General features: G+C 40.4%; 8 protein-coding genes and 3 long non-coding RNA genes across 16 annotated transcripts; 6 read left to right on the top strand and 5 right to left on the bottom strand.

The window, feature by feature from the left end:
- Positions 1 to 5681: 5681 nt before the first annotated feature.
- Positions 5682 to 29145, bottom strand: atf6b (activating transcription factor 6 beta). 3 transcript variants are annotated; one of them, XM_084081045.1, is made up of 17 exons: positions 28842 to 29145; positions 22768 to 22847; positions 21513 to 21594; positions 20873 to 20932; positions 20702 to 20781; positions 20097 to 20286; positions 18900 to 19064; positions 16041 to 16210; positions 14263 to 14442; positions 13503 to 13585; positions 12993 to 13199; positions 11184 to 11291; positions 10100 to 10199; positions 9658 to 9725; positions 9029 to 9128; positions 8394 to 8478; positions 5682 to 6261 (listed from the first exon to the last, which is right to left on the bottom strand). In XM_084081045.1, the coding sequence occupies exons 1-17, from the start codon at positions 28912 to 28914 to the stop codon at positions 5954 to 5956; spliced, it is 2139 nt and encodes a 712-aa protein (XP_083937171.1). In that variant the 5' UTR covers positions 28915 to 29145; the 3' UTR covers positions 5682 to 5953. The 3 variants fall into 3 exon arrangements, with proteins under 3 accessions (XP_083937171.1, XP_083937172.1, XP_083937170.1); XM_084081046.1 differs by having other exon boundaries at positions 10115 to 10199; positions 21504 to 21594; XM_084081044.1 differs by having other exon boundaries at positions 21504 to 21594.
- A 1532-nt stretch (positions 29146 to 30677) lies between these two features.
- LOC311062032 (uncharacterized protein) lies at positions 30678 to 50399 on the top strand. 3 transcript variants are annotated; one of them, XM_084080789.1, is made up of 10 exons: positions 30678 to 30766; positions 34715 to 34996; positions 35174 to 35437; positions 43037 to 43081; positions 44567 to 44662; positions 45684 to 45764; positions 46050 to 46121; positions 46209 to 46274; positions 46464 to 46532; positions 49847 to 50399. In XM_084080789.1, exons 1-10 carry the CDS (start codon positions 30694 to 30696, stop codon positions 49960 to 49962), a joined length of 1164 nt encoding a protein of 387 aa, XP_083936915.1. In that variant the 5' UTR covers positions 30678 to 30693; the 3' UTR covers positions 49963 to 50399. The 3 variants fall into 3 exon arrangements, with proteins under 3 accessions (XP_083936915.1, XP_083936917.1, XP_083936916.1); XM_084080791.1 differs by lacking the exons at positions 43037 to 43081; positions 44567 to 44662; positions 45684 to 45764; ... (2 more) ...; positions 46464 to 46532; positions 49847 to 50399 and adding exons at positions 36690 to 36796; positions 38637 to 38705; positions 39272 to 39353; positions 39478 to 39505; positions 39636 to 40009 and having other exon boundaries at positions 35174 to 35441; XM_084080790.1 differs by lacking the exons at positions 43037 to 43081; positions 44567 to 44662; positions 45684 to 45764; ... (2 more) ...; positions 46464 to 46532; positions 49847 to 50399 and adding exons at positions 36683 to 36796; positions 38637 to 38705; positions 39272 to 39353; positions 39478 to 39505; positions 39636 to 40009.
- On the top strand, positions 41520 to 42588 carry LOC311061048. Its single transcript, XR_014602349.1, has 3 exons — positions 41520 to 41597; positions 41916 to 42203; positions 42398 to 42588. It is a non-coding gene; the product is annotated as an uncharacterized lncRNA (long non-coding RNA).
- An 8689-nt stretch (positions 50400 to 59088) lies between the features above and the next one.
- Positions 59089 to 63757, top strand: LOC311062055 (uncharacterized protein). Its single transcript, XM_084080823.1, has 8 exons — positions 59089 to 59245; positions 60334 to 60588; positions 61071 to 61352; positions 62030 to 62092; positions 62421 to 62462; positions 62598 to 62711; positions 63074 to 63139; positions 63590 to 63757. The coding sequence occupies exons 1-8, from the start codon at positions 59173 to 59175 to the stop codon at positions 63748 to 63750; spliced, it is 1056 nt and encodes a 351-aa protein (XP_083936949.1). The 5' UTR covers positions 59089 to 59172; the 3' UTR covers positions 63751 to 63757.
- A 1021-nt stretch (positions 63758 to 64778) lies between these two features.
- Positions 64779 to 66650, bottom strand: LOC311062057. Its single transcript, XR_014602452.1, has 3 exons — positions 66587 to 66650; positions 65483 to 65532; positions 64779 to 64883 (listed from the first exon to the last, which is right to left on the bottom strand). It is a non-coding gene; the product is annotated as an uncharacterized lncRNA (long non-coding RNA).
- LOC311062056 (uncharacterized protein) lies at positions 65994 to 68410 on the top strand. The gene is made up of 2 exons (XM_084080824.1): positions 65994 to 66500; positions 67105 to 68410. Exons 1-2 carry the CDS (start codon positions 66162 to 66164, stop codon positions 67615 to 67617), a joined length of 852 nt encoding a protein of 283 aa, XP_083936950.1. The 5' UTR covers positions 65994 to 66161; the 3' UTR covers positions 67618 to 68410.
- Positions 68411 to 71066: 2656 nt separating this feature from the next.
- On the top strand, positions 71067 to 76284 carry igldcp (Ig-like domain-containing protein). The gene is made up of 7 exons (XM_084080974.1): positions 71067 to 71197; positions 72019 to 72062; positions 72821 to 73180; positions 74147 to 74237; positions 74378 to 74556; positions 74907 to 74954; positions 75171 to 76284. Exons 1-7 carry the CDS (start codon positions 71166 to 71168, stop codon positions 75251 to 75253), a joined length of 837 nt encoding a protein of 278 aa, XP_083937100.1. The 5' UTR covers positions 71067 to 71165; the 3' UTR covers positions 75254 to 76284.
- Positions 76285 to 76353: 69 nt separating this feature from the next.
- On the bottom strand, positions 76354 to 87732 carry vps52 (VPS52 subunit of GARP complex). The gene is made up of 20 exons (XM_084080973.1): positions 87616 to 87732; positions 86836 to 86914; positions 86373 to 86425; positions 86100 to 86175; positions 85672 to 85739; positions 85173 to 85348; positions 84926 to 85076; positions 84291 to 84391; positions 83958 to 84090; positions 83300 to 83357; positions 82923 to 83056; positions 82565 to 82720; positions 81989 to 82107; positions 81501 to 81624; positions 80813 to 80908; positions 80458 to 80565; positions 79863 to 79928; positions 79520 to 79631; positions 77994 to 78112; positions 76354 to 77899 (listed from the first exon to the last, which is right to left on the bottom strand). Exons 1-20 carry the CDS (start codon positions 87721 to 87723, stop codon positions 77753 to 77755), a joined length of 2184 nt encoding a protein of 727 aa, XP_083937099.1. The 5' UTR covers positions 87724 to 87732; the 3' UTR covers positions 76354 to 77752.
- Positions 87733 to 88437: 705 nt separating this feature from the next.
- Positions 88438 to 92223, top strand: rps18 (ribosomal protein S18). The gene is made up of 6 exons (XM_084080777.1): positions 88438 to 88488; positions 89006 to 89104; positions 89437 to 89523; positions 89933 to 90034; positions 91122 to 91213; positions 92096 to 92223. The coding sequence occupies exons 1-6, from the start codon at positions 88486 to 88488 to the stop codon at positions 92169 to 92171; spliced, it is 459 nt and encodes a 152-aa protein (XP_083936903.1). The 5' UTR covers positions 88438 to 88485; the 3' UTR covers positions 92172 to 92223.
- Positions 92224 to 93473: 1250 nt separating this feature from the next.
- LOC311062150 (E3 ubiquitin-protein ligase RING2-A-like) lies at positions 93474 to 99841 on the bottom strand. Of its 2 annotated transcripts, none has more exons than XM_084080984.1 (7): positions 99542 to 99841; positions 98347 to 98449; positions 97969 to 98129; positions 97093 to 97308; positions 96378 to 96695; positions 95183 to 95438; positions 93474 to 94979 (listed from the first exon to the last, which is right to left on the bottom strand). In XM_084080984.1, exons 2-7 carry the CDS (start codon positions 98422 to 98424, stop codon positions 94800 to 94802), a joined length of 1209 nt encoding a protein of 402 aa, XP_083937110.1. In that variant the 5' UTR covers positions 98425 to 98449; positions 99542 to 99841; the 3' UTR covers positions 93474 to 94799. The 2 variants fall into 2 exon arrangements, with proteins under 2 accessions (XP_083937110.1, XP_083937109.1); XM_084080983.1 differs by having other exon boundaries at positions 97069 to 97308.
- Positions 99842 to 114798: 14957 nt separating this feature from the next.
- Positions 114799 to 116783, bottom strand: LOC311062216. The gene is made up of 3 exons (XR_014602477.1): positions 116586 to 116783; positions 116305 to 116355; positions 114799 to 115375 (listed from the first exon to the last, which is right to left on the bottom strand). It is a non-coding gene; the product is annotated as an uncharacterized lncRNA (long non-coding RNA).
- Between the last annotated feature and the right edge of the window lie 27396 nt (positions 116784 to 144179).

Below are 144179 nucleotides of genomic sequence, written 5' to 3' on the forward strand. Positions count from 1 at the left end.
TCAAACCCTCATTACCAAGCCTGAACTGGACCATTATCGAGAAGCTAACTACTACTTGCCATTATCTGAAACTGACCTGGGCTAAGGTAGAGAGATGAGTTAAGTTGCCGTGTTGTATGTGTGTGTCATGGCATTTCACCCAAAACACACGCTAATAAATATTGGCCAGCAGCCGGGCCCAAGAAGAAGACTCTTAGATTTCTCTTCATCAAGCACAACAGTGTTTTGCTCTTGGAAAATTGAGGCCATTACATTAGGCACCATTTTCCACCTTCATTGCAAATCTTAAACTGCAGCTTATTAGAAGCAGCATTCCAACAGGCTAATTGTGCACCTCTGTCTGTTCCCATAGTCAAGAGGGCTGGTTTACAGGGTTTGGAAGGTGATAGGTACACATGAAGAGGCACAGTAGGAGAAGAGGAGGTATAAGATTGAACAAGACTGAAAGATGGAGATTGTGTGGGGAAATCAGGGAGCCGATTACTCTACCATGGTACCACTACATCATCCACAAAAAGAAACTAATCTGATAAGCTAAGTGGTTCAAAATCAGTAAACATTAGCGAGCAAAAAGCAAAGCTCATGGACGCATGGATTCTTGTTTCCAGTGCAGGCCTGGATTGGTTTCTTGTTTTTTTATGTTTAGGTTTATCTAGTGCAGTAGTGTATTTCACATTCACACACTGAGAAGTTAGGGGTTCAGTGTATTGCTCAAGGACACACCAATCATCATCGTTAATTCAACTCTGAGACTGTACAAATAAAATAGAACTAAATAAATATAATTTTTAATTTAATTCTAAGAGCTAAATTAACACGGAGGATTTGCTGTGCATTATTGTGCAAGGGCACAAACTTTGACCAAAAACAAATCACATTACCCCTCTGCTCCGTGGTACTGTGACAGTGTCACATAACCTCAGAAGCAAAGGCCAAATAAAAAGAAAACAGAACTGTACGTATATCTTTATTTATTAAATTCAACGTTTCATTTTTCTACAAACATGAAAGGCAGCAGTTCAAAACATCTCATTCATAATTAGGGAAGGAGGAAACTAGAAAGATGTACATATACATGTTATGAAAATGACATTTAAATAAGAAAATGTAAAAAAAGTCAAAAGGCATAAACCATATTTACATCATTACTTTAGTTACCACAGATTGCATGCTTCAAGGCGCTGCGTGTGTGTGTGTGTGTGTGTGTGTGTGTGTGTGTGTGTGTGTGTGTGTGTGTGTGTGTGTGCGCGTGTGTGTGAGTGAGAGAGAGAGAGAGAGAGAGAGAGTGTACCTGTGCAGGTGTATGAGTGAGACCTATGCATTGGAGATAACTGGACTTAAAGTGAGTACCCCATGCAAATGTTTATTTTTACTTCCTGCAGTACACTCCACCAATTTAGTACATCAGGTATATAAAAACAAACATTTACATTAATATAAATTAGCTGCAAACGGCAATTAAAGGGGTCCAAGCACAGAAGAAGAATATGTGACGATGAATATGATGTTCAGAAGATGAAGTTGAATCGGTTCAAGCCAACACAGACCATTTAGCCTGTAGGCCAGGAACGTTTTTACCCATGAATGCCCCATGGATGCCCCGTGTTAATGCATTTCAAACCGCAGATGTATTTGAAAAGTGTAGCTGAGAATAGTCCCTGGAGCAATATAGATTTTCTAATTAAATACAAATGTCCATGACCTGTTAGCTGCACAGTTGCTTGGCTAAGATAACAGGTAATAATTCAGGTAAGTTCATTAACATTTTAGTAATTTAGGACAACATGTAAACATTATGAAAATACAGCTATTAACAGTAAAATAACATTCATGTACAATAAATGAACAATGTTGTGACTGACATGAAGAATTGATGGACGTATTGTCCTTTAATGTAGGGGTGTGTGTGTGTGTGTGTGTGTGTGTGTGTGTGTGTGTGTGTGTGTGTGTGTGTGTGTGTGTGTGTGTGTGTGTGTGTGTGATATGAACAAACATGTTCAAGCCAAAGGGAATGTATTTGATTTGATTTTACCCAGGGTTCTTAACTACTTTTAAGCTGGAATCCCAGTCATCCAAAGTCATATCCCAAATATCAGTCTAGTACTGGGGACACATTCTACTGCTAGTTTTCAAACTGGCCGTCTCATCATGGACTGACTCAGACTAGACACCAGGTGAATGTATTTAACCACTTGAACCCCAGCATTCCTATTCCCGATCCCGATCTACAAGATCAGCTATTTGTGGTGATGAAATTTGTTGTGGTGGAGGAAAGCGGTCCAAGTACAGTTGTAACTCAGGTCTGTTTCATAAAGAATAGAGGGTTTAAGTGGTTAATTACCCGTCTTTGTCCCAAGGATCCGAGTTGAGAACCAATGGAATTGAAAACACAATAATGGTCTATCTTGGTCGATTTTTTGTTCACAACCCAGTGAGAACGCTTCATGGCCCACTATTTGGATTATTTTTGGATGCCAGCTGGATCAGGCATATTTACCATTCTAAACTTACGCAGTAGCATTCATTCCCATATTTTCACAACATAAAAACTTCTGGCCTAATGAGTATAAAATATGACAGCAGGATTAAATCATTTACAGCCCTCCGACCCACACTTTTAATCCCCAATAACAAAAGCTTAATATAAAAACAGTAGCTTCATATCAACTTTTTTCCTTAATCATTTCTTTTTTTTTTAGACAAAAAGAGCAGTTCAAATATTGCAGATATAAAAAAAATAAAAAAACGTCTAAAAGATCATAATTATTGCACACCTATAGATTGACAGGTGCATTGGAGAAGACTTAAGTATTATACAACAAAGGACACCTGCACACTTTCTTCTTCACCTGCAATTGGAAGAAAATATTGGGAACATTTTGGTAAAATATCTTCATGACCTGATGAAGGGCTTTGAACCAAAACGTTCTCAATAAATAGTTCTTAATTGCAAGTGAAGATGAGTGTGCAAGAGTCCTTTGTTCTAAGATCAAAATGAAACAAATTGGAAAAAGGGCCTATATTCAACTTATATTCTCAAAGGAAGTATTTTTTTCTTCCAGCCAAACTGATGCTAAGTGCAGTCTGTGTGCAGTGCTTTCAGCTGGCCAAGCCAGATAAACAGAGAGAAAGAAAGAAACAAGAGCTATAGCAATGGACAGATTTGCTCCGCAACCTAGCTCCATGTTCTATGCCAGCTACTTTTGGAAATGTATTTGGTGTGAAGACACATTGCATCAATTACATAACAAAACTGCCAAAAGCAAGCACGGGAAAGGACTAGAGACACCATACACACATTTCCAATTTTCCTTGTATTTAAACAAAATTCTAACCATGTTGGTCAAAAGAAAATCATATTTAGGGACAGAAGGGAGGTTTTACAGCTAAATTAAAATATTGATCTCAAAGTCACAACATTTCAAAATGTCTGCTTAGCGGCAGATGATGTTGGCAATAACATTTGTATGTTTGGGGCAATTTAAGACATTTCTTCAAAGCATATTCTTCTACGTGTCAGCCATAGCTTTCTATGAATGGTCTCTGTGCATATAAAATCTGTATTTAAATCTTCATAAATACAACTCTGTTCTCTGCAAGATAATATTATGACAGAATGGGTGTGGCCATCTGTTGTGAATTGTAATATAGGCATAGAATTCAAGATTTATCCATCTATTCACTGGTACACCTTAAGCCTGGACCCAGTTTTTTGTATTTTTTTATGTTTTCTTTCCAAAAGGTTGGAAAAAATATATTTAAAAAAATGAAGGGTATGAAAAAACAAACAAATATCTACATAAACACTGATATTTACAAATATTAAATAATTTCAATTCAAACTATAAAGTGATTTGTATAAAACAAAACAAAAATACAAATCTAAAAGTTGCCACAAACAAATTAGGATCTTAGTTAGACAGTCAGTGTGTGTGTTTGTAGTTTTTTTTGCAACTGTGATGTTGCAATGCAATGTGAAAAGACAGCTCTCCTGTCTCTCAAAATGTATTGTACAGAAGAGGATAATATATTTTTAGTGGTATTTAGTGGTCAAAGTTCAACTATTGCCATGACCTTTTCATTTTAAAAACATACAATAAGCCTATACAGCTGTTTGCCTTTAATAAGGCAGCGGTATAGACCCATTGTTCTCAAACCCAGTTGTCCAGCTAACCTAGGTCTCCTATTATTTGGAACAAAACCTTTTGATTGCAAGTTTTGATTACTCACTCACATACAGATCGCATGTGTCTGGTAATCTGAACATAACTGACTAATTACAAGAGAGAACAATAACACAAACACAAATACAAAAAAGAAAAGTCTACAAGTCTTAAGAATCAGTAGTGAAGTCAAGGGTATTACTATTTTCAGCTGTACCAACGTATGCCCACTGCTATTCCTCCGCAGAGGGGAGCCGTCTAGAATTCTGGGCCCCATTACATATAACCAGGGTTCGTTTTGCTGGAAGAGGGGTATTAAGCGTCCCCAAATTTCGTCAAAAAAGAAATAATTAAGCGAAAATAGCACACACTTTGTGAGCTTGTACAACGGATATGTTCGCTATTTGTCACGCTATTTGTCCTCCAAATCGAACCCTGCATATAACACATTATGTAAAATATATGGGCCATGGCATGGTCCCTTGGTTACTTCCGCAAGTTCCACCCCTATTGGCCCACCAGAGCCTTGGTGTAGAAAGCATACCAGCCAATCAAATTTAACTTACAGTCAAGAGTGCCTAGCGGTTGATTTATGCTTCGTCGTATGACTGTCACTCGTACCACTGTCTGAACAGTGAGCTCAAGTTCCCTTTTTGGCGTTTCTGCTGGTGACATTGATTTTGGTTTTACAGGATTTCAAACTGTTAGATTGTGTCCTGTAAAAGTTACCAACCAAAAGTTGATGTTCACAATATCCATCAACTAACCATCCTGCCTCTGCTTTTGAGTAATAATACACTACTGTACCTGTAAGCCTGAGTGACAAACTCCTCTTGATTCTAAACATTTATCTAATGCAAAAACAGGTACATTTTGTTTCACTGTTCTAATGCTGGCTGCATAGAAGATGCTGGGGTCCCCATACCACATATATTTAATGATTTAATATAAAGACAGCAGCACCAGGTTTAAGTGCAGTGTGCTGCTGTTGTCTGCTTTTTTTTAAATTTCAGAAACATACATTTACGTATATATTAGAATCTCCCAAGGAGGCAATGATTTATCTTTTCAGTGCCCCCAATCTAATAGATCTAATCTAATCTAATAAATATCAAAGTATAATGTACCTGGAGGCTGTAACACAAGGTATATAGTAACTACTGGATTACTATTTTAACTGCGTATAGGTTTGATTCAAGTCAATCAATAGGTTAGAATGCAGAATTAGATTTTCCCTTCATGGGGTATTAAAGGCTCATTCTCTTCTAGTTTCCCCACAAAAGGAAATTTTCAGTGAGCTACAGTACTTGTTGACGACAAGATGGTATGTCAATCTGACAATCTGAAATCCTCTTAGGCCTTTATCGGTTTAAGATTGAAAGATCAGATTAGCAATTTGTGCCCTTCTTGGTGTGAGATGTGGAGAGACGTATTTCAGTCTCAGGGTCTAAGTGTTTGGCCTCTGAAGTAAAAATAAAAAAAAAGTATATAATTATATATATATATATATATATATATATATATATATATATATATATATATATATATATATATATAGTCACACGACAGTGTCGCTCAGAAAAAAAAGAAAGAAAGATCTACAAGCTCAAAATGCGTCACATCCGCGATAAATTGAGTTTATAGATCTGCTTTTGTCGCCACACAACACTGTTGTGCAACAGAGCATACATTATGCTTAACTGTTTTAACTCTCGCCATCTTTGCTACCCTCAGTAAACCTTTACACACCCTAATCCCTTTTTACCTTCGGGCCACACCGGTGACGCCTCTCAGACCCCTTCCGATTGGCTGATGAGGTATTCCGCCCGCCGTCGGCCACCAGCGGGGAACTGGTGTCGCGCTGAAGGGGCGGTCGCCAAGGGCTGATGGTGATGCTGTTGGTGGTGCTGGTGCCGCCCGCGGAGGGAGGTGTGGTTCCCGTGGGTGGCAGCAGGGTCGGAGGAGGGGGGGCGGGGCGGGGGATCCCGGAGGGACGGGGGGACAGCGGAGGACTTGATGGGGACGATGCGGGTGTCCATGACCTCGCAGTCCACCTGCATCATCATCTCATAGCCCTGAGACGAGTTGTACAGGCTCTCTGTGGGAGGGAAACAGTTGTGTACAATACTGCAGTGGTTCTCAAACATTTTTATGTCAAGGACCCCCCAATTTGAAATGTATTTGGCTGCGGTCCTCCATCTGAAAAAAAATGGTGTCCCAGGGACCCCCATAAGAGATGATGTGCAAAAATAGCAGATCTACAAGCTCACAAGTTGTAGATCAGACATTTTTGAATAGCCGAAGTACAAAGTAGGGTTAAAGTTGTTTAACTTTTTTTTAGATGCTATATTAAATAATTTAGCTGGGGACCCCCTGGAAACCCCTCAAGGACCCCTGGGGGTTCCCACATCCCACATTGAGAACCACTGCACGATTCAAAAGTGAAACTCAAAGAGTGCATTCACATGAAGTGTAAGAACACAATAACACCTCCACTAAGTAATAACCATGTAAACACCACCTGAGAAATGAACTTATGTTACGCGCAAGGGAGAGGGCATGTCTGGGCACGTCGCAAAGCTGATGTTCGTAGTTTCTTGTTTTTGTTTTTATCTCTGCATTTCATATTGTCTTGTCTTGTAAGATCTTCACAGGATTTAAAAATGATACAACGCAAAAGCACCTTTATGCTGTCATGGCATTTTTTTTTTGCTGTTGTGTTGACTCAGGAGTTACTGTAGAATGCAGTAAAAAAAATAAAAAATGACAAGTCATATTATACCAGGTGCTTCTCTCTGTGAGCGTGAGCGTGTGTGTGTGTGTGTGTGTGTGTGTGTGTGTGTGTGTGTGTGTGTGTGTGTGTGTGTGTGTGTGTGTGTGTGTGTGTGTGTGTTAGCATACATTTGTTGTTAGCACTTAGCACTCATTAGGGTTACATGTCGCCTTTCCGACATGTCGCCTTTCCGACGTTAACTAACCCTATACCTAACCCTAACCGCACGCGGAAGCCACTAGTCGGAGTAGTGAGATGTCGGAATGCAGACATTACCCCACTCATTAGCATGTCCAGTAGCAACCAAACAGGGCTCAAATACTGCCGTCTTTGTCTACCAAAACGGTCGCGGAGGTTAGACTGTTGCCCAATGGCCACTTAAATGAGCTTCTGAGCTTACACACCTGGAGCAAATGAATGAACGAGCGACATTGAGCAGCGCTGATGGCAGCGATACACGCTCGTCAGCCGCAGCTAACCTCGCATCACCAGTCTTTCCACCTCGGAGGAAAGCCTGGTCTGCGTTCCAGAAGACAACATATGATCCGGTCTAGACCACGCCTACTGAAAAAAAAGAAAAAAAAAGAATCCTCTTTCCGGTTCTGCCTATCCGGTTTTGCGGTTTAAATGGGATAGAATTTCCCCGTGGGATAATACCGACGCTAAATAGTCTCCGGATAGTGCACGCACATTTACATTTAAAAAATAAGCTAAACAATGCCGTATCAAGGATTTTATTAGCACGGACCTATTTTGGGGTGAGACGTCTTTCCGGTTCTGCCTATCCGGCCACTTTTTCTTTTTTTTACTTCCGCTCCCGACCGGATCATATACCTGAAAATGGAATGCTGCCCAGGCTAGCCGCAGCAGAGCGAATGAGAGAGGGGGAGAGAGGGGGAGAAGAGAGACAGGGTAGGGCGTATGATCCCATAGCATGGGAGGACGGCCCGTCTCCCCATTGGCTTAAAGGACAGGCAAAACGGGGAAGTGTCCCCATTGGCTTAAAGGAGTAAAGGACAGCCAGGACAGCCAATGATGAAAAAGTAACAACTAGTTGATCAGTCTCTTCCTAGACCAGGCTGCACCTGGTAAAAATCTGCCGTGTTTATCCTCTTCAAATAGTGCAGAATGTTTGTGCGTTCTACCTGACTGAATGACCAGTATTGCGCTTGCGGTAACATTTATTAAGCATTCTATAAAATGAGTTTGAGCACCATTTGCGCAGTGACAATGATATGCTCAGTCAAGTCAGTCAGACTCAAAACATCCTCTTTGTGCCAACTGCATCCCAGAAGACGGGTATACAAAGCAGAAACCTGCTTACTCATGATTCCTCCATGTAATCTTCAGTATGTCATAAGAATAGTTACATGAACCTCAAACTGGTCTTAATGATCCACATGAACTCATGGTTAACAGATCTAAGTTACCAGAGGTTAATTCTTGCCTTTACTCACCATTGACAGAAATGGCAGGCATGACCAGAGACATCTTGGGGCGGCCGGTCTTGTTGTGGCTGATGGCTGGTAGCAACAGGTGATCCTGGACACACAATATACATTATCGTTACTGCCTGTACTGTTATTTTGTTATTATATTGTTCGTTGTGAACAATAGGCTCTATGCACAGCAGCCATATTATCACTTCCTTCCCAGGTGTTACCAATGATACTAATGAAGGCTCTGTTCCATTTAGTGTAGCACAGTGGTTTCCACGACCCCCATAACTCTGAGAGTGTACAAATGGAACCAAATTGACCCTTACGGGTTTGGTTCCATTTGTACACTCTCAGAGTTACACACCCGTAAGGGACCATTTGAAAGCCCATAAGGGTCCCTGGACTCCACTGTAGACCCACTGGTGTAACAGAGTGTTTCCAGTGGGCCAACATGCACAATATCAGCACCCTGACTCTGTTTGACCAGAATGGAACAGAGCCTTCATTAGTATCATTGGTAACACCTGTGAATGTCTTCATAATATGGCTGCTGTGAATAGAACCTATTGGACAGATGTACAAAACTTCTGAATTGAGAATGATAAAGTAATCTAATCAAATGCATATTTGTGGTGAACTGGTGCTTGGCTCACCCGTCTGAAGGAGACAACATAGAAGGTGTCCTCCCGTCGATCGATGGCGTCTAGGAACTCACTGTAAGTGACCTCTGGCCCAGGAAGAACCTGCAGGTGACTGGCATTCAGAACACAACAGAACTTGGTCAGAACAGCACGAGGAGCTTGGTCGTCCTCATGGAGCAGCCATTAAATACTTAAGACACACAGACCTACAGTACCGTTGAAGTGGTGTGTTAGAATCAGGACGGAAATAGTATCCATGTTGAATATTACATAAAATATCTATACACGTTTTAAGAAAGTAATGTAAAGTGTCAGATAGCAACATTTTTGTTCACAACTTATGTAGTACACATCGTAGTAAACTTAAACATTGTAAATCTATCTTTCTATGAAGTCCAGGAATCTTAGTATGTCCGTCTTCTGCACATATCTCGAGAACCTGTTTGACTGTCTATAGTTAACCGGATGAGCAGTCTTTAACAAAGCTTCAAGCAAACAAAGCTTCAAGCAGCACTGAACAGGCACTGCACTAGTTTAACAGAAATGTAAAATTTTAAGAATAACGAAGAGTTTTACAAAACTCCACATGTAAACAGAATAACATTGACAATTCAGGGCCATTGTCTGCAGTGAGTCTGTACCTCTCTATGGAACGATGTGCCTGGATGGGAAGATATCTTGAGAAATTGGTCTTCCTCAGCTGGGCTTTCTGTGGTGAGAGAATGCAAGAAGAAAAAAAGTTTACTATTCTGCCGCACAACAACATTTTTAATCAACTTTTACACATTGATACATGTTCATTATATTTTATATTACCGTATATACTTTAATTGGAACTAACAATTTACATTCATCTGGGGTTCATGAAACCATGGCTTTGTTAATTATGAATACTTCTATGATCCTTAATCCTATTTTATGGTATTACATTGAATGTCCTTTCTTTAAGAGGAAGTACAAAAAGGGTCAGGCACAGAATGACCAGTCAGGGATAGTGGTTTGCTCAAGGACACTTTGGGCTGGAAACAGAAGCCAGCTAGAATCAGAAACCAGATAAGGTGATGTCTTTGTAGCGTTCCCCACCTGGGCAATCTTCACCTTCTTGGCCATCTTTGGTTTTCCTCCCGACTTCTTCCTGTCGATCTGGTGACGGTGTACCCAGCCACGCAACTCATCCGCCAACCTGAAAAACACACACACAGCAAAAAATTGTTACGGTAATGTGTCTATCTGGAAGGTGGAATGGACTGAGAAATTACACAAAGAGTGAGATGCACAGGGGAAGAGAGAGATTGGAAGCACATAAAAGCATCCAGTCTCTTAGTTCATCAGCCAACCGGCTTTGCTACAGTCACTCTCAATGAAGAAAAACATTAAGAACTACAGTAGACCAGGTGTGTGTCTCTCGGCCACATGCAAATGAGACAGAGAGAGTTATACAAAGCAAGCAAACAGAGTGCCACCTGTACTCTGTACTTAGACTGTCAATATTGAAACCGAGTGACTGAGCAGGTTTTTGTGTTGTTTATTTTTGTGTAGCTTTTATAAAATATGTTGATCTAAGCAAACATATTTTGTTAGAATGACTGAACTGACATTGGTGAATTTCTTCTGAATTGAAGCATGTATGAACGCAAATATCCGACTCAGACCCGTCATGCAGATTTACACTGCCAGCTCCGTTGAGCTAAGTCGGTGTAATGTCCGACTCGGCTCAAACAGCTCAATGTGTGAATGGACACGTTGATAGTCCGGTGTATTTACAGCAAGTGGGCGTGTTAAGGACGCTTTTATTGTTGAGTAGAGAGGAGCTGGACATCGATCACTAAAAGCAGTTAATACATTTGGCAATTATTATTAGTGTTGTTTGAGTTGGAAATATCCAATGAGTCAAACAATGAGACAACAGACAACACACACGCCTCTTTCCTGCCATAGGAATGTAACAAGATACATCCTAATTATTTAGAATCCGCGACACGCTGCATTAAAGCCTATATGTGGTATGCGCCTGGAGTGCTAGGCCAGCAGGCGGCCTAAGATGAACACTTTTTTTTCTATTTTTATGAATTAAATGTACACCGCCGTCCTATGTACCCATATAAAATACTCAAATCCAATCCAACTCAATGGGCGTTTGGTAAGCTCATTTCTTGCCGTGACTGACCTGAGAGACTCAGAGCGGTTAAACTGGCGACAGTCTGAGGAGCTGAAGTAACGATCAATGTCCTGGAGAACCAGGTCCTTCACATCACTGAACACGTCACTGATGTTCCTGGAATACACACACAATAATATTAGTTTAAGTACACTCATTATCAGGAAAACCAAAGTTCTTAACAGTGCCACAGATCACTTTAGGCCTTATGTCACAGAATGACTGCTACTCATACTCAAGCAATACAAAAAGTCAGGAGTGTGCTTGGAGTTCGCCTAAGGGCTTCCTTTCATCTATAATATGTTATTGACTTCATGACCTCTTAAACCACCTGGACTGGAGTTCTCTCCTACTGAACTCTAACAGAAAGCACCCGGTTTGTCTTTGTTCTTTGCCAGATTCTTTACCCTAATGTGACACTTTTAAGTTGTTCTAAACTGTAATTCCCGATTTATACTTGGTTGTGTTGTGTGTGGTGTGTCATGGCACCGGTGCACTGCAACGACGAGCAACTAAGTATAAAACGGGCTTAATTTTAACAGACCGAAGCCCTAGTGGAAACACTAATTTGTCTAGCCACTATCATGTGGAGGACTGAGTTCAAAGCCACACACAAAATGCCTTTCAAGTCAGTCATTCCACGTAATGCTTTTACTACACTTGTCTTCAGTCCCATGGTTTTGTGGGAGTTAATAATAAAACAACAACCTGACATTTGTTGCGTTAATTCCTGACAGTGAGGCAGTGGGGTTAAATAATCAACCCTAGAACATGAACAGCCACATTCTACAGCCGTTGCTATGGCAACTCCAGAGTTCTGCATATTTCTAGAGAAAGAGAAACATTGAATGATGGTGGACAGACGTCATAGATTATCATTCCAAGTTGTCTGGTATGATATTTTGAGGTGTCTGGTATGATATTTTGAGGTGTCTGGTATGATGTTTTGAGGTGTTTAAGTCATCAAATGTGGGTTTTTTTCCCCCACACTCACTAGTCTCTCGAGACAGACTGTTGACTAACACAATTTTCAAATGCTTCCGTCATACAGTCTGTGCGAAGGTAACCTCGCATCACCAGTCTTTCCACCTCGGAGGAAAGCCTGGTCTGCGTTCCAGAAGACAACATATGATCCGGTCTAGACCACGCCTACTGAAAGAAAAAAAGAAAAAAGAATCCTCTTTCCGGTTCTGCCTATCCGGTTTTGCGGTTTAAATGGAATAGAGTTTCCCCGTGGGATAATACCGACGCTAAATAGTCTCCGGATAGTGCACGCACATTTACATTTAAAAAATAAGCTAAACAATGCCGTATCAAGGATTTTATTAGCACGGACCTATTTTGGGGTGAGACGTCTTTCCGGTTCTGCCTATCCGGCCACTTTTTCTTTTTTTTACTTCCGCCCCCGACCGGATCATATACCCGAAAATGGAATGCTGCCCAGGCTAGTGCGAAGGAGGCACTGACCTGGCCCACCCACTAACGTTTTGTCTTTGCAGTTGCGTAAATTCCTACTGTAAATCACAATAGTCTACGCATAACTTGTGGCTTAGCAGAAATGTAAATGCTTTAAATATATTTAAACAATTGACAGCTTCCGTTCGCGGCTTTAAGGAGGCGCAGTTGCAGACTCTGTAGCATTCGAAGATTGTGAAGTGGTACTTGCTCACTCAGGCTTTTGGCAAATAGTTTGTTTATTTTTGTTGATGTAAAGCTTCCTTGGGTTTTTGAAAGGCGCTATATAAATGCAAGTTATTATTATTACACACTCACTGACCCTTCTGCGGGACTCCCTTAAAATCCAGGAAAAGCACCCACCTAAACTGGTAGGCCTCTGTGGCCTCTGTGACGGAGTCTCTCTCCGTCTCTCCTCTCGTCCACCTGGTCTCTGCTTCCTTCTCCTGTGGCTCCGTCCTGTACTTCACCCTGCTGGGACGCTGACGGGGTTGCGTCTCCAGCAGGTGTCTTCCTGTGTACGGCACCACTCCTTCCTGTAGGCCCGTAGGCAGCTTCCTGTCAGTGATGCTGGTGGTACAAAAACAAAACAGAATTCAGGACAAAACTGATTTCAGCACTATGTATTATAGAAAATAAATGCTTCCTAAAATGGATGGCTGTTATTGCATTAGTACCATTTTTCACTATTATTATTATTGTTAATTTATTGCCATTTTCCAGCTGCCATTACTAAATTCACAAAAAAATTTCAGTTGAATAGTTAGTTACACAGCTCTCGCGATATAAGCAACATGATTCTTTTTTTTTTACCGCGTTTGTCAATTATCATGCTGTGTCTTTGTTCCAGAGTTAATTAGCATGCTACAGTACCTGACAGGTCCAAAGCTGAAGGTCATGAAGAGAAGAACAGCCATTACACACACAGCTCTCTTATTGTTGGCCGAGTCACCGCCCTGAAACACACATGTACAAGAGGGATGAATATTACATAAATGAGCTGTTTGACCTGCATTCTAGCCCACACCATGCACAACAAACAGCACCATTGTTTAAATAAAGATCAAATGTTTAATTTGTTGCTTCAGTAGCTTTGCCTTTGATCACAGTTATTCAGAATGATATAATATATGAATATAAATGCACTTCAGTATCTCTACAGTTGAATCAAGTAGGGCACTTGATTCTCAAACTGTTCAACACACGCATGTAGGCACGTTATGTTTACATTTTAGGATATGAGCACGCAGATCAAAGTTTTGTTGGCTCTAAAACATCCCTCTGAAGTCTGCGATATGGCTTTTCTTTTTTTCTTTGACCCCCATCTCCCAGACAGCGTAGTCATGGTTTCCGTCCCATAGCCAGAGGAGACGGTCCATCCAAAAACAGACCAAATAGGCACTCAACACTTCCAGCGAGTGGATGAGAACAGGCTGTAGTGTATACTGGTTGTAAAATCGCTGTTTGACGCTGCTAGCGGCTTGGAGAGCTCTGACTCGCTCTCCGGTCTCGACTCCTCCATAAGAAAATGACCATTTGAGCAGAGATTTAGGTATTGGAATTTGGCTCAATCCCTCCCACCTTACTGTCCTATTTCCTTTCCTCTCCTCCCACCTCCTCCTCCTCCACTCACCTCCTTCCCGGCCAGTCTCTCCCTGAGGGCCTGGTTCTCCCTGCGGAGCCTCTCATTCTCCTGCTGGGCCTCCCTGAGCTGCCCCTCCAGGTGCTGGAGGTACTCCTTCTTCTTCTTGCGGGACTGGCATGCCGACTCGCGGTTCTTGATCATACGCTGCTGCCGCTTTAGCACCTTCATCTGAGGAAGAGGAGGACATTTCATGTGCTTTGTTTGCAAAACATGACCTGGTCAAATATTTATACCCTAGTTTGTTTACACACTAGGGTGCCAAGCTGGCGATCTACCCGGTTTCATAATCATAGTTACCCAACATGCAACACAGACAAAAAATGACATTAAAATCAATAACACTTAAAACTAGAGCGTGGGCAGTCAGCTCTCTTTTTGTATTTGTTTTTCTGTTATTGACAGACAGTAGATGGCTGAAAGGGAGAAAGTGCAGGGGAGGCACAGGTGGGAAATGTTCGGTTAGAATTTATACTGTGGCCAGGTCGATAAGCACACTTTAAACACCTTGGGAGTTTTGTGGGAAAATGCCTCATCAGTCTAATGATGCCTAAATTAATATCATGTCTTACCCAAAAATTGGGTTGTATTGGGGTGGGATGAGAAGGGGAGAAAGGAAGAGAGCATGGGTGTGCATAGTCTGCATACCCTGATGTATACTTTGTCGTATGACAGAGTCTCATGCCATGTACAGCGGCTATTTTCGGCACAGGAAACCGTCGTATGACGGAGTATAAATTAGGCATATGTCTGTGTGTATGTGTGAGCAAATGAGTGTATGAAAGACATGGCAACTTGACAGTTACAGCAAAAGAGAGAAAAAACACTTAGGCCTGAGCAGAGGCGGAACTAGTTTAAGAAGAGAGATTTCCTCCTCACACCAAACACCAACGCAACGCAACAACGTTAAATGAAACAATAGCTCAAACTCACGAGAACCAGCAATAAGGAAAGAAAACACACAAAAGCCATTGCAGTAGCAGTGGCCTTTGTTAAAGGTGGCCTGTAAAGCCCTTTGAAACTGTAACACTGACTAAGGGCTATACAAATAAAGCAAAAATAACTGAGTTGTGTACCAGTTAGAGAACACACTTTCCACTGGAGTTAACAGACAGTGGGTGTTAACACATGTATGATATTACTCGCTTAATCTATACAGCAAGCAATGTTCATGGCTATTACGTTTGTACGTAAGAGGCGTCAGGTGCAATGCTTGTTAGATCAGTGCACACAGCCTGCTTTGTCCACATTGTTACACATCAAAAAATCTATGTTTTCCTGTGTTCATCTTATGAAAGTTAAAATGTTCTTTCAGTATTTGTCTGCCTACTGTTCATGTTCTTAGTTTTTATATGAGCAAGCCACTACTAATTTGGGTCCCACTCCCACCTTAAAACTGTTTTAGTTTCCATGTACATGTTATTAGATGGCATAGTGAAGAGAGAGAAAAAACTGTGGATTGAAAGTGAAGATGCCAGAAGACCACAGAACTCCAGATTTGAATCCTGTACATCAGGTCAGTATACTTCAAGTTCCTATTTAGCTGAATCACAATGAAAAATAATTTCTTCAAGGTTTTAAAGAAAAGATACAATTGATTATACATACATTTTTTAAATAAATAAAATCTTAGTTTTTGGCCAATTATTTGGGGACCACTAGCAATAATCTCATGGCCCACAGGTTGGGAATCGCTGCACTAAATCATTTCATTTGTCAAATACTACTGATAAGAGTGTCATGGACGACTGTTGGGTCTGTTCACTCACATCGATGTCATTGCAATTATTGCCGGGCAATGAGGCAGTTGCTGGGACAATGGGTTTGCTGGAGGGCGGGGCCGTAGGGCTGGAGCAGTGCTGAGGGATGCTAGGAGATACTGGCTCCACTTTAACGATGGCCGGAGTCGAACCCAAACATACCGACTGAGACAGAACAACTACAGAGAGAGAGAGAAGAGAGAGATATCCCTTGGTCATTCTTTTCGTTTATACACATACTGTACCACACACAAAAAAATGTTACATAATAGCCTACACACACACACTCATGGTATTATATGATTTTCACTTCCTCCTCACACTCTGCACTTCCTGTTGACATTTTCAATTGAGACATCGACAGACCAATCAGAGTACACCGTCTGCTCCCTCCCTTTTGGCACAGGAGACACAAACCTTGCTTGCTCCAGGCTCTCTCCTTAGTGAGAAAGCCTGAAATGTTGGAAGGCGTTTCGCTGCAGGCCAGCAGAGGCACATGTGGATCCAGAGACGCGGGGTACTAACCACTGCACTACATCTAATCACTAGACACACTCTGGTCTTAATTTGGATTTCACTTAACTGAATTCAGCCCAACAGAATTACGTATGAGTGCCACCAGTGACCAGAATGGGAGTCTGTTAGGGTCATGTGTGTGTCATGTGATGAGGTTTTGCTAAAAGGAATGAAAAGTTATTAGGTTAGACAAAATGTCATGTTATCCTGTAAAATTAAGAACACAATGCCTGTTGAAAGCATACTGGTTAAAAAAATCATCTCTAGGGATTCCGGTGGTTGAATGGTTAGTGTGCTGGCCATATGGTTGCATCTCTGGTTCAATAGCAGCCACAGACTCTCCCCTTCTAGCTTTCCATCTCCCTACAGTGTCTTAGCTAAATAAAAAACACCATTTGCCTATAAAATAATGTTAGGACTAAATACACCTCCAGAAACACATGCACTACTGTTCGGCCTAGGCTTGAATCTCACCAGAGCTATAGGTGTGATTTGTAGTTGGTTGCGCGACACTGGCGCACACCAAAAATAGCCGAAGAACAAGTTGACAACGTGTCGCACTGTGACTAGTTGCAAGCTTGTAGATCGGACATTTTGCAACCAAGTATAAATAAGGCTTTACTTATGTACCTCTCCTACACTGTCTGAATAAAAAACTAAATAATTAAAATGGAAATTGAAGGCTGCCTGTTCTCTTGTATAAAAATAAAAATAATATAAAATAATTACAGCCTTGTTTCAATAAGCATAATGCATACTGTAGGTTGAATTTGGGGAACACTTGAGCAGTATTATCAACCCAAGAACTTCCCTCAAATCTCTTCCTCTTTTAAATTCTTCTATCCAATAAAATGTCAGAAACTTTTGGAAATGAACACCAGCCTGCCCACTGTGGGGTTTATTATAGACAGAGAGATGAAGAGAAGGGAATATGACATCACTTAGCGGTTATATAACCATCCGTTACATAATGGCCTTCAACTCTCCAGACACAGAGAAACGATGAATACCAGAGAATTCAACATGTCAACATGAGGTTTCCACTTTGAGAGTTGGCAGAAATTAAAAACCCCAAATGACACTGTACTGTATGTCCTGAATTCAAACCGGTTTGTCTTCATTCACATTTTCTGTGTTCTCATTTTAGGATCATTGTCAAGCTAGTATTGTCCTCTCTCTAATGAGAGGTGTACTGATCTGAATGCATTTTATGAAATTCTATTTTCTCAATTTTCTTTTGCACTAGTCCTGTATGTGAGTGTATATCAGTGTAGGGTCTGAGGAGCGGGGATTGGTAGTTAGGAACCAAATAGTGCCTTACAGTTCTGTAACTCAGAGATTGTAATAAAGAATGTGCAACGTCCTTGAAATAAAAAATGTTGAGAATCACTATGACCATGTGTCATGTTTTTGTCGGGCTGGTGTGCCAGAGTAAATTACTTGTATGGACCTCATATTTTTCAATGCAGTGGAGTAATACACAACATCTCAATGCGAAGATTTCAGTGTGAAGAGAGGGCAGTTATCAGGTCGTACTGTCAAAGTCTGCAGCAAACGCCCATGTGTCAGAATGAAAAACATTGAATTTGATCAGTTTTGACACACACTCGTGCATGCACAAGTACATGCACCACCTCACATACACGCCATATTTTGGCATTGTCATCCTTGGCAAATCAATGCAAAAAATGCAGACAACAATGACAGCAAGTACCAATGGTATGCAATGAAGGATTTCTGTAAACTGATGACCACATACACATTCCTGTGAAAACCACACAAACACTCTCTCACATACACACTCATGCAGCCAGCTGAAACATTAAACCAACAGCATGGGATTTGGGGTGTTCTACATAACAACGCTGTCGTATGCCCAAACCATTACTTTTCAGGAAATGGAAAAAAAGAACATGTGTTCCAAATGTATCCAGTGTAGTTATTATTTAGTCACAAGTTTGTGTTAATACTTTATTCTTTAAATATTTATAAAACCCACAGACAGAGTTAACCACTTTCAAGCTGGCGTCCCTGTTTTGGGGACGCCAAGATTGGCTATTTTCACTATTTTTGCACACCACCATTTTCCAAATAAATTTAAAACAGGGCTTAAGATGTTAATCAGGTCAATTCAATCATAAAAATATATTAGAACTTTTTTGTGTTGATATACAACAAATCTTAAATATATGTATATACATTAAAAAAAGATCATGCTTCTTGATTCAAGCAAGATTAAGTCGGCTATTGGTTTAAAAATTCAGTTTCGATATATTTTCTGTTGACTGCCCAGCCTTATACAACGTGTACACAGCTACACACATCTACCCACACCCTCTTAATCTCTCTTACCAGGTCTTGGCTGCTCCATGGCAGGGAGGCTCTGCAGGATTAGGGTCTTGCCCTGGGCCGGGGCCTGTGAGACGGGGATGGTGGCGACACAGATGGGCCTGGGTTGGATGGGGGTCTTACTGCTCAGTATGGTACTGGCTTTCACACTGGCTGTGGTTGGAAGTACTGGAAGCAAAATTTATATTTTTGGCATTAAACATTAATGTTTTTGTAAAAACAGCATAACATTGGGTTGGGATGTGCAGGTGAGATTTAGAAAACCCTGTGGGTTTATAAAGTTAATCTCACCTCACTTAACAAAAAACACAAAGTAATAAAAAACAAACAAATTATTTGGCAACATAAATAATACAACAATGGATACACAGTATGAATGATAGATGATATGTCATATTACTATTAGTGACACACCAATGTAAAATATACTGACTGATTCCAATAGCTTGCAACATGTGCCTCGTTCAATTTCAGTTATTCAAGATGTTTTATGTGTTATAGTACATCTCATATAAGAGTACACAAGAGTAAAATTATTTGGTTTCATTTCATAAAAATTGTAGCAGTAATCAGCAGTAAGGGTGGCTAAGGGCAATAGCCATAATATTCCTATGCTCCTAGAATCACAAGAGCGTAGAGAGGACAAGATATAGAGCATAAAATCTAATAATAACCAACTAGGCTGTATTATTCTGAAAAAGGAGGGAAAGATGTGAGAAAGAGGTGAAAGGTGGGACGTGAATTTGTACAATGACATGGTTGACCATCCTGAGAATGTTGAAACCACTAGATTCAACGCTTTCTTTTTAAACGCAAGCTCTCGCCAGTAGAAACGTGAGATACAATTTGAGTTTGTTGTTGATTATCTGGGTGTTTCAGGCTTGGGAGTCAGAAGTCTACTCCAGAGCTCTGTATTCACAGAGCACCGGGCGTCAAGCGCAAAATGGAAAAAGAATTGTGTTGCAGTTTGTTTCCAAACTGTAAAGGCCGGTAATTGTATCACTGATTAAATACCGTAGGACAGGTTATGCCAGTTTGATTTTCATTTCCGCCAAAACTTGCAACAAAGTAAAATCCTGAGTGTACAAATGGAGGGTCCATCTTTGGTTCCATGTGTACACTCTCAGAGTTAAATTAACATTATGTACGGATCCAGCTGTATCTGCCATACACCAGTGTCAACAACACAAATCAGCATACCTGTAGCCTGTGTGTCCATCGTGCTGATGACGGCAGGTATCTGTGTCTGTGAGACCGTGGGCCTCTGTGTCTGTGGCTGGGAGACTGACGTGGTGGAGGCCACTGTCACTTCCATGGTGCCCAGCGGAGGGGACAGCACATCGCCGTACATGTAGGGAGGAGTGGGGGGGTTCTCCCCCTTCACCGTGATCTGGCAGAGACAGAACGTACCATCAGGAAAAGTGACTTGTGATCCACTGAATTAGCTGTCACTTAAAAACAAAAATACCTTGTGTAGCAGGAAATTAAAAAAAAAATCAAGAACAGGCGGCCAGATTGTTAGGAAACGTGTTGGAAGTTGAACGGTCGGGCGGTTCTCGAGATACACTGGTGTCACACTCACTCACGCAGACATTTCATAAGTATATACAGTAGATAGATATACTACAAGTTCACAACACGCCAACATGCCTCGGAATTGGCATCAGACTAAAATCTATTTGACAAAGTGGAACAAATATGCAGATTCACAAATGTCACCTATTGTCTTGTACTCCTGTGTCTCAAGCAGTTTCTTTCACTCCATATACAAACACAAAGAGTTCAATGTGTGGACCTACTCTCACCTGTGGCTCAGGTGATATAGATGAGCAGTCAGACTCCAGGGAGGAGGCAGGTGATGGAGGCTCTGCCTTAATCTGGAACACTGGACAGACACACACATGCACACACATTATTAACTGCTAAACAAAGCTTATAAAAGGCGATAAAATTAAGTTATAGAAAGAGTCACTTACACATCTCTACAGGTAAGGGCTGGGTTATAGTCATCTCCTCTTTTATTATTGGACTGTCACCTAAAGACAAAACAGATAAGAGACAAAGTGGTAGAAAGGTTATTCCAGTGCAACTTGGCAGATTCTGAAAAACATGTCCTCTTACTGATAAGTTCACAGCTCACCACTACCACTTTAATTGATTCAACATAACCACCAGCATAGTCACTTCTGCAATCACAGAACTGACAAAATAATTATGTATACAAAGTTACAATTATTACATGATTGAAAGACTTCAATCATCCAATCCACCAAACAATAGGCACATTTTTCATGAGCGCAACCCACATGCGGTTGTGCTGCTCATTCCACAAATGCATGTTTCTTACAAATGGGGCACCATTTAAAAAGGTAAATAAACAGGTTTTCCAACGGTATAAAAGTTATGGAAAGAGAAATAATCTAACAAACAATCTCAGAACTTTTAGTTTAACTTGTTGTTAAAATAATTTAATCCACAGCTTGAGTAGTGTCCTACAGCATTGGATGTGTCAGTAGATATTATGGATAGTTTACTGTCTGGGAAAAGAAGCTGACATAAGGTTTTCCTGACGTTGCTAATGTTCCATGGCTGTCATGGCTGGCTTACTGCTAGTACCTGTCAGCAGGTTGTTGTCGAGGTGTCTCCATGGCGATGTGGGGTTGTCAGGGTCTAGTGTCAGCACAAGGTCATTCTCAAACTGAGAAGGGAGGGAGAGGCAGCGATAATTAGACATGTGGGGGGAAAAGAGAATGGAAAGAGATTAAGGCAGAGAGAGTGAAAAAGGCGAGGTATACAATCGAAAGAGATTACAAAACAGAGTTGAAAGAAGAATGAAAAAAGAGTGATAGACAGAAAGGGAGAGCAGTAATAAAGAGAAAAGAGAAAGATTGTGAAGAGAATTAGGTCAAGCAACTCAACTGGATTAGTGAGTACCGGTAGTTCAACCTCAGCATGCATTGTGTGTTTGTGTGTCAGAGAGAGAGAGAGAAAGAGAGAGTGCAAACACAACAATTTTCCCACCAAACGACCGCCTATCACAAGGTTTGTGTATTTGATCTCGTATAACCTCCATTTCACTGGTTCACCAATATCAGACTTTTACTCACTTTACAGGATTAAAGGTCAAGATCATGGTTAAGGTCTAGCTTTGATGCTTATGATGAAGCATAAATAGGGCATCAATTTATGAAAACAAACTAAAAAGATGAAATATGGAGATACTGCCTGACAGTGATGATATACTACTAAATCATATACTCCCCATTCCTATAATAACAATAATTTTGAGCAGGACATGAGGTGGTACTTTTGTTCTGCATTTACTATGCACTATTGACTTAACTAATCGCCAGCCAGTCTCCTTTTTCACCTTCGCTGCGTTCAACAGAGAGCCTGGCCAATGCCTTGACATTCTAGGCATACACAGCAGAAGCAATCTTTACATTTTCCCAACCACTCAAGGGTACAGAGGGGTGGCACTCAAATGTGGACTGTTTTATACTAAAATGTTCAACTTTGTCCACAATTGTGTTTTCAGCAGATTATTTGGGTTAGCTTGATAGTTTTGTCCTGGTGTGGTGTAGTGCGTTTCAGTCGGGACTGGTAGACTTGAATGTGAAGTAGAAGAGTATAGTACTGTACACCTCACTAGTCACAGATAAGCTTTACTGGCCTTTGGCTTGTAGTCGTTTACCTCAGACCACCTTCTAAACCTTGCAAACTGTGTGAACTCTGGCATAAAAAACATATGCTAGATTAGAGTATTTTGGAGAATGGGGTGAGATCAGGTTACACAGTCACTGGGAGAGGAGAGGAGAAAACAGGGGAAGAGAGGAGAGGAGAAAACAGGAGAGCGTGTATGTCTCTGTACCGATGTATTGTATTTCAGCCCTCGGCTGAAGTCTTCGTCCTCGCCCTCCTCCATACTCTCACACTGGTACAGGCAGGCATCTGAGGACACGGACAAAATATAGAGAAGATGTTTAATACAGTATATGGATTATGGACAATGAAAACAAGGCCCAGAGAAAGCACTAATGGTGATAGAGAGAGAGGAAGAACAGGATGAGACAGCGAAAGACATGGTTAAATGTGGCATGATCAACAACAGTATCCCATAAACTCATTCAGTATCACTATTTACACTCACGGAGCATAAAGGTAATACAAAAGCTCTGCTTACTAATAAAGATTAGCTACTGTTATGCACTTGGGCCAAACTTTGTTTTCTAGGATACCAGCCCTAAGACCACTACACCACAGTGGAGACTAACAACAACAATTAATTCTCCTATCGTGCATTGTTTGGCTTTGTGATGAAGAGCTGAGGACACATGACCGTGGCCTTTGAGCTAAGAGAAGAGGAGCTTCATGAAAACAACCAGGTCAAACATATTCAACTATTGGCTTCCTGTTAATAGCAGGTGTGAATCATGCGGTGTCCTTTGGTTCATATGGTGTTATAAATAGCTACGCTCTCTCTGGTTATCTGCTTGTTCCACATCTGAATTATTGCAAGCCACTGAAGAGCAACATCTCAAGGTCTAAAATGTCAAATAAAACTGACTACCAGGAGCTAAAAGAAAGAAATGATTTATGATCTATTTACAAGACTCAACAAGGGTTTATTCGTCAGTCACTTATGGTACAAGGCTACAAGCAGCCAAATGTTCCATAAGAACATGGTCCATAAGACCAGCTCACAAAGCATTGTGAGCTTGTAGATCGGTTATTTTCAAATAGCCTATGTATAAAATAGGGCTAAAGTGGTTAATGTATATTGTTTGCTTTATAATATAATAATTTATCTGCATAGTAACTAAAGTTTTCAAATAATTGTAGTGGAGTAAAAGTACAATATTTGCCCCCGAGATGTAGTGGAGTAGAAGTAAAAGTATTGAAAATTGGAAATACTCGAGTGAAGTAAAAACAAATACCTCAAAATTGTATTTAAGGACTTGAGTAAATGTACTTAGTTACTTTACACCACTGTAAGTTCCTATACGTTTTTCCTTTCACTTCTAAAAACAAAAGCCAGGGCAGGGAAAACAGAAACCTGAGTAGTGGCAAAGAAAGAAACTGTTGACGTGACACGGTGGGTTTGTTACCCTGAGGTGTTGCAGATTCAATAGAGGAGCTGGGATCGTATATCTATCTACCCTATACAGATCTAGACTATTGTACAGAATACAGAATGCCTCTGTCGAAAAGTCAGCCTATTAAAAGGGTTAGCCTAGATGAGATGGAACCTGAAAACGTGCCTACTTCTCTCTGCTTGCAAAAGAGACCGAATATAAGTGCATGAGTGGACAGGCTCATGTACGGCATGTCATTTACATTTTTTAGGCATTTGGCAAATTCTCTTTAGACTCTTATGCAAAGAAACCTGGACTGAGTGAGCAAGTGGGCTTCTGTCTTGCTCAAGCACCATTCAACAAGGCTGATGTGGGAATTTAACCTGCATTACAAAATAAATCAAACGGCTCCAGTGGCGTCCCCAGGAATTACATTTAGGGCAGGCGAGATTATTTTTTTTGCACCCCCACTAATACCCCAAAAAAATAAATTTCAACTGGCGAAAGTGGCCGTTTTCAAGATGTTTTGGCCATTATCTCTGGAACAGAAGGTCCAATCTGCTCAGTTAAAAGCTTGTTGGATGCGTGACTTCGAGGACATTAAGTACCTTTTCGGGTTATTTGGGTTTTCTAGGGGAAGGCGAGATCTTAGTTGGGCAGGCGACTGCCTGCCCTGCCTCTACAGTGGGTACGCCACTGGCTGCAGCCTCTGTGGACATTTTTAAGAACAACCTTAAAACGCTACTATTTGAACAAGCATTTGCAGATGTTACATGATTTTATTTCCACGTTTGTGTTGTTATTTGCTTGAGATGAATTGTACAGGCCTTTTCTATTCTAACTGCTTTAATACCTTGTTTTGTTTTTTTAATCTCTATGTATGCACTTTTGTGAGTTTGTGTAAAGCACTTTGTGAGTTCTCTGTGGGAAGCGCTATATACATAAAATGTACTTACTTATTGCACCCACAAGTGCCTGCGTGATGTTTCGAACTACATGCTCTTTATCGGACAGCATATAGCTCGAAATGTCACTTCACTTGTGGGTGCAATATAGACTACGTTTAAACTGAAGCCCAGCTGTGTAATTGTGTTTTCTTCTCAGCACCTACATAATTTGGGTTTGACTGTGCATGTTCCTCCTCATCAGGAATTGAACCTGCACCCATGGCCTTTTGTTAGACTGTCACTCTTGCACTTTAGGCCATCTAGCCTTGCCATGAACTGTGTGAATTACACGGTTTCACCCTTCAAAAAAGGCCAGAGATGCTGTCATTCTTATTTTAGAGAATTCACTCATTAAGTATCCAGAGACTGCTGACCCAATGTTTTCCCTAGTCTGGGGATTGATGCTCCATTTCCAATGTGCTTCTAAGACTAAAACAGCATTATGTAAGAGCATGTGTAAAGCTGTCAAGAATTAGCACTCTTTTGTTGCAATGCTGATTCACCATTAACATATTTCACTGACATTAAAACAGTCGCTGGTTCAATCCCCATGACAGCTAATGCGTTCGTTAACCAATGGCTTCAATTGCATTTGCAACCCAGGGGACCCAAACTACTTCTGGTGTAGAATTTTGATCTAATTACACCCACCTGGTGTGAGCATTAACAGTAACACACTATTTATTTTCAACAGCATGTCAAAAGATACTAAGTGCAATAAGAACATAAAATATAAATGAAAGGAGACAACATGGTCGTCATATCATACTGTTTGTCATACCCGTTTTTAAACCGTGCTTTTTAACTTTATATGATTGATGATGTTTTACCTTGTGGCACTTTGAGATTCCTTGTGAATGAAAAGCGCATTACAAATAAAATGTATTATTATTATTATCAGCGTTTAGCACTGTGATCGCTGTGAAACTGACATTTAAAGAAGAAAATCCCCACAGAGCAAGTGCAAACACACCAAACAGTGTGTGAATGCAGCTCAACATGCATGTCTAGGCGCCATTTAACTTCCTCATTTTGAAGTAAAGGCACACTTTAAAAGCAGTGTGGACTTAGACTAAGAACAGCTAGGCAAGGGTTGTCCGGGCATCGCAGGTGTAAAGTTCCTATACCCACCACCGTCTGGAGACTGAGTTTTCCATTCCCACAGTGCATCCGACTTGGCCGGGTGCTCCAATGAACACAATTGGTCGTGTTCATGACATGTGTGGGAAGCGGGCAATGGAGGGTCTTCTCTGTCACTGTCTTTTTTTTTTGCACTTCAATTTTATTTACATTTTCATACATTCTGTAATAACATTGTGGACATACGGGCATACAAAAAAAATAAAAACAGACACAAACAAAAACAAAAACAAAAACAAAGAACAATTGCATCACTTATTCAACATCAGACATTCAAAGAAATATTTACAGAGACATCACAGGCACAGGCAATCAAAGGTCATTATTCCAATTTCCAGCAGTACCGATCGTCCATAAACAGCCTTCAGGACAGACCACCAAATCTGTCTACATTATCAAGTCCAGTCAATTTGACATTAAGGGGGGACAGAATCCTTAATCAGTCTGGGCAGCTGCAGCACTAGCGGTGTCCATCTGATATTGAAAAACTCTGTCCTCATATGTAGTCTAGCTGTAATGCTTTCCATCATGTATATGCTTATTAACCTGTCCCTCCATTGCTGGATAGTTGGTGGCTTCACATTTCTCCAAGACACAGTAATCATTTTTTTTGCGATCAACAGCAACACCCCAAGCAGATATGTCTGGTTCTTGGTCACTATTCCGCCCGGAATCTCACCAAGTATGAAGAACTCAGGCTCAAAAGGAATGTCAACTTCCATAATTTGTTTGATCTCGCCTCTGTCACTGTCTTAAAGATTATTACTACATGTTGGTTGGGGGCCGGGGCTCATGTTTAGGGAGCAGAACTGGGGGGGACCTCTCCCAGTAGTCTGCACCTACAGTATGCACGCGTTACGCCGTCCCGGTGAAAAACCTCACTGTCAGGTAAACAGTGGCTGGTGTTGACTCCATGTGTATCAGAGGAGAGACACGTGTGGTTGTCTACACCCTTCCAGACCAAACAGTCAGGGCTGGCAGTGACAAGTACATTACAATACACAAATCTGGGAGAAATTTTAAAGAAAACCTAGGCATTTATTCAATAAATCGCCTCAGAATATTCCACAAACATTCCCATTCAGATTCTCAAGCACAATTCAACAGGACATATGGCTGGTGTGGGAATTGAACCTGTGACCTTCTGTAATTAGACTGTCACTCTTGATCTATATAGACCATCTAACCCTTCAAACACCGGTGGTGCTGTCATTCTTATCTCCTCTTTTTCCTACTCTGCGGCTTAATGATGCATTTCCAACGTGCTTCCCAGAATAAATCAGCATACCTTATGTGGTGTTAAGTGTATAATGTTGTAACAGTCAAGAATTAGATGCAGCACTATTGCTTGACCATTAGAAGAGACTTCCCTGAAATTAAAACGGTTAAAAAGGTTAAAATCCCCACACCATCAATGTATTAGTTACACACACTCATAGTGGCTTCAACTGCCACCCAGGGGACCCAAACTACTTCTGGTTTCATATTGCCTTCACCTTGTCTAGAATGTAGGCCTAATAATGACCACCTGGTGTGAGCTTTTGCATTTTTAACACAAGCACAACAACACTTTATTTCCAACAGTACGAAATCATAAAAGACACGTCTGTGTAACGTGCTATAAGGAAATACAATGTGAGAAAGAAACGAAGAGCACGGCCATTATTTGGCGTTTAATAACGCCGCTGACTGGCGTGTAACGAGATAAACTGACATATCCGGGTCTACAAACCACACGGAGGAGGGCCAGTGTTGCCAGGTCTGCTTATTATAAGAGACTTTGGGCTTGTTATTCTGTAAAGTTGCTTGAAAATATAGGTGGTTGCGTTTTTTTGGGGCTTGCTGTGTAATGTTAAACCAGTGGTTCTCAAACATTTCCATGCCCAAATTAATATGTATTTGTCTGCAGACCCCCCATCTGAAAATATTTTATGCCAGACAGGGAGCATGCTGGGACCCCCAAAAGATTTGTGTTGTTAAAATGTTGATGATCTACAAGCTCACAACGTGTCGCAACGCATTGTGAGCTTGTAGATCGGCTATTTTCAAATAGGTTTAAAGGGCTCATGTAGCATAGTCGCTTCTTTTGGGCTCGTTTTCATAGAGCTGGTTGCTTGTTTCTCTCGCAAAACCTGGAAAAGCTGAGGAGGGCACATATCGGTGCAAAACACACGCAGATCCACGCGTGAATGCGGCTCAACGTGCATCTCTGGACGCCATTTAACTTCCTCGTTTCGAAATAGAGACACGCTTTAAAAGCACTGATGGGGAATTTTCAGGCTACACTCAACATATATTCAACACCTCGCCTTTTGAATCTTTCACGACCCATTGCCAGTAAATGACTGCCCAGTGTGTATGTCTGCGCATCAAAGCCAGGGTTGCCATGTCCGCTTATTATAAGCGACTGTTTTTCTGTAAAGTCAGGGAGCATTTTTGGTGTTGTTAAGATTGTTTCAAAATTAGTTTTTACAAATATTCCACATTTTATTGCAAGATTTTTTTTAATAGCATACCTACAAGCTCACAACTTTGTATATCGGCTGTTTTCAAATAGCCGATGCATAAAGATTTAAACTAAAGTGCTCTTGTCATGACTCATGTGGCCTAAATAGTTGCTTCTTTTGGGCTTGTTTTCATAGAACTGGTTGCTTGTTTCGCTCGCAAAACCTGGCAACACGGATCCCAGCTTTCTATCACAAACGAACCTGCGATCATCACGTTTTAGAATAGGCATATATATATATTTACAACGTTAAGTTCACATTATTATTTTAACTCACCCCAGTCTTCGCTCGTCAGAAGGTTATCAGCGAAGAAGCGACTATCCAAGTCAGCCAGTAAATCCGTAGTCATACCGTAGCCACAAAGGCGTGTTTTAGAAAGAGCTTGCGATTTAGAGAGAAGCGAGGAGATAATAATAGCTAGCTATCTACATAGAACATGATCTATCTAATGCACTTAGGGAAAATACGTTGCAAATTGCATTTGCACTTTAAATTAAGTAATATCTCACGGTAATGTGTTTTTTTATTCAATTTGGTTTCATAACTCGCTGTCGGTCCTTTAGCTCAGTCTCGCTTAATATGACAGACAAGGAAATCTATTTTTCCGGAAAAGGATACGCCCACTCAGCGCACAGGCCAATAGAAGCGAAGGAAGGCTTGATTAACAGTTTGGGTGGCCAACCAAGTGCCGCATAGCACAAACATCAAAGGGATGACAGAATTCTGATTAAGAGAAAAATCATCCAATAAAAAACACGGCACATATACCCCTTTTAACAGTTTCAGATAGAATCCAGTATTCATGTATTTTCTGAAATTAACATTGGATGTTATGTTACATTACAGATAGACAGAGATAACAAATATGTGTGGAACATACTTTTTATTATTTATTATTCTTTAATAGGATTAGGGTTTTACATAACATGGTAGGGTAAATGAGGACAGGACATCAAACCAACACCTGACATGACAACTCAATATTACATTTATGTGTTTATCGTTAACTGCAGGCCATCATCAGCCCATCTGAGAAGGCCAGGTGTTTTAGAGCAGACACATGCAACTGTTTGAGATTTTTTTTTGCTGCCTACACTTTATAACTTAGCTGCCAAGTGCCAACTGTACCAAGACATATACTGTAGGCCTACTTCCCACAGATTACAAACACCCACAAATACTTTGAAAACATGAATAAAAAAAGTACATCAATGTGCATACACATGAGCTGTTGTGACAGGAAAAGGACATCCAATGGATTACAACTGCATAAAGAAGACGTGTGTTTCTGCACCATTCTGATTTCTGAGTTGAATTGAATTGAAAAACACCATGCACTTGGGTTTGGTTCTTCTGTGATCTCTGTGCATACTGTGCCATTAGGACGCCTCCTAGTGACAGTTTATTAAAACATTCTTATTGTGGCAATTGAACAAGGGACTTTTCCATTATACGTTGTTCTGTCAAACAAACTTCTCTCTCTAGTAAGTAATAGTGGCTATTCAATTGGATAAAATCTAAATCAACTGTATTTTCACATCATGTCCAGTCTTTGGGAATTTTAAGATGAAACATTCTTAATTTCAACATATCTGTCTGCATTGCTGCATGGCTACAATTAAAATGATGTCATGGTTATTATTGTCTAGATTTAAAAATGGACATTCTTTTCACATAATGTAATGTCCAAATGTAAAAGCATGCATTGCCCCAAATTGAATAAGACAAGACACATTGTTGTATGAAAATGTACACTGTAACAGACGTGCACAATGGTCAGGGGGCTGATCCCCCTGACCATACGGGCTTGTAAAGTAATACTTGATATCTTGGCAATAAATTGTGTTTAACAAAAAAGAAAAACGCGATTTTGTATAATACATAATGTATATACATGATTGATAATTTAAAAATAGGTCAATTTCCGTTTTCCATTCATGTAGATGAAAGGCTGATATTGAAAAACAAGCTAATTTCCGATTTTGGGACTTTAGAACGGATATCAACTGAACGCTGCGTACACGGATTGTGCACACAGTTCCTGGTTCTTTGTGTATCTGAGTGAGTGGAGGTGTTGGTGTGGTCAGTCTCAGTTCTAGTTTGTCACTTCTTCTCAGTCAGTGACAGGATGAAGATGAACATCTGTGGCTGCCTGTTCTCTGCCATTGTGTTGAGTTATGTAAGCATTGATGTTTGTGCAGGTAAGAACGTTTCATAATTATGGGGCCAGGCTTCCAGCATGGACCCATATTGTTATTCGCATTATTTCCGTTTCTTCTTCTGCCACTTTTGGCAGTTCTGGCTGAACCGTGCAGTCGCTTTTTATGAAACTCGGCCATATGATAGATGGTCATGAAAAACGATCAAGAAATAATTCTCACAATCTTTCGTCAAAAGGTGGCGCTATAGCACTCAATTGAAAAATGCCAACTTTGAACAGGTACAACTCATGCCGTGTTTGACCTACAGCCATGAAACTTCGATGCACACATGCGTCTCCTCATGCTGAACAACTTTCACACTCTGACTTTTGACCTCTGACCTTTAGATCTCCCACCATTTGGAATTATATGAAAAACAGTTAAAACCTATCTCCTCCTGGGATTTTTGAGTAATCTGCACGAAACTTTTTACACATGAACTTTGGACCTATACCAAAAAACGTTTGCAAAATATCTTCCATAAGTGAAAAAATGAAGCTTTAATGAGCCAATGAATATTGCAGTTTTATGACAATTATTCATCTGCCCCTAACACATACATGCAGACTTACCATTCTTTGAAACTTTGCAGAAATGTAAAGGGCCATTCCAAATATCACTGAAACCAATCTTACTCCAATTGGTCAAACGGGGGCGCTATAGCAATTTTTTGAAAATTGAAACTTTAAACAGGCAAAAGTCATGCCTCGTTTGGCCGACAGCCATTAGACCTGCTTACACATGTGCCTTGACTAATGAGGAACACATCTATCACGTTGACCAGTAAGCACCGCCCTTAGATTGTCCGCAATCTTGAGCAGTTTGAAAAACACTTAAACCCAGGATTTTTCAGCTATTTGCGTGAAACTGTATGATCTGTGTGATCTCCTTTTTCACAGGTTCTTGTCTGTTGGTGGCTTCTCGCTTAAATGTGTGCCCCACAACCTGAAGGTCACCAGTTCAAGCCTCACTTGGTGCAGACTTCATCTGAGTTGCATTTCACACAACATGACTATCAATGAATACATCTGCAATTGTTAAAGATAACATGAAATACTTAATTGAGTGTTTTTTACATACAGCTGATCTACAATCTCACAACTTTTCAGATAGCACTGGCCCCGATTCATAACGAGGGTCCTAAATATGGTGTAAATGAAGTTCCTAAAGGTGGTCGTATTTTTGGTACTCACAAACGAACGTGCAATTCAAAAGGGGTGTCGTATATGACAGAGACGTGCGTATGACCAGTGCGTATGACCAGGTGTGATGATTACTCTCTGGAAGGCTGCATCCAACAGCATCCAACTTCAACGTCACCGGGCTGAACCGTGCTAAACAGTGTTGCCATGTCCGCTCATTATAAGCGAATTTGGGCTTATGTTTCTGTAAAGTTGCTTGTAAATATTGGTAGCTGTGGGATGAGGTTTTTGGGGCTTGTTTCTAAAGTGTAGTTGGTTATTTGGGCTTGTTTCACAATTGTTTAATTGTTTTAACCGGTGGTTCTCAAATATTTTTATATTATATACCCCAAGTTAATATGTATGCTAATATATCTATAAGCCCCATCTGAAAATGTTTTGTGCCAGCTGGAGGCAGATTTGTGTTGTCAGAATGTTTAAAAAATCTTCCAAATCTTCCAAATTTTATTACACGATATAAAAAATAAATAGCAGATCTACAAGCTCACAACGGTTTAATTAAAGTGCTTATAATGGCCTAAGTGCCAGTTGCTTCTTTTGGGCTTGTTTTCCTAGACCTGGTTGCTTATTTCTCTCACAACATCTGGCAACGCTGATGCAGTTCAACTCTGCCGTCTCTCGTCTAAGATAACAGATGCGGTGTCGCATCGCCTTGACAACTTACTGTTCTGTCTGGAAGCGGATCACGTAATAAATGCTCTCATGTGTAATGAGAATAAAGAAGTTTACAAGGTTTAACCCCATTACCAAATAAAAGGCTAATAAAACGTGGAAAGGATATTATAAGCATTTTCTAATGAACATTGCGCACCTAAATATGATGTTGAAAATAAATCCAGGGCATACAAGTGGAACGCTTCTATCCGATTATGGACCAGAGCTTATTGATTAAATTAGTTCATTTTGGATATCACTGTCCTACGTCGGAATGGGGAATGGTTCTGGACACAGCTTTCATCCACTTTATTTTTCCTCATCAGATGGTAATATTTATTAGGCTGTTGTGTGTGCCGTTCGTGTGATCAATATACAGTAGCCTACAGTAGGCTTTACAAATTAATACCGCGACACGGACACTGATGCAGTCAGTCCCTCCGCAGTTTCATTAAGGCATCATAGCCGATTTTCATTATTACGTGACACTTTGGCTGAGATGGAAAATAAATAAAAAGCGGTGGAATCTACATCATGTCTATATTATGCATAGGCTACAAGCAATATATCGTTTGACATTTATTTTTAATGTTTTATATATATATATGTGTGTTGACAAATGTTGGGCACATATATATTTTATTTGAGGTTTGCCACTGTTGTAATTGATTTTGACATGAAGAATAAAGCATTCTAAAGACATACGCACATTTCAGCCCTGGTACGCCAGCCTCGGGGCTGACCTGAGAACGTGCGCACCTGACGCACAAAACACAGACCAAAAAATCTTTATGCATCAGGTGGATATGTACGACTTGTCCTAAATGCCGGTACGTACAAAATATGGTCGCAAATCCCTTTATGAATCAGGGCCAATGAGAGTATGTTTTTTCAATGTATAACATACTTCATTGTGAAAATAGCCAATGTACAATCTGACAACTTTTAATGGTTTGTGAGCTTGTAGATCGGCTACTTTCACTAATTTTGGTTCTGAGGAGATGTACAATTTCTTCATTGGTAAATGGTTTGTGAACGAGTGATCTTAGTGTTAGTGAAACAGGGGCTTGGGTCATGACAGAAGGCAAGAGTTTGTGATCCTCAACAGACAATATCAGCCTGGACAAAGATATAGCACTATAGGTAGTGTTGCAGCTACCTAAGAGTGCTTCATGACTGTTAGGTTGCCGGTTCAAGCCTCACTTGATGCAGACTCATTTAAGTTGAAATGCAAAAAACATGACTCAATCTATTCCGTTTCCATGGCGCTCTCTCTCTCTCTCTTCAATCTATTCCATTTCCATGTCTTTCTCTTCAATCTATTCCGTTTCCATGTCTCTCTCTCTCTGTCTCTTCAATCTATTCCATTTGTCTCTCTCTATGTCTCTTCAATCTATTCCGTATCTCTCTCTCTCTCTCTCTCTCTCTCTCTCTCTCTCTCTCTCTCTCTCTCTCTCTCTCTCTCTCTCTCTCTCTCTCTCTCTCTCTCTCTCTCTCTCTCTCTCTCTCTCTCTCTCTCTCTCTCTCTCTCTCTCTCTCTCTCTCTCTCTCTCTCTCAGGGGTGGCCATAGCTGAGTGGTTAGTGAGCCTGCCTAGGGAGCCAGAGGCTCTGGTTGCCCCAGGTACGATTCCAGGCCAGGTCAGCAAATGTGTCGATGAAATGAAATTTGTCCCTGAGCAAGACTCTTAACCCCTAATTGCTCACAGGCACTCATTGGAAACAAGACCGCAAGGACTTTCATGAACTGACCTGTTAAAGGAATTATCATTTCTCTCTCCTGGCCCCATATTATCGCTGCTTGCAGCTATATTTTTTTATTACAATTCAGAATACTTTAGCTTCCATTTTAATGTTTGAGCTTACTGCATTTGAGGTCAAAATAACTAGTACGTATGCATTTCCTTATATTGCATCTTTTAACTGTGAAACTACAACACAAGATTAATCTTAAAATGCTTTTTAGAAATTAGGACTGACTATTCTTCATCGTGTGAGGTTAATCTGGAGGTCACAACGGCTATACACAAACACCACAATCACAATTCATCCTTGCCGCAGATCAGATACATTCAGTTTGTGTTTGTTTTACAGAAGTTGCTCATTTAATAGCTGAAGAGAAGAACACAGCCACCCTCAAGTGTGCTCATCATGTAAAGGAAAATGTCAAATGGAGTAGAAAGAGTCAAGGAACAAACATTGATATCCTTACTGCTGCTGGTGATAGTGACATCAGACATAATGACCCAAAAAAACGATACAATTCAATACCAGATGGTTATAAGTCACTGTCTATACGAAGTATTGAGATCTCTGACTCTGGGTTGTACTACTGTGATGGTGAACCAGCTGTGGAACTGACAGTGATACCACAAGGTACATTTTTAAAGTTACAGCCCTGTTGAAAATGTGCTTTAAAATCTGTCTCTCTCTCTCTCTCTCTCTCTCTCTCTCTCTCTCTCTCTCTCTCTCTCTCTCTCTCTCTCGCAAACAACTGCAATGCAATGTGAGTGTATATGTTTCCTCATTCAATATGTGTTATATACTGTACAGGTACAAAGCAACAAACGGCTGTAGAAATGACCTTGGTCACTCTGAGCTGCCCTCAGTCTGTCACAGGTTCAGAAGCTGCAACATGGAGCAGAGGGATCTATGGAACAAACAACATCTACATCACAGAGAACCATGTTACAAATCAAAACAGCCGTTACCACTTGTCAGAAGACAACTCATTGACTATCAGTGAAGTGAAGGCTGCAGATTCTGGTTTGTACAACTGCAACAAGAAACCAGTGGTGTATCTGAACGTGATCAAAGGTGAGTAATATCTGATCCTCATTACAGATCGCAGAGCAATAACAACAACAATGATGACCATAACAAAAAAGAAAAAACAGAAAAAAAACAGAGGAACAAAGTCACCAAAAATAGTGAAAACTACAACAACACATGAAAACACAAGTAAACTACTACTAAGTTTTATTGTTCTTTAACATTTATCATTCTTGTTATTATTTATTTTCTTCATTCAGATAATAGTTTTTTGGGTGGTCAATTTTGGCGGGGTAAAAAAGAAAAAGAACAGAAAAAAGTAATTATGAAATTATTAAAAAATGAACCGAACCCTTAAAAAAAAGGAGCATCTAAAAGACACCTGAACTGCTCTTTCATTGACAGTAAATTAAATGACTCGGATGTAATATAATTTTTACGCCCTTGTTGTTAACAAACTTCAGGCCCCTGCAGTCATTCTGTGCAGTTTGCACCGTTGAGGTTGGCTGAAAAAAGAACAAAGCCACATCCCACGATGTCTTGCTTGCTAAATGTATTAGATACTCTTTTCATTTGTATCAAACACCTGCACAGAATATATTCACACTAGATGTATATTAACTGGAAGCAAACATCTTGCTGTGAATTAGGAATTTACCAGAATGTCCTATCTATGGACTACTGTAATGTGTGAGAATGTGTTCTATACAGTGCTTTATCTAAAATAACATAAAAGGTTTAAATATGGAGATAAGAGGTTTCTGCCCGACAGCAACGCTATATCGAAACCAATCATGCAACTAATAATTCTACAGTATTACAATATATTGTAATATCTTGTCGTTGTAGCAGGAACCACCTCAGATTCCCTACTCACACTGACAAAATCAACAGATATTGATCATCATGGAGACCAAGGTGACCTGTCTGTCTGTCTGTCTGTCTGTCTGTCTGTCTGTCTGTCTGTCTGTCTGTCTGTCTGTCTGTGTCGCAGACTACGACACCGATCAACATCATATTTATTTTGAAAACTGTCTGCAGGCCAAAGGAAGGGAAGGTTGTAATAAGATGTAAACTACTTTACAGTCTGTAGCCTGGCACAACTTTGTACAACTGCAACAAGAAACCAGTGGTGTATCTGAACGTGATCAAAGGTGAGTAATATCTGAGACTTACTGTTGAAGCAGAAAAAGTATATACACTACACTGCTTTTGAGTATCTTTATGTCCTATTGGACTACTGTAATCTTTCAGAATGTGTTCTGTACACTTTCTCTATCCTCATTACAGATCGCAGAGCAACAACAACAATGATGACCATAACAAAAAAGAAAAAACAGAAAAAAAACAGAGGAACAAAGTCACCAAAAATAGTGAAAACTACAACAACACATGAAAACACAAGTAAACTACTACTAAGTTTTATTGTTCTTTAACATTTATCATTCTTGTTATTATTTATTTTCTTCATTCAGATAATAGTTTTTTGGGTGGTCAATTTTGGCGGGGTAAAAAAGAAAAAGAACAGAAACTAGAAAAAGTGCTCCTCGGAGCACAGGTCTCCGCCAGGTCAGGTAGGTTATTGTGGGGCAGCAATGTTCGGAATTCGGCAATCAGGATGTAATATGAAAAATCGAACGGAACCATCTTGACCACTTGACTATAGAGATAATGGGTACCGATTTGTATGATGTTTGGACACAATTCGTAGGAGTAATATAAAAAAGAAAACTGTTGAAAAAATTGGCCTCAAGGTGGCGCTATAATAGGGCAATGTTAAAATGGTGGCATTAGTTCCTCAACGTAGTGCGAATGTGCGAGCAAAGTTTCACTGGAATCGGACCCTGCGTTCATGATTTGCGGCATTTTGTTCATAACGGGCCACTCCTGCAAACTTTAGATGTACATTTTAGTCAATCAGGATGGACTATGAAACATCTAACAGATCCTTCTTGATCACATGACTATTAGAGATCATGTGTACCGATTTGCGTGAAATTTGGATAAAATCTGAAGGCTTACAATCAAAAAATGTGTTTTACATAAGTCGGCCTCCTGGTGGCGCTATAAAAGGCAGATGCGAAAAATGCAGGGCAAAGGTTTTTCCTTGGCCTCTAGAGAGTGTGCATACAAAGTTTTACACAGATCGGTACAGTTATAGGCAAAAACACAAATTGGCCTGTTATAGCGCCACCATGAGGCTGATTTTAACATTTTCAAGAAGAATTTCTTTCTTGACGTAGTGGGAATGTGCGTGCAAAATTTCACGGAAATTGCATGCTGTGTTCATGATTTGAGGCATTTTCTTCAAAACGGAGCAGTCCTGTAAACTTTGGAAGCCATTTTTAGCCAATCAGGATGGAATATGAAAAATCTGAAACACCCGTTTCGTTTAATGACTATAGAGATACTGTGTACCGATTTGCGTGCTGTTTGGACAAAATCTGTAGGAGAACTGTCAAGAAATGTGTTTTGCACCAATCGGCCTCCTGGTGGCGCTATAACAGGCCCCTGTGAAAAATTTGGGGCAGAGGTTCTGCTCTGGTATCCAGGGAGTGTGTGTGCACAGTTTCGCTGCGAGCAAGCCAACGGTGCCGGAGATTAGCTGTACACAGACAGATAGAATGACGGACGGACGGACACACGGACGGACGGACGGACAGGGGGTAAAACATACTCTCTCGCCATGCCTTTCGGCCTGGCGGAGACAAAAAGTAATTATGAAATTATTAAAAAATGAACCGAACCCTTAAAAAAAAGGAGCATCTAAAAGACACCTGAACTGCTCTTTCATTGACAGTAAATTAAATGACTCGGATGTAATATAATTTTTACGCCCTTGTTGTTAACAAACTTCAGGCCCCTGCAGTCATTCTGTGCAGTTTGCACCGTTGAGGTTGGCTGAAAAAAGAACAAAGCCACATCCCACGATGTCTTGCTTGCTAAATGTATTAGATACTCTTTTCATTTGTATCAAACACCTGCACAGAATGTATTCACACTAGATGTATATTAACTGGAAGCAAACATCTTGCTGTGAATTAGGAATTTACCAGAATGTCCTATCTATGGACTACTGTAATGTGTGAGAATGTGTTCTATACAGTGCTTTATCTAAAATAACATAAAAGGTTTAAATATGGAGATAAGAGGTTTCTGCCCGACAGCAACGCTATATCGAAACCAATCATGCAACTAATAATTCTACAGTATTACAATATATTGTAATATCTTGTCGTTGTAGCAGGAACCACCTCAGATTCCCTACTCACACTGACAAAATCAACAGATATTGATCATCATGGAGACCAAGGTGACCTGTCTGTCTGTCTGTCTGTCTGTCTGTCTGTCTGTCTGTCTGTCTGTCTGTCTGTCTGTGTCGCAGACTACGACACCGATCAACATCATATTTATTTTGAAAACTGTCTGCAGGCCAAAGGAAGGGAAGGTTGTAATAAGATGTAAACTACTTTACAGTCTGTAGCCTGGCAACAATATCTATTCTAATACAGTGTATAATGACATTTTAGAAATAAATGTAATGCCCCAGAAAACCTAAATACTGAAAAAATGTTGATTAAAGCTACAATATGACTTATTTGAATGAATACAATGTTATTTTATCCAATCTAGAGTATGTTATTACTATATAACTGGAATAGGTCTCCCTACTCTTCTATTGGGGGATTTCAACCCTAGTGTCATTGGCAGGACACTTAAATGACAATGTCAATAAAGTTATTTGTTTCACGCCATCTTTACTATATTGGATATTGTTGCAATTAAACCTATATCTCTGTCCGGAGAGTGAGACAAAATACATAACATTTATGGATGTTTTGATAATATTATTCTAAAAACCCTGTCCTTTTCTTACAGTTCATCGTCTCATCATTCGTGTTGGTATTGGAGTCAAGGTGATGGCAGTGCTGGTGCTTCCTTTGGTTATACTGTGGGCTTGGTGAGTTTCCTGTCATCCTAACATTCCTAACGTCCCGATACTCTTCTATGCTGTTCTTGTCGGAATTGCAGGAGACATTGCAAAAAAACTTAAAAAGTGTATTTATTCCTCTTTTTTCTTTAAGGAAACAAAACTCTGGCATGGACAAAGCAGTGAGGAGAACACATTTTTTCTCCTTTGATTTATTTATAATGCTGAATTGTATATATAAAAATGATATCATAATGTATTTATTGTATGAATATACATCTTTTTATACTCTTTTTAACTGCCATGTTTCAGGAAGACAGTCCAATTTATGTAAACGTCATTAGACGAGGCCTCAACTCCTCTGCTGATCAGGACACCAGGGTTATAGAAGAGGAAACCAAGGTGTAGATGATAGAAGAATGAAGACATTCATTTACATTTAGAATGGGCCAGGTGTGAATCGGTTTCTGCTGCCTGGTCTGGACAATGAAATACAGCTTGTGAATTGAAAACGTACACTGCCAGCCATATCATAAGCGTGTAAAATATACATAATACGCTAATAAATGTGAGGCAAGTATCAAGTTAAGTAGCCTAGGTTGTTTATGTGTAGCTATCTTGAACAAACTACTTAACTTGATTCTGACCTAAAAGATTTTATATGATTGCCTAAGTGCTGAAAACAACAAGCCTAAAATGAGTTACAGGGTGTAAACAACAAACATTGTTTTGATGAGACTGGCCCTCAGACCACACTGGCTGTTATTGCCATACCACAGCTTTATCATCTCAGTCATCAATCAATGATGTCAGTAGTTTGTGAATGGAAATGTTGAAATATTGGACAGCTTCACTATCAGAAAGCTAAATATGACCATATCTTTGGTCAAGATCTACCAATGAATAATCATACATGTTGTTAAAACAATAAAACATCTTGCAAATGTAAAAAACCTTTGTGTGTCTGTTTCGTTTTGACCAACAGAAGTAGATACCTTTGTCACTATGTTCAAGGCCAACTCAAAGACATAGACGTTTGTTGTTAATCAAACTGTTTCATGTGATTTCAATATCATTACAACTTAGAAATGTTTTTTTTCACTTAAATTTGATTAAGACAAAAGACAAACAATAGACATCACATATGTTGCCATGCATCATCTTATATAATAATAATAGAATAAAATAAAATAAAGGGAAGGCACAAGGTCTGTTCTATGTTAATAGGACATTGACAGATCCATCAGAGATAGTACATGAAAACTGTATATCTTTTTGATCAAAAGAATAAAAAGGTGGGAGCAACATTGAAAAATAAAGTATTCAAACTAAAATGATTATAGCTCGATCCATTCTTACAAACAACCGGTTCCATTTATATCATCTCACACATAATACCTTCTCCCTAGATCAACATTTTACATGTGTTTAGTGATCATTCATAACACTGTACTACATACAGTACAAAATCCTAGAATGAACAGTAAATTACATTGTCTAATGTCTAAAGCATCCTCTGCAACAAAATGTAAGGTATAACTTTTGTCTTTGAAATTGTGCTATGAATGTGAGATTACTTTTACAGTCAATTCATTAGTCAGTTAGCTGACTGTATAATGAGTGAGTAGCGGTGGAGGATTCAATGTCTTGTCTGAACACACTTAACTTATTGTCAATTGAACCAGTGACTTTCCATTGCAAGTTGGTTTATCAAAACAACAACTCCACCCATATGTAATTGTGGCATTCAAAAATGCTAAAATCCTAACAAACAATATTTTCCTCAACATATCCTGTATCTTTGGGAATTTGTACATAATTGCTGAAAAGATTCTTAATTTAAACAAGGTGGCCAGAATAGAACATTTGCTTTACTTTCCAACACCTGTACAAAGTGTTTTTCACATATGGTATTACACTGTAAGGGCCGTTCACACTGAGCACTATAACTATAACTATAAAAATATAGTTCGAAAAATTGTTTAAAGGCAAGTGGATGGCGGCTTCACACCAACTATAAAAAAAATACAATGGTGAAACTAAAGATATGGTTATAGTTATCATTATAGTGCTCAGTGTGAACGATCCTTTACAGACGTGTACACAGTTCCTGGTTCTGTGTGTATCTGAGTAGGGGTGTTGATGTGGTCAGTCTCAGTTCTCATTAGTTTGTCAGTCACTTCTTCTCAGTCAGTGACAGGATGAAGATGAACATCTGTGGCTGCCTGTTCTCTGCCATTGTGTTGAGTTATGTAAGCATTGATGCTTATGCAGGTAAGAACGTTTAAAATGTTTTATTATAATCCAGTATACTTTAGCTTCCATTTTGATGTTTGAGTTTGAGCTTACTGCAGTTGAGGTCAAAATAAATATAAATAATATAATTACTTATATTGCTGGGAAATTACAACTCTGAAAAAATTACATAGACAATAAATGCATCTTAAAAAGCTTTTTCGAAATTAGGACTGACTATTCTTCATTGTGGGAGGTTAATCCAAAATCGGGAGGTCACAACAGCAATAAGACACACTAACCACAATCATCCTATAGCCACAGATCAGATACATTCCGTTTGTGTTTGTTTTACAGAAATTGCTCATTTAATAGCTGAAGAGAAGAACACAGCCACCCTCAAGTGTGCTCAACATGTAAAGGAAAATGTCAATGTCACATGGAGCAGAAAGAGTCAAGGAACAAACATTGATATCCTTACTGCTGCTGGTGATGGTGACATCAGACATAATGACCCAAAAAAACGATACACTTCAATAGCAGATGGTTATAAGTCACTGTCTATACGAAGTATTGAGATCTCAGACTCTGAGTTGTACTACTGTGATGGTGAACCAGCTGTGGAACTGACAGTGATACCACATGGTACATTTCTAAAGTTATAATCCTGTTGAAAATGTGCTTTAAAATCTGTCTAGTGTTTCTCTCTCTCTCTCTCTCTCTCTCTCTCTCTCTCTCTCTCTCTCTCTCTCTCTCTCTCTCTCTCTCTCGTAAACAACTGGCTGCAATGCAATCTGAGTGTATATGTTTCCTCATTCAATATGTGTTATACTGTACAGGTACAAAGCAACAAACGGCTGTAGAAATGACCTTGGTCACTCTGAGCTGCCCTCAGTCTGTCACAGGTTCAGAAGTTGCAACATGGAGCAGAGGGATCAATGGAACAAACATCTACATCACAGAGAACCATGTTACAAATCAAAACAGCCAGTACCAGTTGTCAGAAGACAACTCATTGACTATCAGTGAAGTGAAGGCTGCAGATTCTGGTTTGTACTACTGCAGTAAACCAGCTGTGTATCTGGACGTGATCAAAGGTGCGTAATATCTGAAAATTACTGTTGAAGCAGAAAATTGTAGACACTGTTTTGAGTATCTTTAAGCGTACGCTTGAGTACCTTAAAAACACACAGTATTTTATCGTTGCTGCAGGGAAGAATCCAAAACAGTTACTTTCCAGGATTCAAATTCAGAAATAGCTGATCTACAAGCTGAACACTTGACGCATCACGGCGTATATCGGCTATTTTTGTGTAACACTGTAGTTTGACAAAGTAGGGCATTCATTTACGAAAAAAATATAAAAAGTTTAAATGTGGAGATAAGAGGTTTCTGCCCGACAGCAACACTATAGAGACTAAGCATGCAACTAATAATGCTACAGTATAGCAATATATTGTAATATCTTGTCATTTTAGCAGGAACCACCACAAAAACAACAGAAATTGATCAAGGAGACCAATGTGAGTATCACAAAAAAAAAAAAAAAGAGGGGGGAAAAGGAAAAATTGTGAAAACTGCAACTACGATAACACCTACTCAAAGACAACGAAAACAAAAACAGCAACAACAACGACAACAACAACATCAACAACAACAACAACAACAACAACAACAACAACAACAACAACAACAACAGCATCAACAGCAACAACAAATAGAAACAACAACAGCAGCAACACCAGCAACACCAGCAACAACAACAACAACAACAACAACAACAACAACAACAACAACAACAACAACAACAACAACAACACATCAAAGGAAATACTAATCTGAATGTTGACTCCAGTTCAGCTCATTTTACTTGCTAATACAAATGACTCTAACTTGTCATTAGAAAGTTCTAAATTCTAACTATGACTTTTTTAAAGGAGAAACCGATTACTCCAATTTCATAAAATAAATATTGTGTTAGTTTTATTGTTCTTTATCACCGTTATTGTTATTAGCTCTTTTCTTCATTCAGATAATAGTCATGCACCTTAGTAGGCAGTCACATCTATACAGTATTATATCGTTGCTGCCGGGTGGAAACCTCCTACTGTATGTCCAAAACAGTTATTTTTCAGGATTCAAATAAAAAAAATGCTGAAAACTTCCACAAGCTGAAAACTTGTCCTATCACGGCGCGTATCGGCTATTTTTGTGTAACACTGTAGTGGGTTGGCGCCCCAGCCTGTGTCTTCCGTGAGGAAGAAGCCCAGCAAATCCACGGTGAGGCCTTTAGGAGGGCCATTCAAGCAAGCCGCAAAGGGAGCCTGCAGTACCACCACGGGCCAAGACACCATCACACCAGAATGAAATGTTTGGAGCAGGGGAGTCTGGTGCAACGCTCAGGTTCTGGACCTGGTGAGACGGAGGAGGAGCCCGGCCAGGAGGCCATCCACAGAGCCTAGCCCCTCCACGTGCCAGAGTATCTCCTCTCCCCCATTCCTGGCAGAGTAGTTTCGGACAAGCGTATTGAGTGGCCCTGTCTTTCCCTATTTAGGACTGACCGTGGTTAGCTATCTGGGACGTAAGTCGGGGCTTGATCAACCCTGGCTGGGTCACCTGGGCGAGGGTGTATGTTGCGAGATCCGAAACATCCTATGACCCCAGGTTACAACACTGATGATACGTCCCAGGTGCATCCATGTGATGTTTTTTCGTTGTAGTATGACAAAGTAGAGCATTCATTAACAAAAAAAAACATAAAAAGTTAAAATATGGAGCTATTGTAAGAGGTTTCTGCCCAACAGCAACAATAGAGACCAATCATGCAACTAATAATAATAATAATAATGTTACAGTATAACAATGTATTGTAATATCTTGTCATTGTAGCAGGAACCACCACACAAACAACAGAAATTGATCAAAGAGACCATTGTGAGTATCACAATGAAAGTACTTCCCACTCCCAAAGTTACAATCCTTGATGATCATCTTTCCTCATCCTCTAGCTCTTCAGTGGCAACTTCCTGTGGGTGTGGCATCTGGAACAGTGGTCATCATCATCATCATCATTGTAACATGGAACTGCCGCTCCAAAAGACAACGTGAGTAAAAGATTTGCCTGAATGTGGCATTAATCATCTGATAATTTGAGGGGGGAGAATTCACAGAGGAAGACTTCCATTTCTGATACAGACAGTATAGAACACTGTTTCCCAAACAGTGGGTCAGGACCCATTTGTGGGTCGCAGACACATTTTTGTGGATCACAAGTAAATATCCCTTAACGTTTTTAATTCTTATTTCAAAACATTAAAAAAAAGATTTTCAAGAATAAAGAATTTCAAGAATAAACAAAAAAATCCATAAATTAGAGAACAAATGTTTAAGAAGTAGTGAAAATAGCAGATCTACAAGCTGTGGCGCATTGTGAGCTTGTAGATCTGCTATTTTCACTAGCTTGGGTCCTGGGGAGGCCAGCTTTGTTAGTGCACTGCAGGGAAGCCTCGCCCCAAAGGTGCACTACCATATATAGCCCTGGGGAGACATCAAATGTCTATTTTGTGTCTCGAGCTAAAAAGTTTTGGAACCAGTGGTACAGAATATTCGAGAGACCAGAGAGAGAAGTGGATTGACATTGAGCTTATGTGACCATGGCATTAACAGACTGATCCATTAATTATACTCTTATATTGGATTGGATAAAACATTTATATTATGATCTGCTCTAAACTTTTATCTTTGCTTCAAAATGTGCTTTAATAGTATTGGAATTTGATGGAGTGTTTGTGACACGGCTATAGACTAGCCTTTAGCAGTTACACACATTACACATTACAACCATTGGATGAAACAAGTTTGAAAGGGAAATCATGTCTTAAAGACTACATTTTAAATAATGGAAATAATGTTCATTGGTAAAATATGGATATTGGAGTCAAACAGTGACAGCGTAATCACATCCAATAGCATTCCATAGCAAAATAACATTAATTATATTTCCAAATGTGGTTCACACATCTAATTAAACACTTAATGCAGTGTTGCAGGACTCACATGCTGTATAATGCAATAAAGCCAATAAAGAAAAACACAAAATAGTAACGTTTTCATCTTTGTCTATAGGAGAAGATGGTGAGCAGGTAGCAGAGCCTGTCTATCATGAGATACCGGATGTGTCTGTGGTTCAACTCCCACCAGCATCATGTGAGTAGAGGAAATGAGAAGGTTTTGATATGACACACACACACACACACACACACACACACACACACACACACACACACACACACACACACACACACACACACACACACACACACACCCATCTACCACAAAAGGCATTGTCACTTCCACAGAAAAAGCTTCATATAATTGAGGACATCCTTAATTGCTACTTCTACTGTTAGATGGCAAAGCATTAACATTTACAGTGAACATTTATGTTCATTATTGTCCTTCATACATTTTTGGTGGTATTTGGTTCCATAGGTCCAGCTACCAAAATCGACCACACATACTGCATCATTCCTGACCCACTAAAACTAGGAAACATTGATCGCGGTGAAGTGCACAGTCATAAACATTCATGATTTTATCTTATCTATTGTTGCCTTGTTTGGTCTTGTCTGATTGTATCTCGTCTCACAGCAGTGCGTGAGATGACTGAGCCAACATACGCTGAAATTCAGAATTATCAGGCATCAGGACTAAACAGTAATGACTGTCACAATTTAAAATGCTAATCCTCAGTTGTGTTGAGACTGTACAGTTGTTATTGGAGAGCTGAGTGGTAGACTGTGTAGGAAATTTATAGACAGAGGCTAAATTTTGTCCCAAATTTTAAATGTACTAATCTCATAAATTGTAATGAGTGTACTAACATCTCTTTCTTTGTCGCATTAGATGCAGACTCACTAATTGACCCCACATATTCCTTGATTGAAATGTCAAATATTAAGATTAACAACAGAGGTAAGTGTGTCTTTTTATAGATATTTTTTAATAATTTCTGTTTTTACTAGACAATCCAGTGGAGACAGAAGAAAGAGAGAGGATAGTCAGAGGGACTGACATGCAGCGCAAGTGAACCTCATTCATTCAACCTTTATTAAAAATGATCGGAGATCAGATAATTGAGGGAGACCCTCATTTTCAATGATGCAGAGATTACACATAGAAATAACATAAGAACAACAAAGAAAGACAATGTTGACATCAATCAGTTGAAACAGTTGCATGTTGACACCAATAATTACCTGTATGAAAACAGTTTCATACAGGTTGTTACGGTCTCCACACAACAGTTACAAAACCAATGGCTCAAAATTGGAGACCCTAACATAAAATGGACACCACACAAATTGGCAAAGATTTAAATGTTCTTTATTATTCCCACAACAGAAATCTACATATTGGGGAGTAAACAGAATGAAAACCAAAATGCAAATAATACTTTACCAAAATGAAGGAACGAAAAGGAGGCCTGGAGATGCCGGCAAACTAAATAGAATGGAGGGGGGACCAGGCCACCCCCTATATAGGCATCGCAGTTCCCGCCCACTTCCTGGTGCCACTGCAAAATACTCAATGCATTTTTCCCATTGACTTTTCCAAAAATATTTATATCAATTAATTTAAGCCTAGAATCAAGCTATCCAGGATCCTGGTGAATCATGACCATAAAATGTTTGATTCTGTGAAAAAACCTTTTTGAAAACGGCAAAATAAAGGGTATTTATTAAATATAGTATATCATATCATTAAATATAAAATAAAATAAAATCACAGAAAAAAAGGTTTTATGGTCATGATTCACCAGGATCCTGGATGGCTTGATTCTAGGCTTAAATTAATTGATATAAATATTTTTGGAAAAGTCAATGGGAAAAATGCATAGAGTATTTTGCAGTGGCACCAGGAAGTGGCCGCAACTGCGATGCCCTATAGGGACGCCGAAGCTGCTCCCCCCTCCCTACCTAACAAAATAGTACTACTAGACCAAAAACTAGACGAAAACAGAGAACTGCCGGCCATCTCCAGGCCAAACTAAAGTTAACAAACTAACTTTAAAAAAGGCTTTCAGCCGGAACAAAGGAGGGTGTGGGAACTGATGTGTTGCTGGATCTGTGTCTGCAGAGGGACTGAATCTGGCTGGCTTTATAGTGCCTTGATTGGGGCGGCAGCAATCACAGATCAGCTGCAGGTGTGCCAGCCTGAGTGAGAGGAGAGACAGTGGGGTTTAGTGAATGATTGAGTCAGTGATTGAGTGAATGATACATGTCATGGCCACACGCAACACAGGTAATGAACGCTTATTAAGTAAATTCCTAAAATTGCCGATAGATGCTAAGGGCTACTCAACTTAAGATGGCTCAGGGGCCACTCAGCAAGATACTAAAAGTCCAAGGGGCGCAAGCTAAAAATGACGGTCCTATTTTGGATTTTTCGATTTTGTTACACACATTACACATTGTTATTGTTATAAGAAAATGTACATTTTGACATCATATTCTTTTCACTGTACCTGTTTATTTTGTGTGTATGTCCAGTGGTATCAGTTCAGCAAAAGCTAAGGTATGGCAAGGTTAAGGTTGCCAACTCCCAGAGATTGAAATAAGGGACACCTATCCTGGCCGAGAAAATGTGGGGGTCAAACCCCCCCCAAAAAACGAAATGCATAGAAAACTATGCATTATACCTGTAACAATTGACACACCTGTATGTATGTCTGTCTGTTTGTTTTTGAAAAAAAAATGTAGCAACCCATATATTTAAACGGAAATGTATATTTTTATCCTGTGCTTAAAAATTACAAAAAAAAAAAAAAAAGTTGAGTAGCGCTCTCTATTTAGTTTAAAATCTTGTTGCATGAGGTTTCAAGAACCAGGTGCACCAATGCAAACTCACTGAAATGTGATCATGAGTTGTGTAATCAATATAGTGAATAAAGCCCATGTTCCATCCGAGAGGGGTGTACTGTTCTGAAGTCTCCTTGTGCCCCCTCTCTTCCCTGTTAAATACATCAACAATTTTCCACCCTTTTCTCCATTATTACATTATTAAAGTTTGAATTAATCAACAAACAAACAAAATGTAAATTCATTTACAATTTAGATTAGAAAAGTGAGCCATTTCTATATAGGGCAACAGCGGCTCAGATTGTTGAGCGGCCTCTTGGGAATCGGAAGTTTCCTGGTTCGATCCCCGGCTCCCCCTGTGTTAGTGCCGAAGTAGTCTCGCGTGGCCAGACTGTTGCCTCCCACAATTTTCATCTCTTTTGATGATTAAGGGGTAAAGCGGAAGCCCCGCCCCCCCCCCCCCTCTACTTCCGTTTAGTCTTTACAGTCGCTCAAATGTATCCTAATATAAATCAAGATTATCAAAGCATATATACCTTGCTGCTTAGCAGAAATGGAAATTGAAAAATAAAATGTAAAGACGTTTTGAAATGTATTTTCGTGAACGGAAATGACAAACATATGACAGCTTCCTGCCTCGGATTTCGGGAGGTGTTGTTCCAGACTCTATATAGCATTCGCCATTTGGAGATTGTGGAATAGTTGTCTGGCTACGCGAGACCAGTGTCGAAGTGTCTGTCCTTGAGCAAGACACTGAACCCCTAAGAGCTGATGAGCAGGTTGGTGCCTTGCATGGTTTCTTCCGCCATCTGTGTGTGAATGTCTGCATAAATGGGTGAATGTAATGCACATTGTAAATCACTTAGGATAAAGTCCCGAAAAATGCTCTTACTTACTATTTACCATTTACACAACATGGACCTTGTCTCTGTTAGTACTTGACTGGTTGCATTGATAGAAGGCTACGAATGGCAGTCGTAGCCTTCTATCAATATGCGAAATATGCGATATGCGAAAAGTGCGAAATATGTTAAAAGTTGTGAAATATGCAGAAATATGCGATGCGAAGCACATATTATGCGATGCGATGTGCGTATTGTGCGATGCGATGCGCATATTATGCGATGCGATGCGGCCTTTTTGAAAAAACGTTACCCCCGCATAATTATGCGCCATTTTGCTGATTATGCGGTAAATTCTGCGATCGCATAAACGCATTTTTCTGGAGGGTCTAGAATGCCAATAATTAAAATAGATGTATAAATGTAGACTGTATTGACCCCTGTTCATTATGATGTAGTGAATGCTTCACTAGGAACAAAGCAACTGTTTTTAAATAGCTACAATTTTTACTTGTAGCTATTTTGCCTGTTGACCTTTTGACTTTTTGACTGATCTAGGTAGGTGTCTCGTTAAATCTTTTTACAGACAAATCACTGAAAGACAGGGACAACGTGTATTCCTTGGCACAGAACCCACAGAATTCAGAAGGAACACATTGTGATGTCGTCCAAACAACTGAGGCAGCTCTGTCTTCTCTCTAATTGTATCAAATGTCTAACCACATGCGTCCATATTCTGGGGCAAACATTCAGTGAAAATATAGCAAATCTCACAACACGTCGCAACAGGATGCATTGTGAGCTTGTAGATAAGCTGTTTTCAGCAAAGAGATTTGCTGGTGTAAAGGGAAAAAGGTGTATATACCCCAGCTACTGTATATACTAAGTGGGTACATTTAATTTGTTAGAAAAACCTTTGAACAAACCACTTTTTGCTCTCGTGCCGTAAATTGTAAATAGTTGTAAATAAAATATACCTGCTGTTACAGTAATACTATGATGTTGTTAACAGTTTTGCCATTACTGCTATACTATACTTTTACAACACTGCTATACTATTTAGCTACTATTACTTCTACTATTCCCATGACAGTTTCTGTGCTATCATTCATCTTGGAAGCTAAGTAAATATGATTTATTGTTCAATACTGAGTATACAACAATAAAACTTTTGTTCTGCTGAATTAAAATATATTGGTTTGAAGATTAACTCTTCTCTTGTCCTACTTCAGAAACACACAACCAAAGATGGAGTGTAGCAAAGCTCTTCCACCTCACATCAGAAACATTCATTTGACAGGTTCACTTCCTGTGGTTTCTACTGCTTATATAGGATATCAAGTAATGCTACAAGTATCTCAATTATCACTTTGCACTTTCAGTTGTCTACTGCTTGGGACCCAAAAGAGAAAGCTGACATGTTGCACATCCACTTTCAGTGGTTTGTGTGTGTGTGTGTGTGTGTGTGTGTGTGTGTGTGTGTGTGTGTGTGTGTGTGTGTGTGTGTGTGTGTGTGTGTGTGTGTGTGTGTGTGTGTGTGTGTGTGTGTGTGTGTGTGGTCATTGTTCTCACTAGTTTTTGTCACTTCTTCTCATGCTGCGTTGACACCAGCAGCGACACAGCAACAGGCAACACATCATTTAAAAAGGAATCCAGCTACAAACTGATGCCCAGCACTTCTCGCTGCGTAACTATGGAAGGCCAAAGCACATAAAAATGTCTTTACACATAACCTGTAAGACGTATATGTGACGGACGTGACGCGCTACAAAAAAATGTTGAGCTGGCTTCAACTTTCCTCAGCACCCCAATGACGCAGTGAAGCATCAATCACTATGTTTTTGTTTCAACATTTCCACTCCATTCTCTCTTGCAGTCTTCCTACAGCTATGTAAACCTACCCTTTTCATTTACGCACTGTGGCTGCCTTGTGCAACACCTCAACAGAGCCTCGGCAGCAATGTAGCCGGCCACGCTTGGTGTTTTTTGTAGTTTTGTCGCAGCTAGTTCGAACACAGCATCAGTCTGTCGCAGGATGAAGGTGAACACCTGTGGCTGCCTGTTCTCTGCAGTTGTGTTGTTGAGCTATGTCATCAGCAATGTTCGTGCAGGTAAGAAGGTTACATGATGGTTGATTATATTTTATCTACCTTTTTGTTCATTGATATTGGGCTTTAACTTACTGCAGATGGGATCAAAACAAAATTGAAAATAATAATAATATACTTTATTTGTATAGCACCAGCTCTGGAGATGCAGTTCAAATTTGCTTTACAATCAATAAAAATCTTTTTTTGGATGATGATGTGTGTGTGTGTGTGTGTGTGTGTGTGTGTGTGTGTGTGTGTGTGTGTGTGTGTGTGTGTGTGTGTGTGTGTGTGTGTGTGTGTGTGTGTGTTAAAAAAAACTGTAAATCTGTGATATATCATTTTAAACAATAAAAATGTAATATATAAGTAATATAATATATAAGTAATAACTTCTATTCTAAAAGATAAAGAGCATTCATATTCTAGCAGCAGGTTCTGAATAAATTGCAGTTGTGCAGTTATATCTTTAGAGGCCGGTAAAAAGGGCAATACCATAGTCCAATCTGCTTGAAATGAAAGCATGAATGAACTCGTCTGCATCCTATGAGTTTAGAACAGCTGTACTTTGGCAAAATGTCTTACTTGAAAGATTTTGTTTTGGTCATATTGTTAATATAAATGGGAGAACACGTTTCGAATTTTCGCAGATATGAAATAACACCAAAGCTTGTTACTTCAGAAATAACAATTTCCAAGTGCATTCAAAAGTAAACTTGACTGCACCTTTCAGAACAGTAGGTTATAGAAACTGTTTCACAACAATGTAACAAAGACAAATTGTTAAGAGAACACTTGATATTACAGTATGCAAACCTCAGAAAATATACACATTACATGGAAAAGATGTAACCACAAGATACGGGGTCACATCAGCAAGGCACAATCACCACAATCACAATTAAAGTATATTAAGTCTAAACATATTGAGTTTCTGTTTGTTTTTGTTTTACAGACATCACACATTTAATAGCTGAAGAGAAGAGCTCAGCCATCCTAAAGTGTGCTGGAAATGTAAAGGAAAACGTCAAATGGAGCAGAAAGAGTCAAGGAACAAACATTGATATTCTTACTGCTACTGGTGATGGTGACATCAGACATAATGACCCATTTAAACGATACACGTCGATAGCAGATGGTTATAAGTCACTGTTTATACGAAGTATTGAGATCTCAGATGCTGGGTTGTTCTACTGTGATTTTGAGCCAGCTGTGGAACTGACAGTGATAGCACAAGGTAAAACGATAACATTTTACAGTTATGTTGTTGAAGATTTGCTTAAATATGTCTCTCAATGTTTTATTACTCTCTCTCGATACAGTATTTACACATACAGGGAGTAAACAACTGCAATACAATGTCAGTATATATTGTCTCATTCACTATGCATGTTATATACAGATACAAAAAGACAAACGGCTGTTGAAATGACCATGGTCACTCTGAGCTGCCCTCAGTCTGTCACAGGTTCAGAAGCTGCAACATGGAGCAGAGTGGTTAATGGAACAAACATCTACATCACAGAGAACCATGTTACAAATCAAAACAGCCAGTACCAGTTGTCAGAAGACAACTCATTGACTATCAGTGAAGTGAAGGCTGAAGATTATGGTTGGTACTACTGCAACAGTAAACCAGCTGTGTATCTGACCCTCATCAAAAGTGAGTAATATCTGAGACTTTCTGTTGAAGCAAAAATGTACAGACACACTGATTTTGAGTATATTTAAGCAAAACACGAGTACCTTGAAAAAAAAACAGAACAAATTAAATATATTATTATCATTACGCGTACACTGGGTTGATTAAATCTTTACTCCATTTTACGACAACAAAGACTTGAGCTCATTAAGTTAAAAGCTTGAAATCCTGTCATTTGATATGTAACTAGCATGTAACAGAAAGGTCCCATGCAGGATCAATCCCCACAACAGACACTAGTCATCATATTAACTGGATTAGCATTCATTCTGAAGTCAAACATCTTGTTGTGAATTAGGAATTTACCAACATGACGTTTTCTATATCCTCATCACAGGTACTGATGAAACACAGTTACTGACAACTGACGAGCCAACTATCACAATGACAACACCTACTACAAAGACAAGAACATCAACAACAACAACAAAAACAACAACAACGACGACAACAACAACAACAGCAGCTGTGTTTCTGAATCTGTTCAAAGGTGAGTAATATCTGAGACTTCCTGTTGAAGAATATTTATCATTGCTTGAGTAGTGTACCTTGAAAATGTGTTGAAGAGTTGCAAAATGTGTAATGGTATTTTTTCCTTTCTCTTTCTCACTTAATTTCTCTCTTAAAAACGACATTCTCTGTTCTACACATACAGTAGGGAGAAAACAACTGTAATGCAATATCACAGTGTGTGTTTTTTGTCTCATTCGGTATGTCAGTATGTTCAGTAGTTTTGTTTTTGATAGAGAACGCTGCAATGAAACCTAAAACACGTGAATATACAAGGAAACACAATGGAATGAAGAAAAAGGGTAAGGAAAAACTAATCTGAATGCTGAGTCCAATTGTGCTTGTTTTAGTTGTTAATCGGGTGACTATAACATTACATTAAAGATCCTATACAAATAATTGTACATTTTGAGAGCAAACTGATTACAAATTTATATAACAATTCTATTAGTTTTTTTTCCACCAACCATTGTTATTTGCTTCTTTTTTTTCATTCAGACATAGACATGCACCTCAGTCGGCTAGTCACATCCATACAGTATTATATACTGTAGAAATCAATTCTGCAACTAATAATGTTGCATGTAATATTATATGATGGATAATGCTACTGTATATTGAATTCATAATGACATGTCATTGTCATTGTAACAGGAACCACCAAAGTAGCCCTACTTGCAGTAACAAAAATGGATCAAAGTGGACACCAAGGTGAGTAACACTGATGTACTGTACTCTCCACCCACTAATTTACAATCCTTGATTCCAACAGAATTATCTTTCCTCATCCTCTAGTTCTTCCTCAAAACTGGCAACTTCCTTTGGGTGTGGCAACTTTAACAGTAGTCTTCATCCTCATCATTGCTGTATCATCGAACTGCCGCTCCAAAGAACGTGAGTTATTTGCCTGAATGTGGCCTTGTTCATCTGACAATATGAGGTACAAATGTGTCAAATGCATACATTCTTTTTTTTAAAGGAACACATACATACATTTCTGCTTTTAATAGTATATCATGTACCCTTACCGTAAGGCGTTATAATGTGTCCATTTCTACTCTTATGAGACAGGACAGTATAGAAAGTACATGGACATAATAAGATAGAGAAGAGGATTTTGAACATTGACCCCATCTATCCCAGAACAATGTGCTTATGGAACCAGGGCAGAAACACATTGGTCCACAATGGTGCTGCCAAGTAATTTTACTGAGACATTACATTCATTCAAGTTATCAAAAACATTGATTGAGATATTAGTTTTTCAAAAAGATTACATTCAAAATCTCTTTCACTTTTACAGACTACATCAGCTGCATTTAACGTTACTGAATGTACTGTATGTTGGGTTTAACACAATTATATATATCGTTTTACAGTAGAACATTTGATTTATAGAATTTTATTGAATTTGAGCTTTATTGTTCTAATCATTTGTCTTAACATAGTGGTACTGGAGTGTATGGATTTAGACTAGACTAATCTGATTAACTGATCGGTTTCACCACAGGAAAACAATAAACAGACATTTGATTAAAATGATCAAACAATCCAACAGTAACAGCATAATCATGCGATTATAGTCCATTCATAATCCATTTTCAATGCTGAATAAAATATTAATTAAATATGAGGTTTATACTCTACAAGGAAATTGCTTTGGTAATCAGGACTACAGACAAAAACATAAACATGGACTCAAAGAGACAAGAGAAAGAAAGAAAGACACAAACTAGTAACCTTTTCAACCTTGCCTAGGAGGAGATCGTGACCTGAGAATGAGATCAAAGGCCGACTGTGATGAGATACTACTGTAGATGTGTCTGTGGTCCATCAACACCATGTGAGAGAGATCTACCTTTTTTGATATGAGCCACACTCATCTAATATGATAAAGTGTGTGTTGGTTTGGTATGTTGTCACAGAAAAACCTGTTATAATTGCAGGCCATCTTTGTTACTTATACTGTTGTGTGGCAAAGTACTGAAGGTCCTACATCCTCTGTTAATTATCCTCTGGGATTATAAACACCCTATTGCAGGGGTCCCCCATTTTAGTCAACATGTTTCAGAAATAACAGATCTACAAGCTCCCAATGCATTGCAATCTGATCGAGCTGTAGATGGGCTGTTTTCGAATAACCGAAAAATGCGCTTCCAAAGAAACCGTCAAAGAAGAAACTTGTCGAATCTCCATGTAGATTACCTGTAAAGGCATTTTTATACAACTGTATTAATTCCACTTTTTACGTGGCCAGACACTGAAGCTAATATGCCACATTTGGTTTTGCTGGGGTCTTATTTCTCTGCTGTTTATTGATTTGATTTGTAAAAAAAATATTAGGAAATCAAATCCAGAGGATAGCACTTATTTAAAGCATTACTAAAAACATTTATTTGCAAGGTGGTCCTTGATGGAAACAACGACTGTCACTTTATTGTTATGCTAGAAAAAAATCTTAAACTGAGCACGGTAGGAAGAGGTGATATTAGGCTACAATTTAATTTAGGTTGGGGGCGGCAGTGGCTCAGAAGGTAAAGCAGCTGTTTAGGAATCGGAAGATTCGGATTCCCAGCTCCCTCTGGGTTAGTGTGAAAGTGTCCTTGAGCAAGACACTGAAGCCCTACTGCTCCCAATGAGCAGGTTGGTGCCTTGCATGGTTTCCTCCGCCGTCGGTGTGTGAATGTGAGTGAATGGGTGAATGTAATGCACATTGTAAAGTGCTTTGGATACAGGTGCTATATAAATGCGGCATTTACCTTTTTCTTGACAATTTTAGGTTTATCTTTTAATGGCATAATGTTATAGTCTTGCTGGAAATGACAGAGTCTACATACTGTGAGACACCAGGACAAAACAATAAAATGACTTAAATGTATGGCTTTATGATAACATATTTCAGTTTTGCGCAGTCCAGTCTTGTAGGGAAGTTACAGATGGGAACTCTCTGGAATGGCTCTAGAATAAAAGGATCCTATATAAACTACTAAACTAGTAGGGGTATGTGTGGTTCAACAAACAGGGACCTTAAATACTACATTGTGCTATAACACACATCTTAACATTTTATCCCAAACTTTAAACCTTGTAAATTCATCATGTCAGAAAAGGTTCTGAGGGGTAACAATTTACATCACATATTCCTTTATTGACATTTAAAATATTATGGGAAACTCCATGTACATTACATGTATCAAATGGCTTTTTTTTAAATACAACTTTATTAAAACGGTATTCCACTTTTTATGGGGCCAGCCACTCTAGTTGATATTCCCCTTTTGGTTTGGCTAGGATTGTTATTTTTATGATTTGATTAGATTTTTTTATTAGGAATAATAGATACATAAATAGTGATGAAATCAAATCCAGAGAATAACTTTAACTTAAATCCTATATATTTAGTTGACCGGAGTCCCCCAGGGTCTATATTGGCTCCCCTAGTTTTTCTACCTACACCAAATATCTTCGCCCAAAATACGCGAAAAAACGTTATAGGCAGAAATTGACATCACACATATGTCAAATATGAAGGGAATCCCCATCATTCTCTATCAACATATTTTTTATAAAACGTTATCCCAATTTTTACAAAACCAACCCCTAAAGCTGATATGCCAAATACTAAGGGAAACAGCAGTGTTAAGTGTGGATTCATTTCTGACAGTACAGTGCAAAGACAGGAGGGTAGACTGAGGGACTGACACGCAACAGAGGTGAACCTTGATTGGATCTCTACCAATACTGTCAATAGTGAATGTGGAAGTACATAAACACAGACAGGCAGATACAAAACAAAGGGTTTAACAAACCCCAAACATGCCAAACAGGGCAGGCAAAACAAGAAATCTAAGACAGTTCAAGAAAACACAAAGCAAAGAGGATTCTCAGGAATGCTCAAAAATACAGATGGGAGGTATAAGACCAACAGGTACCTACACTTACAGGGAACTATGAACCAACAGAGACAGAAGGGCATGAGTCCAGCTTTCTAGAGGAAGGCTGATGAGGGAAGTGACAACAGGAGAATAACTGGCAGGGAAGTGCAGAGCTGATGAGGGAGTGGAGACAGGTTCATTGAAGTGACATGGAATGGAATGTAGGAGGGGTCAAGAGAAGAGACAGAATCAGAGAGAACAGAGGCAGAGAGAGAGAACTGAGCAAAAGAGAGCAGAAGAATAAATGACCAAGGGCTGGAGAACATGACCAGAGGGGGCAGAAGAGCAGCAGACCATGACAAATACGTTTTTTTTTTCGGTTGCAAAACCGGAAAACCCTCATGAGGAATTGTTCACAAATAATCTGGTAATGCTTATGATGCAGTGAAGTACTTTGTGCAGTTAATTTGTTGATTACTGTTGTTGTCTCATTAAATAGACAAACCACTAGAACACAGGTAGAACATGTAGTGTAGTCCTTGGCACAGAACCCACATTGAGATGTTCATCTAAACAACTGAGGCAGCTCTGTCGTCTCTCTAAATGCAGCATGCAGTATGTTTAGATTTTCTGTTATTTCTTTTATCCATGTCTAGAAAATAAATGTACCCGCTGATATAAAAAGCTTTTTTTGCATGTGTCTTCAGTTGTGTCATTTACTGAATTACTACTAACCCAATCGCCAGGCCAGAGATGTTCCATCATTCATCGCTGAAGTGGACACAGTATTATATATTTACTTCAGATAGTGAATATTGAATTTTCTAATTAAACATTTCAAATCAAGTGATTTCATTTGATCAAATAACTTGATTTGAAATGTTTAATTTGAACATCAGTAATCATAACTGGATTACTGATTGAGCCTGGACTGGGCATTCTGGACAAAATGCCCCAGCCCAGGGCCCCCCCTAGTGGTATGAAATGTGCATGATTGATCATCTACACACAAACAGGTTTATGTCATTAAAATAACCTCAATAGACCCCTTAACAGACGACGTCACACTGGTTGCAAGCGTCATACTGTGCAAGCGTCAAACCCATTCTGTCAGGTCTCGCTAGCCAACACACAAGAGGGGGTTGGGGTGTGCTGAAAACAGCGCACCCCGAAACAACAGGTTGAGAATTGATTGTATGAAACAATCACCTGTGCATCCAGTCTCAATGTTGGTAAACAAATAATTGGTCTATACAGTAGTACTATATTGTAGTAGTGATATGATAGTAGTAGTCATATTATTAAGTATGATTATTAGTAGTACAAACAGTTATTTACACATTTGTATATAGCTACAGTAACAGTACTATTTGCTGATATTTGATATAATTAGTCTGACATTCATTACAGCATTGCAAAAATATTATGGAAATGTATAGATGCTATTCAAGCTCTCTTTGAAATGGCTACTAAAAGGAATAAGAATGTATTTTAATTACAGAGAGTTTGTGTTTTATGTGTTTTCTTTTATGTAGCTCAGTGGAGAGTGAGATGGAAAGAGGAAGACAAGCAGAGAGGAGGGGTATAAGTCTATTTTAAACACATACAGTACAGTACAGTACAGTACAGTACAGGACAGGACAGGACAGGACAGGACAGGACAGGACAGGACAGGACAGGACATACGTCTGTACAGAACACAAAGATTTCTACTAGGCTTCTGGGTTTGTTTGTAAAGATGATTTTTGTAATGTTCTGTAATGTTTGTTACTTTCTGATGATTGTCTTCACCTTCACTGAAACCTCGTCAGGTAATGTGATAAAAAAATATTACTATTATTTGTATTACTAGTAGTAGTAGTAGTAGTAGTGGTGGTGGTAACGTTATTATATTTACAGGTTCATTTAACAATTAAGTAAACAGTCAAACGTTTACTTGCCAAAAGTCAATTTTACTGGTTGATTCCATTCAATGCAAATGATAATAATGATACATAATTATATATAATAATACATACAATAACTATAATTACAGTGTTAGTTGAATAATGTCTTTATGTTAAGAGAGATATCAATCCGTGGGTTGGGTTCGCATTGGTTTGAATTTACAATGTCAAGTAAATATGTTTCTGCCTGGTACTACATTAGGCTGAATATGCTTTATGTCAGTTTTTATATACCTGTACTGCATATTATACCTTTATTGCATATGTTTTTTGTATATACTTTTGTATTAATCCTTACATTTCATTTAATCATATACAGTATCCAGCTGGCACTATTACATAACAAGTCTTATTTAAAAGAAAAGTGAAATAAGCAGTGCATGAACTTGAAATGTAAATAACTAAATAACTAAATTAAATGCATAAAGGAAAATGCAAAGAGAGCCCAACAAAAGAAAGTAAAGTTTTGAGAAAGGACAATGTATGTTCGTTACTGCATTTGGTTGAATACTACACAGAATTAAATTGACACTCAGGATTCTACTGTGGACATTAGCTTCATTGTACCGTTTCTAGGTTTGTCTCTGTATGGTGCTGCATGTTTCTCTGTGATAAAAGCGGAAAGGCAGATAAAACAGGAAACATGTCTATAACGGAGCATCAGCAGGATATGAGTGGTACAGTAAAGCCAAGTCTAATACAGGACTAATATAGATATGGATGACAACAACAGACAAATATAGAATACCTCGTGATAAAGAACTAAAAGTTGTGCTTATGTCTTACCATTGTTTGTAATCTTAATGTACATAGTTGTTATTCTTAGTTATTATGTGCATATTAATGTATAAGAATAATATATTTAAAAGAAGACCCACACAGATTGGTAGATAATATTTTCTGTCCGCAAGTGGCTACAAGATGCATTCAATTTTATTTCATGATGTTCACAGCAGTGAACAGGATCTCGGTACCTGAGGAGCACGACTGTCTTTATCTGCGCTGTGGGGACTCTGATAATGTCATCTGGACTCAACAGGACAGGAAAGTGATTGTCACCAAAAAGGGAAACTATGAAACCAATCATAACCGAAACAAGTACAGCCTCCTGGCCAATGGCTCACTGTGCATCAAGGAACTGGAGAAAAGTGATTCCGGGGAGTATAGTTGTAATGACCAGCTAGTGGCTGAGGTGGAGGTACTGACAGGTAAGTTCTATTTAAGGGTGTATAGTACACACCCTGGGAAATTCAATGAGCATCACAGGACTACATACTGTATGAAAATTAAATACAAATATACAATTATTATGTTGAGGTACAGAATATGGATGCTGGGAGATATGTGTGCAATACTGAACAGAATGTCCCCCCTTTTCTAAATTTCAACATTTTTAATGCCCCCCCCCCTTTAATAATGCCCAGAGACCCACCCTTTCACAAAAAATGCTTCTGATCTTTTTTATCCTAAATGTCATCGTACTTTCGTAGACATAATTCAGTCCTTTATGGTTAGCTGGTAACAACCGTATCTGTACATTATTCTTTCGAGATGTCATACCTTTAGTGGCCCAAGTTCTTAAAGGACTTCTTAACCCCCTCACCCTCTTTTTTCTAGAAAAAAACATAGTAAACATGGTGGTTTAACTAGGTTAGGGTTCTGAAATGTTTCAATACCTCTCTCTTCACAGGTCATGACTTTACCGTGTCTGCTGGTAGAACCCTGGTTCTGCCATGTCGAGGCTCCAGTAAGCTCAAACAGAGGTGGTACCACCGGAAGGAGGGAGAGAGACGGCGAGGCGAACTCATCTTTACTCGCTTCAAAAATGGCACAGTGAAAAGGGAGAGGGAAGACTCTTGGGGCAGATATGGTTATGACCATGACGCCCTGCATATCCTCAACCTACAACCAGGTGACACTGGACAGTATCTGTGTAATGGAGATTTAGAAGCTCAAGTCACTGTAGTGGAAAGTAAGTTAGTTCACACTTAAGCCTTATTTTAACAAAATTGTGGGGGGGGGGGGGGAAGAGAAAAGACAATAGCCGTAAATTGTTTAAAATATATTTGCTTATACTGACATGCCCACAATAGGGATTCCATGGTTAAAGTGGTTAACCACACTAGTGTTTTATTTATGTATCTATTTACTTACTTTATCTATTAAAGGTGGGGTAAGTGATGTTTTTTTGGTATTTTTTGTTTTTTTGTTAAAAAGGTTAAAGTACTATATTCTGATAGTAATCATTGCTACAGAGCGTTTGTTTGGTCACAGGGGTCTCTCCAGCTCTTTAGTAAACAGAATATAGTACATTTTCAGGTAGGTGACAACATTTAAGCCAATCAGGAGAGAGCACTGAAAATGCATTTTCTGTTTAATAAAGAGCTGGAGAGACATGGGAGACTCCTTTAACTGAACAAACACTATAGAAATGAGTACTATCAGAATATAGAGCTATTTAACACTTATTTTAGCCAAAGTAAATCACTTACCCTACCTTTAAGTAATGAACTGTTTTAGGATTGTCCTTATAGTTAAAGTAACTGGCCATCACAAGACTCTAACAGACTATAACAGACTATAACAGATTCAGATTATTTGGGAATTTTGAAATGTTTATAAGTAGTGTTTATATATTTTATATTGTAGTGCACACGGATCAAAGCATCACTCAAACCACCCCAACTACAACCGCTCTTGTGATGAGAACAGGTAAAAAACACAGTTATCATCACAGCAACAGTCTTGTTTCATTGTAATTCTATGCTATTCTCACAAGCATAACACATAAACTGACCCGATAACAACATGTTTGCTTATCATTTTAGTGTTTTTTTACTCTTTGATAGGTTTTGAGTTTAATCAAGTGTACATCATTAATAATTTGAATAATTTGCCTCAAATTATTCAGATTTCTGAATTGTAAAAAACCCACCTGCTTGCTTTTCTTAGGGCATCAACGCAAATCCTAAGATATGTTTGTACATAAAGTTTGACACAAATTTCTATACATCATGTGCTTTCACCATTTGTTTCCAAGATGTTGTTGAAAGGAAGAATAAAGAGAAGAGCCCTGAGAACAGTGAGTTTTAAAATATAGGTTAAGAATGATCAATTAACAATGAGACTTTTACTGTGCATGTACAGTATGTATCTGTTTATCTATCACTTAGCTGTTAAAATGATGAAATGAATGATCCAAAGTTGTCTCCTGTAGTCATGGTGATAGTGGCAGTGGCAGGGCTGGGGTTGATGACTCTACTGATGGGTGGGATCTGCATGCTGTTGAGCAGCACCAAGTGCACCAGGGAGAGGAAGAACAAAAGTAAAGGTAAAAAAAAAGGTCAAGTGAACTTTGGGATTTCAGAGGTAAGGTTTCAGAGATAACTGGCAAAGATATACAGGATCAAATTCACTTCATTTTGAACTTTGAACTTTGAACTTTGCATCCTCTGATTAATGAGGACAATGTTAAGTTACAATGTAATGGATATCATGGGATCACAATGGAAATAAGCCCTCAGGGCTTTTTGTGTTATCCTTTTAGCACCATTGTATAATCGTACCACTGACTGTACTTTTTGCAAATCTGTTGAAATAAATAAAGTGTTCGTTCAATCAATCAATCAATCAATCAATCAAACAAATCACATTCACAAACCTATTTAAAAACAGCTTAACTTCTGTATTTAGAACCATCAGGACCGAGACAGGAAGACACTGAACTCCAGCCATGGAAGTCTTCCCACGGGACAACAGGTAAGAGCAACATCACATCCGCCATGACTTGAATGACACTTTTTTCCACCTGAAAATCTGTTATTTTGGTCGATTGACATGTAACACGACACTGTCACAAAAGCACGATGGTGTCGCTATTCAGAAATAATTTTATTTCTAACAAGTGACATCTGTCACTAAAGAATAAAACAGTAAAATAAGCAGGCTGTAGAGACAGAAGTTACATGAGGGAGGAGGTGACATGTTTGAGGTGTCAGACTCACATGTCCACTTTACTCTGAGGTTCTTCTGTCCCCTGCAGGCCTTTTAACATACCACACTATAGCATGTCAAAACAAACATGCCCCTAGAAAGTATACTGTAGTAACTACAGTATACTTTCTAGGGGCAGGTTTGCTGAGAACATACATTATGCTCTTTTTCAGCCACGTGCTGACAAAATGTGAGCTTTAATTCTCTAATTCACAGAGTCTGAGATGTACGAGAGCCAGAGTCCAGCGGAGGACTACATCCACTATGCCTCTCTGGCAAGACAGAACTGGAGAGGGAGACCGATCCAGACCCTGACAGATCAGAACAACCTGGATGTGATCTACTCCTCAGTCATCACCAAGCCTACTGGGAAATAGTTCCAAGGCACAAACAACCAGATATTTTGTCCCAAGCTGTGCAGGTGTTAATTTTTGTTTTGGTAACTACAGCTGTGGTTCTCAAGAGCCAGATTCATCTTGGTTTCTATTCACTAGATAACTGCATTCACCTGGTGCCCCACGTGAAAAATATTACCCTAATTGGATAGCCTGATTTAAAACCAACAAATCACACCAAACAGCACTTAAGTTGAAGTGAATGACTTTATTATGCCAAATGGAAAATTTGGCTTGTAGCAAGACAGACATTTGCTTCTCACAATAAGAAAAATATACAGAATAATATGGAATATGGAAAAAATTAAATGAACAATGGGTAGACAATGGTTTAAGAGCCTAGTTCTCAACTCTGGTCATGGAGACCAGAGTTGAGAACTAGTTTGTTAGCTCTCAACAGTAGAGACTCAATTAGAAGTTTGCAATCACCTGGTGATTATTCCCCAATTACAGTATGTGGCTAGGAAAAAAGAAAATAAATACAAAGATCACAGGATCACAGGTGAAAAATTGGTCATTTAAGTACACTGGCACAGAAGAAATGCAGTACAAAATGTGTACAGTAATGATATCTGATTGAATCTATGATTACTCTGAAACTTGCAATATCTCAGTGTCTTTTTCTTCATTCACAAAGAGCAATTTGTTTTTGTTTCATTAGACCATTTATTTTATAAAATTGGTGACTAAAGGTATGGTGGTATTCATTTAGTCCGTTTATAACAGTCTCTCAAAAGACTTGAGAAATATTTCCGCAACACATGTTGATAACACTCTGGATAAATCTTACCTGACATAGTGAGAGCAGGGAATGTGATTTTCTTTGCAATGTGCCTTTAAGGCTACAATTGATTACTACTGACAAAAAGCCCTTCACAAGTCAAAATCAAAGGTTATTCACATTAATAATCAGAAATGTATTTGTTAGAGAAAACAGACACGTGGTAAAAACAAAGGATATGTATGTATGGATTGGATATGTATAAAAAAAAGAATTATGACCGAAGGGCCACCACTGAGTAAGTGACATCTTCCTTAGCCAATCCTGTCCCTCCCTCGATGGAGCGGTGGGTGTTACCTGCATACCTCAGGCTGGCATAGTGCAAATCCACTTCCTACAGAAAGAGCAAAAAAAACATGATTTAACTCAGAAGATACCACTGGTGAACTGTAGAGTAGTGTTTTCTAAACAATGGTGCAGGACAAATCTTTGGGTCACAGACCCATTTTAATGGGTCATGAGTAAATATCCCTACAAAATGTTTTTGCAAAACACATTTCAAAAGTATTTCAGAGAGGTTAATCTTTTTTTATAAATAAATAGTTAAAATAGCTGATCTACAAGCTCAAAATGTGTTGCATCGTGATGCGCTTTGGGCTTGTAGATCAGCTATTTTCGCAATTTTTGTATAGGGCTTAAAGTTTTCATAATGTATTTTTGTTTGTTGGGTTTGGGTCTTGAGCTGAAACGTTTGGGAACCACTGCTGTAGAGAGGTACATGTTTATGCACATGAACTTGACATGACACTAGCATATCAATACACACGTGTTCATTTTTTAATCAAACTAAATACAAATTACATATGCTACGACAGTACATTCTTCTTCAAAGTAGAAGGATCACACTTTTATTGCATTTGTTTTACATACACACATACTAAATTAGCTCTAAATTGTTCAATCACTGTCATTTGTGACAGTTTGTTAAGTTACCTTCAGTCTGGAGGATCCATTACAGCAACAGCAGGACCCAGCTGCTCTACCTAAAGAGAAGAGAACAATATTCGATTATGTACGTTTAACATTTTGGCCTTTTGTTTTTGGTGTTTATTGCAAACATAAATGTAATTTTTTCATTATGTGCAGTAGAAATGGCAAAACAACCCACAGCCGTCTGGTGGCATAGCCCAGTGGTTCTCAACCATATCAGGCCGTGACCCCCCAAAATAATCATATTTGAACTGGGGACCCCCCACCCTGACAAGCACTTGGAATGTAGGCATTCAATTTTGTTTGACTCGGTTCCACAGATAAATATTGTGAAAATAGCAGATCTACTCACCAGACTTTCCATAGTAATAGTATTTTTTTTGGTAAATTGTGACCCCCCCTGCCCACCCAACCCACAGGTTGAGAACCACTGGCATAGCCTGCCCTATACAGTAGTTGGACAACAATGACTATGCTGAGAGCAACTGCAAATGAAAGTGAAAGTGAGATAAACTTGCTAGTACACAGAGCAGAGAGAGACGTCAGGTGATTCTGCCTGTCTCTTCTAGAAAGGAGCTTTGACCATTCAAATTACACAATAGACTAGTTTCTTTTGAACAGTATTAATATCTAATAGGTAGAAGAAAAGTTTTTTTTCTCCTATATTTCCGACTCTGCCAGCATGCCAGATCTGAGGCTGTGTCTGGAGGCTCTGTCGGCTGTCACTGGGTGTAATGTGGAACAGACCAAGGCATTGTCCCAGCTGACTCCTCAAGATATCGTCAACATTGTGGCTCTGAAGGAATTTTACAAGCAAGAAGGCTTCCAGGCACTCGAGTACCCGAGTTTGGGGACATTATCGCTGCAGGAGACAGATGATGTGGACTTGTACAGTGCCCCCCTTGCCATAAAGGAGGGACCATCTATAGCAGGTCCGGAGGCCAGCATGAGAGCCACGGTGAAAATTAATCCGCAAGACTTTTTTGATCCACAGTATGACTACGACTTCACCAATGTTAAGGTAAGGGAGGGGAGTAGATTATAGAGTGCTTCATCAAATATTAAAGCCTACTTGACAAACATATACAGGCCTATTTAATATCATACCATATGATATCGTACAATGGTTCTGTTTCATGGAAATAGGATCCGTTTGAGGTGTGTTTGTTCCATGAGCGCAAATAAACATAGTAGCTAGCCTATGTTTGTCACGCCATGAACTTCCGGTAGGAGACTTCAAAATAAGAGCAACGTTGACTTTTAGGTTTTTGATGAATGACAAAATGAAGAAGCACTGTAGAACTCATCAGGATTATGTTAACTGTGAACTGTTATGACCACGTTCTTATCCAGGACCATGTTGCATGTTGTGGTCCCCCTTGTGGTTGTGGAACTTTTCTTTACTCTCACTCTGTCCTGTTACAAAACAATAAATACAAATATAATCTTAACTAGAAAAGTGTGCACCTGCAGCTGCTCGGAGCGCAGATCTCCGCCAGGGCTGGGTTGGCTACCCATTTAAATAAAGTCTAGGCTAAAGGAGTGGTAACAAAAGGTGTTTTGTTGATGAAATTGTTAACTAATAATTAATGAATACATTTTATGAACCCTTCCTTCAATCTTAGGATGGCGACAAGAGCTTCACGCGGGGGAGTGAGCAGTACGTGCGTCCTTGCGGATGGAGTCGCATCGCCCTGCATCGCCCCTTGGTGGGAAAGTACGACGGTGGAGAAGCGTGGCTCGGCACTGGGAGCGGCGCTTGGCCAGTCTCCTACCATGGCAACAACATGGACGGCGCCTCCGGAATCTTCGCCCGCCGGAAGAGCACCGCGGAGGAGCCAGGGTTTTTAGACGCGGCTGCAGCCTCTCTCACCACCGGAGAGACGAGAGGCAGGGGCGTGTACTCGACACCGGATGTCAAGATCGCAGAGAAGCACTGCAAGAAGTTTAAGTCCCAGGTAGACGGGAACACTTACATGGTGGTCCTTCAGAACCGGATCAACCCGGAGAAGAGGCAGCAGTGTCAGAGAGAAGGCTACTGGGTGGTCTACGTGCCCCACGGCTCTACAGACGTACAGACAAGAGCAATAGTGCAGGAGTCTCTCCGCCCCTATGGTATGCTGCTGAAACAGTTGTGAACCAACAGTTGACAGTTGTAGAGTCTGCTCACGTCCCATATGAGCGACCAGAGTAGGCCTATGAAGGTTATGTTTCTAGCCAAACACTACACTACACCAGTTTGCATTTATTATTTTACCTTCAATCAGAGTGTAATGACGTAGTGAAAACAGCATCCTGCATACCTTCAGCCCTCCATAATACTTGCACAACTGATTGATGCTTTTGAGATAATAAAAAAACATTCCACTCCCTCAGGTGACAGCACAAAGTGGTGAATCTAATGCAGTATTTCTGAAGTCCTGGGGATCTAGAGTGCTGCTGGTTTTCATTGCAGCCATCTCAAGCTAGCTTATATGTATGCATGAGACACCAGGTAAATTCAACTAGTTAGCTGTTAGAATAGAAAACTAACTGTAGTCTGTCTCTGTCTGCCCAGGACTGGAGTTGGCAACCATTGGTTCACACACTGCCTCTTTGAACAGGTCATGTCTCTGTTTAGACATGGGAACAGGTTAATGCATTTCTTTAATCAGCCTGAATCTGGTATGTTTTCTTTCTTTCACAGAGTTTTAAGAATTCACGCAGCCAGGATGGTTAACCAGGCTATAGCGATGTGTTGCGTTGTTTGTTCTTTTTGATCATCTCAGAAGTATACATTAGGTTTTAATCACTATCTCTTTGTCTGCACAAAACTCTTGGGGGTGAATCTGTCCAATGATTTACAAATCAGTTTCACTTTAATGTTTTTTTGTTTGAAACAAACATACATCTTGTGTATCAAATATGAAAATAAAAGTACTGTGACAAAAACATGCAGGTCGAGTTTCTTGACAAAATGTCAGGCTACTAGAAAATGAAACTCTTTCTTATATTATTTGGCCAATGTTTGACCAGTTTTTTAGTTTGTTGTTGATTATAAAGCAGTTATCTTTTTCATTTAAAAGGTCTTAAATCCTCAAATTGTCACTTTACTGTCATCTGGGGACACCCCCCAAAATCATGTGGGGACCCCCTGTGGGTCCTGACCATGGTCCTGACCCACAGGCTGAGGACCACTGGTGTAGATGAGAGGAAGATGCAAAAGCTGGAAAGCTCAAAATCTGCTTTGTGCTGCCATCTTGTGGTGTAAATAGATTTTTTTCCTGGTCCTGGACAGTATGCAACCTGTTGATAAACTGCATGTTGTATTGGCCTTTTTCAATGTGTTAGACCCCTGGGAGATGGAGCACAACACCTACCAGCAGCTCCCAGTATTACCCAATTTTACCACACCCTCACACGCTTACAAACACCCCACCACACCACCACTTCCCAACCGCTTAAAGACACAGACAGACATGTACCCAAACTCACCTGAGTAGCAGCAGAATGTGATAGCCCAGAGTGTGATGACTAGAAGACAAACAGGAAGGGCACATAGCAGGGGATTCCAGCATGGCAGGTTCTGTTTGCCTGCGTCTGATGCCTCCTTCGCTTTTGTATCTGCAAACACAAAACCACAATCATAATGCAAACTACAATATCCATTGGGGGTGGTATGGGGGTCGGTGGTTGGAAAATAACGGAATGGCCTTATTGAATAAGGTGCTTTTTAGACATCAAGCTATGCATGACACTGAACATGCATAGGCCAAACCTAGCCTACACTTTCATGTCCGACTCTTTAATGACTAATCACTGGACACTGGTATAAATATATTTGCCGGAATAAATTTGAGTAATTCTTTTGTTTTCTTATAATTCTTTGGAAGGTAACTGATGCTTTTTTCAATCCAGTTTTCTTGCTTTGTACTCATATTATCTGTGAGTGAGTGAGTTGAATGCTGAGTACAACTCAGCTAGAGTCCTTAATATGTCTGGAACAATTAGTAGGCCAATATACTGTCTTTTTCATGGGCAGTTGTGTTTGTTGAGGCAGGGTGGAGCATTTAGCTGATTAAGTCAAACATGTGTGAGCAGAAAAACAGGAAAGAATGTACAACTTTGTACGAGTTTGGATGGAATTGAATAATATGGAGTAACACTTTCCGCATGACATAAATTTGGTCTGCCACGTATGTGACATAGACAAGAAGATAGCCTACTCCAACATTTAACCAAGCACAAAAGAAGACGAAGAAAAAACAAGGACAATATTGTCTAAGGTATGAATAGATTAAATTAAAACAAAACGACTTACCACCGATAATGAGGCGAATGCCTTTCCCAAAACGTGTCACCCCATCGTATCGGCCTGCGCAGAAATACACCCCGGCGTCTGACTCGTTCACCGCCTGTATCTCCAGTGTCGCAGAGCCGTTCCTCGCGTCGCCCTTCGCCTGCACACGACCCTCGTCTATGCTGGGAATGTTCTCTTGGTTCAATTTACTTGGTTTTACCGACAGGAGGAGATGGAGGAGGACACTATCGGGGGTCATTGGGGTCACGCCCAGGCGGTACCAGGCGACCTCTGTGCTGGAGGTCAGATTGCAGGGCAGAGAGAGGTTCTGTCCAGGCCTGGTCACCTGGAGGGAGTGGGCAGACACAGCAACTGAAGCCGGGAAAGGGAGATGGCCAACGATGAGACCTGGATGAGGTTAAAGGGGGAGGGATGAGAAGAGGAGAAAGGGGTTGTAGAAGGGATCGAGTGATGATGAGTAGGAAGGAACTAGGAAGGAAGGGAAGATGCCATGAAGACGGGAAAGGAGAAGGGCGGCGATACACACACTTGCCAGATGAATCTCTCTCTCTCTCGCTCTCTTTCTATTTAATTTTGAATTCAAATAGCTTTGTTGGCATAATAAAATATGCTTTACATTGCCAAAGCATTGGCCTACAAGTCATATTGGTTATTAAGAATAGCCTACTATGCTACAGAGAGAGTAGCCTATAGGCTACATTACATAAGCAAAATATACAACAAGTGAATAACAATAAGCATCCTAACAATGATGAATGATGATAATGAAAACAAGTGAGCTCTGTCTCTCTCTCTCGCTCTCTCTCTGACTGCATGCATGCGCAGACATAGGCTACAGCAGATCTATCATCCATCCATCTATCCATCACTATACTGACCAGTCAAATAAATGAAATAAATGGACTTACTAAGGAAAATTATCCCCAATCTGTGATATGGCATTGTGGACTTCTGTGGACTTCTGTGAGGATGAGTAGGACCCTGATAATGACACTGTCTGACTGACACAGATAACCCCTGTACTTCATTATAAGGTGGATGAAAGGGGGGTGTCATGCACAGTATAGCCTACGTAAGCCTATAGAAAACAACAGATCACCCTTACTGTAGGCTGTGGTTTCCACACTTTTCTCCATAAAACGGAAGGCTCGCTTGACTATAATTTCCCCTTTCTTAATTGGTAGGCGACCAGGCGCAAGCAGTCTATATTTAGTCTGGTGTCTTCACTGTCTTCCCTAAGTTTCGTTTCTGACTGTTATGAGAGGGGAGGGGGGGCTGGGTGGAGCGGAGCTATAGCCATCACCTGCTCTAAACACTGGAAAGTAAACCAGCCTATGTGTTAAGAGGAGAGGAGAGGAGTCAACTTAAAATACACCAACTTCAACAATGGCATTGTATGATACACAAAATCGGCTGTGGTAAGAATGAACTTTATTATTATTCTTATTCTTATTCTTATTATTCTTATTCTTCTAATTATACATTTATTATACAGTGGGCTACAGTCCAGTTTTCTTAGACTATATAGGGTATAGGCTATTTACATGTGTTTCTATCAACGTTTTATTACATTGGGGTAGTAAAAAATATATATAATGTAGCTTAGGCTGCAACAGCATTCTTGATGGGGTACCGGCGGTACGTCTGGTTTAACTATGGCAGCTATAGCTGCTGATTTACTATATCATGATTCCGGATTAAATAGGTCAGGGGTTGAGTCAGCGTCTGTTCTGCGGTCACTGTTATGCGTGGCTGCAGGGCAACAACACTGCATGAAATGTTAAGTTTCGCTTCTATGAAGGAATTAGACCACGACCACCGGTAAACAAAATAAGCGGAGAACTGAAAGCTGGAGAAACGAAACTTAACGGACGCTAATGCACCGCGCACGCACATGCGCGCGCACACACACACACACACACACACACACACACACACACACACACACACACACACACACACACACACACACACACACACACAGATTTAAAGGGAGCTAATTAAAGACTGAACATAACTCATCCATTTATTGTTTACTACGAGTTAAGCACTTTTGGATGTAGGCTATTTGTACATAGCTGGCAAAGTCAATAAACATAAATCACATATTTAAAGATGCCTTGATATTTAGCATTTTTATGATGGGGGGAGTAATATGGGAGACATACTTCTCTCTATAAAAATGTCTACCACCGTGACAGCCTCCCTGTACTAATCTTCATGTGATTATCTCTTTCAGCTATTTCATACATCTCCATTGTTCCCTGGTTGTCAGTTTAGTTGGTGAGCATTGTTTTTAGGCTACTTTCTTATGTGTGAATGTTTGTGTGCATGCAAGTGCGGGGTGTGTGTGTGTGTGTGTGTGTGTGTGTGTGTGTGCATATATTTTATTTATTTAAATTATAAATTATAATTATATATATATATATATATATATATATATATATATATATATATATATATATATATATATATATATATATATATATATACACATATATATACATATATATATATATATATATATATATATATATATATATATATATATATATATATATATATATATATATATATATATATATATTATACTGCAGTTGGGGAGACTACTGTATATGGAGTTGGATCCAGCCAGAGCCAGTAGGCTACTAAGGAGCTGTCCTTAGTCTATAGACTAGCATGTTTTGTGTATTAGTTATTATTAGATTATTGGTTTATTTATGTATTACTTGATTATTAGATTACTATTTTTATGCATTTGATGTATTATTGATGTATTATGATGTATTATCTTGTCGTGTCCTTGCTTACTGTAAATCGCTCTGGATTAAGAGCGTCTGCTAAATGCCTAAACTGTAAACTGTCTATATACAGGAGTAGTATGTTGCTTTACCCCTGAAATGATGAAATTCCAGGCCTGTTTGTGTACTTTAAATCAAGATTTAACCTGTATTTGACAAGGTGATACAATTCATAACTGTGATAACAGCAGTTTTCCATTAAATTCATACTTTCTCTTTCAATGCTTCTCACCTTTTCAGCCTCCTCTTCCCTGTCCTTCGGCACTCCTGCAAACGTCTACTCCACCGTGGGGAGCCAGGCCGTGCTTCCATGCAGTTGGAAGTCACAGCTGGGCGACGCCTCGCTGCCAGCATGCCACATTCAGTGGCAGACCCCTGATGATACTGTGCTTGAACAGAAAGGGGAGGAGAAATGGCAGGCTGAGGAGTTTCAGGGACGCGTGGAGGTGCCGAAGGACAGGCTGGATGCCGGGGATTGTTCCCTTATTATGAGCGACGTGCAGTTCGGAGACACAGGGCTCTACGAGAGCTTCATGGTGGTGGAGGGAGCGAGAATGAATAAGAGGGTTTTCATTCAAGCTGTTCAGCTGTCTGTTCATGGTTAGTCCCTCTTCTCATCTCTTCTATTCTCTTCTCCTCTCTCACCCTCTCTTCTCCTCGTCTTTTCTCAGGAAGAAAGAGAGGGAGTAAGAAAAGAGACAAGAAGGGGAGAGAAAGAGACAAGAAGACCAAGATAACTGAGATAGACTGAAAGAATTGAACACAGACACACACAGATCAAAGTTACTCACATAACATCACAGTAGGTGTGATGCTAGATGAAGACAATGCTGTTGATGTGTCTCTTAGAGAGATTCCTCCCCTCTCCTCACCTGGGAGAGGTTAAACTTTCATGCACCTGCTGACATTGAAATCTATCTCAGCAAGTTGATCAAGCAATAGAAAAGATCCAAGCAATATACATCACATAGCAAGATATAAACAAAACAGATATAATCAATTCTATTAAGTACACGGAAGTTGCAGCAAAGTATTTGGCAGTTGTTCAGTAGCACATCAGCAGGATCAGGGGACAAGGTCACATTGAACAAAACAGAGACAGCATCTCCAACAAGTCTGCCTCAAGATCCTTCACAAACTGACCCTGACTTGTTATCAAGGCCACAAATACAGAAATCTGTGTTTTCAATGGTCTCATTCCATTGTTTTCATACTGCTAGGAACCACACTGGCATTAGTGGACGTGGTCAAGGTTACAGGGGCAACAAAGGCGGTACTGTAGATAGGTGACGATTTTGGTGTATTTCTCTACATTATTGTATGATACATTGAAAAGAAGAATTTATTTGATATCTCAGGGGAAGTTTCCATGTAACATTGGATATTGGCAGCCCAGTGTAACCACAGTCTTCTAATGTTTGCTACTGGCAACCAGGTAGCTGACCATTGTGACCGTTGCTTGCTGGCCACTGGGAGCTGCCTAGTTGAACCACTGTCTAGATCAAGTTGGGACCTTACACCTGATTACCTCTTCCTTCTACCTCTCTTTCCCTCATTCTTTTACAGACCACAAGTCTAGACAGTCCCATCGTCCAGGTCAGGATATGTTACTGGACCTACACACCCCACGCTCGCACAGGGTGGTCTTCCAAGGCAGGTGAGATGGTTAGCTGCACTCACTCACTCACTCGTGTAAAATTATTATTACCGTCATTATAGTAGTAGTAGTGTTACTGCAGCCCATTGGAAATTAGGTCATACATTATAATTAAAACACGAAAACTGCAACCCCCACAGGAACAGCAGTACCTGGTCAGACCTGTGGAAGAGGGGGGACAGGAACACTCTGCGTCTGCAGAAGGACACAGACAGAGAATGGCTGACCGTGAGGAGACTGAAGTGGGAGGATGAGGGAACGTACAAGGTGCTGAATGAAGACGGCCTGAGTCTCAGCACCGTACAGCTCTCTTTGGAAGGTAGGAATACATGAGGATTTACAGTTTATCTTACAGATTTCTTTTTTTAAATATGAAATGGGGGTTTTTATTAAATATTGCTATATATTTTTGTAATATTTTAATGTAATACTGTGATCTATGTATATTTTCTTCATCTACTTTTTTCTATCGACTTCATGTTTCTTTTAAATTGTTCAAAATAAAACACGGAAAATGAGAAAGCAGAAGCCAACAGGTGGGTATTGTGCAATGGGTTCGAGAGACAGGGTCTTAATTTACTACACTGTCTCTCTAGCCCTAAAGTGTCATTTCATTATTTCATTTTACATAGTAGTCAAATGTAAATCTTGTACCATCTTGTTCCACAGAGAGAGCCACTGCTGTTCATGAGGAACAACATTCACTGTATCCAATAGGTAAGAAATCTCAGTTGGTATGTACTGTACAATGCCAGAACAGACATTAATACTTACACCAAATCTAGCCTAAATAAAGGAACAATGATAACAGGACTTCTCTCTCTCCACTTCTATTCTCCATCTTCCAATAGATAATTACTTAAATGTACAGCATTTTACATAGCCGGTAGAGTGATGTATGAATGTCTCTCTCTCTTGTACTACCATGTTCAGGTGATGCAACGAAAAGCAGTTGCTCCTGGCTGCTTCTTGCGTTAGGCCTCAGTGTCAGCCCCCTCATGCTACATATCTGGTAAAGTTTCCTGGGAACACTCACCAATCAGCTGAAACTCATCAAGTGAGTTTTGAACTCTTCACATCTTACAGCTGTGCTGTGGGCCTTCAGTCCTGTCCTTCTCATCTCAGCACCACCTGCTAAATATACTGTAGTTCACATAACTGGAGTAATTTGTTAGAGAGAGGTCATTTGTTTCAGCTTGAAAGACTTCTGTGGTTGTCAACATGTGTTTGAGTTGTGTGCTGCCAATTTGTGTGTTTGGTCTTAATGGGTTAACATTAAGATTGTAGAAATGTCTTCAAAATCCTAAGAGTTTTCTGAAAAACCTGTTGCTGTCAGTGTTGTTCAAACTTTTTCATGTCAAGGACCCTCAAAATATATTTGGCCGCCAACCCCCCCATGTCAAAATATTTTGTTCCAGGGACCCCCAGCTCAGTGGCCTTGTGGTTAGAGTGTCCGCCCTGAGACTGGGAGGTCAGGATCCCCCACCGGGCGGGGAGGGTGATAATGGTCACTGCACATACTCCTACGAGCTGGGCCGGCACCTGTCAGCGGGGAGTGTTGGGCGGGATGATCTTAGCACGAAGGCTCTACGTCCTCCTGGTGGGGGCTCCTCACTGGCAGTTGAGTCAGCAGTGACAACACAGAAATGTGTGTGGGGAGGAATTAATTGGCATGACGACTAAATTGGGGAGAAAAAGGGGTAAAAACTTATTGGCCTTTAAAACAATACATATAGCGAACAATGTTCGCTATATGTATTCAAAGATTTGCACACATTTTCTAGATTTTTCAAAAATATCAGATCTACAAGATCAATCTTGTAGATCTGATATTTTTTAATAGCCAAGGTATAAAATCTAAAATGCTTTCCCGGTTTAATGGGTTTAATGAGGTAATTTCAAGTGTTCTAATCTGTTCAGGGGAAATGTTTAACTTGATCAATGTGTGTTGTACATACAGCATGCGTGTATATGTATGTATATATATATATATATATATATATATATATATATACACACACACAATATACATTTGTGTCTTACAAAAGCTATTAACATTGTGAATCCTTATACTTATGATGTGAAATTTACAATATAATTAAAAATGAAGGTTACAGATATTTATTAGTATGCTTATTTTCATCACTTTCGTCTAAAATGTACATATAATTAAAAACAGCAAATTATACAAATGGGTGGATGGTGGTCACTTGTCATATGCACATTTTATCATTTTCTGTTCTGTCTGTTGGTTAATTCTGGAATGTCTTCATATACAGAGCAATTATACACAAAGCAATAAAATAAAATAACACCCACGCAGTCAGGAGCCACAGCAAAGTTCCCAGTGTTACCATTACAGTAATTTGTACTTCACCAGTGAGTGTTCATTCAAGTTTGTTCTTTATACTGTAGTACGTATTGTATAGAGATGATATTGCTCTGGGGGGGCAAGCAATCCTCAAGCCAGTTAGGCTATCAGTAGTGTTGAATTAACACTGACTGTGCTGCAACACTTCATATATACGTACACTGCTGAAAACATGACACTCTTCTAATAATGTGGTCTCACAGTTTAGACCTCAAAATATGTAGTAGAGGACATTTGCATCCAGCCTTCCTATCATAATCAGGTGAAAAATGGCTACCTGTACCTAAAAGCAAATATGTCTGACACTGTAAACGGCATGAAGACCAAAGGCTTACTGTATCTACAGCTGTCCCAAAGGTCCTCCATGTATGCTAGCGGTAAAGATTTACTAGTGTTGCATGGTTGGGTCCATAGTATCTCCATTATGACACTGCTGGTCAGGTGGGAGGGGGAACGAAGAGTTGGGACTAGGTTTTGGATCTAGGTTTTTATAAAGCTTTATTGTACTGTGTATACAAAGAACCTGACATTACATTGCAGGGAATCTGATTATTGGTGGCCAATGCCAATACATAAGTTGTGGATGAGAAGCTTGGCTCCTATGTTATTTCCCTGTAAGTGGTCTCTCTGTTCAATTACTCCTGTCAGCAATTAGAAGTATTGGGGTACTGGTGAGACCGGCAGAGTTATTAAATAATTACATGAACCTAAAATTCCAGTGTTGAAAAAGCTCTGTTACAAGTTGGGGTTGTGCTATGCTGTTGGAGCACAATGTTACAGTTGTGGTACAGTATTTAGATGCACGTACCTAAAGTGTCTTGCAACAAATGAACAAGGCAATGGGTTCGGTCAGTGTGTTGATCAAAAACTGAACCTATGATTGTTTGGTATTAACCAAATACATTCTCCTACGACTGGGTTATCCTGACAGTTTTTTAAAAATGTATTATTATTCCTTGATCTGTCTGTTACTGAAATGTCAAATTCTAATGCAGTAACAGACAGAGTGTCTTTCTCAAAAATGCAGGACAGGAACAGGGCACGGATGGTTGTCTATGACACAGACACTGAACCCGTAAACTTTCTGTTGCACGACGATCTTGCATTAGTACTGTTGGTCTCACTGTGCTGGAACAGTTTATGTTTAGAAGTTGGGCTTGTGTTTCTTGACCTCCACCATGAGGTGGTGTAGATTGATGAGCTCAGTGCGGACCGCCAGGCTGCGGAACGTGGGCTGGTTGAGGACCTTATGGAAGCTATGGTAGTACTGGATCAGCTGGGTCAAGGCACCCTGGGGGAGTAAGAGTTGGGAGACTCAGTTCATATTCAAATTAAACACAAAAAAACCCACACACATATATACAGTAGATGACCCAGCTTGTTACCTGTATGATGCTGGTGCCATTTTTGAAGTTGGTGAATGACCTCATGACATCCTGACTCATGGCCTCAACAGACTGTTTCCACGTGCTGGAGAAACCACGAATCAACTGGGTGATGCGAGCTGGAGAGAGGGAGAAGTAGGCAAAGAGAGACAGAGACAGAAAGAGATAGAGGACAAGAAAGGGAGACATGTGAGAAGTACAGTAGAATGATTAGAAAGACAATAATTAAGATGCCTGCCACAGAATCTGAAAGTGTGGAGTGAAGCATTACCACAATAAGGGAAGAATAAGGTTTCATTCTGATGCACTGATGGTAAGTTTTGTTTCATAGTAAGTCAGCTTGCTCTGTCCATTAAAGCTTTGTTCTCTCTCGCTTTCATTTCACATCTCTGTCCATATGACCACATGTCTGCTTCCTGACACTGTCTCAAACACCAGCTCTCACACCTTCACATCAATAAGCATAGAGTCATAAGAACATGTATAATGTAATACAAGTTTCTATGTACTGTACAAGTGGTTTCTATGTACATAAGATAACAATGACAACTAGAAATGCTGCATTGTTCTTTTATGCCTCCGCGAACCAGCTACTATTTACATCCATGTCTGTCCTGACTCAAATTATACTTTGATGGAATTTAAGGTATTCATTATATTTTTAGGCAAGTACTTAGTAAGGTAAGTACTTTATGAGGGTACAATGACCTTGACCACCACAATCAAATCAGTTTATCCTTGAGTCCAAGTGGATGGTTGTGCCAGATGTAATGAAATCCCCTCAAGGCGATCCTGAGATATCACATTTACAAGAATGGGACGTACAGTATGTACAAACATGAGTACATAATATTTCTGGCCACAGCTGTTGCCGACGGAGATATAATGAATGGAATACATTGAAAAGACTGTTACAGTACCGGACGCTGAAACATTTAAGCAGAATGCCTCTGAATTAGTTAGATTAAGCTGATACACTGACAACTACAACTACTTTAGATTTGCTTACACTGTCATGTCAGGGCCAGTGTTTCGATTTAAACCAAAACCATGCCCATCGCTGCTTCAAAACTATCTACAGTACAGTACTTATGGACTAACAATATGAAGGTGGGATATGGGATATGGTTGTTTTCCTAGGTTCTGGTCCCCACCACAGCCAATGTGTCCTGTCAAAATGCCCTCGAGCAAGGAAATGAATCACTCCCTGTGAGCTAATTCCCCAAATCTCCAAGTCAATGATTTTAGCCACAACAGTGTCTGGCAGCAGCAACAAACACACCTCATGGGAATCTATCCAGCGTAACTGTAGCCTGTGTCTCTAACCCATTTCAATTGTTTTGCTACTTAGCCGGTTGCAGCTCTTCTGGATTCTTCTATAAGGCTTCATATGCAGTACTTTGTTGCCCACGGTGTCCTGCTCTGAAAATAGCAGATCTACAAGCTCACAAGTCACAGCGTGCGAGCTTGTAGATCCAGCTTTTTCTATTTCCAGTTTAAGACTAGGCCTATCTGTGCACCCTCACCCTCATCGTTCTTCAGCCTGTCCAGCTGCCCTTTCTCCATTAGTGCCTCCGCCTCCTTTACAAAGGCAATCATCCCTCCAAAAGGAGGAGACAGGATCTCTTCAATGAACTCCTGAAGAGGAGAGGAGAAGAACAACATAATGCTGGGACACTGGGTAAGATAATTTGCTGAAAGAGGCTCTTATAGTACTGGTAATAAGAAAAAAGGAAAAGGACTTTTGGTCACAGGTTTGGTCAAAATGAAACATTTTGTTGCTAGTGAATTATTAGTGAACTTGTAGTATACATATGAGTTACAAGACAACCATGGTATATGCCCCATGATTCCTCTCTGGTAGTTCACCTGTGTCCGGGCCAGGAGCAGCTGCTGGAAACCTTCTACCTCTTTGCTGTCATCTGCTGCCCTCTCCTGGACAAATGAACGAACACACGCACCCGCGTGCACACACAGTAGGGGAAAAGAGTTTATAGATGGAAAATGCAAAACTTGATAGACGGATTAACATAATGATACATTTAAGTTAATTCATTGGAATAAAATAACAAATAAATATTACAAGACATTCGGGAAACTGAAACGGGAAGCAGTAGTTCACCCAAAACAATACTTATTTTCTAACAATTACTCTCCCCATGAAGTATTGAATTCATGGAGATTTTTTCGTTTTTGTCGCATTCCTAAGCCAATAATTTGATGACCGGTGGTCTCTCCGGTAGGAGACTCAAAGGTGACTCTTTGAGTCTCCTACCGGATACATTAGCTTCTTTCCGCTGGTCATCAAATTATTGGCTCAGGAATGCGACCAAAGCAAAACAAATCTCCATGAATTCAATGCATCATAGGGTATGTAATTGATAGAAAATAAGATGTTTTTTTGGGTGAACTACTACTTTAAGGTAGGTGACCACCATGTATTTGTTTGTCCCCTGTCCCTCACCATGAGAACGCTGAGCAACATGTCATAATTGTTCATAAGGAAGATGAGCTGGTCTCTTCTGGAGGGAAACTCCGCTGCCATCTTCAGGACAAAGTTCTCCACCTCAATCTAGAAAATTGTACATTATAGACATGATAGTGGACAGAACCTATGACAGTAGCAGCAACAGAATAAGTATTCATTCTTGGATCACTGACAAAAACAAAACAAAAGTAAAGTCTAATTTATACTCTGCGGTGCTTGGATGCAGAGAGGATGCAACTTGAGCCAGATTTGCATGACCTTTCCCAAACCTTGCCAATTACACCAGGTTTTCATGACTGTTAGAACCCTTTGTGATTTCCACACTTTGTACCTGCAGCTGTCCCAGCAGCGTGTGTGTCCTCTCGTTGGGGAAGGTCTGGTTGATGCTGACTATAGCTGAAGAGAACTCTGCATACCGACGTGTGATCTGGAATAGAGGTGCAACAGTTAATCAATAATCGATCATTTAATAAAATAATCAAGTCATAATTTATCCCTATTTGGGGCAAGTCGTAATAGGTGAACATTTTCAGAAACTTTCAAAAATAGCGGATCTACAATCTCAGATAGTTGCAGCTCTAATCTAGACACCGTCATCAAGTGGTATATGATGTAGCTGTAGACTGTAGATCATGTTTTTAGACTTTTTACTGAATGTAGTGTATCTTCTCAGGAAGATTAGCTGTCACCGATGTGTCAGCTAATGGGGATCCATTGAATAAACAATAAACTGTACAATTTAAGAAGGGAATATGGTACGCAGAGTACAATATCTGTAAGTGTTTGATGTATGTGTGATTGTGTGCTTGGGTGTGCAAACGACAAATTCACAAAAAATCTGAGTCTAAAGTAGTGCTTCCAGACAGGTTAGTCTGTGTATGAGTGTGTGTCCATACATAGTGAGGCCTGTCTGCTACTCCTAGTTTCTGCATGTGCATGTTTGTTATGGTTGTGTGTGTGTGTGTGTGTGTGTGTGTGTGTGTGTGTGTGTGTGTGTGTGTGTGTCCGCGCAAGCATACATAGTGTGGTCGTGTGTCCAGTACTCCTAGTTTCTGTGGGTCTGTGTTTCTGATGCTCTGGATGTTCAACTCCAGAATGAGCTCGAATCTCGGCCACAGCAGCTCCAGCACTGCCTCCCAGTACCTGACACACACACACACACACACACACACCAAATAACAAATAATAATAAAAAAAAAATAGATAAACACAACTGAATTTCTAAATGCTAACAGCTCCCTCCCACTACCTGGTACAGATGTATGTATGATAAGAGCTTGAGGCCCCGTGTCCACCAAGATGTGCAGCGCGTTTTTGGAAACTCCAGCAGCTTGGCGTTGGGATGGGAATTTACCACACGAGGCGCTTTCCTCTGCCTGCTGAGAGCTAATATTTTCAACTAGGGCGTCTGGAAGCGCTGCCAGACGAGCGCCCAGGCGTCGAGAAAAAAGCCTCAGAGGACACAGGGCCAAAACATTGGATTCAAGTTAAATGTATTGTCACTGACTTGTCCAGAGCAGGGATGGTCCTCTTGGCGGTGATGGCTTTGAACCTCAGGATGATGTGGATACACAGGAACACAGCAATGCTGTCATAGCAGTCAGACACATAGGTGGACATACTTTTCTACAGGGAGCAGGTGGAGGAGAGGAAGTACAAAAAAAGCATTTTAATCTCAAGTGAAGGAGAAGGTGTGCAAAAGATTTACTGTTACCAACAATGGTTCTTACTTACTTCTAAATAGTTTCTTTGTTCTTCATTATGTTTAGAGTATATACTGCATATGAAGCAACCTTTCAGTTCCATGTGGAACCTTTTTTCTGTCACTATATCACCCTATATTACGACCCTCTGATGTCAATTGATTTGAGTATGTTTGCAGTGCATCACATGAGATGCAGGTGTCACATAGGTTTTTCATTTACTCTGCTTATTGATAAGGCATGTCAAAGAGCAATCTCAAATGAATGTTGAGTCATATGTTTTTGTGCACATTCAAAGTCGTAATGGGGGGAAGAAGCAGATAAAAACGAACAAACAATAGAACAAACTGCTTCCCCCGGTGGAGTAAAGGGGTTCATACCAGGAACATGCTGAGCGTCTTTCCCATGATGCTGTTGAAGAGGTCGAGGGCGGAGTTTCCAGCCACCATGAAGAAGTCGGACAGGAAGAGATACTCCCTGCAGCCGTTGTCCAGCAGAGCGTAGTGCTGGCTACGAAACAGCGTCTCATAGGGGTACTGCAGGAGCACACGGACACACGTATATTATATTATGCAGAATACTTTGTTGCGCGACGATGTTGCTTGACAAAAATATGTGATTTTCAAGCAGACAACGCGATGCATTGTGCAGTGTGTGTGTGTGTGTGTGTGTGTGTGTGTGTGTGTGTGTGTGTGTGTGTGTGTGTGTGTGTGTGTGTGTGTGTGTGCATGCTCTCACCCTGCTGTCTCCTCTCTGAGCAGTGTGTGGTATGAGGATGGGTCCCTCCAGTTCAGCGGGGCTCAGTACTGTCCCCCTCTGGCCAAGGGTGAAGATGGTGTTCCTGCTCTTCAGAGACGGCTTGGAGAAAAAACCTGCACCGCCATTAAGGAACCTAACAACTCTGATGTCTTATTTACACAGCTTGGTGAATGTGTGTAGAATGTAAAATGTAAAAACACACACACACACACACACACACACACACACACACACACACACACACACACACACACACACACACACACACACACACACACACACACACACACACACACACACACACACACACACACACACACACACACACAGTCTCTCTCTCTCTCTCCAAAGGATATCTTTCTTGGCTGTGTCCTCCACTCCCATCAGGTCATCTTTGTCTGCCACCTCCTCATACTGTCAACAGGCACGCACACAATCAGTCATTTATCACCGGAATCAATGGTTCTATCAATTTTTTTTTGATTTTCGACTTGCTTTTTACTCTTACATTCTAGCTGGGCGCAGAAGTGGAATTAACTTATTCCATGCTAACGCCATAGAATGATGCATCACACATAATTTTTTTTAGGGCTGCACGATATCGAGGAACTAATGCAATGTGTGATAAACTTGTTGATTATTGCGATGGTAATATGTGATAACAAGATATGAGACAACAAAATATGACGTACCGTCCTCTCTGTGAGTGTGTGCACAGCCCAAAGTGCAAGTATGTCTGGAGTATTTTGTGTAAGAGGTCTATTCCTCTACAACTTTCCAGCTTCATAAGTAACGGCCGTTCTGTTATCGCAGGCTTATATATTTATTGTGGACATTAAAATTGCAATGATGATGAAAAATGTGATACACTGTGCTGCCCAAGTGAAATCGAAATTCTCATACAATTCAGTAATGGCTGCCTTGTACTGGGTAGACCATGACAACAGGCTTTTTTCTCCTACATTTATTATGTAGTTAAAAACAACTTTCTGTTTCCAGTGTGTATCCACTAACCTGTACTTTGAGCAGCCGGCCACTATATGACTTGAAGTAGCTATAGTAGATCTTACTCATGGTGTCAACATATTCATCTCTGATCTCCTTGGCAACTGTCCTTTCATTGGCCAAGAGGAACTGGTAGAAGAATCTAGGGTATAAAGAGATAATGGACAGTATGTGTGGATAGATGTGAAGCATGTTGTTGTGTGGCATCATGTTACTACACAGATGCAGATGTCTCTTTAGTAACATTTCCATTGTCTGCAAACATCCAACATCGACATCCAATCAATGTCGATGACAAATGCACTTCATGAGGCTTAAACAGTAAACCTTACTTCTACTTACCTGTATTTGAGCAGTGTGTTTTGTGGGATCTGGTAGTTGGTCATGGGTTTTCTGAATGAGTAGATCTTCTGAAGGATGAACTCTCGGATCTTAGACACTGCCTAGAATGATGAACGAGTGAACAAGTTCATAAATATAAACTTAATTTCATTGGTGATGCTTGTACAATTGTCAGGACCAGTTTTATTGGCAAACTAAGTATTCACATACCAGGATACTGACTGGGTTGTTCAGCTACTGCAAGTCACATTTAGACATAATTCAATTAATTCGTTTTTCCCCATTTCTTCCCAATTTAGTCATTGCCAATTCCCCAAACACGGCTGCGGTCCATGTGTCTGCCAACACAGAGACCAAAGCTTACTGTTTGTCTCGGGAGGGTGTAGATTACTGAGTGTTTTCCCCAATACACATGGAGTCCCCAGCCGCTTCTTTTCACCTAGTGCAGCGACAAGGACACAATCCCTTGCCAGTTTCCACTTTCCCACCCGCTAACACTGCTAACAGTGTTCATTGGAGCACCTGGCCAAGCCAGAGGCACCACTGCCAGGAATCAAACAAGAGCCTCTGTGGTGGTGGATGGAAGTTTTCCTACCCTTATCTAATCGACTCTCCATGTTGATTAACTTGCTTACCTTGATTTTGAGCCGGTCCACTATGTCCTGTATGTCGGAACAGGCCAGTGTCTCCCTGAAGCTGAGCTCTTTGGCAAAGTTGATCTTGTTGTTGAGCTCATGGAGCTGCTCCAAAAACTCCTGCTCCGTCACAGGACTGTCCAGGATGACCCTGGAGAAAAGAGAAGAGGAGAGGAAACAGATAAAACACATTCGTAAACACGGCCACCAATACCATCTTACTCAACCATCCACATGCTTCACTTACGAGATCATGTTTCCGGGGACCACCAGCTCATCGACCAGCTGGCTGAGGTGACTGCGAACAGCCTGTCTGTTCTTAAGCCTGACGTTCATACTGACAGATTGTTGCTGCAGTGTCTGGATCTCACTGCTGATGGACGATAGGTCACTCTGAAATCCACTCAGCATCCCTTCCATACGCTGGAGATTGGAGGAGGGAAGAGTGGCGGACAAGATAACACCACCTCAGTGAGTTTAGTCCAAAAACACCATCTGAAAGTACCCCTGCCAGCTTTGTGAACACTCTAAAGAGGAAACTTGTTTTGTTTGTTTGTACCCATCAACAGGTTAAGATCTTGACAGGAGCAAAAGGAGACGATGGGGAGACAGACAGAATGTTAAAGACAGATATAGTTCCAATAAAAGTAAATTAAAGTAATTGCCTCTTAGGTCAAAGTGGCCAGTTTTACACCCAAAATCAGCAAGAGTTACTTTCTTTAGTGAATAAAAATAACCTCTCTTACCTCCAGTATGGAGTCACAAGCAGTGATCTGATTGTGCAGTAAGGCAATATTTTGGCTCTCCTTGATATCTGACACAGAGTGGTTAGGGATCAGAACATGGTCAAATTCTAGTGAGCAAATGAGTTAACCTCTTAAACTCTAGCGTCCCTATTCTAGGGCAAACCCCCCCTCTTCCCCTGGTGCACTTCAATGAAGGGTTTAAGTGTTTACATTTTTTAACAAGGACAGGTAAAATATCTGCACACCGAGTTATAGCTCCCAAACAAATTTATTTCAAGGGCAACGTTTTAACAAACCACAACACCATCCACTGCCACTGACTTGTTGCTTTTTTTGTAATGCCCAAACAGAAGTTTATGTAGGAATTCACTGTTTGTCTAGTAAATCCAAGCATCAGTGTAACTATTCTATTGAAGGTTTATGGATACAATCTTTGATGGAGGCTTGTTCAATCCTCTGGAGTTCTGCCTCCACTTGTTTGGAGTACTGTCTCAAGTCAACACCCTGAAAGATCACCGGAGAAACAATGCAGTCAATGGCTCTGGCAGTAAGATAATTTTAATAATAACTTTAATAAACAGCAATAGCAGATACCTGCCTGTAATCGCCTTTATTTATGTCATCTTGGTCTTGGATCAAAGTTAAACATATAGCTCGCCAAAAAACTCATCATCTAAACATTCACATCATGACATTCTTACTGTTTTGAGTGCCTCCTTAACCAAGTCATCTTCAAGGTTGGCCTGAATGTGAACTGGAGGAGAGGAGAGGAGACAAAGCAAAATGCAAAGCATCCATGATGAACCAAATATATTGTTACTTCTCCAGAGATTAATTGCAGATATTAACATGCTAAAACACGTATATATATATATATATATATATATATATATATATATATATATATATATATATATATATATACACACACACACACACACACACACACACACACACACACACACACACACACACACACACACACACACACACACACACACACACACACACACATACATACATAATATATATATATATATATACACAGCTCCACTGTGTGTTACTGTCCAGATGTTACCCTTTGTTTAGATAGTGATCACTTCATATACTTCCTGTTCTATTTTATTCAATTCCTCTGAATATTCAGAATAAATGTTGCCTTACTGTCTACTTCATCCAAGATGAACTCATCGGTAGTGATGTCCAGGTCACCCAGGTTTAGATTAGGCATGTCTCCCTCCTTCTGCAAACACAATGGCACACACATAATTGTATAAAGAGGTAGCATATGAGTTATAATCTGTAACATTATCCATACGGTGCTTATTTACATAATCTTAATGGACATGGGGATGATATTAATTATTTCATTACAGTGACTGTCAGACAAAGACAACATAAATAGATATTCCTTCAAATCCAAGTGTCACACAAGCAAAATCAACAACAACAACAATCTGGCTGTAAAATGTTCCAGGACAGGTCTTCAGGAGTTGCAGTTAGCCCTAGCGTCTGTGAAATTACATACATTTCATGTATTCCAAATACATGAAATGCATGTAATATCAGTGTCACAGACATTCTATGGCTAGAGTTGCAGCCTGCAGATGACATTGCACATAAAGTGACTTTTTCAAACGACCAGGAAATAGTTTCCCAATTCTTTAATACTGTAGCCACTAGCCAGCCAAAGCCAGGTTAGAGGCTAGACACCCCATAATGCTAGAATTGTAAATACACGATTTGGAACCCTAAACTGAAGGTAGTTACAGAATTATAGTTATTTACCATAGTTCACTTTCTAGCGTCATTTACAGCCTAGCTATCACTGACTGCATCATCGATGATGCTGGTGTACACTTGCTATGAATGCTTTATAGAACCAGCACAAACGGTTGAATACCATGAATATATATATTTTTGTCGTTTCCTACAAAATGTTACCTCGTCTTGCAAATATGCCATGGCGTTTTCAGTGGGGTTGACAGCTGTGTTTACATCCGAGGACGAGGACACAACTCCGATGACAGCGACCTCCGCCATCGCTGCCATTATACACCAACGTCAAATAAACTACAAATCAGTGTTGCCAGGTTTTACGAGAGAAACAAGCAACCAGGTCTATGAAAACAAGCCCAAAATAAGTATTTGAAAATAGCCGATCTACAAGCTCACAACACGTCGCGATGCAACGCGTTGTGAGCTTGTAGATTGGCTATTTTCTATGAAAATTATTGAAAAAAAGTGAAAATTTTGGAATATTTTCAAATCCACAAATCTTGTATGGGGGTCTCTGGCACGAAATATGTTCTGAAGGTTGGGGTCTACAAACGTGTATTAATCTGGGGGTGCTTGACATGAAACTGTTTCAGAGCCAATGGTGTAAACAATATTTTAGAAACACGCCCCAAAAAAACACAACCCGCGCAACCACCAATATTTACAAGCAACTTTACAGAAAAATAAGCCCAAAGTCGCTTATAATAAGCGGACATGGCAACACAGAATCCTGCCCATCGTTCCCCTGGGCCAGGCAATGGGATAATAAATGTTCCGTGTTGAATTAACAGGACAGGAAATGCACACACGTTTTTAAAATATACATTAAATACTTGCATGACATATCTAAAATAGAAAAAAATATATATTTTGTGTAAATCCAAGTAAATATTAATATTTGTTTTAATCTTTGACAATGTTTTAGTGGGACGAGTTAAGTGTGACGGACACACTTCCGTTCTGAAGTCTCAAACAGGACCCAAAATCATCGCGAGATCTCCACGACTTCCTCTTCGCACGGAACCTGCTTCCAAGATGGTGAGAACAAAATTGAGACTTTCTGGAATCGTTCACAAATCCACCCTCATCCTGTCTCTAATGTACTCGTATGTCATACTTATTGGCGTAATACTGTCTGACTGAGGTGTATGGATGACACGAAGACTAAATTTGTGTGATATCCATTTCACAATCGCTTTTATAAAGCGATTTTCTATCATGCTTAAAGTGGGCATTAGCCCGCGGTGACACACCGACATGCACTGGGATGATAACAGTAGCCAACTTTACTGAACTATTGATCATTGAATGAACGCAAGTTCTTTTTTTGTCGCAAACGTGCCTATTTGTGCGTATGTTTATCATATTCTCGTAGGAAAGTCTGTTTGTGTCGCCGTTAATGCTGTCCAGTCAGTGTCCACCTATGTTACAACTGAAAAGCTAGCTTACTAGCCGCCGGTGCTAACTCTACTGTGTTTGCTTATGGTTGTGAGGCTTTGCAGTGCTGACTGAATGCATAGATGTAAGCTTAAGTAGACATGTCATTTTTTTCCAGTCTCTTGTCATCCCTGAGAAGTTCCAGCACATTCTTCGTGTTTTGAACACGAACATCGATGGTAGGAGGAAGATAGCCTTCGCCATCACTGCCATTAAGGTGAGCTCATTCCTCTTAGAAGAAACTATTCAAAATAGATTTGTCTTGAAAGGTAGTTAGTTATTGCTCATTGCTCTGTTGGTGCAACTTTGCAGGTTAGTGGTTGTCTTTGGTTTGACAGACACCCTGCAAATGGTGTATTGCTGGAACTTCTGTGTATTACACAACTCTTTGATCATGTCTGTATTTGATCGTATGTGTATAAAATTCACCCTTGTATGTAACAGATGCAGAAGTGTCTGCATGTCTGTCTGTCTGAAGCAGTAGTGCTTGTTGACTATTGGCATTATACTGTACTCTGTAACCCTGCGTCTTGTGTCTCCTCTCCTCAGGGTGTTGGCAGACGTTACGCCCATGTCGTCCTGAGAAAGGCCGACATCGACCTCACCAAGAGGGCTGGAGAGTTGACGGAGGAGGAGGTGAGCATGGACCTGTGCTCGGGCTGTGTAGTGTTGACAAAGACATATTTCTTTGAGTTATTATACAGCACCCTGTTCCCCCTGATCTGCATTCACACATTTGGCGCTCTGTACTTGAGTTCTTGCATAATAGTTCTTTTGGTTTTGTCCTTGTATTGGGCTTGTGGCTATTAACCATATGAATCCTATTCTGACGCAAACAGACGTATCTGCAAGCTCACAACATGTTGTGATACGACGTGTAGTGAGCTTGTTGATCGGCTATTTTTGTGTTTAAGGGGGTAAAAGAGTTGACCAAGTGTAGAGCCCTGGGGGAGCCCAACTAAAGTATAGGGCTTAAGTGGTTACTGGTTAATGCATGACACTAATTTTCAGATTTTTCTTTGTCTGTGCGTTTGCTCAACCTTAGGTTGAGAGGGTGGTGACTATCATGCAGAATCCTCGCCAGTACAAAATCCCTGACTGGTTCCTCAACAGGCAGAAGGACGTTAAGGATGGCAAATACAGCCAGGTACAGTATTCTTTGTAGTCATCTATAACCTAAGAATGATCACCTGACCTTACTAGCAACAACGCATCAGTTATAATTGCACATTTGTGGCATTGCCTGTGATTCTGTTAATCCGTGTTTGAGAGACCAGAACCTTTCAGTAAATGTTTGCGTTTACTATTTCCACCCGACAGCGACGATAGTTCTGCATTCATTATAGAGCGTGCCAAAATTCCTGAAAGGGGCGTCAACAAGTGTCTTTTGGTAGCAGCGGACATTTTTGAGGGGTAAAAACCAGGTTGACTTAACATTGCCCAATGCCAACGCCCCCCGTGGCGACGACGCGTTGGCACGCTCTATACAGGATTTTAACACATCGGGTGCCAGCATTTTTTCATAACAACTTACCGTGGGTGCCAGCATTCTCCCCATTGACTGCGCTTTGCTGTTTAAAGCTTCCGCGTGCGTTACAAGCAAATCCACGCAAAAAAAAGCATCGATTCATGTTGTACCATGAGTCTGGCTACAGCCTGGAACCATAACATTTCCCTGGCGAGTTACAACGGGGGGGGATCGCGCATCGCGCATGACCGGTTTTCCCCACAGGAAACAGATTCGGAGATATAGGCGTTTCAAAGTAGGAAATAGACAGGAAGCGGATGGGGAAGAAAAAAAAATGTTTCCGGTGAGCGATCTGGCACTTCCTTCGCAGGATTACAATGGGTGCTCCCAGAGCTGCTCTAGCCCCGCCCGCGCGGAGAAAAACGAAAAAAAAAAAAAGACTAAACTCACGGTTCAGACCGTGTTCGGCACCGAAGCGGCGGAAGCGCTACTATGTAAACACACGGTTCAGACCGTGTTTGGCACCCGATGTGTTAATATAAGTGCCACTGTTGGGAATGTCTTTGCAGTCAAGAATGCCTTGCAGTATTATAAAGGCTTGTCTTTTTGTATGGCTGCAATGGTAAATAATTGGGATCCTCATCTCTAGACGTATTGTCATGCCGTTTGAGCTATATGGGGGATCCAAAGGGTTTCGTTTTTCATGACCGTTACTGTTGAATAGATGAAGCATTGTATGTCAACTGGTGTTGTCTTCTGGTTTTAGGTCCTTGCCAACGGTCTGGACAACAAGCTGAGAGAAGATCTGGAGAGGCTGAAGAAGATCAGGGCTCACCGTGGTCTCAGGCACTTCTGGGGGTAAGAAGTCCTATGGCTTTTATTCTACAGCTGTCCACTAGTACCATATTACAAGCATGTGATCCTGAAAGCAGCAGACTTTCACCCCCTGCATGCCTATAGCTTTTTAGCTTAAAAGCATCCTGGGGATAAATGGCAGGGGAGACTTCTGCTACGTTTTCGTTTTACATACATCTTTCCTATTCTTTGGAAATGTGAGGCTTGTTTTGTGTTTCTGTGTCCATGTGCTTCCCATGGAGTGCAGTTGAGGATGAATACAGTTGCACACTTAAGGTTTAACTGCGGATTATGGTGTACAGAAAAACAAAACAAATTATAAGGGTGACATTGGTCTCTTTAATGGTGAGGGGGACGCTAATGACTGATATTTGGGGTTGTATTCATAGTCTTAAAGAAAAGCACTGTTCATGTCAAATATTGACATGAAATGATTGTCAAAGCTCTGATCAACTTTAGATCCAAATTGATTTCATGAATACAAGGGAGGAACATATGTATTTTAGTTGTATGTTACAACTTTTTGCACTGCTGCTAAGCTGTTTAGGGCTCACTCATTAGAGATCTTGTATCAACAGGATTTTACCTGAATAAATAGGTCAAAGGAAAAAACGTAAAGCTCTGAGACCATAGACGTGTAATTCTGTAATATAAGTTGGCACTTAATTGTAATGGTTAACCAGCAGCAATGTAAGTTGTCAGTTAACATGGTGCCTAATCGCGAAACAACTGATTTATCCATGATTGAGTTTGATTGAAATGTCATAACTCAACTACTCTACTTAATTGCTATATGTAAAGGTCAACTCATGTTTATTTTCATTAACACGACTGATGTTTTTCAACTGCCTATTCTCTTTTCCACTCTCTCTCCATCTCTTCTAGTCTGCGTGTGCGTGGTCAGCATACCAAGACAACCGGCCGTCGTGGTCGCACAGTCGGTGTGTCCAAGAAGAAGTAAAACCTCTCCTTGCTCTCTTTTTGTGTCAATAAATCACCACAGTCCACAACAACATGCATGTCTGCTTTTTTTTCATTCCATATCTGAATAATATGGTGTTTAAAAGGGAAATTCCATTGCCATGCAACATTTAAAACCATTTCCCAGATGCATAACTGATTCGTCCATGTGACTGACTGAAGTGACAGAAATGGTGGCAGCGGGAGTAGCAATTTCCTTAAAGGTCTTAATGACCTACAGTATACTTCAACCCTTGTTCAATTTGGAATTTGAATAACTACTTTAACATGTATGTTCACTTGTATTGACTGGACAGTGGACAACTGACCTTTTTGTTTTACTCGCTTTTAGTAATGCATTAAGCTGGAACATGTACAGTAGGTTAGTAGCTCTATAATCTGAGTTCCCAGAAGTTTTCGCCAGCTCTGGCGAGGAACTTCTGGGCCACAGCCCTGGTATTTGTGGGCGGGATGTACGTCACGCTCTGAATCTGAGCGGACACGCCTCTTACCGGTCTGAGAGCTGTGCAACTCGTCTAAAAAGTCCGACGAGAGGCAAACAGCAGTACACAACAATGGCGGCCGAAATTTCTCAAGGGGAAATTGCTTCCCGTCGATCCTATTTAGATGCATCACCCACTGCATGTGGATCCCGCCCCCTTTTCTTCATTGGCTGTTGATTTGAATCACAACGCAGTGGCCGCGCCCCTGCTGTCCAAGCTCCGACGCTAACCCTCCCAGACTAGTAGCTCTACTGATAGACATTTTAGTCTGCAGTTCAGCAAAATTCTACAAATACCCGGAGTGGAATTTCCCTTAATTGGTTCCTGACCATGGTCGTTCTGACGTCTTAAACCATAAGTTTATCAGGGAAAACTAAAATGATCTAATGTAATCTAAAAGTAAGCCTATACGTTTTGGTATATCCCATCAGATCTAGCCACAGCAGCTTGAATGGTGTAGGAGAGGCTCAGTCCGCTAAATATTTCAAAGAGATGACACAATGCTTGAGAGCGTTTAGTCCAATTTAATGTGCTGATTGGTTTCTACCACCAACGGATAAATATTCACATATCAGTGCAAATTTGAAGCAAAATATTGCATCTTTTTAATGTATGTAAACCCAATATAAGCCTGCAGAACATATCAGATGAGGGCAGAAATCAGGTTACCTGTGGAATAAGTGTGAAAATGAGACCTGTCACAATGTTGAGATTGGTTTGTTGGAAGAGGCAACCAAAACTATTGTAGCCTTTCCCCCCTCTTGATCTACTAAAGAAACTCACAATCCTTTACAGCTGTGTGCCATTAGTAAAGTGTTATTGAATTTAAGTGAAATAGAAACATCAGCAGAAGTACAGAAAATATAACTGGTCGAGCTGACAGTAAATGCCTAAAACTTGTTGGCAATTTTCTTTTTTACATAATTCTCCATTTCTTTTATAGTTATATAAAATTGCCTCAACAAACTAAGTAGACATCTTCATAAACAGCGAAGTGCTTCAGGTACACATATCCCTACGTAGAAATTATATATATATACATATATAAAATAAAATAATTTTAGTCATTGATTTGTTTCATATCAAATTGCTGAAAATCACATATGGTGACAGAAGAGTATCTCAACCAGTGGGTCTTGATAGTTTGAGACAAAGAATATCTTCAGTGCAAAATCAGTGAGGAACCACCTCATAGGGCAATGTATTCTTGCATCCACGTTTTCACAACCTTTATTTTTAGAAAATCCTCTTGAGTCTGCAACATGACTGGTTGACAAACAAGGGTGATATTTTCATTCTTATAACCTGCAGAATATGTGAAGTCTGTCCTGAGGTATTCACACAAACCATTATATATCCAATGTAATAAAAAATAAGCGGTTAACAAGTTTAGAGCCTTGTGCAAAGTTACATTTCAGTAAAGCAATCTGTGATTGGTGAAAACTGCAGCAGGTGGCTATGCAGTTACAGAGTGGTGTTTGTATATTTTTTATAAATCAGTATATATAGTAATGTATTAAAATGTAACACAAAAAAACACTCAAATTGTTCATGTCATGAGAAAACACGATGGACAATTATTACTGCATTCTTCAGTGACGAAGGCAGGAAAATAACTTTTCTTTCTCCACCATCCTCAGTTTTACCAGAATGAATTTTCAAATGATGTTTGGTTACCAGCCAAAATTGTTGCCATAGTAAACTAACTTACCAGTCAAATACAAATGGTTACCTGGTCAAGTGGTTGATTGTAGTAGTAAAATGACTAAACCAATACATTCAAATGATAGCTGGTTAATTATTGTACCTGTCAAAGTGGCTGGTGGAGTACAATAATACTTGGCTGGCAGTCATTTCCAGCCCTGGCTGTCACTGAACAGTTCCCTGCCTTTATTAAACTTATGCTAGTCCAATTTTTGTTTGTTCCCAATGCCACCAGTCAAGGCCATAAAACAAAAAACCCTGTTCAGCTTAATGCTAATGCGGAAACAGAATACACAGTTGCTTATTGTTCAGAGGAAAGCAGAGTGTGTTTGGAGGAGAAAAAGATAATACTTCTGAACCCACCCAACACCGGCCCACCCACCATCGCAGTGTGTGTGTCTCTCTGTCTCTTCCTGTCTGTCTTATCCCTCTTTTGGTTCGGGGGACTTCTGTTGCGGCTGCTGTGATGGTTGTTGTGGTGGTGGTGGTGGTTGGGGTGGTGTTTGCTGATCCTTGGTGGGGGCGTAGTACAGCTCCAGTGGTTTCCTGACCTTCCAGTATTTCTCATTGACCAGCTCCAGTGTCAGAGAACCATTCAACGTCTGGAAACGAGAGGCAAAGGGAGGAATCAATATTCAGCACACTGCATTGTACTGTATTGTACTATTCACAGCCATTACTCTGTGGAATACAATTTATTTCATATCACTCATAAAAAGCACTTTGACTCACAGTATACAGCATTTCATGTTGGAAAGGTACATAAATCAATTGTATCATTCTATTCGTATTGTGTCGTACTCACAGAGAACTGTCCTGTCGTCATGATGTAAATTGTGTACTGTTTCTCACTGACAGTCTTCAGACTGGACCCCTCTGCTCCTCCATCTCGTCCGCCACCTTCTGCTCCTCTCGCCTCCCCTCCATTTTTTCTTCCCTCTGCACCTCTCTCCACCCCTGCATCTGTCTCCCCATCTGTCTGTCTCTCCTCTAGAGCAATGCGGAGGGCCAGGTATTTGGACAGGTGGTCCACGGTGGCGTTGGCTGTGGTCTTTACATATCTGAGAACACATGTTGACACACACACACACACACACACACACACACACACACACACTTATTTGGAGCCACGACAACAGAGCAAATTTAGCATTCAAGACACCGGTTAGCCACGTAAGACATTATATACCTAGCTAGTTGACAAGAGTCCCTCAAGTCTCTATACTAACAGAGCTCTATAATAGCTGCGCTAGAATGTTCCCTCTATATTGAATGTGTTTGCTGAAAATAGCCAATGTACAAGCTCAAAACGCATTGCGTTGCGAGAATGTAGATCGGCTATTTTGGCCGAATGTACGCCCCAGAATCAGGGCACTAGGGCTCAAGTGGCTAGGATTGCTCTGAATTCAATCAAACGTATCAATACAAGCTTTGTGAGGGGGATACATTCACTATAGCCACAGAAATGTTTTTTTCCCCCATCCAGCGTTACCCGCTCTGACTGTACAATGAAGTATGAACACAATGTAAGCTGTAATCTGCTATGCCAAGATGGTCAGTAAGGGAGTTTCACATGCATTCAGTCAGAGACATGCAGAGGGATAATGTAATATTTACTATGCGTTTATGTGCTCAGATCATGCCATGTCAGGGAAAATTCCTGCCTATGGGAGAGAGAGAGCGAGAGGATGAAGGATGGAGGGAGGGAGAGAAATGGGGGGAGGGGTAAAGAGAACGGCTGGGAACAAAAGAGAAAGAAAGAGGAAGACGCAGAGAAGGAAGGACTGAACCAGATTTAGAAACAGAGATGGAAGTAGCATCTCTCTAGCTGGAAGGAACAAAGAGAAAGAAAGAGGGAGACGCAGAGAAGGAAGGACTGAACCAGATTTAGAAAGAGAGATGGAAGTACGGTTGGAGGTGGGAGTGGGGTGAGGGATAACGACTAATTCATGAAAGAGAGAGAGTTAAGGACAGACAAAACCTGTTCCTCTCAGCGTCACCTGGTCTGACTGTATTCCCGCCCGCTGTCAACCAGCTGGGGGTGTGGCCTGAACACCATCTCTATCTCCGATGACGGCCCCTCTTTGAGACGTCGCGGTGGCGGGGCGGGGCTGCCAGCCTCAGAGCCCTCCTCTGAGACGCGTCGGCGCTTGCGGCTCGGACCCGGACCGGGACCCACATCCGAGGGGGTGTGGCTCCGCGAGTGACGCGGGGGGGCCGAGTCATGGGACAGATGGGAGCGGGCGTCGCCGTTGTCCTCCCCCCCACTGAAGGTGGCGTTGTCGCTTTCATGAGCGGCCCTCCGAGCACGCTGGACCCTGGGGTGAAAGATAATAGAGGGTAGAATACACACGGATCTGTTGGGGGGAATAATATTTTTAGGAGCTGCCACCACCAGTGAAAGCCAATAATTTTGACAATAATGTCCAAGAGGATTAAATCCCTAAAAAGCGTTTTCTCCTGTGTCTCTTTCCCCCAGAATAGGGATTCTAGTGCCTAGTGGATAGATCCCATTGTGTTCTTTATAAAAAATAAAGGTGGTGGCAGTTGGGAAAAGAACACTACATGATTGTGAACATGCCTTTACTTTAGCTCCAGAGCCTTCTCTGTCATTCCTCTCCTACACAGTCTGTCTAAAAATACTAATGGGGAGGTGGACTGCCCCTAAAAATAAAAAATAAAAATCCCCACCCCTTCTTCCTCTGTCTCTCAGACCTGTGGCGAGCCTGTCGGCGCAGGCCCTCCTCGATGCTGGTGCTGAGCGCCTCCTTGTTGTGCAGCTGGTTGAGGCGCTCCAGCACGCGGTCCTGGTGGGCCTCGTACTCGTCGCGGCTCGGGTAGATCTTGGAGATGAGCGCGTCGAAGTTGGAGTCTCGCCGCAGCGAGCGTCTCGATACCAGCTTCTTCCTGCACGTTGGACACTCCTTGTTCCTGGAGGGGAGGGGGAGGGACAGAGGGAAAGGGAGAAGAAGAGGAAGGGGGGAAGGGAGTGTGAACGCAGGCTGTCACACGTGGGTGTGTGTGAATGCAGCGCAGGGACTGTGTGTGTGCATCTGAAAAACTGACCCATTTATTTTTGTGCTTTTATGCCTATATTGGCAGGACAGTAGGCTGACAGGAAATGGGGAGAGAGAGATGGGGAGTGACGTGCAGCAAAGGCCATCGGGATCGGGACTCGAACCCACGACACGCTGTCAGGCTACACTGAGCCTAGGTGCCTGGACCGCTACGCCAGCGGGCCAGGCCAAGCGAACCCATTTTTACTCTGTCAGAGTCTCTGGGCAGCAGCGGCTCAGGAGGTAGAGCGGCCGCTTGGGAAACGGACGTTTCCCGGTTCGGTCCCTGGCTCCCCGTGTTTGTATTGAAGTGTCCTTGAGAAAGACACTTCACCCCCAATTGCTCTTGCTCCCGATGAGCAGGTTGGTCTCTTGTATGGTTTCCTCCGCCATCGGTGTGTGAATGACATGCATGTTATTGTAAAGCGCTTGGATAAAAGACACTATATAAATCTACCATTTACCCTTTAAAATTAACACTGACGATTTTACTCTGTGCGTGTCTGTGTGTGTGTGTGTGTGTGTGTCTACACACCCTGATCTCAGCGCGGTGACGATACAGTCAGAGCAGAAACGGTGTAGACACTCCTTGGTCGTCATGGTGTTTTTCAGCATGTCCAGACAAATGGGACACATCAACTCACTGTGCAGGGCCCTGGGAGACACCGCTACTTCTGTCCCGTCCATGATGGCCTCCTGAACACACACACACACACACACACACACACACACACACACACACACACACACACACACACACACACACACACACACACACACACACACACACACACACACACACACACACACACACACACACACACACAGCGTTGTGAGCTTGTAGATCAGCTATTTTTGGCTAATGTTCCCTCAAGTTCAAGTGCACCTGCAGGTCCACATCACACATGCTTACCTGTGGACTCCTATGTAGCTCATACAGGCTGAGCTCCCAGCTCTTATTTGGGCTCTGGATGTTGACAGGCATTGCCATGGTTACTGCCCCCACAATACCCTTACTGGACGGAGAGAGAGAGAGAGAGAACACAAAGTGGCTATTCATCATCATGTAATAATATCCACGCCAGAACAAAAACATGGCTAAATTGAGTGGAGAGCAAGCAAAAGTGTGCGTGAGAGTGAAAGTGAGAGTTAGAGAGAGAGAGGGAGAGAGAGAGAGAGAGAGAGAGAGAGAGAGAGAGAGAGAGAGAGAGAGAGAGAGAGAGAATGGGAGAGAATTGGAGAATGGGCGTTCTAATTATGGCTATTTGGGAAGTAATTAATTAACAGCCATGCTAGCGGGAGAGCGAATGAAAATAGAACTAGACAGGATCTGTGTGTGTCACAGAAAGAGGCCGAAAGAGATCAGCAGAACGGAGACACTTTGTTTTGAAACTACGAAGTTGCTTCACTTGACAGATCATATCCCACTCGTCCTTCTTACCGAGGCCGCTGCGCTGACACATAAACGACAGATGTACCGAGACCATGCTGAACATCAGTGGTGGAAAAAGTACTCACATTTTTTACTTAAGTAAAAGTATCAATACTGCAATAGGCTACTCTATTATAAGTGAAAGTCCGGAATAAAAAAAATGACTTGAGTAAAAGTACAGAAGTATTGGCATCAAAATGGACTTAAAGTGTCAAAAGTAAAAGTACTCATTATGCAGAAACATATCGAAAAATAGCAGATCTACAAGCTCACAATGCATAGACATGCGATGCGACGCATTGTGAGCTTGATCGGCTATTTTCAAATGGCCGAAATGTAGCCTATATAGGGCTGAAGTGGTTAATGTATATATTTTGTAATAATAATAATACAAATCTAAAAAATAACTATTAGTAACTTAAGTTTTGAAATAATTATAGTGGAGTAAAAAGTGCAATATTTGTCTCTGAAATGTAGTGGAGTAGAAGTAAAAGTACTGAAAAACGGAAATACTCCAGTAAAGAAAACAAAAGCCTCAAAACTGTACTTAAGTACAGTACTTGAGTAAATGTACCTCGTTACTTTACACAACTGCTGAACAGCTCCGGCGGGTCTGTCCGGAGTAAGTAGCCTATATACGCTACGACGACAAAAGGGACAAAATCCAGTCACTCACCTCGAAATGTGACGGGGCAGGACAGTGGCCCGCGGACCGGACAGCTGCTCTGCGGAGAATCCAACGACGATCCAACTGTTTTGAGACCGAATGACCCCAAAATCCCGAGGAAACGGATCCCTGCAACAGCTACATGCACGGACTGACACGATTCGACCCGACGCGGCGGTGTAATAGCGCTGCGCGCATCGTTGCCCCCAGCAGCAGTCAGGAAATTATTCGACATGACAAATCAAGAACGCAACATTTTTTGCAAACTGTAGCCATCTTCTCGCCCGGAACAACTCCCTCGATCGTCGGCTCACAAAATACTACGCGACAGCGGCTACTAGCGCTTTGTTTGAGTAGATAACGTTATTTATTTATTTATTTACAGGACCGAATGGAAACAAGCCATAGTGCTTTCTTGGTTCAACATCCTTTTGTATGAAAAACTGTACCATTTGTGCTTATTTTGTTAATAACGTTTTCAATCAAATTGGCAGTTAAAACAAAATCACAACAATGTAATTATTTAGGAAAACGCTAACTGTGGATTTATACACAAAAATGTTTCCATTGTGGTTCCACTTTCAGACATAGAACATGCAACAAACTGCGCAAACAACGATGAAACATACATGTAATCCTTATATATAAAGTTTGGAGCAATTATACATAGGACACTAAGATCTAACTATGACCAGTTAGTGTTCAGATCTAATAGTAGATCTATCTATATGACCTGAGCTTTAATTTGAAGTCATTCTTAAATCTTGCAAGAGAATATAGGGATTTCAGAGCTGTGGTTTCCAGTAGCATTGTTTTGTAGGTTTGCAAAAAAGTCTTGATCTAAATGAAATTTTATCGTTAGAAATGATGTCTGAAAATGTCAGTAAAAAAGGAGTCATTTGTTTTTGTAATATAGTAAAATATATAATAAAAATCAGGGTGTTTGTACCTACATTGGCCACTTGGTGTCACTTTGGGTCAACTCTATCTAATAGAGGTCACTGTTAAATAGAGTGTGAACACATTATAATGAACACACACATTTATAATGAAACAAAGATGAAGTAACCCAATGATGTATCATATTTATAATTAAGCAAAGATAATTAATCCACTACTCATCAACACATATCATATTTATAATGAAGTAGAAAAACAAAGCAGTCCTGCACATTGTCTTCACTTACAACACCTATTTTTATTCATGTATAAAAATCAGTTGTCCTGTGTACAGTGTAGCAGTAATATCTCAGAGCCTCTGCCTGATGAGAAAAGACTAATATCTCCCAGGAACAAGGGGGAATATCCCCTTTAGGCTAGTGGTTTAGATGTTTGTGTCTTCATAGAACTATATTACAGTACAATGTTTTGGTTAAACTATTTATTTTAATCCATTAAGACCTGAGGCCGATTCTACAAATGCGGCTGCCTTCTGATTAGTGTGGCAGTTTGGAAAAGTGTTTATCTTTGTCAGTTACATCAGTTGCTGTGCAGACAGGTGATTTCACTTTTTTTTTACGAGTAAACTATACTTCAACTGAGGACTCCAGAGGAAACGCAGTCTAATACCTTGTATTAATATGCAGAACAAGTTATTATCAAGGGAATATTTTTTAAAGGTCTGAAATTCTCAAATAATAAAGCAATCAGTAACAAATGCCAGACAACAAGCAAATAATAATAATAATTTTAATAACACGCATATATGTGGGCTACCTTACATCAAAGCACAAAGCGAGAACCATGACACCATCCAAAAATGAAATAAAGGTAAAAAAATAGAAAAAAGAGAGGCAAACATCTGAAGATGTTAATGTTTGAAATGAACTACATGTCCGAATTAGACACTCCTCCAAAGACATTCACATTATATCCACAATTACATAGCAGCCACAAGGTGGTGCCATGGTAACGGCTGCAGCTGTTGCTAGGCGGAACAGGTGCATCAACTGGTTATTATCATAGATATATATGATGTATATGTGTTATCATGCCTAAATAACAAGGGCAGCTGCCCAGTACCTCGCTCACACCACCTGCCCAATGCAAATGTAATGTGAATTACAGCTCATGACATTATGTAATTGCTTATTTTATTTTTTACATTTCCCACCTGACCTGTCAATGCAATGTGATAAGTAAAAACTAAACAAAAAAACAAACAAAAAAACAATTAACAATCATATTATGATGTTGCCAACACAGACAGACAGACAGACAGACAGACAGACAGACAGACAGACAGACAGACAGACAGACAGAAAGTGTAATCAGAAAATCTCTGGGGTTTACTCTCTAAAATAGTAGCCTACATGATGTAGCTATAGAATATGGAACGTTTTCCATATTCAAGATGTTTATTTATTGTGGTGTGTCAGAGGCGTAGCCACCGAAGAAAGCACGAGAGCACAGCAAAACGGTTGCCTTTTTTTTCTCTCTCTCTTTCATGTTCTTATCACGTTCAAGTTTAAAATAAATTGTAAAACAATTGAATGCAAGCCTGCACGGACCGTTTTATAGAGATTTTGTGGATTGTTCTTGGGACCCTGCACACAAAAATGTTGACTGGAGACTGAGGCAGGTTATTTGAGTGAGCAACAAATGACTAAATTGAGTGGAGCGCGAGCGTGTGTGTGTGTGTGTGTGTGTGTGTGTGTGTGTGTGTGTGTGTGTGTGTGTGTGTGTGTGTGTGTGTGAGTGAGAGAGTAAGAGAGTAAGAATTACTGTATAGGCTATTTGGGAGGTAATTCATTAACAGCCAGAGTGACAGAGTGCCAGAGTGACTTTAAATATGTTGTTCAGTTCTATCGGTTCCTTCATTCCATTTTGCATTATACTTTCACAGAGAGTACTAGACCAGTGGTTCGCAGATGATAGTGAGGTGACAATTTAAGGATTTCTTCATACATAAAAAGAAAGAAACCTATATAATAAAAACTGGTAAAACATTGGCCAAATTGTCAAATGATATAAGAAAAACAAACATTTTGAAAATAGCTGTTGTGAGGCGTTGTGAGCTTGTAGATCTGCTATTTTCACAACACTGAAAAGAAAGTGTAACAGTGTTCTGCCATTGCGGTGGGAATGGGTGAATGTGGAAGTACATGTACAGGGCCTGCCTCGAACCCATGTTAGGGAAAAGGGAGCATGTTATGATTTTGAGTACAATTAGGAGCTTACACTGATATAACAAATGGCTTTCTAGTTTAACCAATTAAACCCTATATACTTAATTGACGGGGTCCCCCAATGCTCTATACTTGATCTAGGGCTGCAGGATTTTAGGGATAACATTGTTAAATATTGTGATGATATGACTCGTGATAAGTAAGCAAATATTGAAGTATACAGTCTTTCTGCCTTAGGTTTGATGCATCACAATACATCATGTGCCATTTTATATCAACCCACCAGGCCGCCCCAAGCTGTTTTCAGCCACTGGAATTTTGATATAGGCCTACAGGGTTCCTACGCAAGTATCGAGACTATGGAAAAGCATGTAATTTAATTTGGGTAATTTCCAGGTCTGGATAAGTATAGAAAAAAGAAAAGCGATGATGGGAAAACATGTATGCTTCCACACTATTGCCCCTATTCTGTTTCTAAAATATAAAATTTAGAATTTCTTAAAATAAATTGATCTTACAAGCTGTATTTTTCCTGCCATTGCATAATTGCATATACATAGCATCACAAATAATCCAAAACTTGTTTGAACATTCATGCAGTCATGTAATTATCAGAAAAGTAAACAGGCTAGCTTTTCTGCATATCGATTCTGACAATTGAGTATCTATGACAGCCTTGGACACTAGCCCAAATAGTGTTTGGAGTTCCATGTATAAGGGACGTAGCCTACATATCCATAAATGTACAAATTCATGGAGATGTACAGGCCTTAAACACGGAACTTCAAATACTATTTGGGGAAGTGTCCAAGGCTGTCATAGATACACAAATGTCAACATTGATAAAAGAAATCTATGACAGTCTTGATCTAAGAGGAAACTATATATCTTATTATGGCTTCCTTATCCTTTCCTTTATTCGTTGTCATTTCAATAGACACTGTGAATAGACTGTGCTGCACAGCAGTGCTCTTTTCACAATTCATTTTCGGTTGTTATTTATAAAAGAGACCAAAAATATGGAGGGGAAAATAATATATATATTTTTTTATTCCCTAGGGGACAATAATGAGTATACTGTAGCACTTCACCAATTAGTTCGAGTCCTCTTTGGGCATGGATGTTTGCCAGTGGAAACTCGTCAAACTTTCAACCGCTTTCAATCTAGTGTCCCTATTTTGCGTATGTTATACTAGGCAAACATTTTCAAACATTTTCAAAGAATTTCTAATTCATAAAGCAGTGCTTAATTGTTTTGTATGAGCCTATTGCACCTAGCTACAATCTTGCAAGTATTTGGCAACATAATAGTAGGCTATATGTAACATTACATATTACCCCTAAAATTACCCCTCTCCTGAGATTCTTGAACCTGCACCAGGCCTTTGTGCAATTGGGAAAAAAGTGAGAGATACCTCAATTTCAAGTCGCCTCCTTCATCAGATAATGTGACTGTCTAATGGACAAATCTGTATAAACAATGTAAAAAATATATAAAAATGCACATTTCTAATTTTCAATTACTTCTGCCCAAATGTAGCCTGGTAAACCATCCCGGTCTGGTGTGAATTCACATTTTCATGTGTCTTCTGCGACCGGCATCGTTTACCAGACTAGCCCAAAGTAACAACCCATCCTGACAGATGAACTCCACCAATTGTGCATGCTGTGCATGCTTCTTTGGGAAGGGACTTTCTGGTCCCCTAGTGTCAAGCATGGCCTTTCCTTGAGCTTGCATCTCATTTTAATAATTAAGAGGCACAGGGCCATTTCACCAGCCAACATATCTCTGAGAGGCTGATACATTCTGGATAATTAATTTGGTCAGACTTAAATTGAACCAGGCATCCTGACCTCAATGCATAGTGGCAATAGGAGATGGCAGGAGGAGGAAGTTGCCATGATTCTCCCACATCTTACAGTACATACAGTAGTGCTAGCTCTGGTCCATAGCGTTAGGAGTTCTCCTAACGCTATGGACCAGAGCTAACATACTGTATAACTTACTTATACAAAAAGGCTAGGCTCCTGCATATCAAACCCAAAAGTTACCATCATTGTAAAATATGGTTTAAGTATAGTCTCCTAAACTGGGAAGATCATATTAAATTATTAACATACATGCACTTTCTGCACTTACATGATGCAGAAAACTCCCTCCCAACGACAGGTTAACAAGATAAATGACTCAGGGGGACATTTTTGTCCCAAGGAGGAAAAGCTCCTTTTGCCAATTAACTTTTTGGCAATAGACATTTTACTGTATAAGCTATAGTGCACCTATCGTTCCTTATAATCCTGCATCTTGGCTCAAATGTAGCCAGATTTGTTATAATGCCTAGCCTCTATGTACATACTTGCCTTGCCTGTCCTCATTGCCTGACCTGTCTGTTTACCATAACCCCTTTATCTTGATGGTTGTACCGTCCCATTGTCTAATTACTTGCCTAACTGTGTCTTAAAGGGCAAGACCACTTTGGTAGAGGTTTGGGTTGTGTAGTTACCTTACCATGATGTAACTCCAAAGGTGGGCAAGAAATAAAAAAGAATTGCTCCATTGATTAGAAATTGATAATTCAAAATATGCTCCTCATTGACTTACATTGTACGGTAAAACTGCTCTCAAAGTCACTCTTTTAGCACAAAAACGAATGCAAACAAAGTTGATTCAGACAATATAGAACATCACCAAACCCAGTACTTTTTTTTTTTTTAAATAAAAATGTCAACTTCCTGTTGATTTAGCCATTTTTAATAAGTAGAAAACCCGGACTGGATCGGCGGATCCGGATCCAGATCTTCAAATAGTAAAATCAACAGGAAGTTGACATTTTTATTAAAAATACAAACAGTACTGGGTTTGGTGATGCTCTATATTGTCTGAATCAGCTATGTTTGGGTTCATTTATGTGCTAAAAGAGTGACTTTGAGAGCTGTTTTACCGTACAATGTAAGTCAATGAGGAGCATATTTTGAATTATCAATTTCTAATCAATGGAGCAATTATTTTTTATTTCTTGTCCACCTTTAGAGTTACATCATGGCAAGGTAAATACACAACCCAAACCTCTACCAAAGTGGTCTTACCCTTTAACTGCTTATGCTTATCTCTGGCTATGTATTAACTGCCTGCCTTATTTGTGCCTTACTGTGCTAACCATTTGACTTACTCTCTAGTCTCATTTTCTATAGTTTGATTTTATTGGCTTTTAATTGCTTGCATGCTTGTGTTCTGGTTTTAATGGCTATTTTAACATCTGGTCCAAGGACAATGGTTGTAACTAACAGAGGTGACTGGCACAATAACAGTGATGTTCATTGGCCACTTAAGCCCTATTTTATACTTCGTCGTATGACAGTAGTGTCATGTGAAAATAGCCACTCTGCAAGCTCATAAGTGACACGTTGAGCTTATAGATCAGCTATTTTGACTACTGTTGCGATTTCTTTGAACATTTAATAAGAAAATGTAAATTATTCAAAATGTGAAATAAATTAAATAATAATAATAACATAGTGGCCTGTTTATGTTTGTTGAGATCCACTAAGATATGGAAATAATAATAATAATAAATATAGCTGCAAGCAGCGATAATACGGGGCCAGTGAATAGAGAGAGAGAGAGACATGGAAACGGAATAGATTGAAGAGAGAGAGAGTTTTGACAATTACTTTTGAATAAGCATTTCATGTTATCTTTAGCATGAAATACTCTCAAATTAGCATTTCATGTTATCTTTAACAATTGCACATGCATTATTTGATGCAGTTATGTTTTGTGCAATGCAATTGAAAAGTGGAATGACCCACCCACAGACAGACAGACAAAAAGCAAAGTGCAATAATAGCACAATAAGACATGGAAAGGGAATAGATTGAAATTGAGACAAAGCAAATGATTCCAACAGGCGAATATTCTTTTCAGCCCAACCCAGCTGAGGTGGTCATATATAGGACGCAGGGGGGCAATCCCAGGTGAAAAACCTCACCCATTGACATCTCAACCTATTGCCATTGACAGGAATCAAACTCTCAACCTTTGGATTCACAGGCTGAGACACTACCTATAGGGCTATAGCTTTGTCCAGGCTGAGGTCATCTGTTGAAGATAAAAGTGAACCAGTGAAAGCAGCCGATCTACAAGCTCAGAAACATGTTGCTATCTGAAAAGTTTTGAGATTGTAGATCGGTTATTTTCACAGTGAAGTTTGTCATACATTGCAAAAACATACTCTCTCCAAGAAGCATTTCATCATTACCTTTAACAGTTGCACATGTATTCAATGATACAGTCATGTCGTTTGCAATTCAACTTAAATTAAGTCTGCATCAAGTGAGGCTTGAACTGGCGACCCTGACATTGTGAGGCCTTCATTTAAGGGAGACGCCATTGGCCCAACTGATAAGTAACTGTGAAAAAGGAGATCAAACAGATGATACAGTTTCACGCAAATAGCTGAAAATTCCTGGGTTTAAGTGTTTTTCAAACTGCTCAAAATTGCGGACAATCTAAGGGCGGAGCTTACTGGTCAAAGCGATAGATGTGTTCCTCATGAGTCAAGGCACATGTGTAAGCAAGTTTCACGACTTTCGGCCAAACGAGGCATGACTTATGCCTGTTTAAAGTCTGCCTTTTCAAAAAATTGCTATAGCGCCCCCTTTTGGCCAATTGGAGTGAGATTGGTTTCAGTGATATTTGGAATGACCCTGTACATTTCTGCCAAGTTTCAAAGAAATGTGAGTCTGCATGTATGTTTTAGGCACAGATGAATAATTTTCATAAAACTGTAATAGTTAAAATCTATCTCCTCCTGGGATTTTTGAGCAATCTGCACGAAACATTTTACACATGAACTTTGGACCACTGCCTACAAAAATTTCCAACGGATTTTCCATAAGTGAAAAAATGCAGAAGTTAGGAGCCAATGACTGTTTTTCATATAATTCAAAATGGTGGGCGATCTAAAGGTCAGAGGTCAAAAGTCAGACCACGAAAGTTGTCGGGCATGAAGAGACGCATGTGTGTATCGAAGTTCCATGGTTGTAGGTCAAACAGGGCATGAGTTGTACCTGTTCAAAGTTGGCACTTTCAATTGAGTGCTATAGCGCCACCCTTTGACGAATGAGTGTGAGAATTATTTCTTGGTAGTTTTTCATGAGCATCTACCATATGGCCGAGTTTCGTAAAAAGCGTATGCACGGTTAAGCCAGAACTGGCAAAAACAAGTATTTTTCAAACTGCTCAAAATTGCGGAAAATCTAAGGGCGGAGCTTAATGGTCAAATCGATACGTGTGTTCCTCATGAGTCAAGGCACATGTGTAAGCAAGTTTCACGACTTTCGGCCAAACGAGGCATGACTTATGCCTGTTTAAAGTCTGCCTTTTCAAAAAATTGCTATAGCGCCCCCTTTTGGCCAATTGGAGTAAGATTGGTTTCAGTGATATTTGGAATGACCCTGTACATTTCTGCAAAGTTTCAAAGAAATGTGAGTCTGCATGTATGTTTTAGGCACAGATGAATAATTTTCATAAAACTGTAATAGTTAAAATCTATCTCCTCCTGGGATTTTTGAGCAATCTGCACGAAACGTTTCACACTTGAACTTTGGACCACTTTCTACAAAAATTTCCAACGGATTTTCCATAAGTGAAAAAATGCAGAAGTTAGGAGCCAATGACTGTTTTTCATATAATTCAAAATGGTGGGCGATCTAAAGGTCAGAGGTCAAAAGTCAGACCACGAAAGTTGTCGGGCATGAAGAGACGCATGTGTGTATCGAAGTTCCATGGTTGTAGGTCAAACAGGGCATGAGTTGTACCTGTTCAAAGTTGGCACTTTCAATTGAGTGCTATAGCGCCACCCTTTGACGAATGAGTGTGAGAATTATTTCTTGGTAGTTTTTCATGAGCATCTACCATATGGCCGAGTTTCGTAAAAAGCGTATGCACGGTTAAGCCAGAACTGGCAAAAACAAGTATTTTTCAAACTGCTCAAAATTGCGGAAAATCTAAGGGCGGAGCTTAATGGTCAAATCGATACGTGTGTTCCTCATGAGTCAAGGCACATGTGTAAGCAAGTTTCAAGACTTTCGGCCAAACGAGGCATGACTTATGCCTGTTTAAAGTCTGCCTTTTCAAAAAATTGCTATAGCGCCCCCTTTTGGCCAATTGGAGTAAGATTGGTTTCAGTGATATTTGGAATGACCCTGTACATTTCTGCAAAGTTTCAAAGAAATGTGAGTCTGCATGTATGTTTTAGGCACAGATGAATAATTTTCATAAAACTGTAATAGTTAAAATCTATCTCCTCCTGGGATTTTTGAGCAATCTGCACGAAACGTTTCACACTTGAACTTTGGACCACTTTCTACAAAAATTTCCAACGGATTTTCCATAAGTGAAAAAATGCAGAAGTTAGGAGCCAATGACTGTTTTTCATATAATTCAAAATGGTGGGAGATCTAAAGGTCAGAGGTCAAAAGTCAGAGTGTGAAAGTTGTTCAGCATGAGGAGACGCATATGTGTATCCAAGTTTCATGGCTGTAGGTCAAACAGGGCATGAGTTGTACCTGGTCAAAGTTGGCATTTTCAATTGAGTGCTATAGCGCCACCTTTGGACGAAAGATTGTGAGAATTATTTTTTGATCGTTTTTCATGACCATCTACCATATGGCCGAGTTTCGTAAAAAGCGACAGCGCGGTTCAGCCAGAACTGCGAAAAGTGGCAGAAGAAGAAGAAGAAGAAGAAGAAGAAGAAGAAGTGACAGAATACTGCCAATAACAATACGTGTACAGAGCAGAGCTCTGTCCCCGTAATAATAATAATAATATTAAATCAAAACATATATATATATATATATTCTTTATTTATTGATGTTAAATTCAGAAATCAAAATATTTCCTCATAACTTAAGTGCATTTGCATGTTCAACCCCCTCATTTCACTCTCCCACTCACTCACTCACTCACTCACTCACTCACTCACTCGCATGCACGCACACACACATACACACACACACACGCATACACACAGTATTTAGAACAAGAAGGATGCATACAGAATTTTACAGCATTGCAGTTGCATCAGGTCATATCACGTCATGTGTGTAAAATAAATAGTATTCAATAAATAGAAGTCACTTTATATACAGAATGCATAGGATTAATTTCAGCAAGTCCAGTGAAGCACATTTACCATCAATACTATTAGAACTGAAATTGAACTCATTTGGTTTTTAATTGATGATGAGGATACAGTGGCCGTGGCACCTGCATTTCCACCAATAGTAGCTGTTGGTGCAGTTGTGGTAGTGGTTGGTGCAGTTGTGGTAGTTGTTGGTGCAGTTGTGATTGTTGTGGCACCAGTTGTGGCAGGATTTGGGGAGTCTGTTGTAGTTGTTGGAGTTGCTGTGTTAGCTGTTGAACCGGCTGTAGTTCCACCAGCAGTAGTTGGACCGGCTGTAGTTGCAGCAGCAGTAGTTGGACCAGCTATAGATATAGCAGCAGTAGTTGGACCGGCTGTAGTTGCACCAGCAGTAGTTGGACCGGCTGTAGTTACACCAGCAGTAGTTGGACCGGCTGTAGTTGCACCAGCAGTAGTTGGACCGGCTGTAGTTGCAGCAGCAGTAGTTGTACCGGCTGTAGTTGCACCAGCAGTAGTTGGACCGGCTGTAGTTGCACCAGCAGAAGTTGGACCGGCTGTAGTTGGACCCACTGCAGTTGTTGCAGCAGCAGTAGTTGGACCGGCTGTAGTTGCAGCAGCAGTAGTTGGACCGGCTGTAGTTACACCAGCAGTAGTTGGACCAGCTGTAGTTGCAGCAGCAGTAGTTGGACCGGCTGTAGTTGCACCAGCAGTAGTTGGACCGGCTGTAGTTGCACCAGCTGTAGTTGGACCCACTGCAGTTGCAGCAGCACTAGTTGGACCGGCTGTAGTTGCAGCAGCAGTAGTTGGACCGGCTGTAGTTGCAGCAGCAGTAGGTGGACCGGCTGTAGTTGCAGCAGCAGTAGTTGGACCGGCTGTAGTTGCAGCAGCAGTAGTTGGAACGGCTGTACTTGCAGAAGCAGTAGTTGGACCGGCTGTAGTTGGACCGGCTGTAGTTGCACCAGCAGTAGTTGGACCGGCTGTAGTTGGACCGGCTGTAGTTGCACCAGCAGTAGTTGGACCGGCTGTAGTTGCACCAGCAGTAGTTGGACCCACTGTAGTTGCAGCAGCAGTAGTTGGACCGGCTGTAGTTACACCAGCAGTAGTTGGACCGGCTGTAGTTGCAGCAGCAGTAGTTGAACCGGCTGTAGTTGCACCAGCAGTAGTTGGACCGGCTGTAGTTGCACCAGCAGTAGTTGGACCCACTGTAGTTGCAGCAGCAGTAGTTGGACCGGCTGTAGTTACACCAGAAGTAGTTGGACCGGCTGTAGTTGGACCGGCTGTAGTTGCAGCAGCAGTAGTTGGACCGGCTGTAGTTGCAGCAGCAGTAGTTGGATCGGCTGTAGTTGGACCAGCAGTAGTTGGACCGGCTGTAGTTGCAGCAGCACTAGTTGGACCGGCTATAGTTACACCAGCAGTAGTTGGACCGGCTGTAGTTGCACCAGCAGTAGTTGGACCGGCTGTAGTTGGACCGGCTGTAGTTGGACCGGCTGTAGTTGGACCAGCAGTAGTTGGACCGGCTGTAGTTGCAGCAGCACTAGTTGGACCGGCTATAGTTACACCAGCAGTAGTTGGACCGGCTGTAGTTGCAGCAGCAGTAGTTGGACCGGCTGTAGTTGGACCAGCAGTAGTTGGACCGGCTGTAGTTGGACCGGCTGTAGTTGCACCAGCAGTAGTTGGACCGGCTGTTGTTGCACCAGCAGTAGTTGGACCGGCTGTAGTTGCACCAGCAGTAGTTGGACCGGCTGTAGTTGGACCGGCTGTAGTTGCAGCAGCAGTAGTTGGACCGGCTGTTGTTGCAGCAGCAGTAGTTGGACCGGCTGTAGTTGCACCAGCAATAGTTGGACCGGCTGTAGTTGCAGCAGCAGTAGTTGGACCGGCTGTTGTTGCACAAGCAGTAGTTGGACCGGCTGTTGTTGCAGCAGCAGTAGTTGGACCGGCTGTAGTTGGACCGGCTGTAGTTGCAGCAGCAGTAGTTGGACCGGCTGTAGTTGCACCAGCAGTAGTTGGACCGGCTGTAGTTGGACCTGCTGTAGTTGCAGCAGCAGTAGTTGGACCGGCTGTATTTGCACCAGCAGTAGTTGGACCGGCTGAAGTTGCAGCAGCAGTAGTTGGACCGGCTGTAGTTGCACCAGCAGTAGTTGGACCGGCTGTAGTTGCACCAGCAGTAGTTGGACCGGCTGTAGTTGCAGCAGCAGTAGTTGGACCGGCTGTAGTTGCACCAGCAGTAGTTGGACCGGCTGTAGTTGCACCAGTAGTAGTTGGACCGGCTGTAGTTGGACTGACTGTAGTTGTTGCAGCAGCAGTAGTTGGACCGGCTGTTGTTGCAGCAGCAGTAGTTGGACCGGTTGTAGTTGCAGCAGCAGTAGTTGGACCGGCTGTTGTTGCACCAGCAGTAGTTGGACCGGCTGTAGTTGGACCGGCTGTAGTTGCACCAGTAGTAGTTGGACCTGCTGTAGTTGCAGCAGCAGTAGTTGGACCGGCTGTAGTTGCAGCAGCAGTAGTTGGACCGGCTGTTGTTGCACCAGCAGTAGTTGGACCGGCTGTAGTTGGACCGGCTGTAGTTGCAGCAGCAGCAGCAGTAGTTGGACCGACTGTAGTTGTTGCAGCAGCAGTAGTTGGACCGGCTGTTGTTGCAGCAGCAGTAGTTGGACCGGTTGTAGTTGCAGCAGCAGTAGTTGGACCGGCTGTTGTTGCACCAGCAGTAGTTGGACCGGCTGTAGTTGCAGCAGCAGTAGTTGGACCGGCTGTAGTTGCACCAGCAGTAGTTAGATCCACTGTAGTTGCAGTAGTTGGACCGGCTGTAGTGGCAGCAGCAGTAGTTGGACCGGCTGTAGTTGCAGCAGCAGTAGTTGGACCGGCTGTAGTGGCAGCAGCAGTAGTTGGACCGGCTGTAGTTGGACCGGCTGTAGTTGCAGCAGCAGTAGTTGGACCGGCTGTAGTTGCACCAGCAGTAGTTGGACCGGCTGTAGTTGGACTGGCTGTAGTTGCAGCAGCAGTAGTTGGACCGGCTGTAGTTGCACCAGCAGTAGTTGGACCGGCTGTAGTTGCAGCAGCAGTAGTTGGACCGGCTGTAGTTGCAGCAGCTGTAGTTGCACCAGCAGTAGTTGGACCGGCTGTAGTTGCAGCAGCAGTAGTTGGACCGGCTGTAGTTGGACCGACTGTAGTTGTTGCAGCAGCAGTAGTTGGACCGGCTGTTGTTGCAGCAGCAGTAGTTGGACCGGCTGTAGTTGCAGCAGCAGTAGTTGGACCGGCTGTTGTTGCACCAGCAGTAGTTGGACCGGCTGTAGTTGGACCGGCTGTAGTTGCAGCAGCAGCAGTAGTTGGACCGACTGTAGTTGTTGCAGCAGCAGTAGTTGGACCGGCTGTTGTTGCAGCAGCAGTAGTTGGACCGGTTGTAGTTGCAGCAGCAGTAGTTGGACCGGCTGTTGTTGCACCAGCAGTAGTTGGACCGGCTGTAGTTGGACCGGCTGTAGTTGCAGCAGCAGTAGTTGGACCGGCTGTAGTTGCACCAGCAGTAGTTGGACCCACTGTAGTTGCAGTAGTTGGACCGGCTGTAGTTGCAGCAGCAGTAGTTGGACCGGCTGTAGTTGCACCAGCAGTAATTGGACCGGCTGTAGTTGGACTGGCTGTAGTTGCAGCAGCAGTAGTTGGACCGGCTGTAGTTGCACCAGCAGTAGTTGGACCGGCTGTAGTTGCAGCAGCAGTAGTTGGACCGGCTGTAGTTGCAGCAGCAGTAGTTGGACCGGCTGTAGTTGGACCCACTGTAGTTGCAGCAGCAGTAGTTGGACCGGCTGTAGTTACACCAGCAGTAGTTGGAACGGCTATAGTTGCAGCAGCAGAAGTTGGACCGGCTGTAGTTGGACCGGCTGTAGTTGGACCGGCTGTAGTTGGACCAGCAGTAGTTGGACTGGCTGTAGTTGGACCGGCTGTAGTTGCAGCAGCAGTAGTTGGACCGGCTGTTGTTGCAGCAGCAGTAGTTGGACCGGTTGTAGTTGCAGCAGCAGTAGTTGGAACGGCTGTTGTTGCACCAGCAGTAGTTGGACCGTCTGTAGTTGGACCGGCTGTAGTTGCAGCAGCAGTAGTTGGACCGGCTGTAGTTGCACCAGCAGTAGTTGGACCCACTGTAGTTGCAGTAGTTGGACCGGCTGTAGTGGCAGCAGCAGTAGTTGGACCGGCTGTAGTGGCAGCAGCAGTAGTTGGACCGGCTGTAGTTGGACCGGCTGTAGTTGCAGCAGCAGTAGTTGGACCGGCTGTAGTTGCACCAGCAGTAGTTGGACCGGCTGTAGTTGGACTGGCTGTAGTTGCAGCAGCAGTAGTTGGACCGGCTGTAGTTGCACCAGCAGTAGTTGGACCGGCTGTAGTTGCAGCAGCAGTAGTTGGACCGGCTGTAGTTGCAGCAGCAGTAGTTGGACCGGCTGTAGTTGGACCCACTGTAGTTGCAGCAGCAGTAGTTGGACCGGCTGTAGTTACACCAGCAGTAGTTGGAACGGCTATAGTTGCAGCAGCAGAAGTTGGACCGGCTGTAGTTGGACCGGCTGTAGTTGGACCGGCTGTAGTTGGACCGGCTGTAGTTGGACCAGCAGTAGTTGGACTGGCTGTAGTTGGACCGGCTGTAGTTGCAGCAGCAGTAGTTGGACCAGCTGTAGTTGCAGCAGCAGTAGTTGGACCGGCTGTAGTTGCACCAGCAGTAGTTGGACCGGCTGTAGTTGCAGCAGCAGTAGTTGGACCGGCTGTAGTTGCACCAGCAGTAGTTGGACCGGCTGTAGTTGCACCAGCAGTAGTTGGACCGGCTGTAGTTGGACTGGCTGTAGTTGCAGCAGCAGTAGTTGGACCGGCTGTAGTTGCACCAGCAGTAGTTGGACCGGCTGTAGTTGCACCAGCAGTAGTTGGACCGGCTGTAGTTGGACTGGCTGTAGTTGCAGCAGCAGTAGTTGGACCGGCTGTAGTTGCAGCAGCAGTAGTTGGACCGGCTGTAGTTGCACCAGCAGTAGTTGGACCGGCTGTAGTTGGACCGGCTGTAGTTGCAGAAGCAGTAGTTGGACCGGCTGTAGTTGCAGCAGCAGTAGTTGGACCGGCTGTAGTTGCAGCAGCAGTAGTCGGACCGGCTGTAGTTGCACCAGCAGTAGTTGGACCGGCTGTAGTTGGACCCACTGTAGTTGCAGCAGCAGTAGTTGGACCGGCTGTAGTTACACCAGCAGTAGTTGGAACGGCTGTAGTTGCAGCAGCAGTAGTTGGACCGGCTGTAGTTGCACCAGCAGTAGTTGGACCGGCTGTAGTTGGAACCACTGTAGTTGCAGCAGCAGTAGTTGGACCGGCTGTAGTTGCACCAGCAGTAGTTGGACCGGCTGTAGTTGCAGCAGCAGTAGTTGGACCGGCTGTAGTTGCACCAGCAGTAGTTGGACCGGCTGTAGTTGGACCCACTGTAGTTGCAGCAGCAGTAGTTGGACCGGCTGTAGTTGCACCAGCAGTAGTTGGACCCGCTGTAGTTGCAGCAGCAGTAGTTGCTGCTGTTGTAGTTGTTGGGACAGCGGTGGTAGTTGTTGCGGCAGCCATATGAGTTGTTGGGTCAGCTGTGGTAAAGTGACATAATCAGTATCTTGTTTGGTCACAGAATTCTACATTCCCAGTTGAGTTCAACGTTATGGTGACAATTTATATGACGCCCATGTCTATAATTCATTATAAACATAATGCATTACAATCTGCTTATGTCACTTTATAATTATAGCCACAAGCACTCATATATATTCATGATTCTGTATAAAAATAGTCATAACACATTTTATAATGACTTAGTCAAGTCATAATACTTAATAATTGCTGTTCACTCCCATATGGTAACATTTCTAGACCAAATCGTCAATACAACCTTATATAAAACCTTTTAATGAAATTGATCACTCACAAGGTCAAGTACAATACAAAATTACTGGCCACTCAGGTATTGTCTTTTGGCACGATCTTAGTGTGTTACTCTCATACTTAAATATTATGGTGTGTTATAATTCAATGATAATACACTGTAATCCTGGCCAAAAGAGTGACCATTAATTATTAAGTATTTTGATTCTTAACAAAGTTATTCTAAAATGCTTTATTATGTGTAATTATTGCTTACGAGTGCTTATAATTGTAAGTATACAGTGTCGTTTCCAATGTATTTATACCTTATAAGTCCATATGCAAGAACAACATAACATTTGCACCTACACATTCAGGAATGACATTACTTTACTTAAAGGACCCGATGACCATTTATAATAACTTAAATTCACACAAAAATGAATTATAACTGTGATTATAATGCATTATACATTTTAAATAGTATATTACAACTATGAGAACACACAACAATCCTTGCAAAAGAATATTATAAATTAATATTTATGAGTGCGTATAACTATAATTGTGCAGTATTGTAAGCAAATTATAATGCCTTACAATGCATTATAGACATATAGGCTTCATAGAAAGTGTTACCAAATGTACTCTTACTTACCGATAAACAGAAGGAGGATTAAACAAATCTTCATCATTTTCATTTAGATACCTGAAATCACAGTTGATCATATTCGTTACTAAAAGTTTTGAAATGTGATTGTAAGGAAATGTGACAATGGTAACGGTTAAATAATAATGACGCAATTAAATGTTAACATAATAATAATAATCATCTTATTTATAACACCCAATGTGCTACAGCAATCAACAGAAAATATGTTTAATAGCAATAATAGCAAAAATACATAGCATAGCAATACATCTCAATGCAAAACTCACTGATGTTCTCTCCTGGAAGCTGTTTTCTGCAGTGAATGAAGCTGTGATACTGATTATGTGTAGTCCTTCAAGTATCCTCTTTTTTTTGTCTCCCATCAAATACAACAGCTGCATTTATAGTCAGATGGAAGAATGAAATGACATCAGAGTGCATATGGTTCCTTTCTTCCCATGAAGGCGTGGAGCAAACCTCATTGATTACTCACCTGATGCATTCTTTTGTAAACATAAAAGGCCAGGTACCGTGCGTGGCGTACGTGGCCCTGCGTAAAAGCTATTACTCTACATAAGTCAGCACCTTGTCCATTTGACATTTCTAGTGACTGTTTCGATTTCAACACAAGCAAAAACTGAAGGGAATACTCTTTCTTGATTGTGAGCATTTACAAAAGGATAGAATCGTCCAAAGATAAGATATTTTTACTGCAAGACAAAAAAAAGATTTCATCTCATTTCATTTTTCTCCCTGAAGAGCCTCCTTGCTCTGCAGAGCTGGCTGCTGGGAGGACTCGTTTTAAGTGAACTGGTTGGAACCTTTTTTGCATGTACTGTAAATGCAAATGTGATGTGAACATGCTGTACTGTTTTTGAATAAAGACGTTTCCAGTTTGTTCCAATGTTTAACCACTTAAACCATATAGTATACTTAGTTGACCAGGGTCGCCCAGGGGTGTATAGGTCCACTCCTTTTTTCCCTCAACACCACATCTCTTCACCCAAAATATTTTTGCCAAATGTTCCTCCCAGAATAGGGATGCTAGGGTTCATGTAGTTAATGACAGTCACATCGATGAAATCTTTAGTCTGTCAAATACTGCAAGTAAAATATAAAGATGGCACCCAACTGTCCACAAATTCAGACACAACATGCTGAATGTTCCTGAAGGTCAGAAGGAGACCATCGATGTAATGGACAATAGATGCTTTGTAGTGATATGTTCATACTCAAATATGCTACTTTGCATATATTATTTTTCTACTGTGGCTCCCATGCCACTTAAAAATATACACTCACTACTGTACATATCACCATTGGTTCTGCACTGCAGTTACCTCTTTTTTTATTCTGAATTGTTTCCAGACAGTTTTAGCCCCTACATTGAATTTAGATGTCACCAGACGTATCAGTAGGCAGGATCTCTGATCGTCTTGTTCCACTTTTACACATCCATTTGTACACTTAAAATACATTTGTGCACCTACAATAAATACATATCTTTCTGGGAAGATACAGTACTCAAATATGTCACATTGAATTTGCTTATACTTTGAGATGACCATCAAAATACTGTAGCTCATCCTCAGAGTAGCAGTAAGCTACCAGTATATGCAAATCAGTACTGTAAGGCTATTTCAGTATCACTATTTACTATTTATCCTGCAAAGCAAATTTATCCTTGCTAAGCATCTATAAGGGATACATCAATAATTAACGTTTGACCTTTCAGGAACTATCTGTAAGTTCTGTCTGAGTTTGTGACTGTGCGAACAGCTGCGTGTCCTATTTTACTTGCAATACTAATCAGACCAATGTTAATTTCCTGGGTGTGATTGTCAGTAAACAATGGGAACAAACTGGAGATATCTTTATTCAGAAACAGTAGATCAGTCAACTCATTACTATAATACACCCACAAGGCTAGGAGGAGTAGTTGAATAATATAAGCTATAGTAGTAGTAACTGCACATCACAAATGAGTTCAATTCAATTCAATTCAATCTTTATTTCAGACCTAGGAAGATCCATATCACAATAATACAACACCACACAATAAAAACAGAAAATAAAATACATTTAATAAACTGCAAATAGCCCACATTGTTCAGTTTCTGACATACAGACATGTGCGCCAATGGTTCCACAGTCTAGAGGTGAACCTGACAACCTGTTCATTATGAAAAGGTACAATTACTGTAGATACGATAAACTGAAAACTATATCTAGATGACAAACAAAGTGCATTGTCCCATGTGTTATGAAAAGACAGCTTAGTTTTCTTTCTTATTTCTTTCCTTTATGACAAAACACTGTACATACTGTACATACGTTACTGTACGTAGACAGTTACACACCCTTTAACACACCCAGGTGGTTCGAACGCAGACGCCATTTACAAGAGGATGAATGTATGTGTCATGGCCCTTGCATAACAATGTTATGTATGTTATTATTTAACATACATAACATTATGTACGTTAAATAATATTTAAAAAATATTCAAGAATGGGCATGATCTGACATTTAAACTCATTACCTGAGGTTAGCCTATAGCTAACCCCAGGTAATGCATAGTATCCCAAACCTAAGTGTGGAAGCTGACAGCAAAAGTGCTGTCCACTTCTATTATGATACTTCACCATAGGAATCCTGCCAGAGGGGTTAACCCTGAACAGAAATGTTAACTAATGTGACGCAGGTTTGCAGGAATTTGCACATCAGATGATATTCAGATAGAGATAGAGAGAATCACGGCCACAGTTACCAGCATAAACACCTGTCCTGTTTCTCAATCTATTTTTGGGAGAGCACCTGCGTAGTCTATGTGACATGTTTTCATTTCACAATTTAAATGTTTCACAACTTTTCACCTAATAACATTCCCAAAATAGGGATCGATTACTAACTGATTATTTTATTAAATCGATTCGAATCAATTATTGATATTTTTTTAATAATCGATTAAATCGATTTGTTCAATTAACTGTTGCACCCCATAGGAGACAACACTATTTTTCTTTACCAGAGTCTTTATTTGAAATGCAGCCATCTGATGCACTCTGGTCACATCCTGACTTTCAGTTCAGTTCAGTTAATTTTTATTTTCGGATGTTATGTCTAACATAAAAGGTACATTTGGTCAATTTCCAGTGATTCACATGCTGCTACTGCAGCATTGTCCAAGTGCCCGAAAAAGGGATAGGGAGAAGCATTGAGCTTGTCGGGCCCTACCCCATCACTTTAACATTGTTTACTTACTGTATTATACAATATTGTTGCTTTGTGTGAGAGTGTGTGTGTGTGTGTGTGTGTGTGTGTGTGTGTGTGTGTGTGTGTGTGTGTGTGTGTGTGTGTGTGTGTGTGTGTGTGTGTGCGTGCGTGCGTGCGTGCGTGCGTGCGTGCGTGCGTGCGTGCGTGCGTGCGTGCGTGCGTGCGTGCGTGCGTGCGTGCGTGTGTGTGCAACCTCCCCTGTGTGAAAGCCGCACTGTGCACAAAGCAGACCATAACCAATTCCACCAAACAGGTTCAACTGGTGTCCTGATGAAAATGCAAACTGATCATATGATTGAAAGCTGTTATAATAATAAACACTGACAGAAACCTTGTTATAAATAACATTCCATAAAATATAGTGAAGCTGTAATGGGCAATGTAATGTTGGTCTGAATCCATCCACTGAGTTGATGGACAAATCTCCTCTCGATCAGAATCAACTCATACTGTACTGTACTGTACAACGGTGTGGGCATACGTGAATACAAACAATAAACTTCAAGTTAACCAACCTGCCACTGCTTTCAAACTTTCTACATTACATTCTTACATTCTTGCTGTGAGTAAAACTGTATTTGGATTAATGCAACATACAAGTTGTGAGCCTCATCCTACCCCCCTCCCATTTCCCCATTGTGTTAGCAGTTTTACGAGCTGTTTGCCGTAATAAAAAGAGTCATCCCTCATGGCTGTTTCTTTTACTGAGCAAACCAACGGTCATTACATTATAAAAGCTAAATAAATATGCATGATCATGATTTAATTTACTTCAACCGGTCAGTGTGTACATGTATGATAAATTACATACATATGCTTTATACAGGATTAATTTTTTCCATAGTTTAAGTGTTATTTGGCTGAATTTTCTCACGAATTGTTTTCAACCTAGTGCAACCAAGGTTAAGTCAAACACAGATTTCTCTCCCTGCAATTCCTTGGCCAGATTTCCTTGTAAAAAGAGATTCTTAATCTAAAAATGACCTGGCTGAGTGAAGGTTAGATAAAATAATAAATACAATTTCAGAGTAAAAATGCTGTAAAGTTGAATTCAACCTGCTGCAGTTTGCTACAGTACCAAATGGGCTATCATTCACCTGACCTCGATTTAACTTTTACTGGTCAGGTTGTCGTATTGTCTATGCAAACAAGATGTAGGCCTATACCTTGACATACTCAAACCATATCATATTTCTTTATTGACAATGTATCACTTACTTAGTGAAGGGTTATTATTAATTAAAACTAAAAGTTTTGGGTGTAACATGAAATAGACCAGTTATAGTCTCTCAATTCCTTCAAGAGCCAGGTGCACCTGCACTATGGCACATTTCTATTTAAATAAAGGAGGAGAAGTGAACCACTTTCTGCTGGGAAAAGGATTTGCTTTGAAGTGAAAGCGCACGACTACGGGAGCAGAATAATGTCATAAAATGAGACGGGGAAAACAAAAGCACTCCGCTCACTGAAAATATCAAGTGTAAATGGAAGGTGGATGTCTGTGCTGCTGCTGGCCTATTTGGGGGATGCAGTTCAGAATCATGTCTTTTTCCATTATAGTCTCCTCAGTTAATGTCTAAGAGACATCTGTGACATCTTGATATATCAATTTAAAGTCTTACTGTGAACTGTGTGAAGCATTCATTTTAGTAGTCATTTTGGCGGCACTTTCTGCTAAACCTTGAGGTATTTTAACATATTTTCTATCAGCAATAATCTTCTCTTTCTGATTACAAAAACTGTTAACATTTTTGGTGCCTCCCAGCTTGGCAAATTGGCTGGTGCAATGGATAATCTGGCCCAGATCATTAATCTGTTTTTCAACATCAATGCTGAGTCTCTCAGCAATGTAATTTACGATTTACCATGTTGAACATTACATGAGTAATTGTGTTGAATTCGGGTGGATTTTAATTGCAAGCAGTGTGCATGTGCTGCGAACCTGCCTGTAGGTCTATCGGTAAATTTACCATCTAATGCACTCTTTAAATAGAAGGGAAATACTGAGCTGGGGAACTGCATTGTCTTTAAACCAGTTCAGAGCTAGTCTAAGGCAAAATCTCTTTAATGACTCACACCACCTAAAGATGGCAATGCACCAACAATGCTCCAACCACACCTCATTTTATGACCAACACACCTATGGCCACGCAGAGGGGCACAAGTACATTTGGTATTCACACCACGTGGGCGCTGGGCGTGAAAATGACAACTGCATCAGTTGTAAACTAGCAATGATAATTGTTAGTTTCACATCCGGTGCCGATTTGTGCCAGACGTATAGGTTCCCCGAACTTTACCCCTGCACCGCCCAAGTGCCCCATGATGTGCACACTTACAGTAAGGATAACAAAGAAACGCAAGATGCATTTAAAATAGTTTAAGAGAGATTAACAACAGATGTTTCAGACTCAGGCTTTTATTATCAGTTTGTCTGAGTCAGTGTGTTGGCAATGGCACACAGTTATAACAATTGCTCATTAAGACTGATTATACAATAGCATCTGTAGCCTTGAGGGAATGTCACAGCAGCTATAAGAATTAACATAGCAGAGGAAACGTGCCTTTAGACAAGCAAACCGCATGCCTGCAGGGACAACATTATTGTCTCCGCCAGGCCGAAAGGCATGGCGAGAGAGTATGCCTGTCTGTGAACAGCTAATCTCCGGCACCGTTGGCCTGATTGCAACGAAACTTTGCACACACACTCCCTGGATGCCAATTCCGAACCTCTACTCCAAAAAAATCACATGGGCCTGTTATAGCGCCACCATGAAGCTGATTTCTGACCTGGCGGAGACCAGAGACCAGAGACTTTTTCTAGTTTGTGTTGTATTTGCATTTCTAAGTGAAGGCAAGTTAAAGAAAGAAAATATAAGCCTTGTTCGATCCTGTGTCACACACAGTATTTAGATGTAAATGATTGCACTGTTCTGGTTTGGGCTCATTCAGTGCTAGAGGATTTATTTTCTATATGGCAAGTCAAACTAAACCGAAATAACTAATTTCCCCATGTATAATTTTACTTATAATTAGTTACCAATGTGGTTTTAACTAATGTGACGCCGGTTTGCAGGAAGTTGTACATCAGCTGATATTCAGACAATAAATATGTACTGTAGCTAAATCAAGCCCATAGTTACCAGCATAAACAAACACTTGTCTTGTCCCTCAGTCTATTTTTGGGAGAGAACTTGCGTAGAATGTTTTATTTGTATTATATTTGTATATATAAGTTTGAAAAGATAGGTCTTGATCATGTGTCCCAGTATTCAAATGTTCTGGTTTGGTCTCATTCATAGAAGTCTCCTCAAAAACTAAATGGAAATAGTTCAGGGTTATTGTTTTTGTTCTCACACCTTTTTCCCATCCTTAATTATAAGAGATAAATCAAGTCCTAGTTGCCAGTATAAACAAACACCTGTCCTGCGTCTGTCTATTTTTGGGAGAGAACCTACGTAGATGCATGACTTGTCTTAGGATACAGTAGATGGCACACATCACTGTGAAGTTTGCCAAGGAATTTGTCACACACTCCCAGAAAGTCATGGTTTGTCACAAGGGTGTTTACGTCAGTAATTGAGAGATGTACTGTGTAAGATTATGTAATAAATGTATGGCTCAGCCCCCAGGTATGCAGAGACCAACAAAAGGATTAATTGTCTCTTCATCCCAAAGCGGATGACACTGCCTTAACTCCCTCAGCGTCATGGTGTCTTAGGCCAGAGTTCCCAAACATTATACCATTTCAAAGACCCCCAAATAGCTATGGCTACAGCCCCCTATATTGTATTGAGAGGGGGGGTAATACAAATGTTCCTCCCTGGTGGCCATGGCACCCCCTTTGAAAACTGTCTAGGAGGCCATGCTAGTGTTCTGCTATCTCGTAAGTATGAAGGCTGGACAAAGTGAGGATTGTACAAGCGTTTGAGTGTGTTTGTGTGTCTGTCTGTCAGTATTTCCACATGACAAGTATGGACATAATAACATTCCAAGAAAATAAATGTAAATACATAGAACATACATTAATAACATATGCAGTACATGGGAAGGACATACCAATTGTTTTTGTACATTAATAAAAGGAGATGAGGTACGCCTTATAGTACAGTAGGTCATCTAGCACGGTACTGTCTTGACCAAGAGCAAAAAAATTACATTATTAGCTCTAATACATAAAATAACAAAAACACACCCTCACAGCAGGCAAACAGGTGTCACAAAGGAGGGGTTGTGACAGTCTGAACTTTGTTAATGTAATGAAATATCAAGCAAACACCACTGGGTGACATATTTCTTAAATCAGACAAACCACATTTTTGGAATAACACCTTTCTTTACTACAGTTTGTAGCAGACTTTAGATAGTGTGCCATCTCAGTACAATCACTGTATTGTAAATTTATTATTCTTCCTTTGTCTGCCTGGTAAAACCTGTTCTGTGATATGTTCCAGGAGGTTGTGATTACGTAATAGCAGGTACAGCTGTGGTGTGAGTTGAGTTGGTAGTGCCAGGCAGAGTCACAGTGAGATGTGTAATCATTCAGTATTTCATTTAGAGAAGTGCCAGAGTTGCAAATCTGTGTGCACCACAGGGTGGACAAAATTAATTTTAAAATGTGGGGATATTGTAAAGATACAAGATTTGTTATTGTTATGTCCCATTATAGTAAGTAATACATCTGGGGGTTTGACTCCTTGACATTGTAGCAAAATGTGACAACAGAAACAAATAGCAACAAAATAACAATATAAGTGAAAATGTAATAAGAATGGGTGGGTGTTATTTCAATTTGATTTCAATTCAAATTCAATTCATAAAATTACTGTGCCAGTTGACCTCTTTCAACCTGGTGTCCCTATTTGGAGAAAGTGATTGTTATTATTAAATGTACAGTATTTTTATATTTGTATTGTTGTCTCCGCCAGGCCGAAGGCCACCAGGAGGCAGATTGCAAAACGCATTTTTTAAAATATTACTCCTACAGATTTTGTCCAAACATCACGCAATCTGTACCCATTATCGCTATAGTCATGTGATCAAGACATCAGATTTTCCATATTCCATCCTGATTGGCTAAGATTGGCATCTAAAGTTTGCAGAAGTGGCTCGTTTTGAACAAAATTAAACTAGAAAAAGTGCTCCTCGGAGCACAGGTCTCCGCCCAGTCAGGTAGGCCATTGCGGCCTCCTGGTGGCGCTATAATAGGCCAACGTGAAAAGGGCGCCATTTCTTCTTAGGCCTTGCACGACAATCGGACACTGACTGCATTCATGATTTGAGGCATTTTGTTAAAAACATGTGTTTCGCTGAATTAGACCTGTTGGTGGCGCTATAACAGGCCAATGTTAAAAGGGTGGCATTTGTTCCTCAACATAGTGTGAATGTGCGTGCAAAGTTTGAGCGCAATTGGACGGTGCGTTCATGATTTGCAGAATTTTGTTCAAAACAAGCCAATAATGCAAACTTTAGATGTCAACCTTAGCCAATCAGTATGGAATATGAAAAATCAAACACATCCGTCGTGATCACATGACTATAGAGATCATGTGTACCGATTTGCGTGAAATTTGGATACAATTGGAAGGAGTAGTATAAAAAAATGTGTTTTACACAAGTCGGCCTCCTGGTGGCGCTATAAAAGGCAGATGTGAAAAATGCAGGGCAAAGGTTTTTCCTTGACCTATAGGGAGTGTGCATACAAAGTTTTACAAAGATCGGTGCAATTATAGGTAAAAACACGAATCGGCCTGTTATAGCGCCACCATGAGGCTGATTTAAAAATATTCAAATGGTAGTTCTTCCTCGGCCTAATGGGAATGTGCTTGCAAAATTTCACGGAAATTGCATGCTGTGTTCATGATTTGAGGCATTTTGTTCAAAACGGAGCACTCCTGCAAACTTTGGAAGACATTTTTAGCCAATCAGGATGGAATATGAGAAATCTGAAAGACCCGTTTCGTTTAATGACTATAGAGATACTGTGTACCGATTTGTGGGATTTTTGGACAAAATCTGTAGGAGTACTGTCAAAAAATGTGTTTTGCACAAATCGGCCTCCTGGTGGCGCTATAACAGGCCCCTGTGAAAAATTTGGGGCAGAGGTTCTGCTCTGGTATCCAGGGACTGTGTGTGCACAGTTTGGCTGCGAGCAAGCCAACGGTGCCGGAGATTAGCTGTACACAGACAGATCGAATGACGGACGGACGGACGGACGGACACACGGACGGACGGACAGGGGGTAAAACATACTCTCTCGCCATGCCTTTCGGCCTGGCGGAGACAATGACACACAGACAAATATGGGTTCTGCTTCCATGTGGTTGGTAATGGTTATAATGGACTGGTTGTAATGGACTGCTTGTAATGGACTATGTTGTCCATAAGATGGCAGCATTGTCCAGTGTTAGATACAGTATAAATATACCTGGTCTTAGATCAGGGGTCTTCAACGTTTTCGGGCCAAGGACCCCCTAGCTGAGAGAGAGATGAAGCAGGGACCCCCTCTATATTGTATAAAATTGTGTTTTAGATAAACTTTTGCTGCTATTTTTCCCCTGTACACACCTATAACTCTTTGCCAAAAATAGCCAAATTTGTTTTGGCTAAAGCTATTTTTGGAAAAAAACATCACACAAAGATTTGGGGGACCCCCTGTAGTAACTCTGAGGACCCCCTAGGGGTCCCGGACCCCCTGTTGAAGACCCCTGTCTTAGATAGCTGGGCTTAGTTAGGCTGAGATAGACCTTGACCACTGTGTCTCAGTGGGACCTCAAAGGAACAGCTTTAATCACTCAATCACCCAAAATGTACTGTTACTGGTTGCAGAATAAAACCCAAATAAAAAAAGGATTTGCATCGTTTTGCATTGTTTTGCATGTTTATTAGAAGATGTTCATTAAGCTTATGGCACTTGCTTGCTCCTTAGCTTGCTCCATGTTCATTAAGCTTATGGCACTTGCTTTCTCCTTAACATGCTTAATGCATGCATGACCACATGAACTTCCATTGCAAGTAAAAGTGGCAAAATATGTCATGTGATATAGGACAGTAGTGGAAGATGTAGCCTACTCAGATTTTAAGTAGCAGTGCCACAACGTAGAAAATACTATTTTTTTGTCCACTTTTGTCCAAATTTGTCAACCTTTTTTTGAAAACTCAAACTCAAAATGTGTCACATGGTGAGCTTGTAGATCTGCTATTTCAAATAAATGAAGTAGGGCTTAATTGGTTAATGTACATTATGTTTTGTAATTGTGGCAGTTCACCCTGCCACTGACACTTCATAACCACATCAACACTACACAATACACCATATACACAATAGCCAGGTAGCATACAGGATAGTTTGGTGGGTGCACACACTAAACTCCAGTTAACAGCTTTTAGTATGTTTCCTGTATTTTTGTATTGTTTTCACTTCATGATTTCACACAACACAGGGTTAAAGGGTAAAATTGTTCTTTATTTTTAAGTTGCAGGGAATGTTCTTTTGGCAAATGTTTGACTGTTTTTTTCTTTCTCTTACCACAATGCTTCCTGGTTCTGAGCAGTGACAAATGACCTGAGTGTAGCTGCAGGCAGCATTTTATAGTGCCTGTCTGTTTGTAGTGAGCATGCTCAGTCCATACCTGCTGTACCATACCAACTGTGGGTTTGAGTAAAATGGGGTATTCTAGTTGTTATTGTGAATTATTATTATTGTGGGAAATGTGGTAATGTGAGGACACTTTAAATGTGTTAATTGTGAAGTATAATGTCTTTGGACATGGATGAAATAACAGGTTTTGTGTAAATTGATTGAATCAATTTAGGATTGGTATGGTCCAGTGGGAGGGGCTTAGCCTTTAAAAAAAAGATGCCTACCACTGCCCAGTCAGTGAAGGGCTGCAGTAGGAAGCAGACCTAGAGCCAATCTGGCCAGTATTGTGTTTGTTATGTTTGTTTTGTTTTCCCTGGGACTTCTTTTCTAAAAAAGGTGAATAAAAGAACACTTGTTTGCATCTAAGGACTGCGTTTGCTTCCAGTGATTCTGCCATATCCTACCCACACTGGGACAAAGTGTGACATTAATAATAATCTAAATCTATGTAACTTGTAACTAAAGTTTTAAAAATAATTGTAGTGGGGTAACACATACAATATTTGCCTCTGAGTTGTAGTGGAGTAGAAATATAAAGTATCCAAAAATGGAAAGGAAAAGTAAAGGAAAAGTTTCTCAAACTGTACTTGTACAATATCTGAGTAAATGTGCTTAGTTACATTCTACCACTGATATGCTGTAGGGTTATGGGCTACGAATAAATAAGTGAATGAATTTCCCACGTGAAAGGCAGCATTTGAGGTCCAGCCCAATGGGAGTATGGCATCTTAGGTATTTTGTCTCCAGTATTTTCCGCTCTGTAGCTAGTGGCAGTAACTTATCCACATCCACTCATATCCACCATATACGTTATAGCTGCTGCTGCCTACTCAGTATGCAACAGCTTCACTTCCAATACATTGTGTGGATGGCGTAGGTTTACTGCACCCCCGGCTAAATTCTTGCCTTTCTAACGCTCTGTGTAGAATTTGTGCGCGTGTCTGTGTGTGTTTCTTGGATCCAACCTATGTTTGTTTTTACAGATTTTTTTAATGCTTAAACTCTAACAGTGATTAAAACATTAACACAATGCTAATGCATTTAAGTGTGCCAAACAGAATGCACAACTGTAAAAATTGGTCTCTACATTGCTACCCTATTTTCATGGCAGCCATATTGACATAAATAGCAATGTTACCAATGATACTAATAAAGGCTCTGTTCCATTTAGTGCAGCAATTTAGCAAAGCCTTTTCAGACAGCAGATATGCACAGCACAATATAGCAGCACCCTGATTCCCTTTGACCTTATGATCAGAGCCTTAATTAGTATCAACACCTGTACAGGATCTATTACCCTACTATTTATGTCAATAGGGCTGACATGAAAAAGGCCTATTGCCTTTCCACATGGACAAATGGGAACACTTTTAGTGAATGAATGTGAGGAAGTACACTTACAAAAACATAGCTTAGGCCCAATGTATAGGAGGGCCGGACTTACCGTTGGGCTAGGGTGGGCTGCAGCCCAGGGGCTCAAAAAAAGACATTTTAAAAAATTGTAAAGTAACCCTACTGAATTAACCGAATTAAAGTAACAAAAACCCGAAATAAAAGGAAAACATGAGTGAGGCTGGGCAATGGGTTCAACCACATTTGAGACGCTATACTGTTGAAGGTATCATCGGGATATTTCGAAATGAGAATCATTAAGTAACTATAAATGCTGTAATCTTACTGGTACAGTAATATGTATTGTACTGTCTTTAATGAGAGGGGTCTACTGCAGTGGTCCTCAAACTTTTTCATGTCAAGGACCCACAAATTAATCAGTATTTGGCCGCGGACACCCATCCGAAAACATTTTGTGCCAGGGAGTCAGGGACCACCATACAAGATTTGTGGTGTTCAAATGTTTTTTTAAATATTCCCCATTCTTTCATATTCTTTTCAAATAGCCGATTTACAACGCATCGCTATCGTCTATTTTCAAATGATGTATATAGGGTTAAAGTGGTTAAACTTATTTTGATATTAAGTTAACACATTTTTGCTTGGCTCCTCCTGGAACCCCTCAATGACTGGTGGTCCCCAGACCCCACTTTCAGAACCACTACACCAACTACTGTATCGCTAAAAACATTCACATGTTTGTTTTTTGTTTTTTACAGAACTGCAAGAAAACCAGTAGGCTATCTGGTGGCTATCTACTCATCCCAGAGCAGGAGAATAATTATGGTCATTTCATTGCAAATAACAACATGGGTCTCAGAGGGCTGCAGGACGACATAATGACAGATAACACCATAATCCAAAATGTCACTGGTGAGTTTCTTTGTCTCATCTACTGAAATGCAGTATAATTAGGATCAATTGAACACTGATGGAAATGGAAAACACTAGTATCAATGGAAAATAGTATGAATGTTAAACACTAGTATGAATTGAAAATAGTTTGAATGCTTGATTGATTTATTGATTGAATACTTTATTAACAGTTTGCAAATAGTACAGTGGTACGACTATACAATGATGCTAAAAGGATAAAAAGCCCAGAGGGCTTTGTTTCCATTGTGGTCCTGTATTCAATTCATCAAGTGTTAAACACTAGTATTAATGTTAACCACTAGTATGAATGGAAAACACTAGTATGAATGCCTTATCGGGAGAATTATGCCTTTGCATGTTCAGTGTTACACTTAATACTGTAAATTTTACTATGTTTTTTAGTCAAATATACTACTGTACACAAAAATACTGTATCCTATACATCACAACAAAAACACTGGACTGTGTAAAATGATTTGTCTAGAACAAACAGTAGAAAATAGGCCTGTACAGTAAAGAAAATAACTAGTCTGCATCCTGTCGTGGGTTCTTGTCTGGTCACAGGACCTCATCAACATCACAGGCAATGTTCTCAATGGCCAATCAACAGGGGAAGTATCTCCTAGAATGGTGAATCCAACCCTGAAATCCCTCAGCAGCTATATCGCCGATTCGCCACATGCCTCCTCCACAACCTGTAGCAGTGGATGGTATCCTATCCGTGCATGTGGATTGCACTAGACTTCTCCAGGCAGAAAAAAACTCAATCGGATTAAGAAATGGAGAGTATGGTGGGAGATAAAGAACTGGAAATTGGGGGTGATCGCTGAACCAGTTGCAGATCAGAGCAGTACGGTGGAAACTTAATATGTTGTCACAGATAACAATGTACTGTACCTGAGCTGCTCTGGACCAACTACTGTATCTGTGCTTGGGAATGTAGTTTAGCCACTTGAAAGGCGATGTGTTCCATGTGAACACAAAGACATTTTATTCATGAAGATTGTGCAAACTAGACTGAGTGTGAAGCAGGAAATGTGCTTGTATTTCAGCAGAATTGGTAAATGGAATTGGTAGGCTACATGGGTTTAAGGTTGTAGTCATGTGTCTTACTGTAAGTTCCTGGGTTAGTGTGTAAACAACTTAGAAAAACAAAACTTTCCCCCTTATCTGGTTTTTATGGTTTGTGTGTACTGTATTGACACAAAAATCTGAATATTTTTAGAGTTTTGCAAGAATGTTTGCTTTTGCAAGAGTGTGATTTGTGGTTAGTGGGTAGAATTTTGCCTAGCTCAAATAGTGCCTACCGTAAGCAATTGGGTAAAACTGTAAGTGCCAATGTTTACCTTAATTTGTTTTAATTACCAGAAAAAGATCTACCGCCCTCAGAAGAGAGAGAGAGAGAGAAGGAAATAGAGCGTGCAAAAGAGTGATTGAGTGCCAGAGGCAGAGAATAATGGCAAGAGAGAAGGAGAGAAAGAGGGACAACCGAGAGATATATACAATGTAATAGGTTGGGGGCAGAGTGGGAGATTAAGAGAAACAGAAATTAGGAGACGAGAATAGAGAGTGAGAGAGAGACAAACAAAGAAGGGAGAAAAAACACAGGACATCTGTCCCTCCCTTCTCTAAACGACACCCTGGCCAACACTCTGGCCAAGTGTCCTGGACCAGTGGTTTCCAACCTTTTCTGACCAGAGCCCACTTGAAAATCTTAAAAGCGTTCGCAGCCCACCCATGGGCAGATGCGGGTGGGCTTTCCAGAGCATGTCTAATGATTAATCAATTGGTTGTATTCCAGCTTGGATCAGTGGAACTAACGTAGTATAGCCTACTTTAACAACTTAAACCCCATATGGGTAACCGGAGTCCCACAGGGCTCAATACTAGTGTCTTTTCTGTTTCGATCTGCTATTTTCAGCGAAAGCTTTCCCCACAATACCGATGCTGGGTTTAAGTGGTTAAGTTCCTATTTAAATGTATGTTTATGTAAAACTAATTTTCTTACATAGATTATTTTGAAGATTCATTTTATATTATCATTATAATCTTAATGTTTAGCCAAACATTTGGGGGCCACTTACTAATAACCTCGCGGTTCACCAGTTGGGCCATGGCCCACAGGTTGGGAATCACTGTCCTAGACTGTTCTCCCTCTTGGCTCCCAAGCTGTGGAATGACCTCACCCCCTCAGTCAGGACTGCAGACTCACTCCTCATCTTCCATCGCAGTCTGAAAACTCACCTCTTCAGACACTACCTCACCCCCTAGCACACCTCATTCCTGTATCACTTCTTGTTGCCATTTTCTTTATTTTTCTTTTTTTAGTATGCTAATGGTGGTTATGTACAGTGTTGGTGGTTACTTGTTCACATATGTTATGTATTATTTAGATAGACAGGCTATTATGTGGTTTGCTTGTCCATAAAATAATGCTAAGACATGCAGCATTTAGACAGATGATGTTCACCTGGTATTCTTCATAACACAATGAACAATTGTTTTCATTTCACTCTATTTCCCTGACCATTCAGGGTACTGTGGCACCCTGGATAAGAGCATCTGCTAAATGCCAAACTGTAAATTGTAAGTGTAGGAAAATGATGGAGGGGGAGGGGGGTGTTATCTCTTATTAGATGGAAAGAGAAAAGGAGAGGAGAGACAGAAATTAGGAGACAGGGAGATGGAGCGGCAGTTGCAGCGAGGGGCGGACAGAGGAATTAAGGTGAGAGACGAGGGCAGAGAGAAAGAGAGGGACGGGAAAAGAGAGATGTACCACCTCTAGTAGCCGGCAGCAGCCAACTCCTCTCCTCTGCCAGGAGCTTTTAGGGGATTAAAAACAAGATGGTCTCATCTCCTTGGAAAATCCCTCACCGTTTGCACATTAGATGCCGCTCAGTGTCCTGCCAGAGGGCCTCCTCTCGCAGTCCATCTCCGCATCTGTTTTTCACACCCAGCACGGGCAATACAGCTCTGCTGCCTATCACCATAAAGGACAACAACCTAATTCTCCCCCAAAGATTTTTGGCCATTTTTTTCTTTACTGTATCTGTGTAGATATTCACTCCGTTTCACTTGCCTGGAGACCTTACATGGTCATCTATTTGATTATTGACCCACAGGGGTGGTGGTGGTGGAGGGGCTTTTGGTTCAATAAAACAACTTTTAGAAAATCAAGAATGAGTCTAAACGCCTCACTATCTCCCACTAGGGAATGCTGCTCCTTACACAAAACCAGACCCATAGTAAATTTGAAGCAATCACTTCCATCCTTAGAGCACAGTGCTCACACCAGGGAGGCTAAAAATAAATAAATAAATGACTAGTAGACTCCAATTTGGTTACTTTGCACTAGAGGAAAGGCCATGGGTTCATCAAAGTCATCCTGCAATCTGCGTAGTGTGAGATTGAGATTCATTTTGTACAAAGTTTTCATTTTTACCGTAGGGTGGCACTACTAGTAAACTGTTACTTACCTTGTCCTGCACCAGTGAAAATGGATGTGCATAAAATGTTTCTTTTAACTCAAATACTGAAATAGTTACAGTGAATCCTTCATGGGCCATGAATGCGCTCAGCAAGATTCATGGCAATATGCCCATTATGTGATATCTTGTGTGCAAGTTAACATTTTGGCCTAAGGGTGGCAATAGAGGAAATGCCATGGGGTTTGTGAAATCAGTAGGTTTATCCTCTGGGGAGCTACGGTGTAGGCAAATTCCATTAGTAGTTTTGGAGATATCTTGTTTTCGGAAAGTGCTGGGCCGACGGACCAACTGACTGACTGACTTTGCTATCCTTAGGGGCTTTGTCCACCAAACCAAAGTGTTTTTTTTCCTGGCCGCAGCGTATGTTTTGAATAGTTTTCAATTGGAGCGCTGTGTGTACTATGCTGTTTCCAGCAGCATTATGTGTTGCTGAGTGTCTATTCTGCGCTGCACATTCACATCAGGCATTTTTATCCTCTCAGCGAGAGTTGAAATATTTTCCAACTCTGTGGCATTTGGAAGCGTGTCTAGTAGAGCACCTTATGCTTTCAACTGTGAAAAATGCTTTGGTGGACACACAGCCTTAGTGCCCTGCCACTAGCCGGTTTAGAAACAAGCTGCTGTATTCTTCTGCTTCTTGAGTTTTTGATCGTATTCGGTTTCTGTTGCTCGAGACATCAGTGGCTTTGTGTGTCACCACCACTATGTTTTCTTTTTATTGTTGGGTTCAGATGTTTGTATAAACCCTTGGGGGTTTCCTTTTGTCTCACCCACACAATCTTTTCGTTGGATGTGTGAATAAACAAAACATAAGCCTTTTTAAGTGCTTTGGTCCTGGAAGAAAGTGTTCATCTAAGAGCAGACCAGCTCTGCTCTGTTCTACTTTGCTTTGAGTAGCTTTACTTTTATCTCTTCTATGGATGCACAAATTAGCAAGTACTCCAAACTTTCTGGCCATGAAAGAACAAGTCTTATTTGAACAGCAGTCAGTCTACATTCTCTTCTGCTCTGCCTTTCTTTACTTGGCTTTTCTCAGTGCAGCTCTGCCTGTCAGCTGCCAAATGCTGCCAAATGCTTGAGGCCTGTGTTTTGTGAATCTGTGTGGCTGCTCCGTGGTTCTGTTGCCACGGAAGCAATAAGGGAATCGTTTGTCCCCTTTGATGTCGTCTCCTCGCCAACGCTGATGAGGAACCAGGCGAGAGTTGCATGCATGAAACGTGGGCTAAGACTACAGTTCATAGTTAAATGTGAATACGCCCTGCATGCAGGAGAATGCGCACATACACTCACACACATTTTGCATGCCTATAGGCACACAAACCCCAAAACACCTCCTCTCGTGCATTCTCACACACTGAACCCACTGCATTAAGCCTGAGTTATACTGTGTGCGGGTGTCACACACTGAAAATAGCCGATCTACAAGCTCACAACACGTCACAGCACAATATAAAGTATGCAAATATAAGTAAATCATGCATTAGCAAAAAGCCACATAAGGCCACAGTGGAAACACATAACTTTTGCTATGTTTAACCCCTAGTATCCATACTGATGTGGTGTTTTTAAACCCCTAAAACAGAGACATTTGAAAACACTGCTGCTGACCCCCTTTTGTTATTAAAACTAAATCATTTTGAAAAGGATGCAGACTTTAGCAGACACCCACGTTTGCTGCCTGATTGGGTATATGAATACCAGTGGTTAATTCAACACAGATAATGAATTACCAGCTTCATTGAACTTGTTGTTTATGCTAGCAGCTGTGCTGTAGTTAAATTATGCATTTTATAATGCTACCCGTACTTTATTCCAGTAGTTCTCAAACCTTTTCATGTCAAGGACCCCCAAATTAATGTAGTTGGCCACAGACCCCAGTCTAAAAAATGTTGTGCCAGGGACCCCCATACAAGATTTGTGTAGTTAACATATTTTTGAAACATTTTAAGATCGGCTATTTTGAAATATTCGATATATAGGGTTAAAGTTGTTAAAAGGATTCGATGCCGTATTAACACAATTTGCTGGGGACCCCCATGAGCCCCCTCAAGGACCCCCATGAGCCCCCTCAAGGACCCCTGGGGGTCCCTAGACCCCACTTTGAGAACCACTGATCTATGCTAGCTGTGGTGTAGTTGAATTGAATTCTGCATTTTATAATGCTACCTGTACCAGTACATACTGTAGTAAGTGTACTTTATTAGGCTCAGCAATGTGGATCTACTACTGTGTGTGTGTTAGAGACCCATGGTGTAAGTAAGTGAGTGGAACACATTTATGCGGTAAGACATCTTTGTTGGGAACAAGGTGACTGTGTGCTGTAGGTGGGCTCTTTATTGATAGAGGTGAACCCAGTCAGCAAAGCTGGCACATGATGTATGCACACTTAAACACGCACACACACACACACACACACACACACACACACACACACACACACACACACACACACACACACACACACACACACACACACACACACACACACACACACACACACACACACACACACACACACACACACACACACACACACACACACACACACACACACACACACACACACACACCCACACACACACACACACACACACACACACACAATGCTCACAAGTGCATGCATTCGCAGTCACATGCAAACACACAGGCACGGCGTGCACACACACACACACACACACACACGCACACACACACACACACACACACACACACACACACACACACACACACACACACACACACACACACACACACACACACACACACACACACACACACTTGCGAGCACACAGACTAACCAAAATGATGCAGCATGTGTCTGCGTGACCTATTATGCAGCACAGAATGTTGTCTGTGGATCACTGTGCATTGTGTGTGTGTGGTGTGTGTGTGTGTGTGTGTGTATGGGTATGTGTGGTGTGTGTGTGTGTCAGCCATCTGCTTCATTGTTGGGAGCCACACTCACACTGAGAGAGAGAGAGAGAGAGAGAGAGAGAGAGAGAGAGAGAGAGAGAGAGAGAGAGAGAGAGAGAGAGAGAGAGAGAGAGAGAGAGAGAGAGAGAGAGAGAGAGAGAGAGAGAGAGAGAGAGAGAGAGAGAGAGAGAGAGAGAGAGAGAGAGAGAGAGAAAATGAGGGGAGGGGAGGAGTAGAGGACAAGAGAGTGAGAACAGAGGACAAGGGGTCAGAAGATGAGAGAAAGAACAGGAGGAGGGTGAGATGGATGGATGGATGGTTGGATGGATGGATGTGATCATGCTTAGTCTTTCACGCCCAGAAAACCCCCTGAGAAGAACAGCTAATGTGTTGGGAATCCCTCAGAGTGCTCATCAGACACACACACACACACACACACACACACACACACACACACACACACACACACACACACACACACACACACACACACACACACACACACACACACACACACACACACACACACACACACACACACGCGCTCTCTCTCACTAATGCTCATTATAAGATGGTACCATTTCTGTTAACTCACTCTGCATCTCATTGATGGGCTGTGGTCAGTTCAGAAACCTGCCTACCAACGACATCATTGATGGGGATTCTATTCTATTCTATTCTATTCTATTCTATTCTATTCTATTTGTGAACGATTGCTCATGTTCCATCCAGTCAGTCTCAGTTCTTTGTGTTGTCTTTGACTTCTTGACCTTTCCTCCCTCACAGACAGCAAGCTAGATGGACTGACTACCTGGCACAGCAACCACATCCATCAGCCCCAATTACCCAGCCAGGAGGGACCCGGTGCACATGTACTGTCTGTCTGTCTGTCTGTCTGTCTGTCTGTCTGTCTGTCTGCACATGTGCACCATACATGTTCCACCTGGTGCAACCTTTGTAGACAGACAATACATTTCGTTGCTGATGGGTGGAAACCTTGAATGATCCAAAACTGTTACTTTTCAGGAAATGTATATACTACCAATCCAATGTAGTTATTATTTTAAGCTTGTATTAATACTTTACTTTGACTATTCATAAAAACCACAGACAGACGTAACCACTTTTCAACGTGGCGTCCCTATTTTGGCCATGTCATAGCTAAAGCCGTTTTGTTTAGTTTTCAGTTCTTCTTATAGACCAAAATAGCAGAGCTTGAATATCAGCAATTTTTGCAATTTCCGCTACCTTGTGCGTGCGACACGGTCATATGATGGAGTATAAAATGACCAACAGCATTAATTTATGAAAAAACATAAGTTGAAATATGGAGATGGCTTTTGCCCGACAGCGACAATGTACACGCGTAGACAGACAGTACATGGGCACATGTGCAGACAGACAGCACGTGTGCTCCAGGAGGGACCGGGTGCACAGTGCACACAAATGCAGGCATACAAGCAGGCAGTTTCTTTAATCATCAAAGCTTTGAGGGTAAGAGGTAGAGTTAATAAGAGGAGATGAGATGAGACAGGTGATGCCTGCGGGGAGAACAGAACGGGTCATTAGAAAACATTGTTGATGAAGCACATCCAAAAGACGAGCGGAGAAATACAAATCACATTTATTGCATCACAAAGCTGATGCATTTCATCTCAAATAGGCTTCTTCAGAGGTCAGAGTATACATATAGAACAACCGTGTATCTAATCCAATCACAACACAGATCTAGTTAATCAGCCTTTATCATTCAGCCATTTCCATTTCCATTTAGGTGGGCAGCTTTAAGAGTTCAATTTGCAAGGGAAACACTGGCATAGTGTAAAAGGAAAATACAGAGTATTGGAAAGTAACCAAGTACATTTACTCAAGTACCGTACTTGAGTACAATTTTGAGATACTTTCATTTTACTTTCGATAGTTTATACTTCTACCACACTACATCTCAGGGGCAAATATTGTGCTTTTTACTCCACTACAATTATTTGACATCTTTACTAATTACATAGATTTTCATTTTTATTAAGAAACATACATCAACTATTTAAGCCCTGCTTTATATGTCGTCTATTCAAAGATAGCCGATCTGCAAGCTCACAACACAATGCGGGAGCTTGCAGATTGCCTATTTTCGATTTATCGAAAATAACTTGTGAAATAATGAGTACTTTTACTCTTGATACTTTAAGTAAAGGATGATGCCAATATTTGTTTTACTTTTACTATAGTATTATTTTGAATACAGGACTTTTACTTGTAACAGATTATTTCTACATTGTAGTATTGCTACTTTTACTTAAGTAAAAAATCTGAGTACTTTCACCACTGAAAAGAAAACATAAAAGACAAAAGATTAGTTAGGCCTACAGGGGCAGTAACCCAAAATGTAGAGGAGTTGCCCCAGGCTAGCTGGGTAGATGGAAGGTAATGATTAATTCTTTCTCAGATCCTAAGTGGCCCAAAGTAGAAGGCCATCGGGGTGTGACTCCTGTGGCTGCAAAAAGAGTTCCAGTTCTGGATATCAGTGGGAAAATGCCCTACTTCTCACTTGATTTATTACCTCAGTAAACATTTTCCTAATGAGTTTATGTTTTCAATAAACCTATGCTTTTTTTTCCAGTCTTCTTCAATACAACATCATTCATTTTGTAAATGGTCCCATTTAGAGTAAAATAGACACTTTAGGTGGCTACACACTCCAAATATGGTCAATTGAGGCTGCAAAGAGCCATATCCATAACCAACATGACGAAGTTGCCTTAATTGAGGCTTCAAAACCAGACTCCACAAACCAATGGGCGATATCGTTAGCTCTGTCCGCTTCTTTTTACAGTCTTGAACTGGATAACTTTCAGTGGCCAGGTAAGAATGTTTAAATACGAATGTTAGCCTGACAGCAAATCATGAGTGGAAAATAAACATTACAGAGTGAAAATTGATAACCAAGACTAAATCGTGGAGTAACATTGCTGAAAATGTTCATGGATAGGTGACAAAAAAAGGATGCTGTGATGTACTGCCAGCCCATCTCCTCTCGACTGCGTCTCTCTATGATGCTGCGCTTTATGTTGCGTTATGATTGAACTGGCAGGGAAAGCTCATTACGGACGCAACATCAACTCAATTATAGATTTAATAGATCCCACAGCCTAATAGTGCCATCAATCATTGGCAGTGTGTAACATTATTTAACACAGCTCCAGTTTCTTAGCTCAGCGTCAGACATGAGTGGGTTGCCCCAATACCCTGGGTCCATTATTAGAAAGTTGAGATAGGTTCTGTGAAGTAATTAGAGATCAGGGACTGATGGAGTGTTGTTTCACTTTATGTATGACCTTCACACGTCATTCCATCAGACGTGGCGCTCCAACGTGCTATAGCTTGACTACCAAGGTTTTTCTCCAAAACAGTGGTTCTCAACGCGGGGTTCAGGGACCCCCAGGGGTCCTTGAGGAGTCTCTAACTCTGGGATTTACAAATTACAAATTATATGGAGGATTTTACAGTGTAGATTTTCGTCTCAAGGATATAAATCAAACTGGAGGTCCTTAAAATTCAAAAGTTTGAGAATCACTGTTCTAAAAGTTTGTAAGGCAATCACAAATTTAGGGATTCAAGCCCAAAGGGCCCAGGTAAAAAAGTAGTATACTTTAGTATATGAAAAATATAATATAAGTGTACTAATATTATTAAAAGTATACTTTGGATTTTTGTACTTAATTAAAAGCATATTAAAAATAAACTTCTACAAAGTATACTTAAAAAAAGATGTAATTAAGTTCAACTTCAATGTACTAAAAATAAATATACTAATTATGGAATACTTTAAATGTATTTTTAATGTACTTATCCAAAGTGTACTTTATGCAAAGTATATTTTTAATTAAATGTAAGCACACTTTTTAAAAGTACACTAAATTGAAACTGCTTAATAGTGTACTTTTAGTGTACTTAAGAAAAGTGTATTTATAGTAAAGTCATTTGTAATACACTGTTAGTCTAATATATGTAAGTGTACTATAATTGCACTCCATTGCAAATGTATTTTAATATACTAAAAGGAAGTGTACTTTAATGTAAGTATATTAAAAGTTGTATGCCAGTGTACTTTGAGATAGTATACTAAATTACTAATACCTATAAGTGAGCTTTTAGTGTACTTAAGAATAGTACATTTATTTTCAGTCATTTGTAATACACTGTTAGTATACTTTATTTAAGTGTACTTTAATTGCACTCCATTAGAAATGTATTTAATATACTTAAAATAAGTGTACTTAGTGTAAGAACATTGAAAGTTGTATGCCAGTGTACTTTGAAAAAGTATAATAAACTACTAATGCTTATAAGTGTACTTTTAGTATACTTAACATAAGTACATTTATTTTTTAATACACTGTTAGCATACTTTATTTTAGTGTACTTTAATTGCACTCAATTAGAAATGTATTTAAATATACTTAAAATAACTGTACTTTAATATAAGAACATTGAAAGTTGTATGCCAGTGTACTTTGAAAAAGTATAATAAACTACTAATGCTTATAAGTGTACTTTTAGTATACTTAACATAAGTACATTTATTTTTCAGACATTTGTAATACACTGTTAGCATACTTTATTTTAGTGTACTTTAATTGCACTCAATTAGAAATGTATTTAAATATACTTAAAATAACTGTACTTTAATATAAGAACATTGAAAGTTGTATGCCAGTGTACTTTGAAAAAGTATAATAAACTACTAATGCTTATAAGTGTACTTTTAGTATACTTAACATAAGTACATTTATTTTTCAGACATTTGTAATACACTGTTAGCATACTTTATTTTAGTGTACTTTAATTGCACTCAATTAGAAATGTATTTAAATATACTTAAAATAACTGTACTTTAATGTAAGTATATTAAAATGATATGCCAGTGTACTTTGAAAAAGTATACTAACTTACTAATACTTATAGTAGGAATTAAGTGTAGTTTAAGAATGTTATAATACACTATTTCTATGCTTCATTGAAGTGTACTTTAATTTAACTTCATTATATGTTTATTTAATTATAATAATACGAAATGCACTATAATAACTTTAAGTTGTATTTTAGTGCACTTTTAAAAATTATACCAAATTGCAAATACCTATAGTGTTAATTTAGTGCACTTATGAAAAGTACACTTATTTTCATGCCTTGTGTAACATACTATAAGTATGCTTTATGAAAGTGCCCTTTAATTTTAAGGGTTAGAAATGTACTTAAGTATGCTTATTTTAATGTAAGGTCATTTTAGTGCTTTAAAAAGTATGATTATTTTTCAAATCCTTTTTAATATACTATTAATATGCTTTATTAAAGTGTAGACTAATACATTAGAAGTCCTGCAATCCTGAGACTGCATGCTGCACTGGCTTCCCCGTGATTGGTCAGAGTCACAGGGTTCCCTTTCAGCAGAGCCATTGGCTCTGCCTTTCAAATTTGCAGTCATGTGATTATGACATAATCGACTGTTCCGTTTTTGTCACCATCTTGTCACTTGTCACAAAATAGTACATCCATACTAAAAATATACTTTATTACATTTTAAATAAACTAAATGGGACACTTAAAAAGTACATTTGAAAAGTATTATTAATATGATAAAAGTGTTTTAATAATACACTTTTACACTACTGATAATGTACTGTAATCCCATTTAAAGTAGATTTATAGCACACTAATGATATCATATAATTGCACTAAAAGTGCATTTAGACCGCTCGTGGGTATACTTATCACTACTGTTCTAAGTATACTTAAAGTTTGTAAAAAGTTGTACGAATTTAGCACACAATTTGCACTTTTAGTATACTCAAGCATACCTTAAGTAGTAATTTAATTGTACTTGAGTACACTTAAGTTCAATTTAAGTCGGCCAAAATAGTACATCCATACTAAAAATATACTTTAATACATTTTAAATAAACTAAATCGGACAGTTAAAAAGTACATTTGAAAAGTATTATTAATATGATAAAAGTGTTTTAATAATACACTTTTATACAACTGATAATGTACTGTAATCCCATTTAAAGTAGATTTACAACACACTAATAATATAATATAATTGCACTAAAAGTGCATTTTGACTGCTCGTGGGTATACTTTTCACTACTGTACTAAGTATACTTAAAGTTTGTAAAAAGTTGTACGAATTTAGCACACTTATTGCACTTTTAGTATACTCAAGCATACATTAAGTAGTAATTTAATTGTACTTGAGTACACTTAAGTTCAATTTAAGTCGGCCAAAATAGTACATCCATACTAAAAATATACTTTAACACATTCATCAAAAATATATTTTTAGTATGCTATTTTTTTACCTGGGGGCTTAAACCCTATTGTTTTTGTATTTCTTTTTCAACTTCATCTTCTCCTGCCACGCTTTTAAAAAATCCACTGAGATGGTGGTAGCTAGCTACCTGCTATATAGCACATAAATACACATGTCATGTCGACAACAGTTGGGCCAATCATTGCAAAGACATCTTTGTCTACTGTACTTAGTACTTGAGTAGACATACCCTGAAAGATTCATTCAAATCTACCAGGGGGTGTTTCAAAAGAAAAAAGGGTGTGACCTACAAATCATACATTACATTAAAAATGTATACATTAAATAGCTCTAACATGTTTTTGTGTTTGCAATTACAGTAATTCATTGTGTTGACTATTTTGTCATGTTGATTGTCATGTTGATCGAACATCACTCCTTCCGCAAGTGGGAGAAGGGGATTTTAACAATAAATATATCGAGGACGACTGGCAAGAGGCCATTGACTCAGTTAAAAATGTTTTCACCTGTAACAGACTAAGAGAAACACAATATAAAATTCTTCACAGACTGCATGCACATTACACCTGTGATACTAAACAAAATGGACTGCTCAATATCTCCTCTGTGTTCTAAATGTCATACAGATCTTGGAACTTACTATCTCTACTTTTGGGAATGTAGGTGGATGTCCAGGTTTTGGGGTTATGTGGCACGTGAGCTAAGCAATATTTTTAAGGTTAAAATAAAGAAGGATCCAGGAGCTTTCATCTTGGGACTCCCTTCAAAAGAGATTAATTTGACATCCTCACAATTTAAGTTACTTGACAAACTCCTACTATTAAGCCGAAATGCATTTTGATAAATTGGATTAAGTATAAGCCCCCTACCATACAACTCTGGGTTTTTGGTGTGCTCCCCCACGAGAGATTGTGTGCAGTGTATATAGAGGCAACGAAGCTTGTGGGCCCCACGGCTAGATTATTTTCCCACCAAAATCTCTCGGATCCTTCTAAAAGGGCAATGCCCTGTGGGCTTGAACCCTCCCCTTGGACAGACTTTTGAAAAAGACCTGCAATTATGAATATGACTTCTCATGTTGTTGTGTTTGGGTGCCTATGTCTACAGGTGGTCTGTTTGGTTATGAGCTATATGGAATGTGATGCATGGCATGTGTCTTGTTATGTGACTGGCTATGTTTTTTATTGTATTGAACTACGGATGATGTTGATGAACTGTGGGGAACTGGAGGAACCCCCCTCACCCCTATTTTATTTCATTTTTTGTTTTGTTTTGTTTTGTTTTGCTATGTCTATGTCTATGTCTTTTGTTGTCTGTGGAAAATGTTATAATAGAAAAGAAGAACATCACTGTTGTGAGTTTGAGTGAAATTGTTCTAGTTTAAGACACTCCATGGGTTCTGGGAGCTACTCCGCCCTGACACCTACATTGTACGCAGATCCAACTGATATGCCCATATATGGAAATCTCTGTATCTGTCAGTCCTTGTCCCTTTTATGCCCATATATGGAGATCCCTGGTGCCATCAGTATATTCCCATATATGGGCATGGTGATATGCCCATATATAGAGCTGACTGATTTATTTGCGCCTGATGCCATGACAACACATTGAGGTTAGACAACACACTCATATGGGTTGGCTGCATTGGGAACTCCTTATATGGCTGGGTCATGGTGACATAAGCATGATGTCAGAGGTCCACCTGCTGGCTGGCTGGCTGGCCCCCTTAAGCCAATTTTAATACAGTATTGTATCAAACTAGAGGGTCGGGGCGCTGCGCGCCCCTCCCCCCTAGCCGCTGCGCGGTGCTTTGTGTTTGTTGGTCTCTATAATATATAAAGCCATAATAGGAGATGTTCCCAATGGAGCTATGCCCAAATATGGAGTGTGTTGTCTGACCTCACTTGGGTCTCGTTGGGCGGTGGTCGGCGATGACGCTAAGGAACAACATGGCCGA

This window comes from Gymnoscopelus microlampas (genome assembly GCF_963454915.1).
Source record: "Gymnoscopelus microlampas genome assembly, chromosome: 15".
In the NCBI taxonomy this organism is placed as follows: domain Eukaryota; kingdom Metazoa; phylum Chordata; class Actinopteri; order Myctophiformes; family Myctophidae; genus Gymnoscopelus; species Gymnoscopelus microlampas.

Coding starts and splice junctions, on each gene's coding strand:
- LOC311062056 (XM_084080824.1), top strand. CDS start 66,162: ATGCCAGATCTGAGGCTGTGTCTGGAGGCTCTGTCGGCTGTCACTGGG. Junction 66,501..67,104: donor ACGACTTCACCAATGTTAAG/GTAAGGGAGGGG, acceptor CTTCAATCTTAG/GATGGCGACAAGAGCTTCAC.
- rps18 (XM_084080777.1), top strand. Junction 89,105..89,436: donor TCGCCATCACTGCCATTAAG/GTGAGCTCATTC, acceptor TCCTCTCCTCAG/GGTGTTGGCAGACGTTACGC. Junction 90,035..91,121: donor AGGATGGCAAATACAGCCAG/GTACAGTATTCT, acceptor TTCTGGTTTTAG/GTCCTTGCCAACGGTCTGGA.
- LOC311062150 (XM_084080983.1), bottom strand. CDS start 98,424: ATGGCAATGCCTGTCAACATCCAGAGCCCAAATAAGAGCTGGGAGCTC. Junction 98,130..98,346: donor AGCTACATAGGAGTCCACAG/GTAAGCATGTGT, acceptor GTGTGTGTTCAG/GAGGCCATCATGGACGGGAC. Junction 96,696..97,068: donor GAGAGACAGAGGAAGAAGGG/GTGGGGATTTTT, acceptor CTTTCACCCCAG/GGTCCAGCGTGCTCGGAGGG.
- LOC311062055 (XM_084080823.1), top strand. CDS start 59,173: ATGATTTTTGTAATGTTCTGTAATGTTTGTTACTTTCTGATGATTGTC. Junction 60,589..61,070: donor TGAGGTGGAGGTACTGACAG/GTAAGTTCTATT, acceptor CTCTCTTCACAG/GTCATGACTTTACCGTGTCT. Junction 62,712..63,073: donor GAGGAAGAACAAAAGTAAAG/GTAAAAAAAAAG, acceptor TTCTGTATTTAG/AACCATCAGGACCGAGACAG.
- LOC311062032 (XM_084080789.1), top strand. CDS start 30,694: ATGAAGATGAACATCTGTGGCTGCCTGTTCTCTGCCATTGTGTTGAGT. Junction 30,767..34,714: donor AAGCATTGATGTTTGTGCAG/GTAAGAACGTTT, acceptor TTTGTTTTACAG/AAGTTGCTCATTTAATAGCT. Junction 35,438..43,036: donor GTATCTGAACGTGATCAAAG/GTGAGTAATATC, acceptor TTGTCATTTTAG/CAGGAACCACCACAAAAACA.
- atf6b (XM_084081044.1), bottom strand. CDS start 28,914: ATGACTACGGATTTACTGGCTGACTTGGATAGTCGCTTCTTCGCTGAT. Junction 20,287..20,701: donor CTATATCACCTGAGCCACAG/GTGAGAGTAGGT, acceptor TGTCTCTGCCAG/ATCACGGTGAAGGGGGAGAA. Junction 10,200..11,183: donor AACCGCTCTGAGTCTCTCAG/GTCAGTCACGGC, acceptor TGTGTTTTTCAG/GTTGGCGGATGAGTTGCGTG.
- igldcp (XM_084080974.1), top strand. CDS start 71,166: ATGGCATTGTATGATACACAAAATCGGCTGTG. Junction 73,181..74,146: donor TGTTCAGCTGTCTGTTCATG/GTTAGTCCCTCT, acceptor ATTCTTTTACAG/ACCACAAGTCTAGACAGTCC. Junction 74,238..74,377: donor AGGGTGGTCTTCCAAGGCAG/GTGAGATGGTTA, acceptor CAACCCCCACAG/GAACAGCAGTACCTGGTCAG.
- vps52 (XM_084080973.1), bottom strand. CDS start 87,723: ATGGCAGCGATGGCGGAGGTCGCTGTCATCGGAGTTGTGTCCTCGTCC. Junction 82,108..82,564: donor AGACGCTCAGCATGTTCCTG/GTATGAACCCCT, acceptor TGCTCCCTGTAG/AAAAGTATGTCCACCTATGT. Junction 80,909..81,500: donor TGGACACACGACCACACTAT/GTATGCTTGCGC, acceptor CCTCTATTCCAG/ATCACACGTCGGTATGCAGA.